Genomic DNA, 113,599 nt, shown 5'->3' on the forward strand with positions numbered 1-113,599 from the left:
TATTTGAGGTTAAAATTAAGTGAAAGAATACTAATATAACCATTTTGAAAGATTGCAAGTCTTTATCTTGGAGTAAAGGCCAAATTGGTTTCAAATCGTAGCCAATCGTACCACTGCTATGACGTCATTACGACTAGATATTAAATTTGCTTTTATTTAAAGAAGGATGATAGCATAGTCACAGATTTAAAAAATTGAGTCGCAAACCAAACGTATGGCGTGCAGTTGCCTTAACAAAAAATTACAAGTATGTTGTTTGTCCAGAAACAAGGACTACACTGCTGTTTTGATTCAATTTTCGAAAAAGACTTCTTTGTTCTTTATTATGACGGCCATTTGACAATACATTTTCTCCGTTATTTAATCCTCCATACACCACTAAGTGAAAACTCCCAGATAAGCCAGTTAATGGATACAATCTAAAGCCCCCGTCACACTTGATTCGGAATCAGCAGGAATCAAGCAGAACCAGCCAAATGAAAATGCTTCTCAGTGCTGACCGACGTTGCAGCAACAGCTAGCCGTGCTTTTATGCGATTCGATTCTCCCATGATTGCGATCGGAATGTTTTGAATGTTGTTGAAATGTTAGAATATTTGGAATGCAGTCTGAGTGGTTAGACTGCACTTTGAATGCCGTTCGATATTTATCCAGCTCGAATGTACCTTGAAAGTTTTGAGCATGAGCAAAACATTCAGGCCAGACACGAGAATGGACCCGAATATTTGGAATGCACTCAGAATGCAGTCAGAATTCTTAGAATGCACTTTGAATATCCAGGAATGTACCAACAATTTTCATTCCGATAGCAGTGTGACTAGGGTATGACGTGGAGAGAAATGTCGAAATAACAATTGAAAAACCAGCCACGTGAAAATCTTTGGATTACCAGGCATAGCAAGACACCATTTCTATTAACTGGTTTCCAAACGAGCCCCTTCCATTATTAAAACAGGTGACTGGAAAAGTCCATCTCAGAATACTATATGTTCTGACTGAAGTATGCCAAAATTGAAATGCCACACCAACTAAGACCCCAGTTTGCATCTATATAGGCGGGGGAGACGTGTCCCCCCCTAAATTTGAGGAGGGGGATGGTCCCCCCTAAATTTGTTGTTGATGACCTTTTTTTTTTTTTTGCTTGTCAAAATTTTTTTTGGTTGTCCCCTCCTAAAATTTTTGGCTTCCGCCGCCAACGTGTATCTATAATTCTTGGTACCAGTATAACTTTGCCTAGAACATTCTGAGATGAAAACTCATTGGCCAATACCATTTTTATGGTACCATTCTCAATTTTTGACCCTCTGAAGGAGAGAACTAATTGGATGTTCCTTCAATGCGATTAGTTAGTCAGATCCTCAAGCTTCATGGTATATATTTATAATATCTCTTGTATTCAATTTGTGTTCTTAAACAAAATTAAACTGAATTACAACAATCCACAAAATTGCATTTTAGTACAAGAAAACCATCTGGTAATATTTTATTTAGCCTTTGCAAATATGTCTAACAATGAATATAGAAAAATACAGGTAAACAAATATTTTCATAGACACAGTTACAAATTTGTGATTGCATGATAAACATATTCAAAATATAAAATATCTATTAGATATCACACTTTGGCTATCTGGAAATGTTATATAAAGGTGACTAATCAAATAAATTCTATTATACTGCACTTCAGTAATTATACCACATTATTAAAGCTTTAACAACACAACATACAACTTCTTCACTTACAGTTAGAGAAGCACAGAAATAAGAGGCACAATAATAGATCATCAAATCAATGATATAATTAAGAATATAATTACCCTTAACAAATACAGTGAACAGTTGACAATAAGATCACTTCTTCATCATCACAGAAAGAAGCTGCTAGAATGAATAAATTGTTTTTCTTGGATCGCATAATTGTTATAGCCATCGAATTCCAACTTTGGTAAAAACAAGTGACATAGAAATGCCAAGTTTTGCTAGGTGCATGTATCCCTAAAATTGTGTGCATTTCTGTCTGAATCTATATATTTTACTTGATGTAAACACACTAATATCCACCTCTTCAAGGTTGATTTATCAGGATTTTTTTTTCTGGTCAAAAACATCTATCCTCTAAATTGAAAGACTTATGATGGAACTAAAAATGGAAACATACATGAATCTTCAGATAACCAAAACAAACATACACTTTAGCTCTATGACTGTTTATGTTTTTATTTACAATACAGCCATTCAAATTCATCTCTACATTCAAATTCATTAATGAATAACCATGACAAGTGTAAGAACTATTTCAGACACTTACTAGCAAAAACAGAATTATCCTCCGGCTCTAATAAAACCTCTCCTTCATGAAAAGTGAAGAACTAAAAATAGAATTACAAATTCTCAAAAATATCAAAAATCAGCAACCACCCATAAAGACAACTTCTTTCCATTCAAAATATCCAATGATTATTTTTCTCTCTCTTTACCGAATGGTTGATTACAGCACACAGACACATGTCTCCTAAACTCATTTAAAGAAAGAAGAGCATTCTACAGTGGCTCCCAATAACAATTTCAAACATCCTAGTGAAACATTCACTATTTGAATACTACACCTGGAATTGCAGTACAAGAGCTTCTACACCAAGATCACATAATGCACAACTTGAGGCGATTTTGCATAACCATCAAATTTCTGAGGATTGTCCTAGAAATTAGACAAAATGATTTTATAGAAAGACCCCTGCTTCTATCTCCCGACTCCTTAATTCTTCTTCTTTTTTTTCATAGAACCAAATACCATTAGTTCTTCCTTGACCCATAATTACATGAAAAGGGACAGTGGTTTTAGTATGCTCATAAACAGAATGACAAATTGTGATTCCCCCAGAAGTAGATTTTTTTCTTTTTTTACCTGACCCATCAATCACAAAATAGTCAATACTACACCATATAGACATAGAAACTATATTGTCTATACTGACAACGATGGATGTGACCTTTGTAATACCACATGCAATCCCTTTCCTGCTTTGTAAGGACTGGTCATGACATGGGGATGACCTATTCATCCTGATCGACCTGATCGATGCCTCTCTTTGTAGCAAACCCACCAAGGAGACCCTGGGCAGTGTTGAAGAGGTTGATGGGGGTGGATCCATCGGTGATCAAGGTGGACTTCAATCCCAGTGAAGAGAGCAGTTTCACCTGTAAGGTAAAGGAAAAGAAAGATATTGATTATAATGAGCTGGTTTCAAAAACAAGTTTAATATTACTGCAGTATTGCAGAATGATGATCATGATGAAGTTCTGGGGTGCATTTCATTAAAGGACTTGACGGATGTTTTATTCAACAAAGTATGTTTTATCCAACATTGAAAATGTGCTTCTCAACCAATCAAACTCAAGGAGAGATGTTGGATCAGACAATCTGTTGGACATACGTGTTAATGAAACACTCGCCTGATTTTAGACAGGGAAATGCCTTTCATAAATCTAGTTGTATAGTTTTATCATCAGGATTACATGTAGCACTTACAGTTTTACAACCAAAAAGTTTTATTCTTGGGTGTTTGCCAACAGGATAGGCCCTGAGTCAAATTGTCACTCTCTGTCTCTGCCCTCCTCATTTATAATGTAATAGGACAATTCATTCTTCACTCCAGACACCATCCCCAGTAAAGGTCTTTATCCTCCCTTTTTCCATTCATTTCCCCCTCAAACCACACACTGTTCCCTATTGACTGCATTTACATCAAGCAACCGTATAAAAAAATAATCAAAATTTTTCTTCAGCAAGACATTTGCAGACACCATAGTGTTTTAACTGCATATTGGAAGTGTCCCAAAGAAAATACTACCATCTCCTGTAATACTACTGCAGGGAAAGGGTTGAAAGACTTGACATACCTGCATCTCTGGTCCAGCCATAGCCATGGCCTTGATGGTCTCGGCTCCAATGGACTGAACCATGTTCCTGAACCTCTCTGTCTCAATGTCAGACATCTGCTTGGCCTTGTTGACCTCCAAGGCATTCTGTTCCTTGACGTACTTGGTCTCGGCCTCACGAGCATTGGTAAGGCGTTGCAGCTCAGATTCCTACAGGAGAGGGGTTGAGATCCAGAGGTTTTCAGTTTTATAAATTATCTTTTACCTTAGGACATCTCTTCCAAAATTAAAATGGTAAATTACAAGACAAAATATTATAATGGCATTTCCAAACAAAGTGTGTGTATTTTAAAAAAGTTTCATACTTTTAAATCGACAGAAATTCTGACAGAACAGAACTCTGAATTCATTGTTTTAGCTGTAAAAATGTTCTTATATTCACACTTCCATGTCAGATCACACACTAGAAAGATGTACACACTAGAAAGATGTACTTAGTATACTACCAAATACAGAGGGTACATTTTCCTTTAGACAACAATTTGGTTGGTATCAAGAAATTGTTAACATTGTTCTTACTTTTTGACAAAAGTATTGTCATAAGTTCTGACAGCAATTATGCTAAAAGTACACTTGCTAATTCAATATTTCTTAATGCCAAATGTACAACAGCTGAAAATTAAATGCATTCCTTTTCTGAAAAAGTGAAAAGCGAACTGAAACCCCTCTGTAAATAAACTGTATAAAGTCTATTTCCCATACAGTCATTCCGTCTATGGTAATGAGGTTGATGCAACTGCCATGTAGAACCCACTGCAGTGAAAGATACACAAATGCAATACTCACTGATTCAATCTTGGCTGCTTCAGCCTTGAGCCTGGCCTGGTCAACAGCAGCCTCTCCTTCAATCCTGGCAGCCTCAGCTCGAGACTGTGCCTCTGCCTTGGCCTGACCGGTGCTCTCCACAGCTGCACTGTTGGCCTGGAGCTCCAGGAGTTCCTTGCGAGACTTCTCAGCCTCTGCTTCATCCAGGATCTTCTGACGCTCAAGGCGACCACGAGCCTCTTGCTCTAGACGCTCAGCCTCATGCCTGAAATTTAAGTGAAGTTTGGGTGGCTTACTAAAAATACTTATTTCATTTTTACTTTACGGCAATAGTACTGGGTGCAAAAAAGAAACATAATTGACAAAATTTGACTTCCAAGAACGAATCAAGAGGGTGAGGATTCATGTATACATACTTCTCAAAGTGAGTGAAGGCCGTACCAACTCTACAAAAACTGTGGCAAATAGCACTGAATGACGGTATTTGCACTTTACATCAACATACATTGCAAAGAATTAATTATCAAAGACTAATTTTCTCTTCATGTTAGTGGTCAAAGTGAATTCCCACTTCACCAAGTCCAGGTATATGAATGGCTACACGTTTTCTCCTGTTACTCTTTATTCATGTTTTGGTGAAAGCATTAGACTTTTGCCATTAGGCAATTGATGAAGATTGAAAATGTCTTCCATACCTGGCAGCAGCCTCCTGTGAGTTTGTGGTAATCTCAATAGCCAGCTGAACAGACTTCTGTAGAGCATCCCTGGTCCTCTGGTCTACAGGCTCTACAGACTGGATATCAATGGAGGTGATCACTAGGCTATTCTGAGGGAACAGGAAGGACTCCCTCACCTTGTTCTTCTCGTCGAAGCCAAAAACAGAGGCACGGATGATCTTGGCAGAATTCTGCGTTGGAGAAAGGGAGAAAGGGAGAAATGAATACATTTTATTTGAAGCTCACTTCATCTTTCCATTAATAACTGAAATATGAATACCCCATTAATCAAAATGAAGGAACTAACATGAATGGGATGATTTTAGCCAAGTTCTTATATGTCTGACAAAAGGAAAACAAGTATTTCTCATTTGAATCTCCATTAATACTCTTTTAATAAAAAAAAAATCTCATTCTTAGTACATCCCATCCCCTTTGATTTAAATCACAATTTTAGTACATTCCATTCCAATTTATACAGGAATAAATTTTTAAATAAAAGGAGAATTGTCAAAGCTAAATTGATATTTCCATGATCTGATCCAAAAGGTAGGCAATCTATAATATACCCCTTTATCATTGCACTTTTCAATCATACATACATTGCTCTCTCTCTCCTGATTCATAGAAAAAAAAATTCTAGGTGACCTTATCTTCTTTTTGAGTAGGTAGAGGGTCCAAACTTATGAGCATAACCTTCATTCAGATCCATTTCATATCAAAGTTCTCATTGCTAAACTGTACCTTGTGGAAATCATCAAACTGTACTCCAGCAACTGCACCCCTGATCCTGGATGCAATAGCCTTGCAGGCATCACCAATGAAGTCGGGCACACTGAAGAGCTTAGCAGACGCTACCTCATCAGTCTTATTTGGAACCTCAAAGTGCCTATCATCGGGAAGAACGGTGCAAAAAAACATGAAACTTAATATATAATGATGGATGCTCTGGGAATGAGACAATATAAATTGGCTTAAAGTAATTATCAAAATGTAATGCCAAGGATGAATGAAAATTTGTAATTCTGCTACCGTTTCCCTACGCTCGTCTGTGTGGATTAAAATTCTTTGATTGAATATGAAATGATGGGTATCACCTTCAGAACTAAACAAGGCACATTACAAAGCAAAACGGCATAGCTGTACCCTCCAACGGCTGCATGAGCAAAAGGATAATATTTCCATCTTTTCAATAACAGCCACTAATTTGTGATAATACACCTACATCCGTCTTGTTTAATATATGAAGTGCAATAGAGTTATGTATTCACGTACACTACCTACAACAATATTTTTGAAAGACTACATCCATTGACATACACTCTCCACGCTTACCAGTTGTATGAGAGCTGAAGCTGCAGGCGGGCATGGTCAGCGGTCTCAATGGTAATGATATCTGTGCAGAAGTCTGGACCCAGGAGAAGGCAAAGGGCCTTGATGACGTTGGGGCGCTTAGGTTTGCCTCCTGAGAGGCTGAGCTGAGTGAACTGTTCATCGGGACCAAGCATGACCAGCTCAGGACCAAAGACAACCCTAGAGAGATAAAAGAAACAGAATATTTAAATGATTTGTATGTTTGATTAAAAAAATATAACAATTATCTTGAATGTTTTAACATTCATGAATTCATTATCTTTCATGAGATCTTATTTCTTTGCTGGGCAATAATGCCTTAGTCTGCAAGAACCGACCCCGATTGAAACGCTGATCAACAGATGGGTCTTCACATAAAGACTAGCACATGGAAAATTGCAATGGGGCTTTTGTTACACACATCATTATAGGCTTTGCATTCAGATCTCTTGAAGGCTTTGAACAGCTGCAGACTAATAATGCCTTGCCAATCATTAACTTAATCATTGTTCACTTTACAAAATAAATCTTTATCAAACATGGGCCCTGTAACATTAAGAGATATATTCTGTATTTACAATTGATAGCAACTTAGTGTACATAATTTGCCATAGACTTACATCCAAGCTTATCTGTACAGATGGTTGTATCGTTTATGTTAAAGGGACCAGATCCTCCGATATTAAATTCTACCTGTAAATCTGCAGTATATTTAAAACATCAGGGTCTCATTTCATGTAGAGTTGATATAAAAAAATGCAGTTTCTATAACACACATGTATTTACTATCAGCCAAACGGATTGAATGATTTCAATAGCTTTTAACTCTCATTGTAGACTTGTTATTACAAATTTTATGGAACTCGATACCTCATTATTTGATAGATAATATAGTGATGAATAAATGGCTAGTGATGATGCCACTGACAATCATCCTCACCTGGCCTTCTTCTCCTTGTAGTCATAGATCTGCACAGCAGCATTGTGAGGCACACGGAAGGATACCACCCTCGTCTTCTCCCTGGCCCTGGAGGCCCCACCTCCCCTCCTGTCACTACGGTCTGCCAAAGGGTCCCTGGCACTCTGAAGGAGCTCCTCTACTGCTGGAGGCAGCTCCTTGGCCCAGAGCTCCTCATCCTGGCTCAGCATGTAGGTCTCTCCTGTAACTGCTCGTACCTGGAGAGGAAGAGTGATTAGAGCAGAGTTAAAAGATCCATCTTTTGGTCAATGGTGGTTAGACATAAGATCCCACAAGAATAGATCAATGCTTGGTGATTAAATCCATTATATATAAACTCAAATTTATGTTTGTAAACAGATGTTATTATGACCTTTTCCCTTTCAAAATTGACAGGTTACTATGTTTACAAGGGTGGTCTAGTGTAGCAATAATCAAATACTAAAGCCATTAAATCTGCAACACAATCTTATTCTTACCACACTATTTTTGTGTGTTTGAACTGAGGTAATAGACCAAAGATTCTAAGTCATGAAATAATTTTCATTGCCATAAAGGCCTTGTAAATTGTGTTTGATTACAGGCTTTGAAAGAAGAAATAACATGTACCTTTCCAGTCTTGGTATCCCGGATGTATACTCCTTCATTCTCATCGAGAGGGATAGCCTTACGCCTGGTGACGACCTCTACCTCCACAGGAGGTACATACTCACAAGGTCCCCTGATCATCCACCTGTCTCCTGGCTGACGAACTGCTCCACTCTAAAACAAAAATTAAATCATGAAGCACAACTTAGTCTAAAATGATAGTTATATAACCTAAATAACAATATATCTCACCTTCAAGTAACAAATTTTAAATATTCTCAAGAATAAGCATATTACAAGGACGGATTAAGCACTAAAGGCCAGATATTGCAACCCGCCTGAAGATACATTTTTTTTTCATCATAATCTACATATACTCATACAGACATTAACCTTAAGTCTTACTTTGATGCTATTAATAATGATAATTAAGCATCCAAGCTATTTTGTAGTCATTAAGCATTGAAAACCAGGGAAATTACAAAATATCTCTACTCTGTCTAAGCTTGACAAAATTTAATGATACAAATGGAAACGACGTCAATGACCAAGGAATATGCACCAGGTTTTGCACTTGGAATAAACTGTGAAAAACAGTAAGAACAGCAAAACTGACGTTTCACAATTTTGATTTTGTAAATAAAATAACCCTTTCAGCCCATGTAAACATAATTCTTTATTGTAACACCAACTGTTGCTAGAATAATGCATGTGATATCTGCATCTTTTCGGTGCAAAGTTTTATTCATATTCATTTATAGCAATTTTTTTTTCATTTATGAGGATAATTTCAAAGTGACTTACAGCATTGGCATCCTTGAATGATTCCTGAGCTCTGAGAATAAGACCTTCATCTTCACCAAGGATGAATACAGACTGGATACCTTGCTCAAGCGTCTCACCGGGTTGAAGGAAGAAAGACACCTCACCCTACAAGAATCATTGAATAAAATGAGAGAAACTGTGATATGGTCGACAATGCAAGAATAAATGCAGTGACAGAACAGAAATGAAGAGTTCATACCTCCTTTTCATTGTTAAAAAAAAGATTTACTATTGATGTGTTGTAACAAGCTACATATAGGTAGTTAATGTTAGGCATCATTATCATTAATGTATGTTTTATTGTCATAAGGAGCTTTTAGATTCCTTTTTCATGATGCAGAATCTTCTCATTTGGGGAAATCAGCCTTCACAAGCATGAATTATGAGGGGAACATGGCATTAAAGGAGGGAAGATTCTGCAACATGAGCTAGGTTGTAAAATCGCATGCTCCCAGTAAGAAATCTGCATCATCAAAAGTAGTACTCTGTACTATCAGAATGAAAAATAGTTATTTCAAAAGAGTACCAGATCTACTCATATTATGATTCCACTGCATAATTTAGTAAGGAATTAGAGAATTACTAAAGCCTGTAATGGAATTATATGTGTAATTAAATGTGAACTATATTCTTTACTGCTGATATGAATTAAGAATTTTCCAGCATATATGAAGAAACCCTAACTTTTTATCAGTTTTTGGAACTGAAGTGGCTACCCTGGGTAAATATACAGTTATTATTATTATCATTATTATCATAAACTATTTCAATGTAGTGTCAAAAGCAAAGTGTATAAATGAGAAAACAGACTGATTAACTTGGACTTGTAAACAACAAATGAATGAATCAAGAATAGACCTTGCTGGGAATTTCTTTCAATCTCTTTACCTTGATTAATCTCTTCTGTCCAAGCTGTGGTTTTCCATCGGCCCCGACAGGGTCCACGATGACACAGTACTGGCGATTGGTCAATGTGTTGATGTCTACAACTCTTACAACCTATCAGAAACAAGAACATGAAATAATCATTATTCAGGGTATTCTATGAAGTGATTCTTAAAAATACAAGTAAACAAATTAGATTTGAATACAAACCAAACTTTCACTCTGTTGTAAAAATATATGAATGCTTTACAAAAGCTGAACAAGTGCACCATCTTATTATTTCAAATAGCTCATTTATATCAATTCAAATATTATGGCTACAATCAACAAAGGTTTGAACTATGGTCAACCTCAAAAGGTCTCAATTTTTTAGCGTATATTGGTACAAAATCTAATCCAACTGAATAATATTCTATTTCATGTAGGTGTGTGTGTCTATGACTTTAAAGTCCTGTTGAGAATTCTGGTCTTCTTGTCTATATTTAGCCAAACTTTAACACAATTATTTTTCTTTTCCTTATGGAATTATGTGCTCTATGAATACACTGCAAGTCCTTGTAGAATATCTTACTAGGTAAAGGAGAGTGATGTAGTTTCTTACCTCCTCATACACATCTGGAATGTGTGCATCTGTATCAGCCATAGTGATCAGCCACTCCTCACCATTCTTCCTTGTCTGATTCTTCATATCTACAAATGTGCGTGTGGCTCTTAGGTGAAGAGCATTCTGTAAAAATATAATGTTTGTATTATCATTAATATTTCAATGATAAAATACATGTAATTATGCAACAACAATCAAGAAAACAAGATCCCACTTTATTTAAAAGCTAACTTTATTCTTCAATTCAAATAAACCAACTAATTCTTAATATTTGATTCTGTAGCACCAATCACAATCTGATATATAAGAGTAAATAAAACAATAAAAAAACTCTGAAAAAGATGAAATTTCATCACAAAATCAATATGAAGTTGTAAATTCATTTTAAAGTAAAAAACTGATACTTCTCGTTTTTACTGTTTAACTTATTTTCCATATAAAAATAGCTTTAATTGGTCATTGCACATAAAAGATAATCAATTTTGAAGGAAAACAATCATGTAGCATACCTTTTCTGTGAGCACGTAGGCATTGACGGTATCGACCACCTCCTCATATGCCCCAGGGAGGTAGGCACCAACCTTCTTAACCTGCCACTCCTCACCAGTAACCCTAGTATTGCCTTCTCTATCTTTGGTTTCCTTACGAGCCCTTAGCTTGATAGCCTGGTTAGGTCTGATGATGGTTGCCCTGATGGTCTCATCCACCACCACTTCCTTGCGGGGGATGTAGGTACCGGGTCCCTCAAAGAGCCACTCGTCGCCAGCGACGCGCTTCTGGGTACCGTCCTCGAAGTCAAGGATGGCTCGGAGCCTAAGGGCAGCGTTGGCCTGGACAACCTTCAAGGCAGTCACAGCCTGTTGAAGAAATGGACATGTACGCCATTTAATATAAAATGGACAGGCAGTATTTTCATTTGAGTTTTGGGCAATGAAGCCTTTTTTCTCAAGAAGTTTGGGATGTTGAAAAAAACTTGGCCGAAATAACACTATATAACCAACGAGAAAGCATTCCCTTTGACATTGCACAGTACAGTTATTTTGAATGTAAAAAGCTGGGATATGGACAAAGTATAACTTTAAAAGAATTTCTAGGCATTGAAAAAAAATCCCCCAAATACGAGATGAGAGATTGACCTCGAAATACGCAATTTAAAATGTTGGATGCAACTTCTGTGACCTGCTTACTTAGCAATAATGTATGAGGGAAGAAAAGATCAACACTAAAAAGTGCATAACTTTATCAACTAAACGTCAAGCCCAAGATCTAATGTAGATTGAACTGAGGCAATAGAAAAGATATATGAACAATTCTTTTTTAATATCTAATCAAATATTAAAGACTACATCAAGACAACAGTAAAGATAAGCCCAATCTCACCTGCTTCAATACTTCTCCTGGGTAGAGAGGGAACGGTTCCCGGGCTAACCTGATCTCCTGGTCAGCATGGGATAGTTTGACCTGTCCAAGACCATCAAAGACAACCTGACCAGCATCATTCCTGACCACAGGGTTCTCTACAATACAGTAATGCCTAGGAGGGATGGTGATCATCTTCTCGGGACCGAAGATGACCCTACACGGATAGAGAGGGAGAGAAGTTCAGAAATCATAACCTAATTTTCCTCTGATATTTTTAAAGGATCCAATTATAGTTTTGCTTTGTCAAGAGACGTCCAACCAATATCTATTTCTAATCAAGAATTAAACATTTGAAATTTTAGTAAAACGTTCCTATAAGAATGATACAAAAGGGATAATATTCACATTGTATGTTTGTTGCTAATATCTTGCTGAAATGCAAATTATTTTCAATAAAATGATAAGCTAGATGACACATAAGTATCATGTTAGGTACATGTGATACAGGGTTTGCCACAGATTTAAAAATTGTTACACATTAATTTAAGATTCTATCATCTATTATACAGGACAAAGGAGAGTCAATCCTACCTTTCATGGTCCTGGCGGATGTAGGTCTTAGGACCCACAACGACCTTGGTGACATTGTCATTGTGGTCCAAGACATGGATGTAGTAATATGGGGGGATGCGGAAGATAGACTCCTCCTGGCTGCTCCCCCTCTTTGATGCACGATCCATGGCTTGTCAAAGGTTGCTTCCTCTCAAAAAAAAAAAGATAATGAAACTTTGCAGTACTGGATGGATACTGTGTGAATCTGGAAAGCAAAAGAGAAAAGATGCTATGAGGTTATTTCTTTGGCGTGTACATAAATGAAGTAGAAATAGTAGAAAATGCAATTATTACCATATGCCAACTGAAATGAAAAGTAATGTATCATTTTCAGAGTATCAGTTATAGTCATATTCTTTTCAACTCCCTCTAAATGTGGCAAGTTTTTTGTCTACTGCAGTTGACACAATCTATACATTTGATTTAAAGCTAACTTGAATTACAATGAAACTGAAAGATTAACTGCTGAAAAGAATCAAAACTACCTTAATTTATCCATCAAGATTTGGTATTGTAAGACTCTATAAAAACCAATATGCCTTTTTTCTTAATTTTCTTTCTGGCATGTGGCATCATATTGTAAAGTGGGTACTTTTTGTTACAATGTAATGTTTTTTTGTTTGTTGTTGTTTTACAGAATTATTGTACCAGTCCTCAATTTCCATGGATATGTACCATATGCACAAAAAGCTTCCCATACACTGTATGCATGGTTTCTGAAGATTGTAATGGTATTTGAGTGTGCTACAATGTACATGTATGTCAGCCGGTTGTACATGTACATTTAATAAAAAAATCTAAAATTGATAACTTGGCACTCCTCTAATGGGTAATTCAAATAGAGTTAATAAATCAGAACAATGTCTTCATGTAGTCATGTACATACTGTATACATGTACATAAACTGAGGCATATAAAATTGTTAAGATTTTATATTAACCAATGAATAATTTGAGCAAACAAAAAACCAGGTTAGAGCTATAATACAAATATTTATCTTTTGTAATGTTTATGGCCTTTGACCAATCTTGATTTCAACTGACACATCAGTGCACATTTGGGTGTAAACAATTTGGGTAAAAGGAAGTGCTTTTTGCATGCTGATGTTGCTATCTTGCACATTTGTACAATTAAATTCAACAATCTTAATTAATTCGTTCCCCCCTACCTTCAAATTAGCTAATAAAAGGCAATAGTTCTTGAATAACATGATATAATAATAAGCATCAATGGTGCAATATGGAAATCTTGAATTAAAGAAAAAAAACATGGAAACCATTGTCATTATTATCCCCCAAAATTAATCCAGCATGCAAAGAGTTATACAGAGTTCTTTACAGAGTGCTTTGAAGAGTATTTAAAAAGAAAGTATTTGATTCCCAAATAACTGCAAATTATCATTATAATGATGCAATATTGTGAATAGAGTCAAATGACCAGCTAGGGCAATCTAAATTAAAATACAAAATTAAAATGATGATCACAAGGACACTGCTCACAGGGTCTTCACTTCTCAAGCTCTAAAGCAACGGACTCAAAATGTATGAGCTTCTGCATATCAACTTGAATCACTTTAAACTCTGATGGAAAGCCTGGTGCATGTACTTGTGAAAACATAGCCCAGTGGTTTACTGCTTAACAACGCCCATTGAAATAACTACCCTCTTTTCTAAAATGGGGAAACTTGGACTAACAAAAAGTATCCTGTTTTGTTGATAAGAACAAAGGCTATTTCCTTCCTTCCTTAAACTAAATTTTTGAGGCTGGTTTCCTGTGCAATATCTGGATTGACTCTTAGTAATTTACACTGCAATAATTGCAAAAAGATGCAAGTCACAAAAAAGACATCTTGAATACAAAAGTTGTTCTAATGTTAATGGAAACATCCTTGGAAAACAGAAATATAGGATGTGTTTCAACTGATCAATATCATTAGGCTAAAAAAAAGTTCATGAATGCTACATGTAGATGGAACAGGATAATTATCAATATCTCAAATTTGGATAAAAACTAATATTTACTTGCCTCCTATTACCAAAATAAAACACTATGGTATGGATACTCATGTGAGCTCTATCCTGTAAAATCAATTATGTATGTGTATTGTACATATGTGTAGAATGGTAAATCCATTATCAATTCTGAATGAACTACAGCTAGAAATTATGTAAAAGGAATCAGTGTCCCAGATCAGTGTACATGATATTAAAAAGCATGAAAGTAGTGTTCATAAGTTGAACTCTCTATTTGACTATTTTTTTTCTTTATAAACTGCTGTGAAATTTTTGGTGAAACAATTTGGTCTGCCAGCATCTCTTCTTTTAGCATTACAGGATTACTACCCAAATGTGTATGGATATAATATTTGCACTCTAACATGCGGGAGAATGAGCTCCATCATTATCATCTACTATAAAAGATAGGGTGGAGGGGAAGGATTGCACCATCTTGCATCATGCTAAGAAACAGCAGCAATTGGCACTGCATACAGCAAAGTCTTTGATTGCAACACCCTTCATCAGAAAATTTTCATCTGACCTACCAAACATAGCATGTCAGCCATGGATGAAAGCCACAAAAATCCAATTTAACTTTGTGAACATGTGTGTGGCTATTTGCAGGCAACAAAACAAACCTCTCTGATAATTGAGATTGTTTTTACTACATTCTGAAATGTTATTCAATGTTTAAAAATCAAACTGAGAAGCTGCAGGGGGGGGTCATGGTTAGGGAGATGAACACAGAACGCATCTCTGCTTCAAGAAAAACACAAAGCTTCCATCTCTGCATTGCACAATTATGCATCAGAACTTCTTATTGCACCATCCCACATGATGCATTGTGGTGCAATACATGTTTTGATCTACCTGTACTACATGGAGATTAGCAGAGGATTGGTGACACATCCATGCCCTGCAGGGAAGATGCCAGGAGACTATGACTGGCAACACACACCTGTCAATGCCAATTTCAAAACAAGGATGAGTCTAGATCTCTCTAGTAAGCACTGCAAGATATCACAGGTAATTGGCTCATTACAGAAACATGCAGGCCTACATACAGTACCATCTGCTGTAAGCCTTGTCTAAACTGCTCTGTTAATGTGAAGTAATGTTATTGTTGGATGGTTATTTTTTTAATTTTCTATTTTGTTTAACTTACAAGTGTTTTCTTCAGCTGTTTTACATTTCTGTTCCGTCTAGACTCAAGTTCATTTGTTATTTCAGCAGTGCCTAGCCTACCATTGTTATGCGCATTGTTTGAAACTGAATAGTTTACCTAAGCTTAAGTTAGACCGGAATTCATAACCGCCTTTTCTTCTGGCATTCTCCTAAGACCTAACATCCCCGGACCCCGATGTCATGGATGTATAGTTTAGTGAAACAACCAACAATGTACATAGACTGAAGCTTTTTTCCAACCTTAAAGGGCCCAGCCACTGACAAATCATGGGGAAATTGAATCAATACGAAATTTGCAAAATACCAATTGACTTGCATAATATAATCTGTCTGTAATGAGCACCCGTCGGACTAATGCGATAAAAGTTTGGACAGCAAGAATTTGACCGAACTTGTGGTTATTTACTTCGGATCATCGCAGTTCCAGTTTCCAACAATTCCAATTCCTAGACTCATAGGTCTCTTGATTGTAAACCAAAATAAATAACCTCTATGAAGTTACATGTTTCAAAGTGAAAACATGCAGTTTACTTCTGGTTGGTTAGTCTACTAACTATTGCTCTCATATAGACCTCCCAGACATGCCAGCGTCTATTTCTGTACATAACAACCCCGGCTTGCAGCTGAGTGAAATACTTGCCTTGAATCCCTTTTTTTTCTGAGATTAGCTTTGATTTCCCAATGATTTGTCAATGAAAGGTCCTGGTCCAGAATGGGGATATTTATATCTCAATAAATAGAGTAAAATTCACGAAGAAAAAATGCTGAAAATTTGATCAAAATCGGAAAAAATAAAAATATTGAATTTCAAAGACTTGTAGTATTCCATTGAAACAGCTCTAGGCATGTCTTTATGAATATTCATTAGGTGGGATGATGATGTCATATCCCCACTTGTTCTTTTGTGTTTTATTATATGAAATTAGGTTTATTCAAAATTTGTCTACCATAGTACCAAGAACTAAAACAATTGGAATGACAACTCATTAACAGCATTAGTTATTTATTGCCACAACTAATTTCATCATTATTGAGACATAACATTTACACATGTATGAAATAATGAAACATTTATGATTTCATGTAATAACATAAGAAAAAGGAAAGTGGGGGTGTGACATCATCAGTCCATCTATGAATATTCATGACGATAACTATTTTCACAAAATATTGATAAACTTTGAAATTCAATAACTTTGTGGCACTAATGCAGTTTCGCACCGGCCGATTACCAGCATACCTCATCACCAATAGGCCTTCTGATCTTGTTAACAAATGTCATAAGTTTCTCAGACTCAGTCAATTTTGTTATCTGAATTCTGATTTTGATGAAATTTTTAGCATTTTACTATGTCTATTTAGTCATCTATTTGGATATATTTTCAGTCCGAACCATCCCTTTAATAATCAATAACAGATCATAAAACTAGATTGTATTGGGTCGGCAAAGAATTTTTTTTTTTCAGTCCGAACCATCCCTTTAATAATCAATAACAGATCATAAAACTAGATTGTATTGGGTCGGCAAAGAATTTTAGCTGAAACATGCCTCCCCCACCCCCTCCCCTCCAAATGAAAATCGGACCTCTGGGGAGCGTTTCATGAAAGGACTTGTCAGACGTTTTATCCGACAGTTACCATAGGAACATTGCTTATTAACCAATCAAAATCAAGGAAAGATGTCAGATCTGACAACATGTCGGACGAAAATGTTTGTGGTAAAATGTACCACAGTCTGGGGCACGCGCGAATGCTCCCTACATATAGTACTGTGGGATGGGTTGGAGAATAGAGGATACATGCACATGTACTATGGGTGTGTGCACACAACAATAGACCCAAACCCCCAAGCCCTGTGCATTCATCCATGCTTGGGTGCACAACTCAGCAAGGCTGCATTGTCAGGCCAGCTAAGGGATAAAATCATCACTTGAAGAGTCGACTGGCTGAAGACGAGGACGTCTGTTTACTACAACAACTTTGCTTCGCCTTTCGCCCTTCGAGGTTATCTACAACAAGCTACTATATATCATATCAGCACCAGGAATACATCACATCTCAGCAGCAACATCACCACATAGTCTGCAAGTTTCTTTGGCCTGCTTTTTGGTTCTTGTTATTATTTTCACCGTGCCTGGCACCATCACTTTCTTGGTAAGTATCACTGATACTTCCCTTCTGTTAACCCCCTTTCCTTCCTTCCCAACAGGTTAATCCATAACCAATATTCTTATTATTTTACCACATGCTGATGAAACACTCCCCGGAGCTCTGCTCAACTCAAGTCTCAAAACACCACCCACCACCACCAAGGCACCAGCAGTGCAGTCCACGCACAATCAACTCACCTCTCAGTCTCAGCTCAGTCTGACAAAAATGGGCATCATCACTCCATTTCACCACTACTAAGTACTAAAATAGTCTGTGAATATTTCTAAAGATGAGCCATTCTCAATCTTTGGGTCTAGTAAGATTGAAAACTAATTTACTTGTTCTTATATACTCACCTTGCTCGGCTCTCAGTCTCGGCCCTCTGACTTCACAATATTGCAAGTGCTGTATGCAATATGCATGCAGTCTTATTCATTCGCAAGCATAGCAGCAATGTACAGTGAATGCTTCCGGATTCACACGCGTCTCAATGGCAACCCAAAATAGCTCATGACATAATTGGCTTTCCAAGTGATGGTGCAACCGTCGACCAATCACTGGGCTTGCATTGGTTCCCAACCCCTGGGACGCCCTGTGTGAATTAAAGGGAAATTTGCATATTAACAAAATGAGTATGACGTAGTTCATTGACATAGTCATAGGCAGATCGCTGTAAACGAGGAGGGGGGGGGGGGGGGGGGGGGAGTACTCTCGCTCTGAAAAGTCAGGCGCGAAGCCGGGGAAGGGCGGGGGTGATGATGATCGCTCAAAAACCAAAACACCCACAGAAAGGGGGAAAAGGAGGATCGAGCTCAATCTTATTTTTTTCTCCTTCAAATAAATGAATGAATGAAATATAAACGAGAGACCCCTGCTCCCCCTTCTCTCTAATTCTAAATTAGTATAACATCAATTTTGATTCCGCACTTAAATTTATCATGATCCTTTAATTCTCAATCGAGCCTAGGTTATAGTTATATCATGCCAGCAAGTAACAAAATATACTTTCGGGTGTGGAACTTGCAGTAGAGTATGAAAAGTCATAATTTTTCCCATTTCCTATTAGTGACTTGGTGACACAAATTCCCGCACTACTAGGACCCCGATGAAGACTTACAATTTATACCCTTGCTTTTGTTTGGCTGTTGATCCATGTTAAATGGTAATAATATTTGTAACTCTTAATGAAACGGGTCAGGCATCCGGCAACAGGGGCCTGATTTTTTTTACAAACCGGTGTGTTGGCTCAGTAGGTATATAGAGCATCCGTCTCACAACCGGGAGGTCGGGAGTTCAAACCCCGGCCACATCACCAGACCAAAAGACGTTAAAAAAGTTGGGAGTTCAACCGTAAAGGCATAGAGCCTCGTCAATCTGGCGCTGCACAGCGGCTATACTGGGCTCATGATCAATTAGGCAAAGCAAATTTTCGGAATATTTCATGTCATGTCTATTTCGATCAATAAAATGAAATATTGATATGAAATATGGAATATGGCCGCTCAAAATTGTTTGTTTCCTTGAAGGGGTATTACAGTCACTTAATTTTAGCGTTATTCTTATAAAACAACATAAATGTGTTATAATCTCAAAAACCCTGTTTAAATAGTGCGAGCGCAAAGCGTGAGCTAAAGTGTTTTTTTTTTGGGGGGGGGGGATGTCATGTGTTTTGTCTGAAAATTTAACATTATAAATGTTTGTGATCCTGAACATAATGCGTATATGTAACGAGATAACTAACTGCTAACGGTTCAGGCCTGATCGAAAAGGGACCTGTTATGCGAAGCGCGATCAAAAAAAAAATCTGACCTAAAAATGGACATTCTAAGCACTTTTTGTAATCATGAATGGGATAGGATGCAAGCGCAAAGCGCGACCGGAAAAAAACAAGATTATATGGTAACCCGACACATGCTCCGGCGACGATTGCTCAAATGTTCAAATCTGTGACTATGCTATCATCCTTTGAATAAAAGCAAATTTAATATCTAGTCGTAATGACGTCAAAGCAGTGGTACGATTCGGCTACAATTTGAAACTAATTTGGCCTTTACTCCAAGATAAAGACTTGCAATCTTTCAAAATGGTTATTCTTTCAAATAATGTTAACCTCAAATAAAATGATATATGTTCCATTCACATTTTCAGAAAATGAGCAAAATGCGATTTGTTCCAAAATCAGATCGCGAACAGTCGTAAGGTGTGCAGTGGTCTTAAGATATGAAACTTAGGATGAAACTGCTGTTTTCCCAAGACTATGAAGCTTTTTCAACACATTTAATTTTTTTAATCCTTTGTACGTCACTGAGTGAAATCTCGCTTATTATGACCAAACAACCTCCATCGTAATCATGTACAAACACAATTCACATGTAAAAGACACAAACACATGAATAATTAAACTTGTGAGCAGATCATTATCCTGCTTCATTTATTGTATGAGCCCATGTCATATGCCCAATGTACACATCAGTATCTCGAATTAGATCACCATAAAATAAAAACAAAGATTGTAGAATAAGCTTGAAAAGAACAAGAAATATGAGTTCAGAAGAATTAAGCCTTCAAAATAGAAAAATCACTTTTCTTTACTCTGATTCATATATCACTTTTTATGAAATGTGTAAGAATAAGATATAGAATGAAAACTAAATTCTAGAACACAGTTCTTATAAATTAGCTCTGATAAAGTTGCAAGCAGGTCTAAAAATACAATATATTTACTGTCAAAATGCTACATATAAAGAGTTCTATTACTGGTAGCAAGAGCCAGAAGCAAAATTTATGCCAAAGCTTTGATGCAGTATATGTTGGGTTAATACACTTTAAGCTGCATTCGACCAGAGTCGATCAAGACCTGCAGAATTTTCACACACAAATGATATATATTTCATTGAAAATGAAAATTGATGGGTCAGGGATTTCAGTAACAGTCTTGGGCCAGTTCCTCAAAACTTTCACAAGTTTGAAGTATTTGATACAACTGACGAAACTTCTTTTATAACCCATAACATGTGTTGTGATCCAATGGGATGAGAATAACAGGCCCCAAAGTCCCAAGACGTGTCTAGTCTTGGCATGGAAACAAATTATAAACATAATCTTGATACAAGATGATGTACAATTGGAGTTAATCAGTATACTATGAGCATCCATGTTATTACGTATATGGTTTTGTAATCTTTTTTGCAATTATTGCAGTGTAAATTACTAAGAGTCAATCCAGATATTGCACAGGAAACCAGCCTCAAAAATTTAGTTTAAGGAAGGAAGGAAATAGCCTTTGTTCTTATCAACAAAACAGGATATTTTTTGTTAGTCCAAGTTTCCCCCATTTTAGAAAAGAGGGTAGTTATTTCAATGGGCGTTGTTAAGCAGTAAACCACTGGGGCTATGTTTTCACAAGTACATGTACGAGGCTTTTCATCAGAGTTTTCAGTGATTTAAGTTGATAGGCAGAAGCTCATAAAGAGCGAGAAGAAATAGATAGGAGAAGTCCGAGAAGAAGGGAGAGATTGTAAAAGAAATAGAAACAGAAGTTTCTATGAATGCAGAGAGAGAGAGAGAAAAAAATAATAAAACAGGAGAGAGGGACGGGGGAGAATGCTTTTCAAGGAAAGAAAGGGAGAAATAATCGAGATAAAAGCGCTGATGGGAAATTTAATTTGAGCCAAACTATTTCCGTTGAGCAATTCAATTAGGAATGTTAAAAATATATAGAATAATGATAATGACCATACAGCTTTAGTGAAGAAGCGTTGTTGGTTTTCCAAAAAAAAACAATAATAATTTTTCGGTGGATGGCATTTTCGGCGGAGCTATTATCAGCGAAGCATTTGTCCCTACATGCGGAGCAAATATTGGCGGAGCAATTGTCGCCGGAGTATGTGTCGTTCGGGTAGCATTTGTCGCCGGAGCATTTGTCGCTAAATGTGGAGCAATTGTCGGTGGAGCAACTGTCGGCGGAGCAAATGTCGGCGGAGCAACAGTCGGCGGAGCAAATTTCGCATTTTGGGGAGCATTTGTCACCGGAGCAATCGTCGCCGGAGCATGTGTCATGGATTCGATTATATATATATATTTATCACAAAAAAATCACAATCAGATCGTAATTTTTACGTTTTTGTATACATGCACGATTTTGGAAAAAAATGGGGGTGGGTGGGGGGGTGGGGACTGAAGCCCCTAACCCCCCCCCCCAGCCCCGAGGCCCCTGTAGGCTACTTTGGCTTTTCACCCCATATGTGGGCATGAAATTCGTTCCGTACTATACGGTATAAAAACATTTAAAAAAGTAAAAGATTTCTATCAAACTTCATTCAGTATCCCTAAACGTCCATCTCCTCTCTTGCAAATTGAATTTGAATTGAATTTAATTGCTTTGCGCCCTTTATTCGGAATCTTCAATGCCCAAGAAGTTACACATCTGCCTTTCTTTTCTTTCAAAGTTTGATAAATCACGCGTGTTTCAGTGCTTTTCGCGTGACGTTTTTGTGTTCTAATTTCCTCGTAATCAAGTTCTTTATAGAACATCAAGAGCGGGAAACCTTGTAAATTATGATATCTGAATTTTGTTAACAATGGGATTAAACATCTGAAAATTCCGAGCGACATCGTTATGCGCACATATATATATATATATATATATATATTTTTTTTTTTTGAGGGGGGGGAGGCAGAGTCAAGTTATGATGAATTTTTTTGGGAGTATAAAATTTCTTTGTTTTGCGCATATTGTTTATGTTGTTGTTTACTTCTTTTGCCCGTATTCTGATAGTAGGCTTAACTTAAACTCAGGTTTAAAGTTGTGGTTTAAGTATGGCAAGCCAAAAGTATCAACTTTTTTTTATTCTTATGTTTACTGTGCTCTCTCCTGATTCATCGATGGTGAAGACAATCTTTTATCGATACTTCCTAGATAATTAGGAATGATTTGAGAGCCAAATGAGTTGAAGCATGATATCTCTATTGATTTATGTAATAATTGGCTATCCATACTTAAACCACAACTTTAAACCTGAGTTTAAGTTAAACCTGCTAACAGAATACGGGCCTATGTGTTTTATATTAAAAAATAATTCCAAAATATGGACTTTGAATGGATCTTTTGATTAAATCTAAATTGGAATCATCTGACATTCAAACAATCAAAATTTGTACTTCGCCTAATAATTTCAATTTTAAAAGTATTATCGGGTGGTCGAAAAAGAAAATAACACAATTTGGTAACTATTTAGGGCTATACAAAATATCAAAATTAACGACAGTGCAAAAAGAGTGAAACCATAAAAACAAAGATAACAACAAATATCGTTGATATTCTCAAAATCACGTATGAATACAAAAATAAAAATTACAATTTTTTTTAAAAGATTTGATATGGTTGCAGTACATAGGCCTACGGACAGATAAAACCCCCAAAATATCCAAAAATTTATACACAGAAATACAGAAAGTGATGTAAATATGTAAATCCAACCGTGTCATGAACCACTAGCGGATCCAGGGGGGGGGGGCACAGCTTGTCAAATTTTCCTCGGGAAAATGTGCCCCCCTTCGAAAAATCCTGGATCCGCCAAAATAACATGGAAAAAGTGTTGGAACTTAAATGTAATCATGAACAAGGCCGCAGTGAAGCTGGGCCTACGGATGGGGGATGAGGACTAGGAGGCGCCCCCCCAAAAAAAAAAATCACGACCAAGAAAAAGAAAAGGAAAGGGAGAATGGTAAAATATGGTGTATTTCCTGCACTGGCGTAAATCCCGGGGGGATGGTCTGTACAAACATCCCGACCACTTTATACGGAAGAAATAAAAAAAAAAATCACAAGAGATAATTGTTTTATTGGTGAAAATTCTTCCTAAAATACCGCTTAACAAATAAAACAATATTATTGAATCATAAAATGCAAATAAAGAGCCAGTTCACCATTTCCAAATGAAATACTTATGTCCTTATTATAACATTGAAGAGAAACCCCCGTTTCTCCAAATTCATCAATGTTGGGGTTTTGGGGGAAGGGATTAAGATGGAATGTCAAAAAATTTTGAATGTAATCTCTAATAAAACCATTAAACCATCATGGGGTAAAAAAGATAATAATATCGGAGGGGTATTTGCCATATGGACATACAGTGGCGTAACTACAGGGGGGGCATGGGGGCACATGCCCCCCATCGACTGACCCCCCCCCCCAAAAAAAAAAAGGGGAAAAGGAGAAATGAGGGAGAAAGGAAGAGAAACGTAGTGGGAAAGAAGAAAATATTCATTATAATGTTATATTATAATTATGTTATGTTACATTACATAAGAAACATTTTTATCATAACTTTATGAAACATAATTTGCCCAGGGCCTGCGTCTTCATTGTTCCTGGTGCTCGCATTGTCTGTTTAACGAGATATATAATCCTGTTGTACTAAAACATCCCGTTTTCAAGTCAATATAAACCAAATATATTTCCTAGCACTTGAGTTATCATTTTTTTATGTAGTGACATATGCTTCTTTTATGACTCAAAAAGTGATTGCCCCATGTTAAGGTCTTCGTATATAAACATTTCCTGTCCATGATTACGTTCGCATTAGTGGATTGGTGAGATATGTCTTCTCTTCATGAATTCCTAAAATCAGTCCTTAAAATGTCCCTTCTTCTGATCTGAACATCAACATTTTTCAGCTCGCGCTTCGCGCTCGCATCATTTGGTTAATGAAATACGTATATGGTCCTAGTTAATTCCTACAAAGAAACCTTAGAATGCCCCACTTCAGGTCTGAATTATCTAAATTTTCAGCTCGCGCTTCGCGCTCGCAATATTTGATTAGTGAGATGCTTTTGATAATCATGATTGCAATGACTACAAAAAGTGTTTCATGTGTTTAGATGTAATTCTAATAAAAATCAGCAAGCGCTTGGCACTCGCATTAGATGGCTGTGGTGAGATATGCATACTCTTAATGGATTCCTAAAATATATTCCTTAAAATCTCGCTGTTTGGGGTCAAAATATACGAAAATTCAGCTTCGCGCTCGCATTGTCTAGCAAGACAGGTACCTATCATGGTTGCACAAATTTGATTGTAATGTCCCTTTTTAGGTGTGAATATAAAAAAAATTCAGCTCGCGCTCACTCAGTGATCAAAAATTTTGCTGGTGCCCCCACAATGCCGTGACCCACGGTACGCCACTGTGGACGACAATTCCTTGCATATCTAAAAACATGATTGCAAAAAAATGCCAAAATATTTCAGTAATCCCCCCACCCATCAACACGGATTTACGCCAGTGATTTCCTGTATGCCATGTCAGAATCTATCACAAAATTGGATGTTTGGAATAAAAATGTCGAAATTAAACAGTGTTGGATAAAGAACAAGCCGCTTCGTCCCCAGCTGGATCCGCCTACACCCCTCCGATCCCCCTTTAGAAATATTGGGCTTGAAAAAATTCGACCTTTGATACTGAACTGTTGAACGAACCAGTATGTCGCCCTCACTTGTTTACATTTGAGACGCGAGATTTGAAAATATATTCTGAAGCAGCAGCTGCGGCATTACTTCACACCATGGCAGGTATTTTGCGTGAACGATTTTCAAATATTCCTCATAGTCATACTCAAGAAAAGACGAGCTTGAATGACTCTTCTACTTATGACAAAGTAAGTTTTAAATTTTTGTGTATTTGGGATGAAATTACTGGGAAATTCAAATCGAAGAGCCCTGCACGGTCCCACACATCTGATTTACGGTAGGCCTACCGGTCACAGACACAGACACACGAGTCACTTGTTCACTGCTACCACCACCCTGCCTGTGATGAATCTACAGGTAGGACTATGGTATGCCAATGTTGTACAGAGCACACACTTCAAAAAATCATTTTATTTCGTAATTCTGGAGAAATTACAGGAGATCCCGCCCGCGCATGCGCAGTCATTACGTTCGCAGCATTGATTTTGGCAGTCATTTTCCGCCATTTGGGGTAAGATAAAAATTGCTTTTTCTTCCCCTTCTTCGAGTTGGTTGCTGGAAATTATGCGCTAGAGCTCTTTTCTATTACAACCTCCTTCTGATATCGACATTGGGTTCGAATTGGAGTACTTCATGACAAAAATACGATTATGATTCGTGATTTCTTGAATGTGGGTACCAGCCCGCCGGCGACTCAGTCGCAGCGGAGTGCGGTTTCTCCACCGGGCCAGACGCCGGCGAAGCCGGGCGCAGGGACCCGTTCCACGAGCCAGCAACCAGCGTCGCATCAACAGTCTTCGTATTCGACTTCGTCGAATACAGTTAACTTCATGACAAAGGAGATATGATTGAACTCTGTCGGGCTTTTCGGGCATAGGTACCGATATGGCACTATTGAAAGCCAAGCCCAATAAAATTGTCAAAAACATAAAGATAAAGGAGATATTAAATCTCCGTCGGGCTCTTCGGGCATAGGAACCGATATGACACCAACAAAGCCAAGCCCAAAAAGAATAAACCTTCCCCCTCAACTTCAAACTCTGAGTTTGAGGAGAGACTAAATTAGAATCGCTTTGACTGAAGCACTGGAGAACCAGGCTTTTCAGAACCAGTCAGGGAGCCAGTTACTCCCCAGGCATAGGTCAGCCATTATCAAGATAGTATTCTGAGGCTGTCTTTTTACGATGATAATAATGGTTATGATGATCAGAATTCTTAAATACAGCTCCACGCAGGTCAGGTCCATGTGACCAATGTCAATGATGACAATTCGCAAGCTCCAGATTTCGAGAGTGGGGAAGTTGAATGTGATGTGGGCCAATTAAGGCCCAGGCATAGCATTAGCCGCTAAGTTTGCCCAGCCCCAAGAGATGGGGCACGGCAATTGATAACCTTGGTCGATATGCCAAGAGTTAATGCTCCCATTTGGGATCTAACTAAAACAAGTAGGCAAAACTAGACAAAGAAACCTGCAACTACAAAAAAAATTCAACGTTCACTAACCAGAGGTTTGACAGCATTCATGCAATCTTTAGACCCAGAGAATATTTCTGAAGCTCAACAAGATTGCCTCGCTTTGCTCAGCAATACCAATTTTGAGCTAAATTGCACAAGGAAACGTCTTATCAGACCTGATATGAATATGAAATTTACACCATTGTGCAAATCTTCCCAAGTGGGCAAGTTCTTATTTGGAGATTACCTTGCTAAGCAAGTGAAAGACCTGAGTGGGCAGCTGCAGGGATGATGAGAGGCCAATTGAAGGACAAGCATGTCTCACACATATCACCCATATGCCAGGAATAAAACCAGTACTCGTGAATCTGGATGGGCTCAATCAGCCCAACATGATTTGTGGTCAGGCAACCATAGGGTCCTTTTTTAGGGCATCCCCAGTGGAAACGACACAAGAACAAGGGTCATGACCAGTGGAAGAACCCAGGCTCGCAGAGCAGAATGCCTCTCAACAGCCCCTTTCCCCCAAAGCAGGGTGCATCTTGGAAGAAAACAAAGTAACTACTTCTACTGAAGAGGCGAGTTAACTCAATGATTATTCAAAGTTTCCTATTGGTGGCCGAATGAGGCATTTTGTAAACAATTGGAAAATATTACTTCTGATCACGTCATCTTATCAGCTGTTGAAGGGTATAAATTAGAGTTTGAAAATTTATCTATTAAACCATACCGTTCACTACCCCCACACTGTTTTCATATCAGAACAGTTGAAGTAATTAAAATCAAGAAATTATACACTTACTTGAGGAAAAGGTGATTGAACAATGCTCCCATGAGAATGGAGAGTTCGTGTCCAACATTTTTATTCGGCCCAAGAAAAATACTGGGCTAATTGAGAGTTATTCTGGATCTTTCTGACCTGAAAAAGTATGGCTGTCAGCATTTTAAGATGGATAGCATACATACAGCAACACAATGTCAGAAAATTTGTTTTCTTGCCTCAGTGGACCTCCGGGATGCTTACTTTTCGGTCCCAGTTCACCCTTCAGATAGAAAGTACTTAAGATTTATTTGGCAAGACACGCTTTTCAATTTACATGTTTACCAAATGGTTTGAGTACTGCACCACGGCTCTTTACCACAATTTTGAAACCAGTGTTTGCCACACTGCACCAAGCAAACCACATCTTAGTGGGTTATCATGACAACACCATCATTATTGGTAACAATAAGGCCCAAGTACATAAGGCAATTGATGCCACGGTTGGCCTTTTATCAGAGCTTAGGTTTATTATTCACCCTGATAAGCCGGTACTCAAACCATTACAGGAAATTACTTTCCTTGGATTGGTCCTTAATTCAGTGAATATGTCCATTACATTCCCTTCTGACAAGGTAAATGAAGTTAAAAAGTGTTGCTTATAGGCCTCCTCCAAACTAACTTGCCTAGTATTAAAGCAGTCTCCAGAAAAATTGGGAAAATTGTACCATCATTCCCTGCTGTCCAATATGGCCCTCTTTTCTATCGGGCTTTGGCATTGGACAAAATTGTAGCACTGAAAATTAACAAAGGTCATTTTGATAGACCCATGCAACTCTCGCAGGCAGCTCGGTACGATCTTGAATGGTGGATAGCAAACCTGCACATTGTATACTCGTCTTTGAGAGTAAAGAACCGGACCTGGAGTTGTACTCCGATGCAAGCGGTTCGGGATGGGAAACTTCATGTATAGAGCTAAATTCTAGTAAAGATGGGCGATGTCATGCCGAGGAGCTTGCCAAAGCTCAGAATAACGAGATTGATTATTTTGAATTACTGGCAGCCTTTTTCGGACTAAAGTCCTTTTGGACATCTATGAAAAATACCATATCCTACTACGCATAGATCATGTAGTTGTAATGAAATTGCAAATGCAATCTGTAAATGGTGTTTAGAGAGAAATATTTGGCTGTCTATTTCTTATATTCCAGGCAAGCTAAATGTAGTAGCTGACAAGCTGTCTCGTAAATTCAATGATAGGACAGAGTGGACACTGGATAAACAAGCTTTTAACCAATATACTCCTTACTTTGGCTCACCAGATATTGACTTATCTGCATCTCGACTAAATAATCAATTGCCTAGGTATGTCTCTTGGCAACCCGATCCTAGTGCATTCTTGGTTGATGCATTCTTTTTTTCTAAACTGGGCCAAGTTGAATTTTTATGTCTTCCCACGTATTTTGTCTCATGCCAAGTTGCTTGCAGAAAATTCTGAATGACAAAGATATACGGGCTTGCTAGGTGTCCCATATTGGCCCTCACAATCGCGGCTTCCCTTGCTCCAAATTATAGGGAAACCTGTAGAATTCAAGAGGAGGAAAGGGTTACTAACTTTACCCTTCTCAAATTTCACCCCTTTTGGGATCACATTGATGTATATGTTGCACGATCTCCGGAAACTTTTCAAGAGACTGAATAAAAAGACCACGGAGATCATAAGGTCTTCACGGAGAGACTCTACTAAAAATCAATAATAATAATAATAATGCTCAATTCTTGTAAAGCGCATGTAGCATAGCATGTCCCTATGCGCTGTATCTACATAAGAAAATGGAAAAATTTTATTTAGACAAAGGTTGGAGTTATGTTCAATCATCAAGACATTTATTGGAATTCCTTACAAGTTATGTGAACACAGAGCTGGTTATAGTACCTTGAACACTACAGAAGTACCTTGTCTAAATTTTTAGTTTTAGATGGTCCTTTTACAGTGGGAACTCATTCATTAGTGCACCACTTTATGAAAGGAACCTTTCAACTTCGACCACCCAAACCCAGGTACACTAACATATCTGGGACGTTAAATTAGTGTTGAACCATTTAAGGAATTAAGCTAGCACCTGAGAGAACCCTTAGCCTCAAGCTCTTGAGCCTAAAAATTGTCACCCTCTTGGCACTAACCTCAGCGCAGCGGGTGCAGTCGCTTCATCAGTTAAACATTGAGCATATGACTCTTAAAGATACTAGTAGTGGAGCTACGTTTTGCTTTGGTCAACTACTGAACAAGACAGACCAGGGCATATGAAGATATGACATTGGAAGCTTACCCTCTAGATAAGCGACTGTGTGTTCTTGATTATCTAAAACATATTCGAAGAACAGAACGTCTGAGTGGATCATAAAAAGTTCCTTTTTATCAGCTATCAGAAGCCTCATGTGAGGATAAGTTAATTTATAACAAACCATTTCCCTTTGGATACGAGTAAATCTAGCTGCAGCTGGGGTATAGACACTGATTTCTATAAGGCGCAATCCACGAGGGCTGCGTCGGTGTCAGAAGCTGAGAGGTCAGAAGTTCCCATCGCTGCTATTATCTCAGACAGGCTGGATGGACTAATGAGAAAACTTTTAGCAACTCTATCATACGCTTTGGATCAGAAAAGTGACTTCTCAGCCTCCTTGTTAGGCAGTGCCTCATACTCGGTTGTAGAGGTTATGTTGTGTTCACACCAGGGTTGTGACTTGGTGTAATTTTGGTATCAAATATGCCTCCTGAGCTTTGAAATCTCCTGTAATTTCTCCAGGAGAATTACGAAATAAAATAGAAAGATTAAATGAGAACAAAGTTTGAAATTTAATATTTATTTTATGAGTAATTTGGAGGGAGAGATTACAGGCCCCCCACTCCCTCCCATTACTCAAGGGCAAAATTAGCTCTAACTTGTTCTCATCTTAGTTTAATCTTTCTTGCTGTTTTATCAGGAGTCATATTTGATGCTTTGAATGATGACTGCGCGTGCGCGGGCGGGATCTCCTGTAATCTCTCCCTCCAAATTACTCATAAAATAAATATTAAATTTCAAACTTTGTTCTCATTTAATCTTTCTATTAAAATGTCACTTTTGTGACCAAAATTACTAATTTTCATACAGTTGCAATTCATTTTTCATTAGATTAGTAACTTGGGAATAATTTTTGTAATTGTATTCACCAGAGCGCTCAAAAACTTGAATTTTGGGCATATGTTTGTGTACGCCCTCTATTGGTGGAAAGTAATATGGCAAGAAAATTTTCATTTTTTTATCTCTATTTTTAATTAAGAAAAAAATAATTTAATGAATCGAATTGAAATAAGAGCCAAGTAGTATGAATAATAGGTGTAATAAAAACTGTCAGTGTAAAAAAATCAAGCATTTGCCCCAAAGAAAAAGAGAAAATAAGCCAAACATTGCCACACTTATTTTGCCACACATGGAGATATAACTGAGAACAAGGTTATATTATAACCTTGTTCATTGAATGAGTGAGCATGGTCACTCTTCTTCTTCCAGTCTGGTACAGTCCGCCACTTGCGTATTATCGTACCTTGTGCTTGTCAAGTGTTGAGTGTACAGTGCAAGTAAAAATTTCTACAATGGACTCTATGTGCAGCTAAAAAACCAGACTGAAGCTTAACGAAGCTTGACACACTGCACCTCCAGCTTGAAAGGCTCCAATGAAGTGCAGTTGACAGCTACAGCCACAGGTGGTAATGAATTCCACAGCCTGATAGCGTCTGGATAAAAAGATGTTTGGAGAAATCATTCAATGATATAGGAATAACGCATTCCGCGGAGTTGTTTAGCGAGTATGCAGTGCACGAGAGGTTTCTTCTGAGCATGCAAAGAAGAAACCTCGAGTGCACTGCATATCGCTGAAAAACGACGGGTAAATGCGTTATTCCTTTTATAAGATGGCTAAGTAATTTCGAACGCAATTTTAAGCACCTTATATGAGAAAGAAATAATGAAATAGATCTAAATCAAATATCAAAAATTTTGAAATTGCACTTACCATGGGTTAGACAATTTGGGTGCGCGAAATTTGCACGGGCGTGCAGGGATAGACACTTTTCGCGAATGATCACGTGGTACGCTTTGACCAATCAGCAAGCTGAAAATTATTTAGCCATCTTATAAACAAGGTTATAATATAACCTTGTTCTCAGTTATATCTCCATGTGTGGCAAAATAAGGGTGGCAATGTTTGGCTAAATTTCTCTTTTTGTTTGGGGCAAATGCTTGATTTTTTTTACACTGACAGTTTCCATTACACCTATTATTTATACAACTTGGCTCTTATTTAAATTTGATACTTTAAATCATTTTTTTCTTAATTAAAAATAGAGATCAAAAAATGAAAATTTTCTTGCCATATTACTTTCCACCAATAGAGGGCGTACACAAAAATATGCCCAAAATTCAAGTTTTTGAGCGCTCTGGTGAATACAAAAATTATTCCCAAGTTACTAATGAAAAATAAATTGCAACTGTACAGAAATTAGTAATTTTGGTCACAAAAGTGATATTTTAATGACTTTTTAAAGTGTGTGCTCTGGACAACATTGGCATACCATAGTCCTACCTGTAGATTCCCCACAGGCAGGGTAGTAGCAGTGAACAAGTGAGCATGGTGAGGGTTCGTAATCGTGTGGAAAAATAATGTTGGCACTTGGCAATGTCGTAATCGATTATGAGAGCGAATGAAACACTCAAGTTAGGTGGATTGTAACCGAGGGAGCTCTGGCCCCCTTCGCTTCTTGTTTTTGTCTCGCCCACCAGGCGAGACTAGTCTTATTTTTTAAGTTAGGAAGTTAGGGATCCAAATGTCGTCCATCCCACTCATTCAATGAACAAGGTTATAATATAACCTTGTTCTCAGTTATATGTCCATGTGTGGCAAAATAAGGGTGGCAATGTTTGGCTTATTTTCTCTTTTTCTTTAGGACAAATGCTTGATTTTTTTACACTGACAGTTTCCATTACACCTATTCATCATACAACTTGGCTCTTAAGTAAATTTGATTCTTTATTTCATTTTTTTCTTAATTAAAAATAGAGATCAAAAAATGAAAATTTTCTTGCCATATTACTTTCCACCAATAGAGGGCGTACACAAAAATATGCCCAAAATTCAAGTTTTTGAGCGCTCTGTGAATACAATAATTTTTCCCAAGTTACTAATGAAAAATAAATTGCAACTGTATGGAAATTAGTAATTTTGGTCACAAAAGTGATATTTTAATGATTTTTTAAAGTGTGTGCTCAATACAGCATTGGCATGCCATAGTCCTACCTGTAGATTCTCCACAGGCAGGATGGTAGCAGTGAACAAGTGGTCCATCCGTCCGTCGTCCGTCACAAACCTAATGACACATAACTCCACAACCATAAGTCGCTTTTCAACCAAACTTGGATGGTAGATGGACTTGGGGGACCTGCATGTTATGCTGCAGTCGGAGGTCACATGGTAAGGTCAAAGGTCATTTTCAGGTCAACGTTAAAGTTTACATGCAAGACTCTTATGACACCTAACTCGACAACCGTAACTCTCTTTTCAACCAAACTTGGATGGTAGATGGACTTGGGGGACCTGCATGTTATGCTGCAGTCATAGGTCACATGGTAAGGTCAAAGGTCATTTTCAGGTCAACGTTAAAGTTTACATGCAAGACTCTCTTTAGACAGTAGAGGCGCACGGCCAATATTGGAGACTGTCTCCAATGTGGGAGATTATCTCCAATATCAGAGACTTTTGTAAAGAATTTGGGTATCCAATTTCAGAGACAGTCTCCAGTTTTGGAGACTAATTTTCTTTGTTTACATTTGCGGCAAAAGGATTACCTTGGTGGCAAATAAAAATGTGATAAGCAGATTCCTCATGAAAATTTACACCTTTTCACCGTCTACTTTAAAAATTCACCGTCTACTTTTGTTTTGATAAGGATTTTTGTTGTCATCCACACACAAAACAAATGGGCTTCTGGCCTCAGCGAGACAAAATTTTGGGTGGAAAAAATTGTGTTTTTGTTGGTGTTGTTTCTTTTGTCCTTTTGCAAAGCAAGTCTCCAATGTGGGAGATTGTCTCCCCTATTGGAGAGAGTCTCCCATATTGGCCGTGTGCCTCTACTGTTAGACAGCTGGCAGCTGTCTGTTTCACAGGCAGTTACATAAACATTTTTTTTTCAATTTCTCCTCGTACACAGACGGCTCGCTATCGTGCAGCCACCATTAGGGGACTTGCAATGCAAAATCTCTTAATTCATTAAAGGGGAATCCAGCCTTGGCTATAAAATGATGTGTTGGGAAGGAGAAAAATAAATTAAACAGAATGGTGAAATTTTGAAAGAAATCGGACAAGTAATAAGAAAGTTAGCTCTGCTTTAAAATTGAAATCACTAATACCATGTAGATTTCAAATTGGCAACTGGGTAGGTAAATTATGACAAGGGGCAAGGACAACTTCCCCATAGGCCATGTACTTTATTATCAGGGATTTGTGGTTTTCTCCTAAGTACCAATTCCCCTGGGGCAGTAATCTAAATATAGCCCAGGTAGTATATTGTTTTATGTCCTCATGAAAGAAAAATATAATTTGAAATAAAACTTTTGGGAAAAATTACATTTTAGCCATAATATGTACTAGAGTACATGGAAGAGTAGTCCTTGGCTTACATCACTATGACATCACACATACGGCCAATTTGAAGTCTCCATGGGTATAGTGATTACCAATATTTACAACTTTTAAAAATTCATAACTTTCTTTTTGTTTGTCCAATATTGTTCAAACTTTCACCTATCACCTTGTCTGATATTTCTTTTCCTGACAAAAACAAGTTTTTATTTGGGTTGGATTCCCCTTTAAATGAGTGCCTGGTTCCTTTGTCAGTGGATTGTTACCAAAGTCCAAACACTTTTCATAAATTCAGTAATATCAAACACAATAATATATTTTCTTAAAATTCATCAAACTTGCACCATGAATAGTACAAAATACATGATTGATGATATACTGTACATATTATGACTAGAGTTGGCCCAATTAAAAAAAAAATCATTAAAAAAATATTGGTATATTAAGGACGGAAGCTAACTTCAGCAAAACTTTCGATAGAGAATTTAACATCAAATTAGACAGGAATAACCGTCGTTTCTGGGGATTTATTCAACAATGGTGAGTGATGAATGAGCCAACGCAGTTCAGCGGAACAACCAAATACAGTCGACTGAAGCTTTTGGTCTGACATCAAATGTACATAAACATTCTGCCCATGCAGCCCTGAAATAAAGAAGGAAAAAACTAATAAAATTAAATTGTATTTTTTCAGTGTTTTTTGTGTTGGTTTCTTGCAGATTTTTAATGTTTTTTTTTTATTTTGTTTAAATTTACTGCTTCATTCCTTCTTGTTGATAAATATAGAAGCCATCAAAGAAAAATGCTAAAGCTCCTGCACCACCTGTAAAACAACCAAAAAGATGTTTCCAAGAGGTAAGCTAGATTGTTTATTTTTTATATGATGAAATCAGTCACCTTTTTTATTATTGATAATAATCATGATGTTTGGTAATAATAATGATACCAACAATAATATCTCTTCATCTACGATTGTACAAATTCAGAAGACAGCTATCATAGGTACAATGAGTCGAATGAGACTTACATCTAAGATGTTCGAGAGTCTAAAGTTGTTTGTTGCACTTGAAACACTTTAGCAACAACACTGCCAACCAAAAATTGATATTATTATTATCATTAATTATAAGTGAGGGAAGTCCACCCAAATGTTAATTCAAATAAAAAGAGAAAATCAAATGAGCATGATGCTGAAAATATTTTAATTTGATGTGGAAGATGAAAGTTATGACGATTTAGAATTTTGCTTATTTATCCACATTGCAGTTACATGTAAGCACATCACTGCAATATCAAATAAGCAAGTCAGTGTCACTTACTTACTCATTTCTTTTGATTTTAACTTTTGAATTTAAAAATATTTCATTATTTAAATTCTGATTTGACATAGTGTGCAGGCACACTCCTTGATAGTAACTTTGGTTATTAAATTGATTGCTTTTTCAAGAGGGCCTTCAGTACACAAGTCATTTTAGGCTGCATATTCAAACCACTTAACTCGAGATTCAGACTACTTACATGTAACTCAGGTGATGTGTTTGCACAGAAGACTAACTTCATTTGACAATGATGAGACTCTTCATCAAATCAAATTGCCTGTAGGTTACAACAATGGCAAGTGAACTGGGAGGAATCAAAGATTGTTTTACATTACATTGAGGAGAATATTTGTTTATTTTATATTTCATGTACTAATGAAATACAAAAGAAATAGTAGGTACTATCATTCGCTCCCTCATTCGCATAATGACCAGGATTTACAAATGACTGTTTTGAAAAATTAAGCAAAAATTTAAAAATGTCATACATGTAGCTTAATGAAATTTTCAGTGTTAAGCTTGCTAAATCTCTTTTTTATCAAACCAACTTTTTGTTGGTACTTCCCCTTTAAACTACAATGATAGTAATGACAACTGCATAAATGATAACAAAAGCATCAAGAACAACCACATCTGCAACTGATAAAATACAAAAATGTTAATGATGATGATGTTGATGATGAGGATAATGATGATGAAGGTGATTATGTTGACTATGATAAGTGATGATTGTGATGATGACGGTTAATTATTATGAAAACAGTGATGATGATGAGTATATTTATAATTCGGTTTGCCCTTCTGAAATGTCAGTTTTGAAAAATATAAGCATACCGGTACTTGATTGATACAAGCGGTTGATTTCAACTTAACTCATAGGTCCTTATATTCTGTATCTGTTTCAATAAAGATGCCTGTATTGTGTATGCATTAATTTTAAATCAGTTTTGATGAAAGAATATACTCTGGCAATGCTGGAACTATTATATTTGAATTATTATATTTGAACTTGTTTGCAGGGTATGAGAGTATGGGTTGCTAACAGCAATACAGAAGACAACTGCCCCTGGCTAAGAGGTACTGTCACAGCAGCAAGAAAGAATGGGAAAGTGAGTGTGAGATTGGAAAGCAGTGAGGTAAGAAAAGAAACATTAATGATTAGAAATATCCACTATTGACGATCACAACAGACTTTAGGGATTGTTAAGGATTCAAGACATTTGTGATATATACTGTAGTCAGTATTTTTATATTTTAATCAGATTCACTCATATAAATCGAGCCAACTGAAATATTTCAAATTGTAATTGTATTGTAAAAGAAATAATGTGTTGTACATGTAGTCTGTGCATCTGAAAGCAACATTCAATATTGTGGCATGGTGGATGGAATATAAATTTATTACCTTGTTCATAATTAATTTTATGATGTTAAACTTTCTCCAGTTATTCAGGAACTGCCACAATATTGACTAATGTTTTCATGAAAAATATTGTCATTGAATTTTTGGACAGCAGGGGTTTTAAATGCCTAGATGCCAATTTTCAAAAATCACTTGAGGAAACAGAACAAATTACATATGAAATGCAATAAAACATTTACCATATTATATCATATTTTAGTCTATCGATATTCCTCTTATTTTAATATGTATGAGACTATAATATGGCTGAACAATAAATTTAGAACACAGAATAGTGTCATCATAAAAAAACCTACATGTATCCTTGCATATATAGAGTATAGGGACTTCTAATATATTTTTTAATAATTCTTATTCAGGTCATTGATGTTTCACGAAGAGAAGATTCACTGCTTCTAGCTGGAAACAACAACTATGCAGAAGTGGATGACCTAACAGATCTCTCATCCCTCAATGAGGCTGAAGGTATAATGTACACTGTGTTCTTTGTAGTTATGTACAATATGATGAAAGAGGCCTTAAGGGATTTCATGGGAAAGTATGTAAGACCACGGTTAATTGCAACCATATCATGGTAGGTCTAGATCTGGTTTAAACCTAACTCTGTCTAATCACTAACTCTAAGCTGAGAAGATGATGGTACTGTTCAGTGCCAAAACAGATTAACCCTAAAAAGACTGGGCTATTTTGGAGGCTAGAAAAACTGGGGGGGGGGCCTTTTGGGCCCCCCCTAAGATCTCGGCCGTTGGTCGTCCGATCGCAACCAAATTTGGCACACACATCCTTTGTCATGTCCTCTAAAAGAAAACATAGTCAAAATACTGATATTCATTGTATTTTTTAATATATGCATAATTAATTATGCGAATATGCAAATTTTTATCAAAAAATAGAATTTTTCATATTTTGGTACTTATTGCGGTCCATAAATTCCTGTTTCAAGGTTTTCAGCTGTAAGAAGAGGTTGTTTATCATGGAATTGTGTTGTTTCATGCTTGAATTATTAGATATGCTTATGCAAATGAGTAATTACTAAATATGCAAATAAGTACTCCGCATGCATTATGTAGAGAAATACAATAATTGGCATGTTTTATTGCATTACACTCTCTTGCAATGAGACAAAGCAATCTTGGAAGATACACAAGTGATGTGTTACATGTACACTAGCTGGTGAAAACAAAGCATAGGAGATATCACATAATTTATGCAAATTATATTCATAATTAATTATGCGAATATGCAAATTTTTATCAAAAATTTTTTTTCATATTTTGGTACCTATTGCGGTCCATAAATTCCTGTTTGCAAATTCTTGAGTATTCTAGATATATTTTGGGTTTGTGTAATATATAACTTATTCAATATCAATTATAGCATAATCAACTAAAGTGTGACATTACTTGTCTATTCAGTGTTTCCTGCACCCAAGAATATAGTTGTGCAAGCGATTCTGGTATTTTGCACTACTTTTCTTATGTTTTTCTTTGATTTTAATTTCTTATGTATTTCTTTATTTTGCATTTCTTATGTATTTCTTTATTTTTTTATGCAATGTTTTTCATTATTTTCATATCCTAGAACTGCTACTTGAATTCACAAGTGACATAATATAGAAAGAAACAAATAAAAATGTAGTTAGAAAACAATGTGTATAACATTCATTCAAATACCATACACTTTACACACAAACGAATACAAATTTCAATTTCTTACGTGACATGTGATACGAAAATGTTACGTAACTCCGCAACCGCGGCATGGGGGTATACAAATTTGGTATCAAAAGTTGCGCAAAACTCAAGAGAAAAAAGTCATGAAATGGCGGCGCGAACGCTTCATGCGCAAAAAAGTTATCGCGATTTATGTACAGGGGGGGCCTTTTAGGCCCCCCCCCCCAGTCTTTTTAGGGTTTAGCACATATGGGACAGTGCATTATATTTGTTTGAAAAAAAAACCCATTATCTAGCCCAAATACCATGCTTGTTTTGTCAGTTAATCAGCAGACATATTTTTAACCAGAATCATTTGGCATAACTGGGGATAATTTTATTAGATTCTTTTCAAACTCTTTTCTAAATCAGCGCTGGAAAAACATCTGAGAGTCAAAGTGGTCGTCGATTAAAAAAAGGTTGAAAAGCGCTGTTCTAAATCATTACAAACTGGCATTTAAGTTTGAATTTCTACATTCTTCAAAGACAGCACAATGAGAAAAGCAGGAGATCTGCTGTGAAAGACGCTGAGCACCCTTACAGATTTGTAAGACACAGCATAGAAATTTGGTAAAGTGCCTATTAACATTCTGGTTTCTTCCAATAGTATTAGAGAGTCTGGAGTGCAGATTCCACAACGGTCAGATCTGCAGTAAAGCAGGTATAACTCTAGTCAGTCTGAATCCATTCAAGGAAATCTCTGGTTTATATGATGATACTGCCATCAAACACTACCATCAAGATCAAACTAGTGACCAGACATTGAAGGTGAGAAATCTATACATTTCAAACTATTTTACATATTTATTATATAAGGAATATTATTATATATTCCATGATTTTTCTAGAAGGTTATAGGAGGTACTTGAATTCGGAGCATACGTTTGTTTACTGCATTCACCTTTGAATTTTATGGTAGCATAACATAAAAAATCTAATTGGTGGAAGATTTTATAAGAATGGAAGAGAAAAACTTAGAAAATTAGTGAGTTTATATTTGATAGGTATATGAAGTTTAGACATAGGACAGGTAGTACAAGTTAACTTACGATAAAAACAGATGAGTTGTCACTAATTATTTTCATTTAATGTTCACACATTTCTGACTTGTACCCACTTCATAACATTGTATATTTGATAACATTCCATACTGAAATGTGATTACCTATTACCAGTCCACTAACATGAAATTATTCAATAATTCCAATATGATTTTGCTTGATTAAATAGGTGGAAGCCCCACATGTGTTTGCTGTTGCTGAGAAAGCCTTTTCTAGTCTTCGCTATGCCATAAGTAGCCCCAACCAGTCCATTATCGTTAGTGGAGAGAGTGGAGCTGGGAAGGTAAAGAGATCTAGTCTTTCCTTCTTTAAAAAATTGGATCCAAGTAATTTCGGAGGCATACAAACATATATTACAAATCAACACACAAACACAAATCAAGCTTTATTTCAGTAGAGCTTTCAATCATACTGTTTCAAGCCCACCAAAATCAGGTTGTAGATTAGTGAGTTTGACTTTAATAAGAAAGTAAAGGACAATCTTAGAGTGTATATATTCCATGTCAATCTGAAGAAAGGCTCATCATGGTTGTATAAAAAAAAAATCATAATTTAGATCTCTGTTGTATTCTGTAAATAGAATTTGACTTTTGATTAGATAGAATGTTGTGGCTTTGCTTTAAAAAAAAATGCTCATTCTTTAATGACACACATAAAATTAGTTGAATGCACACATGATTTAAACTAAAATTCTTTGAAAGTTGTGTTTTTAGGGTAAGAAGTGTTGGTTGAAATTCTTTTTTTTTTCACATTTTACCTTTTTGCTTAATTTTGTGGCCTAATTTCAAGCATGACCACTTTCCTAATGAGAGGTATAAGGTAAGACATGGTTTAGACAGACACCAATTTTTTGCTCGTACACAAAATGCCACATTTTGTAGTGTACTCAATTTACTTAAACATGTAAACATTAAACGATTTACATTTTTAATTAAGTCATGTAGTATTTTAGATTTATGTATTCTTAGGCTATAAATTTGAAACTTTTGGCCAAAGTTCAGTGTTTTGTTTTGATCCATAGACTTGGAACACCAGATGTTTGATGAAATATCTCACTTCAGTGGCACTATATAAAAATCCAGGGTAAGGGATATCATTTGTTTGTTCTTTCTTCCATCTTTTGTTACATTATACTGTATATCTTTTCTTGAGAATTTATTGATTGAAGATTCATTATTACAGATATATATCTACAAAATGTGACAATGGATAGAGCATTATGGTTCGACAAATTTGGAATCACACTCTCAAAATGTTTATTTTGCGCAATGATATTCCATGCATGATGTATATTGAAGGATGCTCTTATTTTTCTTAACATGAAGTTGAAGGCAGATTACATTACATGTACAATTTTGAAAATTTAGGCAGATCGTGGCTTCTCTCCAATATTCATTATCACTCTGCTTACATTTCATCATACATTTATTTATTTTAAGGGGCTTTTCACCTCCACCTGTGAAGTGCATTGAGAGAAGAATATTGGATTCTAATCCCATCCTTGAAGCATTTGGTAAGTAACTTCCTGATGTCTCATACCTAAATAGATGATATTAATTTGATCCTCATTGGTTAGATTTCTTTGACTTTTTCTAGAACTCTATTTTTATTCTCATCCAGTAGGATCCTCTTTGCTTATGTCATGTTATCATCCCTTTTTCAGTCTTACAAGAACCCTACTGAACTACAAGAACACTCTCTATCATTGCCTTATAACCCCCCTTGTATTCTCTACAGGTGGGTGTTTCATAAAGCTGTTTGTAAGTTGGAGTGACTTTAAGAATGACTGATGAACCTTTTTTACACGCTAAATCGCCAATTAACATTTAATGGTGAATATCATTTACCACAAGAGAGGATCACCAGTTTATCTTAGTTATTCTTAATTTGTGAACAGCTTTATGATATGCCCCCTGAACATCAAAAGACCTCAGCTTCGGTAGAAAGAAGATTCTGTTATTAGCTTTTGAGAGTGAACTTATTTTAGGTTATCCGTTCAAATATTTTTAAAATCATTTTTGTTTTTTACCAGGCAATGCTGGTACAGCCCGGAATCACAACAGCAGTAGGTTTGGAAAGTATATACAGCTACAGTTTGACAGGTAAGGGAGAGGAGAAGAAGAACAAGAGAATGAGAAAGAAATCAATTTGAATGTTAACCTATTTTGTATGAAGATTTGTAGTTGCTAAGAGATGCTCTCTCCTCATACCTATATATCAGTAACTGGTCTACGAGGAGTGAAAGTTAATTTGGTTTGTGAGTGTTTACTCTATGACTTGGATTCCAAACTTACTGCTTTCCGTCAATGTTAGATTTATGTGTATTTATGGCCAACAAGAGAATTTAGGGTTGGTTCAAAATTATACGCAGCATACCTGCAGCTAAAAAAAGTTTCCAGATTTAAACCAGCAGGAATATCCAGGTCTCCGGAGGCAGCATGTATAGGCTATCTTTGTCTCTACACGTTTGCAGTCATAGTAAGTTACTGTATGACCAAGACGATTAGGCACAGTTATTGTCTTTGATCCAGGCATTGGTGACAAACCTAAGGAGGTGTACTTCCATGGCCTCACATCTCTTCTGCATGTATAAATCGCATATAGCTTGAACAGCCACTACATATAGGACAGAAAATTAAGACTAAAATATTCAACAGGCATACCTTCCTTCCCATGTCTGGCTTCTGTCATTGGCTACTCTTCATAGGAATGTAAAATCAAGGAAATAGACAGTGTCTTTCTTCACAGGGGAAAGGGGACAAACCACTTATCAGTGTTTGATAGAATACCTTGGTCATATGAGGTGTACCAGGTGCACTGTCTTTCAAAGATTTTATTGATGTAGGTGTGTGTGTTTTTGTTGATTCCATTTGGAAAATCTCAGACATGAGAACCAGACCTGCACAATGAACAGTGTTTGATAGAATACCTTGGTCATATGAGGTGTACCAGGTGCACTGTCTTTCAAAGATTTTATTGATGTAGGTGTGTGTGTTTTTGTTGATTCCATTTGGAAAATCTCAGACATGAGAACCAGACCTGCACAATGAATTGCATCTTCCTGATCACGTTTTTTGAAATGCAACTATCCTTTATCAACACTGATACTTATGAATACAGGAAATTTTGATCCTTGTTTGACTCTCTTTTTTCACCATTAGTTTGTGATCGTATCAGTTGGGCACCATTACTGTTCGGTTGATATATGCCATGAATTCTTTATATGTTTTGTCATGTTTCTTTTTACTGGAGATATTCTTGTGAGTACCATATTTCCTGTGTGTGCTGTTGTTTCTTGGAGAATTTTTAACCCGTTTGTATTGTGATAATAGGCCTATTTTTCTACCAAGTCTTCAGAAACAAGAGAAAGTATTTGCTGGCTGCTTCTTATATCTGACTTATTCTTGGCAGAATTTATGAGCAAATTGCTGTGCTCAATTGTTTTATCTTTATGAAGTTCTTTCAAAGCTACTGTCCTGAGAACATGATCTTTTCTGCTCAGTCAAACAAAAATACCCCAGCGTTCCAGAACCCCTTGTGCATCTGACTGTGGCAAGTCAGATTTAGAATGTTTAGATGTAACAGTCGTTGGTATGTTTTGAATAACCACCATTGTCTGATGCTTTTCTTTTTACTATGTTACAATATTTTATTCATTTAGTTATTTACCACTCGTGGGATGGAACATCCTATCAGCAAATGCTGTTTGTTGTAGGGGTCCATACACAAAAATATAAAGTACAATGTATGCAATCAAACATGTTAATGACAAAAGCACAATGTCATATGACATAAATCATGAAATATATACAATATTGGTGAAAGAAACAAAGTACTGAATGTGTGATGTAGTATGATAATCCAAATCACAAGAGGGATCCCAGGAAAGGGTATTCCGTGTATGAATGTAGCTGTGGCATATTTATCTGTAGCTAATGATCGTATCCGTTAGGCACCACTCCTAAAAACAGCCTGTGATTTGTATTTCGTTACACCAGGTGTCTCACGATGGCCTTTCTTACAGATATTGTAAGACAGAAATTGAAAAAAAAATGGATAACAAAGCTGGGTATATTTGTATACTATTCTTGTTTTATATTATTCAAGATTGTTTTGATCTAAATGTATTTGGATGGAATGCATGGTTTTTGTGTGATTTATTTTCCCAATACATAATTGTTCAAAATGGGATTGTATTTTTGTTAACTTGTATCCAGGGGTTCCCATATCATTGGTGCCTCTATCCAGACATATCTCTTGGAGAAGACTAGGCTTGTTCACCAGGCTGATGGAGAAAGCAACTTTCACATATTCTACCAGGTAGGGAGTGTGCAGCAATCTCTATTGACTGTTTTGGACGGCTATGCTTCTGTAGGCTATGTTTCTGTGTGATGGATTCATATTTTCATATTCATGTTTTGTGCTCCTCACACACACATTGCAAAATAGCAACTCTTGTCTATCAATTGTTATAATGCAATAACCAATACAGGAAAGAAATCATATTTGTGTGGGTTTCAATATCAATATACTGTATCAGAAACTTTAAACTTAATAAACTTAAAATAATTTTCAAACTTTTTAAAATTCATGGTCCAACAGGAGAAATATCTTGTGTGTAAGACAGGTTGATTATATGACACTTCTGAGAATAGTCTGGGCTTTGAAATCTATTATTTTGTGGTTGTACTTTTTTTTTTTTGGGGGGGGGTAGAGTTGTTTGGTTGGGTTACATGTAATGGAATTCTGTATGTTTTCCTTTGCATTAATCTTTCAAAATGCTTTGCAAAGTCTTTATTTCATTCTTTTTTTTAATATGGAGCAAAATTGATAGATTTGATTGTCTCATCAAGGGGCTTCATTAAGAAATAAATTCACTTTTCATTTTGTCCTTCCCTTCAAGATCGTGAATGAGGCAACAGAAGAACAGAGGGCAGAATGGGGTCTGACCACACCCACTGGTGATGATGTCATGTTTGCTTACCTCCCATTGGATGATGGTATCCAGTCAAGAGCCAATGAGAATCAAGTATTTAGCAGAACCCAGCACGCTATGAAGAATGTAGGCATTACTCATATGCACCAAGAAAATATATTTCAGGTGAGAAAACTGAGAGATAGACAGGGAGAAAAAGGGGAAACATCCAAAATATTGAACTTTTTTTATATTCTTTTAAATTGGAGGAATGGAGTTACTGTGAAAAAGTAAACATGTATAAAGATCAAGAAAAATATTGATTTCAGGTAAAATGAATAAATAAATGAAAGAAAGAAAGAAAGAAAGGAAGAAAGGAAGGAAGGAAGGAAGGAAGGAAGGAAGGAAGGAAGGAAGGAAGAAAGAAAGAAAGAAAGAGAAAGAAAGAAAGACAACACATATTGAAACAAAATATCAGATATTTACCTTATGTTTTCATTATCTTTTGATTGTTGTATCAGTTGTACTTTTCATGAACTGCAGAGTTAATATGTTTTACTTTGACAGGTGTTGAGTGGTATCCTTCATCTTGGCAATCTAGAGTTTACATGTGATGAGGAATTTGATCCTTGTGAATTAGATGAGGAAGGTAAATGATATTCATATCCTAGTTTTATCTCCTAAAGCTCATCTACAGATTATACTTAATTTTCAATAAAATGAATTGTATTTGAATAACATCTAATATTGAAATCGTACAAATTTAAGCATTGGGACTCCTTAACCTTTCATCATCTACTTATTCTGTATGAAAATTTGAATTTTACATTTGTGGATATTTAGTTCCCTCTCGGTAATGTTTTAATTTGTCTATTTTTCAAAACTTTTAAGAGGCTTTTATGAATGAAATTAAGGGATTGTTGTTATTTTTAAACTTTAGTGACATGATTCAATGGCTGTGTGTGTATTTGTTTCTATACAAGGACATTATGAGACAGTGTAAGGTTCTAAAGCTATCATTAAAGGAAACCAAAACCCAAGAAGAGAGGCAATCTTATTGGAAAGAAGAAAATGAGAGGAACAATTTAAAAAAAGTTTCATCAAAATCGGTTATGAAATAAGCAAGTTATGGACGATTAAAAAGTCTTGTTGTACTTACTATGTGGATCCTCAAATTGGCAAACGTGCTTCAAAATGGCTGATTTTGTGGACAACTCTCCATTTGTTTTGTACATATATTTTCAGATTTTCCCCTTTATTTTACATATTTCATATTATCTCCTCCTGACCTTGGCATATATGGTGTGGATTATATTTTCCCATGACATATGCTGTGCTCAGAAGGAGGCAAGATGCAATTTGAAAGATAATGAGGAAAATCTGAAAATTTGTGTACAAAACAAATGGAGAGTTGTCCACAAAATCAGCCATTTTGTAGCACGTTTGCCAATTTGAGGATGCCCATAGAAAGTACAACAAGAGTTTTCAAACTCCCATAACTTGCCTTTTTCATAACCGATTTTGATGAAACTTTTTTTTAAATTGTTCCTCTCATTTTACTCTTTTAAATAAGATTACTTCTCTTCTTGGGTTTTGGTTTCCTTTAATTGAGCAAAGTATAACAATAAAGAATTGGTATGTAGTGTACATATATATATTGGAAAAGCACGATGGCTAGTCAGGTATACTGTTACATTGTAAACAATAAGCTTTGTTTAAACAGTATGCAGTTTAAAACAAACGATGTTAAGAGTCCAGGACATTTGATGAATTCATATATACAGACATTATTGTTTCATTTGAGATAAGGGGGGGGGGGGGGGATGAAATATGGTTTGTCATAAATATTTATTTTGAAGTCATGATTAGGAGCTTATGACTGCTTAAAAAGGTTGTAAATTGTTGATCATATTGCTTGCCAGTTACCTTCATTTGTGGTACCTATATGTAGAATTAGGAAAGATTAATTTTTAAAAACAAGGCTTTTTATCTTTTCAGTGTGCCAGGAATCCCTAGAGCATGCATGTAGACTGCTAGGTCTGGACCCTACCAGTCTGACCACATCTCTCATCTACCGACGCATCACTGCATCACACAGCAAGCGCCAAAGTGTGTTCATGAAACCATGCTCAGTGGAGGAAGCTGGTGTGAGGAGGGACTGCATGTCAAAGGTTATCTATGCAAGGTGAGTTGATTTGGTAGGAACGAAGGAGCAGGGAAATATAGAGTTATGACATACAGAGGGCAAAAGACTTGGGTACCCTTTGCATAGAAATTTGAACTTTGGTTGGGTAGCAAGAAATATTCAATACTTCCCTTTGATTCATGATAAAGTTGATGGTGTTGATGACAATTCTGCTGCTGCATTAGTGACATGTGAAAGTGATGAAGTGATGATGATGATGATGGTGATGATGATGATGATGATGGTGATGGTGATGATGATGATGATGATGATGGTGATGATGATGATGATGATGAAGTTGATGAAGTTTTTTATAATAACAATGAAATTTGAGTGCCCCGAAAAACATATTTGATTATCTAATATTTCCCTTGCAACTTACATTTACAGACTGTTTGATTGGTTGGTTGCCTTCTTGAACAAGCATACATCAGCCAATCAGTGGCATGCTTTCATAGGTCTCCTGGACATCTATGGGTTCGAGAGCTTTGCTAGCAACAGTCTTGAGCAGCTCTGTATCAACTATGCCAATGAGAAACTGCAGCAGCACTTTGTGATGCACTTCTTGAGAGCTCAACAGGTACAGTGGAGGGGGTCCTACAAATTTGCAACTGGGTTGAATGAAAGATTCTCATTAAAAATAGCACCTGGATCACATATATTTGTGCCTTGTACATATTGGAAAACCTAGCTCTCAAGAAATTTTATGAAATAAGATTTTTTTGAATTGCTATGTGATCTGTTCAGACATAAAGACCCATATTCTTGAAAGTGGTTTCGATCGCCTTTTATAAGTTTCATTTGTGTCAAATTATTATTTATATTAACATTGATATCTTTGACACAACCGTAATCGTCTATAATTTTTTTTCTTATTGTAGGAAGAATATGAGAAAGAAGGAATTTCTTGGAATTTCTGTACTTTCAGTGATAACCAACCTTGTCTTCAGACCATTGAGGGCAAGCTCAGTGTGTTCTCTCTCATGAATGAAGTGAGTGTATCTAATACATATTTATAAAGGTGGATGCAGCGATATGATCAAGAAACATAATGTTTTGTCTGATTTTCGCCGATGCATGTATATTTGCTCTTGGGTAGTCTAATGCAAAGATTTGAATAGCTTCTGACATTTTTTGGGGTGTAAATCTAAAATCTGTCATCAACTTGTTGTCACTGTTTCTGTAAGATATAATCGCATCATCCAATGTTGAACATATATTGAGAAAAGTACCCATAATTAGAGACATAAGTACAAATATGTTCAGCGCAATATACACATGACAAACAACAATGAAGAATACAATAAAAAGTTTCATAAACTTGGCTTGATATATTATATCAGGGTAGTACTGCAATACAGTGTTTCAATATTCCTATTCTTATAGTAAAGGATACATGAACATCCATTTTCTTCCGCTTTTCATCTGTCCAACTCCTGTTTAAAGAAACGTTCATGTTACATGCATTGTCTGATAAACATGATTTAATGTTTGATAAGTCATAATTTGATGTTTTGTTTCCCGAATAGGAATGCAGACTGAACCGCCAATCTGACACGACATCATTTGAGGAGAAACTGTTAGCAGCTGTAGATAGTCCCTTCTTGACCAAAGCTCCTATGAATCATCCACAATCAGCGTTTACTATCAAACATTATGCTGGATTGGTCACCTATGATATACATGGCTTGATAGAAAAGACTAAGGTAAGGTACATTTGTTTCCTTAGGATCCATTCATCCAGAATTTATCCTCTGTTAATGATTGTCCCTCTTGTGAACAGGCATTCATTGATAAAACATCCATAACTGTAATCTTCTTTAAAGCTTGAATTAACAAACGTGGATATCCTTGGGTCCATTGACTAATTTCAATACCAGGGTTGCAAAATTTATATTTCACAAAGATGGGTTTAGTCAGCCCATGGTTTACATAAGTGATATGACCTTGGATTGTAATAATTATGTCAAATGATACACTTTAACGAATGGGTTAACTTAACCCAGCTTTGTGAATACAAAACTTGAATACCATTTTGTTAGAGTAAAACCATCGTGATTTTTTGCTATTAAATGGGAGTCAACTATCTAATGAATTAGGCTCTTGAACTGCAATGTGTAGCACATGGATGAGTTTAATCGTCAGCTGTGGAAATAAGTTTCAAATAAGAATTTTTGTTTTCTTTTCATTCTAGGATCCGATTCCAATGGAATTGATTGAAGTTTTGATGGAAAGCACAAATCAGTTTGTGACCAAGATCATTCAGCCTGAACAAGAGAGGTTGCAGGTAAAAAATAATACAATGATAAGATTGATTTAAAAGAACTGAATTTGCTCTCTTTCGCTATATATTCCCATGGTTTTCAGTGATCTCAAACTCATGACTGAGACTTCCTTTCTTGCCTATGTAAAATTTACCCAAAAGTCCCTTCTGCAAACAAAGATTGATTTAACCAATTATATAGCAACTATTTACTCTGTCTTTATGACATGTTATTTCAAAAGATAATATGCAATATGCCAGTTATTTTCTTTCCCCAGAAATGAGATTTCAACATTCAGTAAAATTGGCAGGATTCATTTTTTTTCCTCTTTAAAATTAGTTTCACGATTTTGTTGCTCTTTTTTTTATTGAACAGGAGCTCCAGAGTAAGGGATCCAAATCAAAACTCAGCAAGACTGTTGTTTCAAGATTCAAGGTAATATTGAGTGTAAATATTCTGTTTTACTACAACGACATGGCTTTTGATTTCAATCAGGTTTACAAGGAGTAGCATCTAGTTACATTTCAATGATATTCTGTTTGCTTTATTAATTTAATAAAATACAGAGATATACATGTGTAATAAATAGTGATAGATGCACGTTGACTGTAGATCACATGAAAAGCCAATTTTTACAAGAATGTAGCAACTTTTCTAGACATATATTGAAGAAACTTTGTTGTTGGCATATACATTTAACTCACTCCCGAAATAGATAGTATTTGATGATAAAGAAAGAAGGAAAAGCAAATCAGTGATCCTTATAAACATCATGGACTGACCATAAGAATTATTGCCTGCTCATTGTTTTGATTTATAATTATTTAATTGTGTGCACTTTTCTTAAATTCAGGAGTCTTTGGGGAGTCTAATGACCACATTGACCTCTACCACTCCTCACTACATCAGATGCATAAAACCCAATTTTCAGTGCCAGCCAGACTTGTTTGACAGTCGTTTTGTTGCCTCTCAGCTGAGAGCTTGTGGTGTCTTGGAAACTGTGGCCATCAGTGCTGCAGGGTTTCCTTCAAAGTAAGTTGGATCTACATCAAAGCCCCGTTTCACAAAAGTTGTTATCCCTGGAAAGTTACGAGATACTGTTGTAATACACCGAATTCCTTCCATTTGATAGAATGAAAGCAAAGTTCTAAGAATGTTTCCAAAAGCAAGATTTATGTGAATTAGATCCAGAGGCTCTTTTCATAAATATTCTATTTAACACACAACTCGTAGCAGAATTTATCCCAAGTCCAAAATGCTTAACTCGATTAATAGAAAGCAAGGATATGTTTGAAATTTCAATGTTGCGATTAACTTTAACTAGCTCAAGGGCCCCATACCTCAAAGCTTAGCGAATAATTGTAAGGATGATTTTCACAATCAATTGCATTGATCAAGGAACTTGGAAGCAGTCGGGTGTTTTGTGTAATGGGGGTCAGATGTGTCTGTTATATAGCCTACAAGGGACAGTCTATCTTGAATTTAATGCGAATAGTATAAGAATAATAATGGACCCAAATTCTGCCTTGTAAAATTTTCATGCAAATCAGTCTTGAAATATACAGTCTTGCAATGCAGCTGTTGCAATGTCTAGGTTTGGGTTCTGATAAGCTGAATTTTGAGCATATTCCAAACCTACCCTATGACTTCCATGCAGTATACTTATTCTGCGGGAGGAGAGGGGGACCTCGGGTCATAGGTATGTCTACAGGAGTTTGAATAAAGCTGAATGTAAAAATAAGGAAACTAAGTTATTTTGAAAGTAGTAATTAACTAAAATGAATTGTCAATTTTTCAGGTTATCACATGCAGATTTCTGTGAGAGATACAGTATCCTCCTTCCCAAGGAGGAGAGGGATGACCTAGGGTCAATACGAGATAGTTGTAGACTCATCTACAAGAGTTTGTTTGGTGATGATGATAAGGAGAATCAATCAGATAGTTCATCCACTCAGCAGCTTGGCAAGACAAAGATCTTTCTTAGAGAAGGCCAGGTATGTTAACATGTTCATAGCAACATGTGATTCCTCAAATATTTTTTATTATTAGACTGTCAAAATGATACAGGGTCTATGATGTATGTTTTTATACTGATCTATACTATCTAGCAGAATTGTCTATAATGACAAACACGGTTTTAAAAGGTAGTAGACATTTTAAAAGGTATATTGACATTAATTTAAGATGAATATTAAGTTCTTGATCACGCTATTATTCAGCTAGGTTTTCATATATGAACCAGCCTAAAATTGCAAATGGTAACAAGTGACAAATGTGGTATTTCCTGATGAAGAGCAAAATGTCATCCATACTGAGCTCAATGCATTACTATGATGTGTTGACTAAAGCATTCCTTAGTGTGTCCATGCATGAAAATCAACCCACAAGGAGAGCATACTAACTGAGATATGATTGATAAGTTGCTGACTCCCTTATGTCATTGTGTTAGATATTGCCTCTACGTGTCCATATTCATTGGGGGTGTCACTTTCTACTGGATGCCTAGTCCATATTACACTTAAAAAATCATATACATGTTATGTGATGCAAATCTGACAAACCACAGCAGACGTTTTAAACATGCAATATACTTCATCAATTAACAAGTTTACTATATCTATTATAGGCACTGTTCATTATGAAAAATGTAATGATAACAATCCATATGATCTGATGTTAATGGGTCTAACTCCTCTCAAGTATGTAAATTCACGTTGTGATATTATCAAGTAATAATTTACCGATTAAAATGGTGAGTACATAGTTGTCTTAATATCTTTTCCATTTCTTTTTTTTCATCAGTTGGAATACCTTGAGAGTCAACGTATGAAGAAGCTTTCCCAGTGTGCTGCCATAATCCAGAGAGCCTGGAGAGTTTACAGAGCTCTTGTCATAGGGGAGAGGGAATGGGCTGCCTCAGTTATACAAGCTGGTAGATTTGAATTTTTAAAGGGTTATATGAACCATACATTCTTATCACAATGGTTATTTTACTGAATAGCAAAACAATACTTTTCCTCATGAAAACATTTTAGAGTTTCCACACAGATATAATTATAGGCTATCTCACAACATATATTTTAAGACCAATTATTTATAATCCGCTGTAAATGATACACCACACAGGTTTTTTGTCAATTTGCTCCCCCTTTACATAAAGTGGCTCATATTACGGAGATCATTTGGTGTACCATGATTTCATCCTTATTATGAAAGTGGGTTGGTTAGTCTGACGAGGGTTGAGGTTAGTCTGTTAGTTGAGAGGGTTTGTATCCACTTTGTCTAGCAGCAGTTGGTCCAATTGCATTATTTCCTAAAAATGCATGGCTTAAACCAATGGGTCTACTTACAAATTGGTCTAACATATAATCGGTCTATTGTTATTCTCACTTGGTCTATTTTCCAATTTGTATAAAAACCAAGTTCTCTCAATTGTCTCTTTGTCTAATTCTCAAATGAAAATTTGATATATTATCAGTTTGTCACAAGCGATAGAGGCAGTGGTGTTTCGCCAAGTAGACATTAGATGAAGTGAGAATTACCAAATGGTTTAATAGTAGACAAACTGGTTGTAGACGAACTAGAATAGCCTATATGGGATGAGATCAAACGGGGTAATAGATAAGTACGATTAGACCGTCAGAGCTCATTCCAGTACATTCTTCTTGTAATCCTTGATTCCTACTTTCAGGGTATCGAGGTTGGAGGGTACGTAATGCCATCAAGATCATGGATCATGCAGCGAGAGTGATACAACATGCCATGTTGGACTACCTGTTCAGAAAGAGGCAGGAGAGACTTGATGCCTCTATCTATGAAGATGATTATGAAGAAGAGCAGGATGTGGAGGACATGGGAGAAGTCGAGGATGATGAGAAGGTATGATATGTATCAATGACAAGTGACAGATGAGCTACTGAAATGATGCAATTATTGGATTGACCTAGCGTATTGTAGCATATTTTCATTCTAAACAGTTTAATGAAACGGGACTGAGGATCATATCTGTGGCCACTTTGCAGACACAGATGCAATCAAATTCCCCCCCCAAAAAAAAAAACAATCAAATTTTGATAATCAGAGACAAACATTCAAGGCTTTCATATTATTTTTTAGTTGCATTTCTGCGATGTGCCCACAAAAAAAATTGGAGAAAGAAAGAAAGCAAGTGATTGAAATAATCTGAAAAAGTTTTAATTTAGCAAAATATTTATGGACATGAAAGTGATACTAATCCCCCTCAGAATTACACTCCATTTCAATAGTGGCATAATCAACTTTTTTTGATGTACACCTTCAACACTTTTCTGAAAACTGTACGTTATGGTAAACAAAAATAAATGTTAGCATATTTTTGTTGTAATATTTACCTCTACCCTTTCTCCTGAAAGAAAGCAAATTATCATATGAATGGTTTGCAAGTCCTGCTGCTTTTGTCTTTTACTCATTGTGTACTCATTGTGTCCTTCCTTCACAAATCTATGTCCTTCCTGCAAATTGATTAAAAGTGGAATGTGTATTTGTTAAATAAAGAAATTGATACTGTTTTATACTTTTGTTCATTAATGTTGATTTAAAGTGTTATATTGAGAGTATTTTTGTAACACAAAAGCCTCCAGCCAATGAGAAGTATTCAACACCGTGAAAAATTTGTGAACTCATTCAGGCAAATTTTAGTACGTTTTGGTCTCTCTAATAAATGTTCAATTTTTGACATTTGGTATTCCAGGTGGAAAGCCCTTCCATACCCACAGCCAAGCTTCCAAGGAAGTCCGTCCACTTTGCATCAGAACTCACCAGCATCCGAGAGATCTGCTCCCCTAGTCCTCTCCCTACCCCAACCCTCACACCATCATCCCTGGGCTGCACTGCAAGGAAGATTGTCTTCACTGAGAACTCACCAGACTTCCAACGCCTCTCACCTGTCTCACGTCATCATGGCAATGAGGGAGTGGCCAAGACAGACAAGGAAGAAGAGGAGAGAGAGATGGATAAGAAAGAGGAGGAAGGAGTTGTTGCTACGATGACCAACATCTTAAAGAAACCTGCAGTTGATATTGCCTTGGTGGGACTTGTCACAACCCTGTTGATAACTGGGCCTCTTAGATGGACTTGATTCTCAAATATTTTGTTTCCCAAAGAAATACTCCTAAAAATTTTATTCTGTTGATCAACTTTGATACCTGAAAGAAAAGTTTATAATTTGTATGTTTTTAATATTGAGCTCAGAGTTACTAATTTTATTAAAAGATCAGTACTACATTTCCAGATAGAAGTGCCTTCACAAGTTCATGATGATATCCAATTTGGTTGATTTTCATAACTACTGTTTTCTGAGTTTAGGCCATAAGAAGCTATTCAAATTCTTAACCATATACAATAAATGTCCATACCTGTTTGTATATTCAGATGATTTGGAAGTTGTTTTGGAATTCGTTAGTGATTTCTGTAAGAGAACAAATCCACCCAAACAGTAGATTTATATGAATAAATAGAGAAAAATGATATGGGCATATGATGAATATGTCTTCAAAGTGTAGGTTGCCTTATTTATGGAATAAGTGAAATTTACAATTCAAACTGTCATTTAACATCTGATTTCATTGACTTAGCATTATTGTTCTTTCTTTTTTTTCAAACCAACTTTTTCTTGTGGTTGGCCTTTACTCGAATCAGTTTGATGTTGGATGGCTTTACTGTTCTACAGGGGGTGGGGGTCAGGTGCCTTTTAAATAACTATGTTATTCTTTAATATTTATTATTGAAATGAACTAAATGTATTTTTCCAGTTGGTTGATTTTCATCACTACTGTTTTCTGACTTTAGGCCATTCATAGCTATTCAAATTCTTTGTTTGGACTAGCAGTGATTTCTAGGGGGAATGTGAGAAAGAAAAGATGCAATGTGCTTAGTGTCAAAGTGGCCATTCTTAATTAAATGACACCCTGATTTTCTTAATTTATTCAATGTTTGTGTACTGTTTTGATAAGGCAACTTAACAATAGTTTGTACAACGTCATATAGCTTGAATCCTGGCCAGCGTCTAACACAATTGCTATCCCACATTGAGCTGATCCTGAATGAGGGTTAGCTAGCAATAGACAGCACGCGGCACAGACTTTGTAAAGTATTTGCGTAAAAGGGCTACCGGGTAATTAAAATGATCAATTTACACCAAATAACAGCCAATTCCCCATTGACTTATGTACAAGTACAACTTGCCATCGGATCTGTCGGAACCAAGGTCAGAACTATCTTGACAGATTGCATGGTCTAAAATATAGATCAGTAGATAATAATCATATTCATTTTATTTCATTGTATTTTACCTTCTTGAATTTGAGGAAAGAAGATGATTCAAGATTATCAAATGATATTCCAAAGTCTTGCAATTTAAGAGAATAGAAATGGTGAATTTTATTCTTGGGGGAAAAAATGGAATTTCTTATATTTTTTATTAAGAATTTTAGATATAATTCAAGAAAAATTATGATACATAGTTTTCACTGGCATTAACCATTGATATTTAATTACTTTTAAACTGTGTTTTTAACCTCAATGACTCAATGACAATATCCCCAGTTACAAGGAAAGATCATGCCTCTTAATTTTCCAAGATTTTTAGCATCTTATAAATACATTGAAGTTTTTATGCGCCCTTTAGTTTTCAATCCTTAGTGGTGTTTGAACAAAAGCTTGTAATATATGCATAGCAGTGATCATTTGCAATTGTGCAAAAGGCATAAGTAATGGTGCTTTAAAAATTCAATGTATGAAATGTAAATACAATTGAAATATATATTAAAAAATGTCTTTAAAACTAATTCAGATTATATATTGTAGTCAGAATATTTCTGATTTCCACCAGCATGCTGGAATGAACTGAATTATGTGAATAAAGTAAATTGTTTGAACAAATTTCTTTTGTTGTGCTATGTGGGTATTTTTTGCACCAGTTATGTTGTTCCATTTTAAAGAATTAAAGCATTCAAGCATCAAGATTTTACAGGTATATTACATGAACTTTTAATTCATTTTTTCATTTCCAAACAACACGACATATACAGACAACACATAACATTTTCTTAAAATCACAATTATTGCATATATCAGTGTCATATTGAGTAACTCTTCTGTTCTAATGAAAATTCCTACAGTTGTACATAAAATATAATGATTATTATGAATCAAATCTATAAATATACGATCTAATAATTTCAATCAATATCAGATTTTACTATTTGAGGACAAACTACAAAATAAAAATGGGGACCATGAGTTCATGCCAGAAAATAAACTTGATACAACATCTATCTAAATGAATACTACTGTTTTCATGTTAAACATGATGTCTTTTTCTTCTTTAAGATTACACACTTAAAAATGGAACAACATTCATATATATTAAGAATTCCTTTTTTTCATTATTAGTGAGGTTGGTGGAAAAACAGTGATCATATGTTTCTTTAGCCATTAAAGTGGATGTCTTAATAGTCAGCGAATGGGGAATGCGATTTATCTTAAATGAAAAACGGTACAGATGAAAAGCAGAATTATCCGGAAATGCAACTTTTAACAAGTACATGGATATATATTGAAAATGCTTCCAAGAGAATTGATTTTGACTAAAGCCTGGCCCAAATCCATTATATTAAAAAGAGTCAAAACACCCCAACTCATTCATACAATATCTCATGTTCTACAATGTACCCATATGTTTACAATACATCCAGTTTAACTTCTTTAATAATAGTTTCGCTTTGCCTATAGTATCATCCTGGCCATAGTGTACAGTCCTGAAATGCATCATGAATTAGTCCTACCGAAGGCACAGACTATGGTACTTGAATACTGATCATAAAGTGTTATAGTCTTGTATTTTCTTGGAATTCTCGTCTAATACCACATATTTAAGTAATGAAAGAAAGGCGAGTAAACCCCACATAAATGTATTTTGCTACACAATATAGGACAACATGAACATAATTTTTTAACCCGTTTCCTTACATCAACCTTACATGAGGCAAATAATCATACATTTAAAAAAATAGTTTACCCTTGTAGATGAATGCAATAGAATGTTTATATTCTTTGTTTTAATAGGTAAATTTGATTGTATTTCAGAATGTCTTCTTTTAGAAGAGCAATTCAATGCAAACATCATTCACCCACCTATTCATATAGGTGGCACTGTTCTGAATATTAAAAAAATGAAATGAACACAAATATAACAATCATTTTAAGCTTTATTTTTCTTTAGAACAAATAAACATAAAATTAACCATAAAAAAAGATGAAATGAGGTAACAAAATGTACACAACACAGAAGACATCTTTCAAACAAAGAGACTTACAAAACACTGAAACTCTTAGATAAAGTACCCTAAGATAAGTATCAAGCATTCTTTTAAATCAAGCCAATTTTTTTGTCTTTGTTGAAATCCTTGATTAAGCCCTCCCAATATATCAGCAAATAATTTTATGATAAAGACTCATACAAAACACACACGCATCCCCTGTCTTTTTTCAAATTACAATCCCAACTGCCAAACCTGTAAAACTTTCATTTCAAACTGTATTGTAATAGTGAGAAAAAAAAAACATAACAGATCAATGATTTACTTTCAGTAAATTTTGTTGATTGTAATCAGCCTTTATAACACTTCGAAGAAGAAAACGTGATTGCATGATCACAAATGCATGTACTGTCCTTTGACACTTGCTAAAGCTAAATGTATGGTTTTTTTCATGCAAATATTTGAAGGGGGGTGGTGGTTGTGTTTAAAATACTAAATATTGAAATAGTGCATCACAGCCTGATGCAAAGAGAGATGGGAATATTTTATTTGTGAGGATGTCTTAGATTGAAATAACATTGTATGACCTGCAACATGAAAGATGATTGATCTTAGAATTGATTATCAACCACTGGTCTATAGAAAACCAAATATGAAAGATTTATGAATGAGGAGATCCATCTCTACACGTCACATGGTACTGTTCTAACTGTATCAAATGCACAGTCAGGTTTAGATTGACAGACTTAGACAGCTACAGCAAATCCCAGACGGTCGTTTGCACGGTCAAACTTGGTGTAGTATTTGCGAAGGAAGGGATCACCCAGGATCCAGAGGGGTCCAGCTGGGGGAGGAACATCCAGGCCGATGAACCCAGATACACACAGCTCAACAGTGCCTTGATTCACCTGGGGTAGAATAGAAAAGGTGATTGATTCATCAACTTTAGGGGTCTTGTCACACAGATCCAGGGTCCCGTACCACAAAGGTTAGCAATTAATCGTACACTTGATTTTCATATATTAATTGTACAGTATAGTCAATGCAATCGATCATAAAAAAATGTTCCACAATGACTGCTAAGCTTTGTGATATAAGCCCTAGGTCACTGTCTGAAACCGTTTCAAATAACTTACTAGTACATGGCAATTGCATTGGAACTGTTTTTGGTTGCCATTTTGATTACCAAGACAGTGCAATGTTGGTGTGGACATTCCATTTGGAACGGTAAACACGGCAATCAATTTCAATTTCAGAGATCAATTTCAACAGTTTTTAGTGCAGTGCTGTACCAAAATGGATCCTGATTTGTGCTTGGTGTGCAAGAGTCTTAAAACTTAAAGGCCCAAATTCACAAAATAACTTTAATGCCAAGGGGGGAAAAAGAAGAACATAGAAAACACAATTTTCATACCAAATAATTTGAATGAAGAAAAATGCAGGGAATTTCATGTTAGCACAATATCAAAGCTAATTCCTATGAACAAAACCAAGCATCAGAAATAAATCTTCTGAAAATCTGCTTATCTACATTCTGCAGTACAGAGTTTACATTTTCAAAGATTTCAACTATTATATGTGGTTTATCATATATTTTATACAAGCCAACAATGAAGAATATTAAAGTGAGGGCTGAGGACGTTAGAATCTATAGACACATACCTTGAGGACATAGTCTTCTCCGTTCAGAGTGTATGTCTTGCCAGCAAGGACAATATTCACAACAGGAAGAGTAGGTATCAAGTTACAGTTTATCATATACTGTGAAAAATACAAAACAAATATACAAAACAATTATTAATGCTTAATGTTCTTCAACCACACTTCACTTTTTTCAAACCACTTTTACGCTAATCATAGTTTCGGTCAGACCTGATAATTAGCTAGTCTCAGTTTCAAGCTCATAGCCGGTGACTAGGATACAATGATTTTTTTTCTAAATCCAGTTGAATACCAAAGCAATCGAGACCTATGCTATTGAAAGTGATCATGCAAATATGACTCAGCATGGATAGGATAATGTATCAAGTACAAAATAAATGAGGTATTGTTGATCACGAGTACTGACTGAATATTCATGGGCGAACCACATAGTTGGCAAACATCACTTTCAACTAATGTAGGGTATACTTGTGGAGTTTACAGCACAGACCTTATGGTTAAAAATTCTGGACAGTTTGATACATACATGTAAGGCACATCCACATTATAAATGGGTATAATGTAAGAGGAAATATGAGAGAATAAACATTAAAACTCGAAAGTTTAGCTGGAATTCTTTTCTTTAAAGAAACAATGAGTCACAGGGAGCTACTGTGAATCAGTGTAACTCTCTAGAATTTTAATCAGGATGTCAGGGATCAGAACCCAGATATCCTTAGGCAAGACATTAATCTAACATTTGCCACTATCAATCCAGAAGAAGTAAATCAGTTCTTGGTGGGAGGCAAGCCTCGGAAACTTGTGCACCTAATCAGAGTAGCCGTGCTAGAGCTTGGGTAATAACATGCAGCGCTTGCAAACATTGTATTAGAGGGATGGTCCGGGCTGAAAGTATGTATAGCTTAATAAATAGAGTAGAATTCACTGAGCAAAATGCCGAAAATTTCATTAAAATTGGATAACAAATAACAAAGTTATTGAATTTTACAGTTTAGCAATATTTTGTGAAAACAGTCGTCATGAATATTTATTAGGTGGGCTGATGATATCACATCTCCACTTGTTCTTTTGTATTTTATTCTATGAAATTAGGTTTATTCAAATTTTGTCCCCAAAGAATGACAAAAATTGGATTGACAACTGACTTAGTGCATTAGATATTTATTGCTGCAACTTATTTCATTATAAGGGAGACATACTATTCACACAAGTATGAAATAATGACAAAAAGTACGATTTTATGTAATAACATAAGAAAATGGAAAGTGGAGTTGTGACATCATCAGCCCACCTAATGAATATTAATGACAACTGTTTTCACAAAATATTGCTAAACTTTAAACTTCAATACCTTTATTATTTGTTATCTGATTTTGATGAAATTTTCAGAATTTTGCTCAGTGAATTCTACTCTATGTATTAAGATATAAATATTTTCAGCCCGGACCATCCCTTTAAATGCTTGATTGATGTTACATAGTATCATCATCATCATCGTTATAATCTTAGGTGTTACTGTGCATGAAAACCCTTCTCCAATTACATGCAACCTATCCATTTTTCTATTATTGGATTCATGTCAGGGATACCTCACCTCGCCAGATGTAAATGGGGCAGCACCAATCTGTTCCTGAAGTTTGGCAATCTCTGCAGAGGGACCAGCAATGAGGGACGTACCAGTGTCAGCAATGGCTGCGCAATTGGTGCAATAGGTTCCATTTCCGCCAACATTAAGACTGTTTAATAAACAAAGATCAGATAGGTTGCAAAATATTTTAAAGACCTTTTTTATGAAAAAATGCTCTTAATAAATATATTCTATTGTCTATATATAAAAAATACATGAGACTCAATTCAAATTAATTTCAATTCAATCGAATTCATATTATCAAACCATTGTAAAATCAATAGTATGTACACACATGTATAACAATCATTGCAAATATAGTTTAAATGATTAGGGTGCCCCTAAAAGCAGAAGCTTGACCACAAACAGATCTCTTAGTACATCAAATAACAATTTGTTGATTGGGTGCTTTCTAAAGTTATCACCACTAGAGATGAAGAGCATTGTAAGTAATATCAGTCACCAGCAGAGACATAAAATACTCACATTATCATCACACACATGTTATCATCATACACATGTTTATCAGACATATATTATATTGTGTGACGAATTAAACAAGGCAATCAATAACATGCCACGGTATTAACATTGCATGAATTTCCTGTAAACCCAATAAACATTCAATAAATCATACATTTTGCAATAAGATGCTTGTTGACAGGAAAAGAAATCTACACAGAGGATCTGATTTTGCAAGGGAAAGTTGTCCCAAAATTTGTGATAATTTGATTACCAAATTGCCAATCAGAAATTTACATATATCATGTCGTCTTAGTGATCACTTTTCAAACAGCCATAACTCTCTCATTGCTTGCCACATTTATTTCAAACCTTTACCATTCTGGGTTTTTTATGGTAAACATTTTTCTCCTCTAATGCCATTTAGTGACCAAGGTTCGATTTCCCTTGAAGAGTGAATATTATTTTTTGATCATCGTACCTGTCCATCTTGATCTGCCAGTAACCTTTGCGTGTGACATTTACATAACTGAAGTCTCCAGTATAGTGATCAGGATCTGCTCCTCCAAAGACTATCTCACCGCCAACCTTAGCTGACGCATCTCTGACGACAGAGGAATAGAAGAGAGTTAGAGAGAGAAAGACACAAACAGGGGAGACGAAGACAATCCTTTGTTTTGAGCTGACTTTCGATAACCACACATGCTTGAAAGTTGATGAATCAGTCCTTGCTATCATTCTTATGATGCGATCAGAACCAGATTTCAACTGAACATTAATCTTATACAGGATGCAAATCACAACCCAAATGATTGGATCGCAAATTAATGGTCAAGCAAGATCATTATTCCGATGAAAAGCAGCAATATCTTCGCTTTGGTTTGTAAAATAAAATGCAATTTCAAATTAAGCTTATACATACTTTGCAAGATAGACTGCAAATACAGCATCCTGAACCAGGCCCTGCTTTACAATGTTGTCAAACACAGGAAGTTTACTGATCCTGGTAATGGTTGGGTAACCCAGTCCTAGAATTCCATCAAACTTGGCCGCTATAAAGGTTAAACCTGGTTCAGCAGTTGCCTCTCCAAAACTCTGGCTCTTTGCCTTCAGACCACCCAGCTGTAAGATGTAACACAAAGCATCAACATACATGATGCAGTTGTAAGTATATTATAAACATTAGGTACAGTTTTGCTCAATGTTGGTAAACCCTACCTCAAAATACACTATAGACAACAACACTACAATGTTCTGTGAGCCCAGAGAAACAAACTGTGTTGAATGTAATATTTTATCACCCGACTTCACAATGGAATATCTAAAACACAGCAGAATGTGAACATTTTAAATAAATTTTCTGGTGGAATTCACTGACTTTTGAGCAACACTGCATATCGTATTTTTTGGAAAAGTCATCTCCATTCATTTTAATGCTAAATACATTAAAGTTTGGATGATTAGAAAAAAAAGAAGCATAAGTTCAATATATAAGCATTCTAAAGTTACCCTGGCCAGGTTTTACAAGTAGGATCATGCAGAGACCATTGTTCTTAAAGAAAAACAAAACCAAATACCACATTATATCATTTATAACATGATACAGGATAATTAAAGTAAATCCATCCACTTATACCCCAATGCAATTTCCTGATATAGAGAACCACCTCTTCAAATTGGGTTTCTTCAGGTTCAAAGTCTTAGGATGGAGGTCACCATGTTCGCGGGGTTAATTCAAAATTGTGACATCAGCGACAAACTAAATCTCTAAGCAGATATATAAATGTTTGCCTATTATAGATACTAATTTACAAATAATAAATCAAATACACACATAAAGCTCATAAATATATTATTCAGAATTCGTTTGATGAAAAAATATTTTTAAAATTCAATTTTACACCCATACCTACAATTTCCAAATTGGCAAGTTATAGCTAATTAGCAAGTTTGAAAAAAGTAGACAATGGTGAAAAATTACTGATCATATCGTGTTTTGAAACTATAGTACAAAAAATATTTGGAACAATATTTTTATGTGTTTTATTTGTATATATGATTAATTATTGGTAAATAGAATCAATAACAGTAAATGTATAAGGGATGTAGCTCGTTGCTGACATCATAATTCCTGGAAATAAACTTGGTCTGTAGTTTTCTGATACTCAATTATGCTCAAAGACCCTATCAAAGAAAAATTCAAACATTGCATGTCCTTTTTCAATTTCCTCAACTGTCATCCTCCCCTTTAACTTGTCCGCCTTCATTTCGCAATCTAGGCCTACTCATCTTCTTCTTCCTTTGTTAGCTCCACTTTCTTTTCCTCCCCTTCTTTTGCTTGACATCCTCTTCCACCCCCTTCTATCCCTCATCATCAAGTTCATTACCATCAAATATAACTCACCTGTATTGTATCCTCACTGACAAATCCAGAGCAAGCACCCGATCCATACTGTAGAGACCATTTTGTTCCATTAGCAACATAAGTTGATGATTTGGAGCTGTCATACTTGTGATGAAAGCCTGTAAGTTAGGAAAGAGTAAATCATATTGTTTTTTCTTTTAAAACCTGTATGTGTGCATGAATGCGCACATCAGTGGCAATACGCAAGGGGGGGGGGTTACAGGTGTTCACCCCCCTTGTTATTTTTTTTACTACCCAACCCTCCCCCTAAAATAATATTGATATATTTTTCTGCTTGCTTGTCAATTTTTTTGGGGTACAAAATGACTTGAAAATATGGGTGAGGACCCTTTTTTTTTTTTTGGGGGGGGGGGGGTGTCAACATTTCATTCAGTTTAAAAAATCCTGTGTATGCACATATCTATACAACATGTGTGTATACAGTACAAGTCATAGAACTACGTGTCTAAGTACTGGATAATTGAGTGCTAAATGACTGCATACCAGTACTGATTTTTTTTAAAGAAACTTTTCATCTTAAAAACTCAGAAAAAAAAATGAATGAGAAAAATCTGACATCTTGCTAGAAAAAAAATTATTAATCAGAATCTGGATTGAAATTGAAGGAATATCATCACTGACAATGCTTCAACCCTACCTTGGAATTAAAAGACTAAAATATCCCAGGACTAACAGGGTTAAAATATAAAAAGCAGGCTTACGACAGGCAACGTCAAGGAAACCACACTTGACAGATGGTACCCAGAGATCAGCACTGCCTGTGTCAAAGACTACAGTAAAATTCTGGCGAGGTGTGCCAAGAGAGATTTCTCCATAGTACTGGGCCTACAAAATGAAAAAATAAAATCAAAATAAATAGAAGATAGTTAGCCATCGCACCATCTCATGCAGATTGGTGGAAAGAAAAGTTAAAAAACATCTATAAACAGACAGAATGCAGATGTGCCTAAACATCCATACAATGTCACCACTCCTTGGGGGACAAGAGCCCTCCTAATCTCTACGTCAGAGATGCTGGAACAGACAGGTTTTGAGAACTATTACCAAAAACTTATGAAATCGAACACAAAAATATGTTAAAGCTAAATTACAGTAGATGCAGTAAAACATTGATTTTGTGAGAAAGTCTGTAAAACCAAGGTTAAGTATTACTATATCATCGTCGATCTAGATCTGGTACAGTTACATAAACTGCACTTTGTGAAATCATAAAATCTAAGCTGAAAAACAATCACACTGAAGATCGCCAACACAGATAGGCACACGTGGGACAGTGTATATTATATTGCTGGAATAAAGACCTGACGGAAGTGCCCGAATCCGCGCTTATTTTGCTAATTTATCAGCAATTCCACCATTTCTTCCAGAATCCTTCAGCACATATTTTTTTATTCATATAAACAGACACTTGGGTGGTCATTAGTTGGATTCTGTAAAAAGTCATTTTGAGATCGTTACCACAACTGGAAGTTATCTTTAAATGCAAGTTGACATTTACACATGTATATACTTACAAAATAAGACAAGACCATACTCATCAGGAGCATAGTAAAAATCTGAATCTTCCATCAAATTTCAATGCACAAAACTGTCATACAGTATTATTGGAATGTACATGTGACAAGTAATTTTACTGTTTTGATAGAAAATAAAAAGTTTGCTGTTTCTTGCCTCTTCTTTAGTAAAAAAAATATAAAAGAAAAAACTTTGAATGTCTCTTTCTAGAAAAATATGAGGTATTGTTCCTGCGCTTACATCAAGATAGTCACTCATGTTTACTGGCCATGGTGTGCCAAGTTTGTTGGTGTTCATCATGTCGTACTTGTTGGAAAGTTGAGCCAAATCTTTAAAGGGTAGTCCTGTGTTGGCCATTTGATGACGTACAGTTTCCATCTTCTTCAGTGGAACCCTGAGAAATAAATAAAGATTACAATTTGTATTGATGTTTACCAGTCATAAAAATCATGATAAATATAGGCCAATGCAAACATTAAAACAAACATTACGCAACGCACGTGTCTGTAACGTTGGCGAAGAACAATAGGAAACAAGATGGCAGCGTAAACATCGGGCAAGTCTCTTCAGTCTTTTCATAATATTTTTCTAATTTTTTGATGAAGTCTTGTTTAAAAATAAAATTGATGGAGCAGAAATGTCGGAAATGAAGTTGTATCCCATGTACATGATTTAGGGCTAGATCTTTTAGAAGGAAAGTAGAAATCTTGTGTGGTATTCTGAGATCCATTTTATCTCAGATAAAACAAAATATTTTATCTCTGTTAAAATCAGTGAGATAAAATACGCTTAAATTCTCTCCGAATTGGTATTCGGAGAACAATTTTATCTTCATTTTATCTCTGTAAGACACCTATTTTTAAATCAATATCCAATTAGAAACGCGCTTTTATAGCTCTCTCATATCACTCAACCAATTGAAATCCATTCCGCTAGGAGTGTGGCAAAGAAGTGAGATTGCATCAATTTATTGACTCCAAATATGCTTGCGCGTCTTTTAGAGATAGGATTTTAACAAAATTGACAATACTCTTTTTTTTCCGAAGTCTATTTCGCATCTTTTCAAGCATCATTTCACAGACAATATTAGTCAAGAAAAGTCTTATGAAATATTTCCTGATTGTACAGGAATAACTTTAAGGTGTTGTTCTCAGTGGATATATAATTTTTCTTCATTTTCATGTCAACATTTGGAGTTCATTCACCTAGAAATATTGACGAAATCAACGCCGCGGAGATAAAATAGCCCCAACCCTCTTTTACGTTTATTATTTCTTCAAAGTAACTTAGGCGCAAGCACATTATCTGCATAGCAATGTCCAGATACGAGTTGGGTATGTCTAAGCAGCCACTGCTCTGTTGCGTATCATCATAGATACGCAAGATAAAATTTTGATTTTATCTGAGAGATAAAATGTCATCTCAGAATACCAATTTCATTTTAAGAGATAAAATAAAATATTTTAAAGATAAAATGACCTGTCCTAAGAATACTGCCCCTGCTTTTTTGGCAGTACACGCACATAAATAGGAAGGTACACCTGGCTTCATTGAAATTAAGCCTACGTCAGTAAATGATTTTTACTCTCAAGAAGCCGCCTGGCTAGTCTGGCTTCTTAATTTAGTTACTTCCATCTAATGTTAAAAGTTTAAGGATGAGACTTAAGTAGCTTGTTAGGGTTAAAGGCATTATCGTGATATTGGGAAACACCGTTCACTTTATACAGCAGCGCTTTATTCAGTCACACGCACGGTTCCCCACTTCCACCTCCATTCACTTTGTATACAAGTGCGCGTACACAAATCTACGAGTGGTTCCCAAAACCACTTGTTCACTTCACTGCTACCACCCTGCCTGTGGGGAATCTACAGGTAGGACTATGGTATGCCAATGTTGTACAGAGCACACACTTTAAAAAATCATTAAAATATCACTTTAGTGACCAAAATTACTAATTTCCATACAGTTGCAATTTATTTTTCATTAGTAATTTGGGAATAATTTTTGTATTCACTAGAGCGCTCAAAAACTTGAATTTGGGGCATATTTTGGCAATATCGTGATATTGGGAACCACCGTTCACTTCATACAGCAGCGCTTTATTCAGTCACACACACGGTTCCCTATTTCCACCTCCATTCACTTTGTACACAAGTGCGTGTACACAAATCTACGAGAGGTTCCCAAAACCACGATTTGGCCCATATTTTTTGGTACGCCCTCTATTGGTGGAAAGTAATATAGCAAGAAAATTTTCATTTTTTTATCTCTATTTTTAATTAAGAAAAATATAATTTAAAGAATCAAATTTAAATAAGAGTCAAGTTGTATGAATAACAGGTGTAATGGAGACTGTCAGTGTAAAAAGAATCAAGCATTTGCCCCAAAGAAAAAGAGAAAATAAGCCAAACATTGCCACCCTTATTTTGCCACACATGAAAATATAAGTGAAAACAAGGTTATATCATAACCTTGTTCATTGAATGAGTGCCCAAAACCACGATTTGGCCTGGTTAAACTTACTCAAACTGGTTCCAGTGCCATGTCAATGGAAAATAAAAAGAATTAGGCCTAACTTGTTTTGAAAGAAAAATGTTTGAAACTCTTTAGTTTAGACGTTAGTCTTAATGAAAGAAATATATTTCTTTTCCTGTCTAACTTCTTGCCTAACCCTAACTTCTAAGATAATTTCGGCTCAATACATTTTTTTTGACAGGACTGCTTGGATTTATTTGGATGACTGTACTAATTTAGACATTTTGCCTTTGGCTTACGATTATCTGTGGTGACTGTGGATCGACATTACGTCATTAGCAGTACAAAGGTATATAGATTATAGGCCTATGCCATTATTTTAAAGTCACTCACCTAATAAGCTGCGCGTTTGCTGCAACTGCCAGCAGCAGCAGTGTTGTTGCGAAAAACGTCTTCATTCTCCCTGATCCCTCGTCCTTGCTGTAAGTGTAACTTGTTTTGGATGTGAAATTTCAGATCAAAACCCCTCTAGAATACAGAACTGCCTTCACATTCCTTTTTCAGGGGGAAGAGTCCGGTTGGCGACTTGACTTTTCTCGGATTTAAATGCAAATAAGAAGCAGTTACATGGGAGATCGGAGAGAAGGTACAGGTCGGGTCGAGTCACGGGACATCATGTGATTCATCAGTGCTTTGTATGCATTGTACGCGATCTCTATTGATTATTTCTCTCAACAGAAATCGCGGAAGACATTTAAATCACATGACCGCGTGAACTGTCACGTGATTCTTTTGTTGCAGATTGAGATTGGTTTGGTATAAATCAGAGGTGGGTTGAATTGAATTGAATAAGTTTATTGTCCATAAAAGAAATTCTTCTTTCACTGGTTTATACACATGTAGAAACAACGTTTATACACCGAACAAACAAAAAATGATGAAAACATGAATTCCAACTCAGCCATGCAGGTAACTATGATACACTAAAAAAATTGCAATACACAAGTATTTAAAATTTAAAGTCAAGGTTAAAGTCGGGTTTAGGAATAAATTCGTATTCTAGAATAATCATGTTTAGTTATACAAGTACTGCAGTTGTCGACAAGAAGTAATGGATCAAGCTGATGCAAGTGCAATTGCAATAGAGAGTAAATGAAGCTCAAGAGAGGTGAGTCCCGATTATAGGAAAATCTCTAAGTGATATTAGTGAAAAGTCAAGGTTAGGCCTATGGGCCTATCTACCATGATTAATGACGATCAATCAAAATAGCAGGGCATTAATTATTATGTACGGGCGAGACACAGACCTTCGGACTTGAGCTTTAAAGTGATGAATAGCATTGGGGACAAATGATTGTATCAAACGAGCATGGAGAATTTTCACCAACAAGCGGAATAACTTTGTTTTAAAAGGTGAAATAATTAGTGGTTTAGTTCAGTGGGTAGGAAGTGTCTCGATTTGCTAAACCCGATGCCAGCCTGCTTGTGTCGAGCAACGATTTTATTAATATCGACATGATCAATGTATGGTTCCAAGATAGTTTTTCCTTATGATAAGTACCCCTCACCAGAAGAAATCTTGTTAGGCCAAGGAGATATTAGGCCCTCTGAATGCCCTGAGGTAAAGCCCCATGGAACTTTGCAGCTAATACAACTATAATTTGTGTTAGCTTATATCCAATTCGCACTGAGTATTCAAAATTTGTGTCAAGTTTTGGATCGTGAAAAAAACTTGGACATAAAAAAATCAGAAATAACATTTACATTTAGCTAAAAATGTATTTTAAAAAGTATAAAAAAACAGAGTAAAAACAAGAAAACTCTTTATTAAATTGTATTTTCGGCTTTCGAACAAATGATCAAGAAGTTGTGTGTGTGTGATTTCGTTCAACTCTCCTTTTTCCTCTATTTAATTAGTTTTCAAAACAGAAAAGAATGAATGATTACACTGTATTTTGATTAAACGTCATTATGGTTATATTCATACAAATGTCCAAATGTAATGTCCTTTCTTGTTTGGGGGAAGAACTGCACATATACATCCATCATGTATATGACATCTCCCCTGCCGTAATATGAATTTACATAAACAATAACCAATATGTGTTGGTGAATAGGCATTCGACCAAAATATATTGGAACGATAAAATAATGATAGAGCAAAATTTTAGACGGGAAAATTGTCGGAATGGGGAAAATGCATGCAGCTATCCAATGTCATATGGTCAATTCAACCTGTTCGCATTGACATCTTAATTGTTTAGCCATGAACGGCAACTCACACATTCGCTTCTTGATAATTGAATTCAGGACTACACGTAAAATTTTCGTCCAATAGGAAATGACCGGACGTTATTTCATTTTCTGTGCAGTTTAAAAGGGCGTCACGATGAATCTTTCTCTGTCATGGCCGTATATATTTGACATAAAAGCGTTTATCATTCAGGTTTTCCAGTTTGGTGATAAGCCGAGTACTTGAACCAAGGCTGGCCTTCACGTCGACTAATTATCAAAATGCTGGTACGAAGTGATCGATTTAACATCGCTCTCATCTGACGTTTGATTGATTATCAGTCATTTCATTCGATTGTTTTCATGTTTAACATGTTTTTCAGTGTCGTATCCATCGTGTGTTTGGTGTTTTTCGCGGGAAACGTTCATTTCACTGAAACATTGTCTATAAATGAAGAACCAAGAGGTGAGAAGACGTCTATGTATCTTTACTTTTTATTTATCTAATCATAGTTGTTCTTGATTAAGGTAATTTGGAATCGTGCATCAGAAGAATAAAATCAAAACACATTCAACAGCAGCTTATCTCATATCAGATGCAAGTCCAAACTTTAAATCCAATATGGCCATCATCCAATTACTAAGATAAAAAACTGACATATCGTGTATTATGTCATATTACTTCATACTATGTTTTAAACATATGTATCATATTATATTACATGGAAATCAACTTTATGAAACATAATTTTCTTAGGGGCTATATGTTCATCACTCCTTGGCTCGTTTTTGTCTGTTTAATGAAATAAATAATCCTGTTAAAAGGGATTAAACGGTACTAAAAACGTTTTAAATCAATATAAACAAAAACTATTTCCTCGCACTTCGAGTTTTTATAATTTTATGTAGTGACATATGCTTCGATCTTTTTCATGACTACTTAAAATGATTGCCCTTGAATATAGAACATTTCCAGTCCGTGCTGTCATTCGCATTAGTGGATTGGTGACTGTGTCTGCTTTTCATCAATTCCTTGAAACAGTCCTTAAAATGTCCCCTATTATGGCCTGAATATAAAATATTTTCAGCTCGCGCTTCACGCTCGCATCATTTGGTAAGTGAAATACGTATGGTAATAATGAATTCCAATAAACAAGTTTTATAATGCCTCTCTTCAGGTCTGAATTTCGAAAATTTTCAGCTCGCACTTCGCGCTCGCAATATTTGATTAGTGAGATACGTTTCATGTTCATCATTAATAAAACTACATAAATTGCTTTATGTGCTTAAGCGGAATTTAAAAAATCAGCATGCGCTTGCTCTTCATGAATTCTTTTAAAAATATTCCTTAAAATGACCATTAATGACCCAAGGTATATACTAATGATGGTAATCATCAAAATATATTGCATATAACGTGTAAGAATGTAAATGCATGTGAATATGTAACGTATTTGTTTTTGTTTTTTGTATGTGTATTTGATAATATGGCTCACATGAAGAATTTGTACGTTATAGCCATTTTTCTTTCATACATATGCGGATACCTGAAGAAGACTCAAATGCCGAAAGCTTATAAAAATTTGAAGAAACCCAGGCCAGTCTGTCATGCCTCCAGATTTCTTGCTTTATTAGCATCCTTTCATTATGCGTCACAAAAGCACCCACGCAATGTTCAGGTCTTTCCTCTTCACTTTTGTGTAACATAATATATTATGAAAATAGGGTAAGAGAATAATGGAAGGGGTAGCTTAAATAAAAGTTCATCAGAGCTATTATCCCGTCGAAAGCATTTGTGAGGTAGAAAAATGTCTCATCTAGAAGGATAGCTCAGGGGAACTTTGATTAAAGCCCACGACTACCCGTATTCTATAATAATTACTGCATTTGTTTCATAACATATTTGAATAAAAAGAGTTTACAAAGATGTTGTACATGTACAAATTCCAACATTTTTTTAACGCAAAGAGGGGGGGGGGGGTCATAAATTATCACTGCAGGCATTTTCAGATGATGAAGAAAACATCTGGTTTTAAGGACGTTTCACTGTCAAAGTAAAATCCATGTCATTTTCACCAAATTTTACACACAGTTACTTTAGCACCTAAATATTCCAAATATACAGTGCGTATCAAAAAAGTTTACACTTAGAAAATATCCTGTAAAATTATATATTTGTAATATCCTGACGATTTTTCGACATTTTAGCATTGGTACAGATCCATTTAAGCAAATGACGATATAACTGTCGAAAAATATTTCCGCTTGAGCGAGCACCACTTACTTTTGAAAAGTTGGTGAAAAATGATTTGCGCAGAAATTTGAAATAGTTATGCGAATAAAAGTAGACCTTAATCATGAAGAACACGTGGAAATTAGTTAGTAAAATTGATTTGAAGATATCTTTACCTTTTTAAACTTATTTCCTTGCCCAAACACTTCGAAGAGTGCATTGCGCCCCACCCCACTCCCCCACACACCGAGTCCATCGTGACGATATTTGCTTTACACTGAGCTGTGATTTACATGAAATGGCTTAGGCTTGATTTTCATTTTGTTAATCATTGCCAAGCTTGGGAAAAGTGTGGAGAAACAAGTATTAAATGAAAAATCAAATGTAAACCAACTTTAAATGATAAAAACTTAGTGAAAAATGCTGGAGATGTCTGATATAAACTTTTGTTCAGATTCAGTTATGTCCTCAGATCCAGCTGGCACAAAAAGGGTAAAGGTTGTGCTTACTAAGTGTTGAAATTTCAAATTTGGGCGGCAAAATTGTTACAAAATGCTTGAATGTATCCGTTTTATGTCAATTGGCTAAAAGTGCTAGGGAAATTTATGAGAAATGCTTCGCAGGGTAAGTTTGATTTCGCCCTTTCCCCTTGACACAGCGTGAAAACAAGCATTTCTGCGCAAACAGATTTCTGCCAGCTTTACAAAAATGGACAGTGCTCACTCAAGTGTAACATTCTGTCAAAATTTTTACTGTCATTGGATAGATGAGACCCAAACCCATAATTATATGTGAAAAAATTACCCACATGTTGTATATTTGTTAATTCCCATGGCTTTTTCAAAGTGTAAACTTTTTTTTGATACGCACTGTAGAATAAAAAACTACATGGGTTCATGTGTTTGATTTTTTGCTGTTGAGCTTTGAACTTTACCCATTTGAAAGGTCTCGAGGAATAGCAATGAAAATAATTTTGCAGTTTTAGACCCCACGAGGTCGCAACGTAGAGGTTAAAACTGTATTACTCAGTCCAAATCTATCTAAATTTCACAAAATTTTACACTAGAGTTCAGGATTATATACTAAGATAAAGAATCCACTCGTATTGCCATTTGTTTGCTCTTTCAAGAGTAGCAGTACCTTCAAATTGGAAAATGAGGTGTGCCAGACCATAAACACGTCTGAAAAATTTGAAAACAAATTTAAGAAGTGCAATAAACACTGCGCCTTGTCCAAACCCATGTCATTTTCACCAAAGTTTGCTTGGTTATATAGAAAGGTATACCAATGATGTTTGAATATTAAAAATTAGGGGTTTGTGTACTCGTTTTCAAACTATCAGCAAATTTCATGGAGCAAATGTACTTTGAAAACACACACACACACGCAAAACGCGTCAAAAGGCTTATCTACACAAAGAAAATTTCTATAGGCCTACCAATATCCCAGCGAATAAAAATCGAGGTCATAGCATCTCATATCCCAACACTGCAGAGTGAAGTATTCTGAAGAGGTAGATGCGTTTAAAAAGTTGGTACATAGATTATTTACCGCTTATGGCTTCGTAAAATAACGCATCAAGACAATTTGCTAACCTGCCGCGCATACATTCGTAATTCCGAAGCTTCGTAATTCCGAAGCTTCGGTTATTCCGAAGGTTCGTATTTCCGAAGGTTCGTAAATCCGAAGGTTCGTAATTCCGAAGGTTCGTCAATCCGAAAACGAAATAAGGTTCGTAATTCCGAAGGTTCGTTAATCCGAAAACGAAATAAGGTTCGTTAATCCGAAAACGAAATAAGGTTCGTAATTCCGAAGGTTCGTTAATCCGAAAACGAAATAAGGTTCGTTAATCCGAAAATTAAATAAGGTTCGTATTTCCGAAAATGAAAATTATTCATTTTGGTAACAAAAATGATGTTGTCATTACAAGATTACACGATATTATGCAATGATAGTAATAACGATCGATGATACATGTGTGTGTTGTGGCCAAAAGCATGTATTTCATTAAGAATATAGATCAAGCATAGGCTAATTTCGATTTTATCTGAGCAATTGCTGCCTAAGCAAAATGGTTTAAAGATGCAGGGGGTCAAGTGTGTTGGTCGCGTGCGAGTAACCTCTAGATAATAGGATTTGTATTGGAGGGGATGTCATTTTTAATAACAGCTTCTGCTGGTAATAAAATAAAAAATAATACTAATAATGATCCTTGTGAGATGTTGAAAGCGCGAATTGCAAGCTCAAACTATAGACATTTCATGTAACAAGACGTGAAGTGAGCATTCGGAGCATTTTTTGTAATCGTGAGAAAGATGTGTATCTTTCTAAAGATGCGAGGGCAAGCTGTAATATATTTATATACTGACCTGGGGCCCGTTGCATAAAACTTTTTACCTGAGAAAACTCAGGTTGTTTTTACAGGAGTTTTTGCCCTGTGCTAAAGTCATGCAGTGGCGGAAATCAGACTAACCTTAGTTTTCAGTTTTTACCAGAGTTTTCTCAGGTAAAAAGTTTTATGCAACAGGCTTCAGAAAGTAATCTTTTAAGGACTGCATTTAGTGACTCATGAATAGAATATATATCTCACGAACTAAATAATGAGAGCGCGAACCGGAAGCTTAAAATTTGTGATATTCCAACCTGAAAACTGGACATTCTAAGCATTCTTGTAAAAATGATAATAATAATGGCTGGGAGAACAGTTTTCAGAACTGAAGTGGCTTCCCTGGGTAAATGGTATCTATATCAATATTATCATTATTATCAGTCTAGGAATACATGAAATTTCCAAAAGTTTGAGCACGTGATTCGCTCGCAACATCTCACAAGGATGCCCTTTTAACAGTAATTGCTCAAAAAGGCGAATTTTACATCTTCAGATTTGATTTTTTTCCCCCAAACCGCTTGCTCGCTATGCTCGCAGAAATGAAACGTAAATATATAACTTTAGTGATCACTTAAAAAAATTTGCTCAATTTAATTACTACAAAACACACAACCTGTTTACACAGGTGATAATCTCATGGTGAAAATATCCGTTTGCACCAAATTGCCCCTATTGGCCCCTTTTTTGCTTTGCCCCCCCCCAAAAAAAAAATAGGAAAATACGTTCCGCCGCCATTGGTTGAAACACGCATCGTCTTCATAGCTAACTGCAAAAAGTTCTTAAAATGTCCCCTTTAGATTAGGTCTGAGGTTATATATTTTAAATTTCTGTTCGCGCTTCTTGCTCGCAGTTATTATCTAAATTTAGTTACATAGGCATCTCGTTTTAAAGATCACAAACATATTGCCCATCATATTAAAAAAATATATAGCTCGCATTATTTAAAAAGGGCTTATCATGTTATTACATATTTACTTTACTTTATAAGTATAAAGCTAATTATTGACTGTTAGGACTACCCTTTGAAAGAAACAAACAAAAATCAACTTTAAGCTGCCGATCGAGGAAAATATGGTTGAAAAAAAATTGCCCCCCCCCTTATTTGACGAAAGCTGGATCCGCCGGGAGGGAGGCAGGGGGCACTTGCACCCCAAAAATGAAATAAAAAACAGGGAAATTAATATTTTCCAAAATGGGAAAGTTCCTTTTTCAAAAATAAATATGCCGTTTTTCATGTTTTTTTCGAAATGAAATACTCTTTTTAAAGTATACAAGTTAAGTTAAGTTTTCAGGCTGGAATATTGCAAATTTTCAGCTTGCGCTTCGCATTTTCATTCGATTGGTGAAATTGCACCCTAAAGAGGTCACTAAATGCTTTCTTTAACAGGTTCCTTTTCTGGTCAGTATGTTTAAGCTCGCGTTTTGCGCTCGTGTTAATTCTTTAGTTAGATGCACATCTTTTTAATGACAGCAGAAATCTGCTCGGATTTTTAAAAACTTATTTTAATTTTTTATTGAAATACCCTAAAGTTTAAGCTTGTGATTCACGCTCGCAACACCTCGCAATATTGCCATTTTAAGAATAATTGACCCCCAAAACGTTTTACAACTTCACCTTTGAATTTGTTTTACCAAGCCGCTCGCTCATTATACTCTCTCCCGAAAAATAAAGCCTAAATATACATTTTGCCATAATAAGAAGTCACTTCAACATAGTTTTTCTCTACTTAATCGATATCAAACACACAATGACTTCAAGCAGATGATAATCTTAAGGTAAAAATATCACCAAAGTGCCCATTTTGACGTATGAGTTTCATTTTTTGGCTTTACCTCCCAACGAAAATTCGTTCGGCCGCCCTTGCCTTCCCATCCTCATAATAATTGAACGGCAACAGTGTCCCCCGCCCCACTCCCCTTGCCTCTGCTTTCCCGCTTTTCATTTTTCGTATTAACGAACCTTATTTTGTTTTCGGATTAACGAACCTTATTTCGTTTTCGGATTAACGAACCTTCGGAAAAACGAGCCTTATTTCGTTTTCGGATCAACGAACCTTTTTTCGCTTTCGGATTAACGAACCTTCGGAAAAACGAACCTTATTTCGTTTTCGGATCAACGAACCTTATTTCGCTTTCGGATTAACGAACCTTCGGAAAAACGAACCTTATTTCGTTTTCGGATCAACGAACCTTCGGAACAACGAACCTTATTTCGTTTTCGGATAAACGAACCTTCGGAACAACGAACCTTATTTCGTTTTCGGATTATCGAACCTTCGGAATAACGAACCGTCGGAATTACGCCACAAATGTTCGGATTAACGAACCCTTTTTCGTTTTCGGATTAACGAACATCGAGGTATAGGCAATTTACGTGTTTCGGAATTACGAACCTTCGGAATAAAGAACCTTCGGAATTACGAAGCTTCGGAATTACGAAGTGTAGAACAACTAAAGACCTTCTTGAGAAAGGAAATGATTTACGGTTATAAAGTGACCCCTGAGTTCTTACTTATTCGTTAAAGACGCTTCCGTCAGACTATACGACCATCTTACGATTTCTGTTGTCGCAAGATTGTCGTATTTGCCAGGAGTGGGGCAGCCGGACTAGACCCAATAATTCTGATTGTACAAAAGCAATACAGCCCTAAAAATGTATTGTGTGTAATCCGGCTGGATCTGCAACTCATGACACTCTGAATTCATTCGTAAGAAGATTTTAGGATTTTTTGGGGTACATTTTGTCGAGTTGTAAAAAAAGACGCTGCCATATCCTGTCAAATATCCTCTTACTGTTGAATTGTTGATTTTTTCAAAATGGATGTAGTGCCAAGGAGACTGCGAGTCCCTTGTGAATGCCTTACAACGTTAAGAGTCGCTCGTAAAAGCGCCGTAAGAATTTCCGTTCTAAAGGCGATCGTTAAAACGTCGTCAGAGCGTTTCACGAACAGCTTAACGTGTTCTTACAATCATCGTATGAAATCGAAGCGTTTAGAATTGTCTCTCGACCTAATCTAACGTGGTTTTCACGATTTTCTTTCAATGTTCGTGCGACCGCCTTACGAAGAGACGATGTGGCACGACATTAAAAAAAGTCTTGGACAAAGCCATCGACTCGACCAAGCTGCGAACTTACGAATCGTCTACGAACGCTTATTTCGTACGACCATCTTGTGAAGATGAAATGGCCAAAAAAAAAAAATATCGTTCTTATTGCAGCTTTAAACAACTTCGTGCCAATGACCATGACAGCATTAAGTAATATCCTTGAACTTCGTTTTGACATTAAACACCCCAAAACTATCCACCGTATGTACATCTTCTACAAATCACACTTATTATCTTTTAAGTTACCAGTTATAATTCTGTTCCAAATACAAATGTTAAATCCATTAGTACTTATTTTACAGTAAACTTAATTTTTGTAATCAAGTTTCATTATATATATATAATTGTATATGAATCACACTTTAATATTTACTGTCTGTGTCATAAGTCCATGAACGAAAAAAATTATTAATATAGCCTTGGTAAGGAGAAAGTGAAAGTTACGTGAAACAAAATTGTAATTTTATCCTGCTCGCAAGAAGACGAATGAATTTCTATATAGCATGGGTTAAGATTTAGTAACGTAAACAATTCAAATTTAAATTGTCAGACAGAATGAAAGAGCATATCATAAAAGGAATGTTTTTTGTGGATAAAATTCAACACTTATTGGATAAATATACACCCCCCCCCCACACACACACATATATATATTCCAAAAGGAGCTAAATCCACTTTTGGTATTTTTCTGTAAATGGAGGTTTTTTAATTCACAACTTTCCCTTAACCACTGCTGTTTTATTCTTAGATTGATTAAATCATAATTTCAAAAATCTAGCAAAGATGAATTTTTAAAGAATTTGTGAAATTTCATTTTTCATGAATTCAACTCCTTTTGGAACAAAACCCTAGTAAAATGTTATTTTTTGCCAATTTAGACATGTTTGATATTGGAAATTGAACGCAAAACACATAAATATGGCTGGCAGAGGACATTTCACATCTTTTCTGATGTTTATACATTGATCATAACAAAAAGAAAAAAAATATTTTGTCATCTTTTCTATAGACGGTGACTTTTCGATATCTAATTCCAAAAAGAGCTAAATCCAAAAATATCCATAAAAACTGTGATATTCTGTTATTTTCAGCAAGATTTGCACTAATGGTGTGAACTTGTATCCACAACATGTACCTAAAAATTGAATGCATACCTTTATTTAAAATAGGAACAATAACCAATTTCAAATAATCGCAAAGTGGATTAAGCTACTTTTGGAACAATACTGAAATTTGCAATCAATTTTTACCAACCTTACCATCTTTTTTTCAAACGCGATATGTTGCATTTGATTCCCACGTCTAAGATACAATTATTCTTATTAGAATATCCCGGGGGGGGGCACTTACATTGACGAGTGGAGGATGTCTTTTTCAAGAAAGGACACGTTACGTAACGTAATAAAGGTGTCAAAAACACCGAAATAATGGAAAAAGGGTGTCTACTTTTGCTAGGAAAGCTACGTGTTTAGGGTCGAATTTGAGATGGTGTAAAAAAATAAGACGAAAATATTTTATAAAGGATGTACTTTTTGCCCCAAGAATCAACCGTAAGTGTTTAGGGTACGATTTGCGCGAGATGTTGGAGGTGAGGCTGTACTAAACCCAATGGTGTAAATAATTATTCAACCTTCATGAAAACTTAAGATATTGTTTAATGATTGAAATATAATGGTTTGATCTTCTTTAAAAGAAGAAGATAAAGAAGAAGAATGATAGAAGAAGAAGAAAAAGAAAAAAAGAAGAAGAAGAAGAAAAGGAAGAAGAAGAAGGAGAAGAGGGATGAGGAGGAGGAGCAGAGGGAGCAGGAGAAAAGGAACAAGAAGGACAAAAAGAAGAAGAATTTTTGTATACAGTTCAGTATAAAAGATTCGTCATGATTTTATACATTTCTCTCTCATGTCTCTTTCGAAATATTTGCTTTTTTAAAAGATTCTTTTAAGGTCAGGCTCATCCTTCGAATATCGTCGAGAATCTAGAATTTTTTATTAGTTCTTGTAACCCTCTTTTTTTCATCTCATATTGAATTCATATTGATGGTGCATTGCAGTTTGCTGTAAAAATTCTCCCCTTTTGTCCTATATTCTATTTACTTAGATTTCATTTAGACATATTTCAAGTTATATAATAATGTTTTTTCCCAAGGAACTTGTATTGCTACGATACAAGTATGATTGCAAGGTAACATACTTTTATATTAACATTTTACATGTGCACTGTCAATTTATGTAAATCTCGCAGAAATGCTTGTTTTCACACTGTGTCAAGGGGAAAAATTTGAAATAAAATGGATACATGCAAGCATTTTGTAATAATTTGCTACCAAAATTAAAATTTTGATACTTAGTAGGCACAACCTTTACCCTTTTTGTGCCAGCTGGATCTGAGGACATACCTAAATATAAACAAAAGCTTATATCAGACATCTCCAATATTTTTTTACTGTTTTTATTACTTAAAGTGGGTTTACATTTCATTTTTCATTTAATACTTGTTTCTCCACACTTTTCCCAAGCTTGAAAATGATTAACAAAAAGAAAATCAAGCCTAAGCCATTTCATAAAATTCACAGCTCAGTGTAAAGCAAATATCGTCACGATGGCCTCGGTGTGTGGGGGAGTGGGGTGGGGCGCAATGACACTCTTCGAAGTGATTTGGGCAAGGAAATCAGTTGAAAAAGGAAAAAGATATATTCAAATCAATTTTACTAGCTAAATTTCATGTGTACTTCATGATTAAGGTCTAATTTTATTCGCATAACTATTTCATAGTTCTGCGCAAATAATTTTTCACTAACTTTTCCAAAGTAAGTGGTGCTCACTCAAGCGGAAATATTTTTCGACAGTTATATCGTCATTTGCTTGTCACGTGCATTTTATGTTGTTTTGTTATTTTTCATGGTCCAGTAGCAGCTGAATAGGGCTTTTACTTTCAATAAAACAATTGAACGTTTTGTTCTTGGAATCAAAAGTGAATATGGTAAATAATTAATATGGAAGTTATATATGCACTGAAATTGAGATCGATGAGGTATATTGATTCTAAGCGAAAATTTACATTAAGTGAACCAAATTTTTAATGAAAGGAAATATAAAACTTTCCTGGATGATATCGCCTGCAAGAAGGCGTATTTAATAGCAATTCTAGAATCATATAAAGGGAAATGAAATTTGACAGAGACACACAGAAAACAGAAGTAAGGAGAAGAGCGTAAGTACCCATTAGTAGATGGCTATTTTAATGGAATGCATTAACAGTGAACAATGGCGGGAGCACTGATTTCATAAAGCAGTGTTTAAAAAAGGACGAGTTGCATATTTTATGAAAGGCACCGATTCTTTGTGGTCAAATCAAGCAAATTTTAAAATCTTTGCATTAAAAGATTGTTAAATTAAAGAAAGAGTAAACGAATTGGTATCAAATTAAAGAAAGAGGTATACATGTATCCTGCCGTTGAGCATATCACATAACCATTCAATCATGATATCACAATGAAAAAAAATATAGACATCGTCCATAACAAACAATTAAAATGAAGAAGTAACAGTAGAAAACATTGTGGAAAAGGGAGGAGTTGAAAAGGAAGCTGCCTAAAACACGACCCAAAGCAATAAGATATAATGATAGATTCAGATAAAATCAATCTGCCTCTGTTCAGTAGGCTGAGCATGCGCAGATTGATTTGTTTTCTGCATCTACCGACCTCTTTTCCTGCTGCTGATATGTTATTGAAATAGTTACAAGAAATTAATAAAATGCAAACTTCCAATACGTAAGGTAAGAGTGAATTGTGTCACCTTTCTCCCTACCATGCCTACGCCGCGTCGTTGCTTCTGAATAATGCCAGAATAATACAAAAGATGGAGAGAAGTATGCAGCATGCATGGAAGAGGAATCGATTGGTTGATCAGTTTTGTTCCACATGTTCCATTGCATATCTATTGTAGTACAGTCCCCAATATTTTCCTGATTATAGGGAATGGATGTGGTCACGGTTGATAGGAATATCTTATTGCATAGAAAAAGTTTCAGCAATACGCGATGTTCCTTCGAGAATATATGATGAGCTATAGGCCTACATTAGGAATATAATTGACTACATGTGAACTGATACTACTGCGATACTACTACCACTGCTACTAATTCCACTGCCACTAATGGTTATGATGATGATGATGATGATGATGATAATAATAATACTGATAATAATAACGACAATGATATTTCTCATAACAATAACAATTTAATTATTTTTTATCAATGACATCAAAGATGAAGGTTATCGATGCAGGGGGGCAGTGCGCTCGTCTTTACAATCATGAGAATACTGATAATAACTTCAGCATCTCTCATTGTTTAAGATAAAGATTTACCGTTATTTCGAATTCGTTTGATAGTGAAAAGTAAAAAAAATATTTATACTCCTGGAAAGTCTAAGAATTCTGATCAAGTCTGAACGATCACATGTCTGCCACATGGTCATCACAGCTGTTTCAATTATGTGACTAAACCCTGATGACAAACAAAGTAGATGGTCAGCAAATAGAATATAGAGATGTCCAATTTCCAACCAGTGGAACAGATTTGTATCAAGATCAATATATGCCACCGTATCCAAGGAAACAAAAACGTAGAATATTGATTATAAATCTAGAAAATCATTAAAACTCAAAGCTAAGCTAGGAGATTTGATTTCGTTATCAGTGAATATGGGCCATATTTCTTTTAAACATATATAAGATTATTATCCGTAATATTTGTAATAAGGGGGGCAATGGATAGCAAAGTTAGAGTTAACTATTCAATATTGTTTAGAACAACAAGTTTCAAGTTTAACTCCAAAATCAGAGAACGTTTTCTTTCCCCTTTTTTGGAGGGGGGGGGGGGTGAAGTGCCCTCCAAAGGGGTCAATTCTGGTGGGTTTCTTTTAATAGACTCATATACATAATGTATTATTCTTCTTGGCATTTAAAGAAGAGAAGAATCACGATTAGTAATAGAAGAATGCTATACAAATTCGATAAGAGTGAAAACACAGAGCTATCACCTTTCATGTATCTTGGGGCGTTTAATATAATGACTGGTCAATCCCGAGGTAAAATTAAGGACCGGGATCTTGTTTGTAACCTGTTTGAAGAATCACGACTAATGGAAAAGCACTTCAGTGCTAGGTATACCCTTAGCTTTTTAATGAATCACGTTACCGTGATTTGGCATATGCGAAAACTAGGTTGAACTAACGAGGTATTCCTAAATTTAGGGGCTTGCCTTTCATACAAGTTTTAAAAATCATCATAATTTTCTTAATTGTGTTTATCTGATGCATAATTGCGTTATATGTATATGATATTATTTACGTTATGTTATGTTCATTATATTATGTACAACATTGTGAAACGGAAACCAATAAAATGAAATGAGAGTGATGGGACATTATACTGTCATTTTCGAGGCGTTTTGACTCTAGCTCTCTCTCAGAGGCGAAGCTAAGGAAGGATAGTGTCCTCTTTCATTTATTCATATCGACAATGGGGTGCACTGTTAAAAAACCGTGATTTTACAGAACAGAAAAAATAAGAAGATTTGCAGAAAGCAATAACACAATCATTCTGTAAATTCATAAAACAGGATTTTTTCTGCAATTTAACAGAACAGGTCTGTTTAAAAAGGGGAAAAGGGTGTTTTATTTAAGGAAATTTGTAAGATTCCATACCCCCAAAACTGATTTCCTGTAAGATTACGCAATCTTGTAAGATTACAGGTGTTCTCGAGACTGCTGGGGAGTGTTTCATCCCGGTGTTTCATCAACATCTTTGTCCGACAAGTTTACAGATCTGACAACTTTCCTTGATGTTGGCTGAGAAGCACTGTTACTGTGGCAACTGTCGGACTTGTCGGATAAAATGTCCTTTCATGAAACGGGCTCCAGGTCTGGGAAGCTGTACGTCTGAATGATTACTGTATAAATAGTTTTCAATATATATTATCACGTTATTCTTTTATTGAAAAGGTATTATACAATTAAATGGACTGCAATTTATGTAGGATTATTACTACTTGGACAAAATGCATTCAATTATTAAATTATTTTAGACATACCATGCATTGGCACGAATCTGATTTTACAACACAGCAAAGAATATTATCCAAGCGTAAGAAATGCCATGTAAAAATGATATTGACTTATTTGGGAGAAAATACTCTTTCAAGATACATATATATATTATGTAACAGTCAAGCGTTCATGATAAGGAATTTCATTAAATTTTCAGTGATGAGGTATAAATTCTTTACCTACTCACTCGGTAGTTGCTGACTTGAGAGAGGTGAACGAAAACTCAAAACCTAATTGTTTTGATAAATACCTCATAATTTATATTTGACCGATCGGATAGCAACTTTCTATGTACCCTTTGTATTGACTTCATGGCTCTTGATTTGAGATCTTTCATCAGGAACAATGCATTAATATATGAAGATTTTTTTTTCATGCCAGAATTACAGCCACATTTGAATGATTCACGCTGTAAAAAAAACATTGTTTGAAATATAAAGCAATGATGTTTAAGCCCAACAATCTTATATAAACCTTAAAACAATTGTTTACATAAAAAACCCAACTTATCTAAAGTTGATAGAATGGCTGACTAAAACAGCGTTGCTTAATATTTTTAACAGCGTTTTACAGCACAGAATAAGTCGCTGCAACAAGAAGTTAATTTCGTTTACCAAAAATAAAGATCCGTGTATATGGGAAAATACATGTATATCGGGTGTGTGTTTCATAAAGCTGTTCGTAAAGTTACACACAACTTTACGCACAACTAGAACACTTTCTTGGGTCATAAATCAATTACATAGGGATATCACATAGCATTAGAAAGGGTCACCAGTCGTGCGTAAAGTCATTCGAATCTCAGCTGTATGAAACACCCACCAGGAAAGTGAGGATATATATGGAACATGATATTCCCCGAAGTACATTTAAGCACATGTGGTATAGTACATTAGGTTAATTCTCATCAACCACCCTTTCTAGAAATCACATACACCCGCAAACCAAAACCCACACGAATATACACACTTGCACACACACACACACACACACACACACCCCACCAACGTGCGAGTATCCACACCCACACAATACCATGACTGCTCTAGATAGTTTTTCTTTATTCTTTATAATTATAGACCTTTACAAGCCTACTTCAAATCCCATTTTCGTAATTCAAGTCATAATTATGCCTTTTATTATCTTTTCACAAAAAAAAATGACAGTGAAGTCTATACGGCTGGTTGGTGGATTGACGCCCTGGGAGGGCCGAGTAGAAATACTTCATGGTGGTGAATGGGGAACAGTATGTGATGATTTATGGGATCTTGCCGATGCACATATTGTCTGTTTGAGCATGGGTTACGCATATTCTGTGGCCGCTTTAAGTGGAGCTCCGTTTGGTGAAGGCACAGGTAAGATGAAAGGATTCTAGGACATCTACCCCCTGGACATCTACCCCCCGGACATCCACCCCCTTAGGACAAGTACCCCCTAGGACAAGTACCCTCTAGGACATCTACCCCCCGGACATCTACCCCCGGACATCCACCCCATTAGGACAAGTACCCCCTAGGACAAGTACCCTCTAGGACATCTACCCCCCGGACATCCACCCCCCGGACATCTACCCCCTGACATTTTTTGTCAAATTGCTCGTTCGTTATGATCACTCACAGACGAGCAAAAATATATTTTATCAATTCAAAATCAATTTAAAGATGAGGGGGTAGATGTCCGGTGGGTGGATGTCCGGAGGGTGGGTGTCCGGGGGGTGGATGTCCGGGGGTAGATGTCCTGGGGGTGGATGTCCGGGGGGTAGATGTCCTGGGGGTGGATGTCCTGGGGTGGATGTCCGGGGGGTAGATTTCCGGGGGTGGATATCCGGGGGGGGGGGGGGTAGATGTCCGGGGGTGGATGTCCGGAGGGTGGATGTCCGGGGGGTGGGTGGATGTCCGGGGGGTAGATTTCCGGGGGGTGGATGTCCGGGGGTAGATGTCCTAGAGGGTACTTTTCCTAGGGGGTACTTGTCCTAAGGGGGTGGATGTCCGGGGGGTGGAAGTCCGGGGGGTGGATGTCCGGGGGGTAGATGTCCAGGGGGTACATGTCCGGATACTAATTAAAGGAATGCACGTAGAGGGTAGTTATACAGTGCGTATCAAAAAGAAGTTTACACTTTGAAAAAATCCTGTAAAATTATACATTTGTAATATCCTGAAGATTTTTCCACATTTTAACATTGGTACAGATCCATTTAAGCAAATGACGATATAACTATCGAAAAATATTTCCGCTTGAGTGAGCACCACTTACTTTTGAAAAGTTAGTGAAAACGGATTTGCGCAGAACTTTGAAATAGCTATGCGAATAAAAGTAAACCTTTATCATGAAGAACACGTAGAATTTAGCAAGTAAAATTGATTTGGAGATATCTTTGACATCTTTTAAGTTGTTTCCTTGCCCAATACACATCAAAGAGTGCATTGCGCCCTTCCCCCACTCCTCCACACACCAAAGCCATCAAGGCGATATTTGATTTACACTGAGCTGTGATTTACATAAAATGAATTAGGCTTGATTTTCATTTTGTTAATCATTGTCAAGATTGGGAAAAGTGTGGAGAAACAAGTATTAAATGAAAAATTAAATGTCAACCCCTTTTTAAATAATAAAAACTTAGTAAAAAAGTGCAGGAGATGTCTGATGTAAATTTTTGTTCAGATTCAGTTATGTCCTCTGATCCAGCTGGCACAAAAAGGGTAAAAGTTGTGCTTACTAAGTGTTGAAATTTCAATTCGGGTGGCAAATTTGTTTAAAAATGCTTGAATGTATCTGTTTTATCTTAATTGACTTAAAGTGCAAGGGTAATGTAGGAAAAATGTATCGCAGGGTAAGTTTGATTTTGCCCTTTGCCCTTGACACTGCGTGAAAACGAGCATTTCTGCGCAAACAGATTTCTGCGAGCTTTACAAAAATGGACAGTGCTCACTCAATTGTAACATTCTGTCAAAACTTTTACTTTCATTGGATAGATGAGACCCGTACCCAAGATTATATGTGAAAAAATTACCCGCATGTTGTATATTTTTTAATTCCCAGAGCTTTTTCAAAGTGTAAACTTTTTTTTGATACGCACTGTATATAGGGTGCCATTTCGGAATATTATCCTTTTACTAAATTGTTTATGAAAGGTTAATCTTTTTTTAAGATACTCATCGCCTTTTTATGCTGTATCAACATAATTCTAAAGATCTTCGTTTATGATATCTACATTCATTGTCGAACAAAATGATATTTAACATTTGTTTCTAGAAATAGTGATATGAACACTTCTTTGATAAATCGTGTGTAAAATAAGACTTATTTTAAAACCACGACAGGTCATAGTCCTCCAATTATGCTAATGGATTTTGACCTTGATGCATGGCTTCTCAATCTTAATTCCTTTTTAAGGTACAATTTAAGATCAAGATCCTGTAGTGATTCTCAGTGAATGAAAGCGCTGCATGAACATCCATCACTCGTGATTGCCCTTGTGTCTCTGACCTTGAATACATTTTGTATTTTGTATGTATTTTGTTTCTTGGTTTTATTTCTTTAATTTCAAAGGCGACATACTCCTAGACGCGGTAGAATGTTATGGGAACGAATCCTCCATCTTGGATTGCCTTCACGATGGAGTAGGAATTCATGACTGCAAACACGATGAAGACGCAGGAGTTCGCTGTTCTATAAGTGCAGGTATCAACTAAATTTCTGGATGAAAAAAAATCGCCATTACCCCATTTTGTGCGAAGTTTAATGTAAATGCTGATTTTTGCTCGTAACTATGAAGCGGTCTTGTATAGTCCAAGTCAGTTCAACACAGGATCCGTCCCGGTAAAGTACGTACTTGGGGTTTGCATGAAAGAGACACAAACGAAATCAGAAACAGTCCACAATCTTAGATTTTTAAAGAACCTTTTGGTACAGCATTTGAAACGTTTTGGTTCCAAACAGTATTCTATAACCGTTCGTTATACAAGGAATCATCTACGGTTCTTTATACAAGCTATGGTTTTTTGTTGCTGTGAATTCATAATCTAACAATGGATTGTTTCGTATTATAGGTTCATGTTTTGAAGAACCATAAACGAAATGTTCTAATCAGCACATTGCTTTCTAAGAATGCAGGACTGTTGTAAAGACGACAGTAACACCAGGACGTTCTGACCAGACAAGACTTAGGTCTAAGGTATTGTGTGTCACGGCTATCAGCTTTGTCCAATGAGAAGGCTCGGGCACCACTGGGAGATGAACCTTTCATGAAATAATTTATTTCGTATAAGTCTTATAAGTGTAAAAACTTTTATAAGTAACGGAAGAACGCAGGGGGGGGGGGGAATCTCTCCCAAAAGGTAGGGGGGACAAGAGGCTGGAAAATTCGACAAGCAAAAAAAAAAAAAAAAAAAAGGTATCACCCCAAATTTAAGGTCACTTCGACGAAAATAAATTTGACAGGCAGAAAAAAAGGGTCATCATCCCCAAAATAAGGTCACCTCGTCCTAAAATACATGTTATATATAAAATTTGAATGATGTATTTCTTATAGTAGGGGGACATTTGATATTGTGTCCCCCCTACTATATTGAGTGGGGGGGGGAGGGGGCACGTCCCTCCTGGGATTTCCGTCCATGGAAGAACGTGATTATCAAACGAGAATATGGGGAGGATTAGACGATGTAAGAAAGGAATTCAAGAAGAAACGGTTTTTGGTAAGATGTGCTCAATAAGCACTGACAGTTTTGACGAAATGTGCTAAGAGGTCTAATTAACAAGCCCTAAAAGTGTGAAAGAGTTTAAAGTACAGTTAATAATTATCAAAGAAATCACTTTACATAGATAGGCATTTTCAGGTTAAGCTTATGAAACATGGGAAGAAACATCATCGCACAACGCGAAGTTATGAAGCTCCAAAGTTAGAGTGACCCTTTCCCCTTTCTCTTGTGACATGTACGCACTGTAGTTCGTCTCGTCGATGGGAGATATCCTTGGGAGGGCAAGGTGGAAGTATTCAAAGATGGTTCCTGGGGAACCGTGTGCGACAATAACTGGGACATGGATGATGCCAATGTGGTCTGCAGAAGTCTAGGACTAGGTGAGGCTGTTGAGGTATCCACCTTCAAGGATTGCTGTTTCCAGGACTACCAGGATGTTGACGAGGGATTGAATGACATTTTCTTGGACGAAGTAGAGTGTCTTGGAAACGAATCTATCCTGCTTGATTGTCCTCATTCTGGTTTTGGAGTTTACAACTGCAACCACACACAGGATGCAACAGTAAAATGCGAAACTGGGAGTAAGCATATTTTTTTAAGTTAAGTTAATGACTAGTTATCAATGCAACATCGACCTTTCTTATTTGGAATATACATGTATACCCTTTATACTTCTTTGTCCTGTATGGCTCAACCCATGTTCTTAATGTCAAACTTAATTTAGTCGTTGCCAAAATGTGTTATTCATCGGTAATTACTCTTACCATAAGCCTGTCCTTTATATGGTGTTCCACACGGCAGTGTCTTGGCACACTCTTGCTAATCTTTTTAAAATATAAATGACTTTAACTGGTTGGTTATATAGGATCCTGCGTTTAATCCGTAATTATCAATGATGTTACAGTTCGCCTAGTTGGTGGAAGCAACAACCTTGAGGGTCGGGTTGAAGTGTTCTACGATGGTTCCTGGGGTACGGTTTGCAGTCACCACTTCGATATCATCGATGCTCACGTAGTCTGCAAGAGTCTCGGTCACACCTTCGCACTGAGTGCGTCATCGTACGCAGACTTCGGGCAGGGAAAAGGCGATATCGTCTTGGATGGTCTCCACTGCACCGGTGGCGAATCGAATATTTACGAATGCGAAAGTGATGATACGAATTTCTTCAAATGCTTTCATCAAATGGACGCGGGAGTCACTTGTTCACCAGAAGGTAAAAATACTGAATTGGTGTTTGAAAGCTAATTACTGAACCTGACATGTACTTTTTCAAAAATATTGTCCATCCTTAGATATGTGTTATTTGGCTCTATTGAACATGATGAATATTAATATCAAGATTCTCAATATCAATCGTTTTCACCATTATTAAAAGTCAATCGCATAGAATACATTACTCTGCTAGCTAATTATGTAAAGAGGTGGGTTTTTTTTTTGGGGGGGGAGATGGCACATACTCCCGCAACATTTGTTTAAACGGGGAATCCACACATTATAAGCCAGAACTAAATCTTGACCCGAATCCGTATCATTGCCATCATCCTAATCCTCACTCCATTATCAACCAAAATCCCATCACATCAATATTTCAAACTTACAAACCTTACCATAGTCGTCAGAGAAATTAGAATAAGAGCAATTGTTACAAGAGTAGGCCTATATGTCATGTTACAGAAGGGGCTACTCATAGATTTAGAGTTGTTTCCAGTAAAAAAAAATGCAAAAATTGGAAGAGTAAGTTTGAATGTTAAAGATAATAATAACAAACCGACATCCAACATAGAGAGTGGCCCTGGTCAAATTGGGAAGAGCAGAAGAGAATATAATTTTAGATTATTATAGCTTTATATTGCCAACACAGATTACGCCGTCTTCCTCGTCAACGGGAGCACGTATCTAGAGGGTCGGGTGACGGTTGCTTATCAAGGCTACCTAGGTACTGTCTGCGACACCTCTTGGGATCTAAAGAATGCTAATGTCATCTGTAAAAGTCTAGGTTTCGGACACGCCGTGAGCATCAATGACTTTGGTCCAGGGATCGGAGACATCATCCTCGACGACATTCATTGTGTTGGCAACGAGAGTAGCATTTTCAATTGTTCTCATGGCGGGCTTGGGGTTCATAACTGTAATCATTCCCAAGACGCTGGAGTAACATGTTTCGGAGGTAACATGTCGATTCGCTATTTATACCGAATAATTCACAGAATAAAACACTTGACAATAAGATTACATTTCACATTGCGATATCAGAATGAATAAAATATTTCATTTGCGATGGCAGAATCAAGATAGACAGAATTTTGTTCCTTCATTAAAAAGTGTAAATGTTTCATAACTAGAATGTCTCTTAAGCAGGGGCGTCGATCCATTTTTCAGATTGGGGGGGGGCAAAATCATGAATCAACGTTCCAAGGCACTCGATGACACAAAACAAACAAACTCGCCCACACATACACAGGCACGCACAAACACCCTCACACACACACATATGTATATATATTATATATATGTGTGTGTGTATATGTGTGTATAAATATATATGACTCATGAGATACAGACACGTATCTCACCAACAAATTAATGCGAGCGCGAAGCGCAAGCTGAAATTTTGTAGTATACTGATCTTAAAACTAGAAAAGGGTAGGCCTACTTATTTAAGACTGTTTGTAGTAACTCATGAGGAGACACCGATAATGCGAGTGCCGAGAGCAAACAGAAATTTCTTTTTATTCTGACCTAAAAGCTTGATATTATGAGCATTTTTGTCACCAATGGTTAAAATTGGTATATAAATTAGAACTGAAAAATCACCTATTTAATCATGAAAAGTATGGGTTTTTGCTACAGAAATGATGCCAGCGCGAAGCGCGAGCTAAAAACTTTGATATTCCAATCTGAAAAGCGGACATTTTGAGCACGATTTGAAATATAGAACGAGTTTTGTATCTCAATCTTGCTTGCTGAACATTACAATCTTATTTTATTTTTTGCACATCCGGAATTATTGGGGGGGGGGGCAAAACGATATGTTTGCCCCCCAATATTTCCAATGGTGGGGCGATCGCCCCCCCCCCCTGCCCCCCCCAGGATCGACGCCTCTGCTCTTAAGGGCAAGACATTTTCCGATCGAAAGTTGAACTATTCAGTGCTTTACTTTCCTTTCTTATTGAAAAAAACCCCAACCATAATTTGTTTGTTATTATCTGCTTTTACCATGTTTACAGAGGATGTCTGTATTACTGGACTGTGTGAGACTAACATATTTCCAAAAGGTAAGATGAGAAATTAGACGACGAAAGCAATTTTTATTTCTGAAATATATCGACCAACTAAATTAATTTCAGAAATGTGGAAATAATGGTTATATTGACACTTACACAGTGACGAGTATTTGATATGTCGCTTTAAATCGACCAAGAGATAATTTAGGAATTTGTTTATGAGTGATTTCGACGCACAAGTGATATAAGCTTCTGAAATCCTTTTTATCTGATTGGCTGCTGAGAGCTAAACTAATCATTTACAATTATTTTCAATGTACACAATCTGCATAGTAATAATATGCATACAAGTATTTGCAATCATCTGTTGAATCTTTCAAACACAGGCACCGGTAAATGTATTCCAGTAGTTCAAAACTGCTTCGTCGACGGTACTTGGGGTAAGATATTTTTAATCTTATTCTTGTCTTTCAATCCTTGGGTTGTGGGCTCAAATCCTATTCCACATGCGTGCTGATTCAATCCGAGGGCCTGTTGCATAAAACTTGTAGCCAGAGAAAACTCAGGTTAAATTGAAGAACTGAGGTAAGTCCGACTTCTACCATTGACTTTAACACAGGAGAAATTCTCAGGTTAGAACAACCCAAGTTCTCTTAGGTAAAACTTTTATGCAACATGCCCCAGGTGATGCATATGGGAATCCGGAATAAATAGGTTAATCTTCTATTTGTATGCCTGATGTAGTTATCAATACCTTAGCTGACTGTTAATTTCAAGATCAGAAATACATTCCTGAAATTTAACGTTTATTTTTGGCTCTAATGACAACGTTCGCCCCACTGGACTGATCAGTCCATTCATGGCGATACCAACATGGTCCAGTATGACATGGTATGACAAATGTGTATATACTTCTACGAGTTTTCACCTTACATGTTATTAGATTGAATGTCGTAGCTAGCCCTGCATAAGTTATTTATTGATTCTCGTTTAATCTATAGGACTATTTTGCATACCCCAAAGACCATCGGTGCATAAATCTGCTGCAATAGAATGCATGTGAGTAAATGATAAAAATAATACAACTGACAACGTACTTTGTAGATCGAATGTAGCTATTTAGTTTATAGCGTATAATACATGTATATTGATTTCCTGTCACTCTTCAGTCCCATCTTTGATGCAATAGATTTATTTAATCAATTCGATACTCTGACACTTTTGTGGGAATGCGCATTAATGGGAAAACAATACAGTGTTACAGTTTATGCAGATGATACCTTCTTAATTCAGCACAGGATTTGAAGTGCACCCTTACAACTTTGGATGAAATTACGAATATATCAAACCTTAGAATTATTATAGTAACAACTTTGATGATACGGATTGGCAGGAAATGAAGCTTCCATGTTACGTGATTAAACATGTTAAAGATTTACAGTAGAATCATCACACACAGTTTGATCACAATTATCAAAATAAAGTTAATTATTGACTTCCTAGGAAATTTAAACATTATGAAATCATCTTTAATACCAATGTTGAATTTCCTGAATTTATTTTTTTCCGAAACCAATATTTGAAATAATGTATGATGTTTGACGATGCTTGTAGGAATTTAAATGGCAGGAAAACCTGATAAAATAAGTAGGAAACAACTGTATAGTTATAGAGGGGTTAAATTTACTTATATTTGTATGCACTCCACGTCAATAAAAACTTCGTGGATTAGAAAATGGATATAAATAAACTTTCTTCAATATCATGGCCTGTACAATGCTATCCGAAATTGTTTAATAAAGAATGTCATACCAATTCCAGGGCCATGAGATATACATGTACTACTCCAGAAACATTGCGTTTAAAACTTGATCTGTTGATACTTGAATAAAAATGGTTTTGCTAATATTTTCCATTCTCCTTTGAATTATAATTTGAAAGAATGTTAACATCTCACATAATAATAGTTATAATAATAATAATAATAATGATAACAAAAATGTTTGACAATGCTACGTGTTTTTTTATTTTCAAGTTATTATTCCCAAATACTGTCACTAATCATATTACTGGAAGCTGTAATCATGACGTTTTTAAAGGAGAATGAAACCTTCGGAACAAGATAGCTTGTGTGAAAAAAAAAATCAAAGAAACATATCAATGAAAGTTTGAGAAAAATCAGACAAATAATGAGAAAGATATGAGCATTTGAATATTGCGATCACTAATGCTATGAAGATCCTCATATTGACAATGCGACAAAGATGTGTGATGTCACTTGTGAACAACAGTACTCTCCCCATTACTTTTAGTATATATTTCACTTAAAATGCCTCCCTTATTATATTTATCAGTAGATCATGTATTCTTTTTATAGGAGGGCATGTAATACATATTTTTAAAGAATACATCATGAATTTTAAAGAGTTTGTACCACCATAAGAAAAAGCAAGAGACATTTTGGGGGTATTTTATAGTCCATCAAGTGGAAAGTTGTTTACGTGTGACATCACACATCCTTGTCGCATTTCCAATGGGAGGATGTCCATAGCATTTGTGACTGCAGTATTCAAATGCTCATAACTTTCCCAATTATTGTCCCATTTTTCTCAAACTTTCTTTGTTCTTATTCTTTGATATTTCTGTTTTGACAGAAGCCTACTTGTTCCAGAGCTTTCATTCCCCTTTAAGTTCAAAGATACTAACTATATTTCGATGCAATTGCCTTTCTCGCAGGGGGCTCGAAGACTACAAGTCCGAAAACATGACGAGACAAATCATTTTAGATCGTCAAAGGAATGTCAAAAATTTGTAAGATCTGGATTATATTATTAAAAAAAATTATTATAGTATATTCATTTCGGTATAAATCCCAAGGTGTGTGCTACTTTTCCAAGTTTAATTAAGATATATTGTTTATATAAATGTTAATGCTCTAAAACAGTTTGTTCTATGATGAAAATGGAAAAAGTTGACTTTAAGTGGATAGATTTGGTGATTTGTAATGAAAATCTACATATGATTTGTCAAGTTTGATCGGGTGCCCGATCCAAAAGGTATCGTATCTTTTTTTTTACCAAACCAATCCCCAGCATGGAATGGAATCAAGTTTCAGAATATAATTATGTCTCTAGTTTTCTGATTATATGCTGGATAAGTGATCATATGGACATTTTAAAGGTAAAAAAAACTTACCTAGAAACTGTGATTGCTAGATATCTAATACAAACGAAATCCCATTTTCACAAGTGATAGACCGCCGACAAATTATAGCCACTACACTTTAGAAAGATTGGCAAGCTAGATAATATCCGAATGATGTAATTCACATTAATGATCCTTCACTAAAGCTTCAGGTGGGTTTTTAAAAACAATACAAGTTATATATTCCTGGGATTATCATTTTCTAAGAAAAATATCGTAAAGTCTACATGTTGTTCATTTGACGTGAACATAATAATTATGTTAATATTGCTTTAATGTGAAGTATAGTTTACTTGTGTATCGATAAGCCCATGATATGATTTATGCAATCAACTTAGTAATAATAATTACCTAACTTTTAAGCTATTATCTCGGTTTGAGGTAACCAGATGTTTACCATGTCTAACATTATATTCTCTACTTTGAAGGTATTTGAATAAAACGTTTATTGAAGTGCTACCCGCTGGTGCATTTTATGGAATGAAGAATCTCGAATGGCTGTGAGTATTGAGTATTTTTATTCCTATTTTGTTGTTTCATTCAAAGAGAACACTGCGCATATATTCTATTCAATATGTCAATGATAGTGCATAATAATTCATGGAAGATTATGGCACAGTGACACCTGTGAAACATACGTCAGATCGACCAAAGTGATGATAACGTTATTTCCCTTGACATATAATCGGTCGTTTTATAGCTTGTTCCGTTGGCGTGACTGTATTTGTGGGAATACAACCGTGTTGTTGTTCTGCTCTGTGGCGCCTTGAACATCTTATCAAGATGGAAATCTCATGTATTATTTTATTATTATTAAACCTAACTCCTCCCTAATACTGGTACTTTGTAAACACATTAAATATAGATTACTGAAATGTTTTGTGTAAACTTGTGATAATTACGTACACAAGCAATAATCTTCTTAAGAGGATATCGGATAAGTGATAGTAATACTTTTCTACAGCTGAAAAATTAAACATTGTATTTCTGTTTTCCACAGCTACCCATTATTTCTATTTGAAAAATATGTATTATAAATCATCTTTAATTTTTTTTATGTTTTGAATTTTTTTATAAGTTTGACATTTGAACTTTACTTAAGTTCAGTGACTCCTGTGCCATTCTGCAATTTCTTTAAAATCTTACTGCATTCAAGAAGTGATCTTTTCTGTACAGTAGCGTTTTATAAAATGAAGTTCGTTTTTACTTTCATTGATCTGATAGCCATATTACAATTCCTTAAAAAACCTATTGTATTCAAGAGTGTTTTTTTGTAATTTTTAGTGGATTTAAAGAAAAAAGGAACCCATGTTGCTTTCACTGAATTGTCTCTCATTTTTGCAATTTATTTTAAAACTAATTGGATAAAAGGCTTAACATTGTTTGATAAAATAAATCGTTTTGAACAAAATTGAAAAAAGCTTTTGCATTCCCTTTTTTCCCCTGAAGGAAACCATTTTACATGTTTTAAATTTTTACTCATAGAGACCTGAATGATAACAATATAACGACGATTTTTCCTGATACCTTTTCCGGACTGAGCAACCTTTTGTATCTGTAAGTATGAAATTTCAATTAAATTATTTCAAAGATTTGATTAAATATTTTATATTCCTGACTAGGCTGATGCTGATTGAATACAAAATAATTTAACGAATTGGTCTAGGTCTAGATGTATACATACTCCCAATATGGTAATTTTTTCCATTTAGGTAACTTTATTTTTGTTTCAATAACACAACAAAAAAAAAACAACCCCAAAAAATGATGGAAAAGAAACCTTAACAGTTTCATGCAACGAGAACATCTGGTAATTGTTAATCCAACAAAGTTATATTGGCGTAGATCGGAAAATAGAAATATTTGCCGAGTTAAGGTGTATACAAATTTACAAATTCATACTTTATAGAAGATGAACTTGTTTGTATATTGCATATTGTATTGTGAATTATGAGGATAATAATGGTCACTTAAGTGATAGATAACCCGATAAGCGTTTGATAGATGCGGATTGTCTTATACTTTGATTACAGATACATTACAAACAACAACATTTCTTCCATTCCCGATGGAACCTTTTCTGAGTTGGACAACTTGGTTTGGTTGTAAGTGAAACAGATATTTATTTTATTCCTCACGGCAACCACCTTTGTGTTTAAAGTAGGAAGTTGAGCATGGCATCTCTTGCTGAAAATTAAAATACAAATAAAAATGTATACAAACATTGATAGTTACAATTGATATTACCTAGGTAGCCTACCTTCACCCGACCCTCAAGATATGTGCTCCCGTTGACTAGGAAGACGGCGTAATCTGTATTGGCAAATCAACTTTTAGATCCTTACTTGTTCTTAATTTGATCAAATAGATATGGGAAATACCTCAACAATATCGATGAAAAGATTTTTCTAATCACATGATATCTTTGCTGTTACCGAGAACCAAATTGTTCTACACACAGTGTCCTTACAGTGCTATTCATAGATGTATTATAATGGTTTACTCATCGAGAAATCCTCAGGGCAATTTATTGTTTTTCAAATGGAAATTTTCCAGGAAAACTAATTTTACATTAATAAATCTTAAAGAAAAACACCTAGCGAGCGACTATTAAATATATATTGGCGCTCAATTTTTTTCGTGAATGTAATAGTCAATATGAAGATATTGAGATGACAGTATTTCAATTGTTGGATTTGTTATTCTTTTGCAAATATAAAAACAGGATAATTTCTTTCATTGTGTAATATAGCATAGCATTCCACTTTGTTTTATTTTTGCGTCGAATCTGATATATTTTACAGAGAACTAAACGGGGCAGGAATAACGAGTGTATCAACAAATTCTTTTGAGGGACTTCACAACCTGCAACATTTGTAAGTGAAAAAACATGATTCCATGAACACGATGAAGGTGAAAAATATTGGTTTACAGCATTAGCTTATTGGCGCTTTTTCTTGTTTAAAGATGCACTTTTGTGCATTCACAGATTTGTAAGACTTATAAAAATCATTGTTCTTAGACCCAAGATGGTAGGTCAAAACTCTGATGATTTTTAATACCGGACTTTCCCTCTTTATCCAGAGTTAGTATATACGTGTATATTGCTTTCTCTCTTAATTTTTCCCAAATGTGTGTTATTTGTAAACTTGCTGATCTGTAAATCAGTCCAAAAAGCTGGAGTGGACTACACATTGCACTTTGATTAATATGTATTTCTCCTATTTTTTTTCTTGGATAATCTTGACCCCGATATTTCGATCTACCCGCCCGTCACCCATCTTTAACCTAAACACGCATTGCGGGTATGGGTAACAATGCATTAAGCTAAGGGTTACCAAACTGTATACATTTCATATAGCATGGAAAAGGATGTGATCATTCCTAAATCGGATGCATAATGATAATCTGTGTTTTTAAAAATGTCTTTATATTTATTTTTAAATCTGTTTGTTTGATTTATAGGAACTTGGATGGAAACCTGATTGAAACCATACCAACAGACATCTTCATAAAAACATACAGTTTGAATTACTTGTGAGTATATTTGGGCATAAGGAATACATAAATTGACGCACGTGAAGATGGAATGTAGTTATTATTTCAATATCTAGTGTAACGGTACGTAAATGATTACTTTTTTTCTTACCAATTAGTTAATTTTTTTTATATCATTTTACCTTTTCGGTTATTCAATACGATATGTGTGTGCAACCAAATAAGAAATTATCATGTACAAATACCCAAAACATTGATTATTCATTTACTCCATGAATGAGAAAAAAATGTCTTCTTTGACAAAATACATAAAATGGGGAACAAAGTAAGACAAGTATCTAATTCATCGTTGTCTACATTGCTAGATATCTACAGGAAAATCGAATAAGATGGATTCCAGATGACACATTCAGTAACTTATTCCTTCTTTTCTATCTGTAAGTATGTCAAGAATATCATATATTAAATCACACTTTTCCTTCACTTTATAGGGCGTTGCAAAATAACTTAAACGCTCAATTGAGACGCCATTCATGTAATTCACTATTTGATGTTGTATTATTGAAATGCATGTAAATACCTACATGCATCTTTCTTTCCTTTTCTTTAACTTTACATTTTACTGGATTTATGCTCATATTCTCACCATGTGTCTTGTTTCTGTTTTACTGTTTATATTATGCGAATATTTTAGTAGGAGGATGCACTCTACAAGCTTTCTGAGCAGCCTCCTACATTTCAAACCTGTTTGAATAGTTGTCTTGATTATTGTAATATACATTTTCCTTGTTCTATCGATTATGCATGAAGTTCCTTTTCAATTCTGACAAAAAAAATCATTTTTAGATTTTAACGTTAGCCGATATTTTTGGAAAACGGTAATATAAATATTGATTTTCTGATGATGTCATTGTCCCCATTTTACTGATCCTTATTTTATTGTAAATCATCATTAGTACATATGTGTGTGTAAAACATAACTCCTTTGAAACAAAACAAGTTTCAAGAACAATTTTCCGAACTAAATCAGTTGTCAGCCACACTTTTACATTATTTTGTAGAGCACACATTGAATAAAAATGATACAATTGAAAACAAAGGAATATCTATGTGGATATGATATCATGAGCTCGTTCGCTGGATGCGGACATGCATTCAAGCGTTTCACGAAAATAATGCAAAACTTTGAAATGTCATATCTTTCTTATTCCTCGTCCGATTTTGATTTTATTTTATCCTATTCGTTAAATTTACATAATTTTCTTTATGCATGCAAGTCAAGAGTTATTATCAAACGTTCTAGTCAAAGTCGACTAGAACAAATTGATTTCTTACTAGAAAATATGGGAATAAATGGCTATACATATATTACACCCAGCGAACATGTATTCTGACTAGTTTGTTTTCAAATAACGACTGGCAGTCATAGGACTGCTGTTTCTCATCACAAGATATTTCTTAAGGTAAAGACATTACACCGAGGAAACCTATAGATTATCTCATTTTTAGCAAACAATATTTCATTCTCTTTCGATTCATTTAATGTAATTTATATAAATTTGATTACCGTTTTTTGTTACTTTCATCAACAGTGATCTCCATGACAATCTGCTTGAGGTTATTACTGATAGAACCTTGTATGGATTATCTTTCCTTTTTTACTTGTAAGTGTTCTTTAAATTGATAACAAAGATGAATTTTAGTACATTTCTTTACATGTTTTCGCATCTAACTTGTATACATGAATGCATATCAATATTCATATATATATATATCTTTCATTTTTGTCCTGATATAACAGCTCATAATTAATTTCTTATTTATAATGCGTTACAGAGATCTTTCTTATAACAACATCGAAGTCATATCACGGGCTGCATTCTCTGATCTGTTTGCATTGGATCTACTGTAAGTAGACAAATATTTAACATATATTTAACCGCAGGAAAAGTTAGTTTTTTCAGTTTCACGTTAGACAAACGGTAAGACTCACAAACATTAAAAGCAGGCTGACCACCTTGTTTAAAATACTTTCAGTGATTGAATGCAGTATGTGTATTGTTGTTCTTTGGAATGAATAAGTTTGAATTAACATAAAAAAATACAAAATTTATGTATATGTAGATATATTCTTGACAGAAATTTCAGGGTCTGTTGCACCACTAATTATCAACCCGCGACAATTTGTGAAAAAAACTGACACCACAATTGTCCCCCCTTCCCAAATTTTCGCCTCGCGACAATTTGTGCTGCACGTGCCGGTCTCAATTTTTGAGCATATTGTACCGATTTGTGTCGGCAAAAAGAAACCTAGAACCACACATTTTCGCCCATTACACAATTGTCTTCAACCACCAGTCTGGTGTGTGTGTAGTGTATGCGCGTCTTGTCTTGGTGTGTGTCGTTTTTTGTGATAAGTGTGTGTTTGTGTGTGTGTGTGAGGGTGTTCGTGTGCGTGGGTGTGTGTATTATCATAATTGTTATTATTTCATTAATAATTTTTCTTAATTTAATCTACTTATTTATCATTATTATTTCATTTATTTATTATTATTATTTTTTTTTTTTGGGGGGGGTTTCCACTTGGTCTAGCAGTAGCAGTTGTTCAAACTCTCTGATCGTCTAACACCATATGAGCTAAACCCATTTTCTCGAGTAACAAGTTTGGTCTAACTTCCACTCGGTCTAATGTATAGGACTTGGTCGAATTCTTGCTTGGTCTCATGACCACTCGGCATAATTGCCAAATCGTCGAATAGCCAAGTGGTCTAATCGTCTTTTCGTCTAAATCCCAAATAAGTATTTCCAGTCTGTTACAGGAATTGACTAATTGGTGTTAGACCAATTAGATACTAGACCAAAAAGAAATTAGACCAAACGGAAATGAGACGGAATGGAAATAGGCAAAATGACAATTAGACCATGAGGTAAACTAAGTTGTAGACGAAGTGGTATTAGACCATGTATAGGATGAGGCTAAACGGCCATTAGTCAAATTGGGTTTAGACCAACTGGCAATCTCCCTTTGGGGAGGCTAATATAGAGAACATCAGCAGATCCCGTGGAAAATTCGGTTTTTATCCACTCGGCCTAATAACATTTGGACTAGTCCTCGGTTTGTCTACTAACATATGGGCTTAACCCATTTGGTCTGCTAATAATTCAAAAATTTGGTGTAATATATACTTGGTCTCATTCTCTTTTGGTCTTATGACCAATTCGTCTAATAGCCAAATGGTCTAATTGCATTTTCGTGTAATGCCCAAATGAATATTTACCAGTTTTTTACTGAGAGCGACCAAGTGGTGATAGGTCAAATGGACAATAAACGGAGTGGTCATTGGATGAAATGTGAATAGGCGAAGTGCTACATAGATCAAAAGGTAATTAGACCGACTGGTTAGAGACAAAATGGAATCAGACTATGTGATATGAGATGGAAAAGACATTAGTCAAAGTGGGTTTAGGCCAAATGGCAATTTATGAAAAAAATATTGGAACCGTCTCTGCGGTGGAATCGAAAACTATCGTATTCGTGAAGGCAAAAACTATTGGAGACGTTTCTGAGACAGATTTTGAGACTATTTTGAGACGATTTTGAGATTCCCAAGACTAATGAAATGTCATGGGGCCTCAGAAGACGTCTTTGCGACAAGTTTTAAAATCGTCTCAAAACCGTTTAAAAGTGGTCCAAAATCCGTCTCAAACGTGAGATACCATCATCAGTTTCACTCACAGTGTTACTAATTAACACACATACATACACCCTCACAACATACACAGTTTCTTACGAACTCTGCATTACCCTTTGTGTGTGTGTTCATGGAGAAAAGTAAATTAAGTGTTAGGTGAAATGGGGCGACAATGTGTGGTGTCCCCTCCTCCATAAATTGTCTTAGGCGACACTTCGTGCAGGGGTGACAATTTGTGGTGTCAGTTTTTGCACAAATTGTCGCTCACTTGTCAGTGGTGACAATTTGGGGTGCAACAGGGTCGCTGCTTTTGAGTTGAAATGTCGTCAAACATGACTGTCGTTAAACCGGGCGTAGAGGCTCTTGATCATAGCGCTGTGTTTGACCGTAGACTCTTCTTGTTCTCGTAGATCAATGTTGTGACCTTGGAATTGCGTACCTCTCGAATAGAGATACTAAATTCCCCATAATTTATTTAATTAATGTCTCACAAATGTTCATACATGTTTTCATGCAGCCTACAGGACATGGTTTGAGCAGAATTCATTCGCCATTGCAATCACCATTACTCCCTTTAAATTAATTTAAAAAAGAACATTGTTCATCTTTTTTTCACAGCGATTTGAAGAACAACAGGATCAAGATATTACCAGAGATCATTTTTAAAGATTTACACAACCTATTTTATTTGTAAGTTAACATGTAATTTTCTAATGTGTTCAGATTAAATAAGATCTATCAGAATTCTCTCATACCTTATTATGATTTCAGATTTTGAATATCCTGACTTTATTATATAGTTTCCGAAGTTACAATTCCTCCACACTCCAGTACTTTTCAAATAGCAACATAGAAGCGATGATACTCGATTTCTTTACTTCCTTTTCATCTCATGATGATATTCCTTAGTCTTTAAAAAAGACAACTTAACATGAAATAAATTGAAAGCAGATAATTAAATAATTTAATTACACTCTAAATTTAGACCAGTAAATGTCAGTTTTAGAGATGAAATCAATTATAGGTCTACATGGAAATTATACTATCCTACCATTTCGTTGTTTTTTTTGCTTACAAGATGACCAGAATACTAAATGACCAGTAGCAAAAATATTGTACTGTATAAAATTATCTTCATATTGATATGATTTCCATTCTTCATATATACCTCTTGTCAGATACCTGCAAGATAATAATATTGACGTTATTCCGGAAGGAGCTTTTTCTGAAATGAAGACATTGAGAGTCCTGTAAGTTTTCTTAAAAAGTTAATATTTATGATAAAATTCTTTAAAAATTTGAAAGGCCATACAAAAATAATGATGGATTCGATCACAATAGAAATCACATCCTATTCTATATTTCACAAATTCTATCTCGTCTTTACTGATAAAAATGTATATGTTGCTTTAGTTTGGCCAAAGTCTATCATAATGATTGCAGTTGTTGTATTTTGATCTTTTCCTCATCGTAACAAGTATTTTAACACGAACACCTCTAGAGGAGGCGAGTCGATCTCTTTCTTAATTTTGTCAGCATCCTTGGATGTTCTTTTTCGGAAGATAGGGAGTTGCAAGAAAGATGAAAGGTGATAAATTAAGCATATTATACTATTATTCTTTGTATATTTAAAAGTTATAATTCTATTGGCCTTTAATGAAAAAAGTTGACCTTTTGTAACGACGTATTGTAAACATTAAAAATAATTAATGTTGTCTCGCCAATTCTTCTTGCTGATACCTTATTGTACACCACGATGATATACGTGTTTGTTGTTTATTTTGTTTCAGATTGTTGCAAAATAACAACATTACTGAAATACCAGATAAAGCATTCATCAACCTGTCTCGCCTTACAACTTTGTAAGTGTGCCCATCTAATTTGTATGAGAAGTGTGAGGATGAATGTTTGTGTAACGTAAGCACTGGGGAGTGTTGATTCGGTGTAGGTCCAATTGAAATAACTTTTTTAGGTGTATAGTTGTTTTCTTTGCTTTTTTAAACTTCTGTTTGTATGATAAAAAATGACTCCAACACACACATCAATAATAGTTCTAGATTGTAATATCGTTCTTTCAACGCCCTCTTTTACATCTCATATTCTGGAACAATATTTTGTTGCTTAATTTCGAAAACTTACCCTTTTTATCATATTTTTTATTCCAGGAATATATCATCCAATTCAATCACATATTTGCAAAATGGTGCGTTTCTGGGACAGGAAAACTTGGAATATTTGTAAGTGCCTTTCTATCTAAGCAGAATAACATTTCTTACTGTAAAAATGCACTAAATGCCATGAATCACTGTTCTTATTAAAGTAAAGATGCAACGTGTATTGACAAGTAGACTGTTTTCCAAATACTATACTCGATAGCGACCATCAATATCATAATGGTATAGTACACGAAATGAAACACTTCCTAAATATAATTTCTGTTTAAAATATGAAGTGATAATAATAACATTAATATGATAAAAAGCGTGATCACTAAGGAGATGACGATGCTAATGACAAGATTTGTGATGATGATGAAAGCAAAACAAACTACAACAATGAAACTGATGAAAATAACAATGTAAAGAGGAGACTGGATGAATGGTGCTGCCAAATGTAAACATCTCGGTTTTATTTCGACATGTTTATTTGCACAGAGACTTGGGATACAACAAGATCAAGAGTATCGAAGCTGAATCATTTGCAAATCTGAGTAACCTACTCTATCTGTGAGTATTGTTCTTGTTTTTATCTTTAATTATCAATTCAAACAAAATGTGTATCAACACCAAAAGCGAGTTGCATATTTTTTTGCCAGAGTTTCTCGATGTGTTAAGTGTCAATGGCATAACTGTATTGCCAGAGTTTTGTTTATTTGCCAGAGTTTTCTATGGCAAAAGTTTTTTATGCAATAGGACCCAGTGGGGAAAATCATACAAATGACATACGTAGTATATTTTTTACTCTTAGAAATCGAGAGCATACTTCTTAAAAGTACACTATGAACTTACATGATATTTTGATTTTACAACAAATTTTCCGATCTCATGATATTCTTAATCCCTTATTGCCATCATTAGTACCAATGTGTGAACATGTTTGAAAAAAGTAATCGGAAGGAATTTCATATAAACATAAAGTAAACTATATTTTGTTAAGCTAACAAGATTAACATGAAATGTGAATTATGAATTAATATATATATTTTTCAGCATGAAATGTTGTTTGATATAAAATATGAAAAGTAGATCAATACCACTCTATTGTATTCTGTTTTCTTCAGATTTCTACTGGATCTTGATTTAGACACAATTTCCTACGAAATCATGAACGATCTAACTGGACTCAAAGCTCTGTAAGTTTTCGTGTAGGAGACATGGAATATTCATTTGTATACAATTTGTTAAAGTGGTAATTGTTTGTTAAAAGTTGCGATATTTTGATATTTTTTTTAAATTATTGATATGTAATTAAAATTACACGATTGATAGGATTTTGACACTGTTCCTTGTGTGTATCGAGATTTCTTTGCCACACCGACACCGTGGGTCATTGAATTGAATACATTTTATTGTGCGTTTAAGAAATCGTTTTCACATTGAGTTAAAATGATTGTACATGAAAACATAGACGAAATGATACAGAAAATACACATTCCTGTGGGAGTACAAATATAATGTAGTAGGCAATTTGTTACCATTGAGAATCAGTCTAAATTAAGGCTGGAAATAAAATGGGCAAGTGAGGTAGGCAAATGAACAGTATGGGAAATCAGAAAAGGAAGCAACTACAAAAGCATTGGTCATGATGAGAATATATTCAAGTTCAAATATTTTGTTCCCATGGGTATCTGATTTTTGACTAAGATTTTTGTTGAAGCATCACATTTTGGGGTATGTTCTTTCGAGGTCTGAGTATTCTATTTTTTTATGATACCTGGGTTTGTTATTTATTCTTTAGCTTTGAGTAACTTGGAATCTAAGAAATATATATTAGATTGTATCCACTTACATTACAATAAAAATAATAATAGTAATAATTCAATTATCTATGTAGACTTGAAGTGCTTATTAGCAATGGGATAGAGCAATATTATACAGAAGAGTAGAAATTAAATGATAAACCCAAACAATAAATGTTTACCATGTTAGGCTAAAAAATATACAATACAAACGTATTCAAGATAGTTAACTTCCACGGTTCCATTCCCTGCCTATCTACAAGCAACGTCTATGAAAGGAATAATTATTTTTCCCCAAAAGCTGAGAAAGACCACTTGAGAAATACATATCTACAGATTCTTGTTTGACATTGGTACAGGCATAATATGAATCATCCACTTAAGCTGACATTTAATCGATTCTGGTTTCCTATTGTTTATCTACTTCTGACAGGTCTACATCTGACAACCGCCTCTGTTGTCTTCTCAGTCATTCTGAAAACGTCACCTGTGCCAGGACTTCTCCACCCAGTCCCCTGGACACCTGCGGAAGCTTGTACCCAAGTACCGTCCTGCGATTTGCCGGTTGGATCATCGGCCTCTCTTCTCTATGTGGCAATGTGTTCGTCTTATTTCTGCGCGCCACCCAGAAACAGCGCAAGACTGTCCAGAACATCCTCACAATGAACCTAGCCGTCGCAGACTCCCTGATGGGGGTTTATATGATCATTATAACATCTGCTGATGTTTATTTCAATAGACTATATTTCCTAAGTGCCCCGCTCTGGAGAGAATCCTTCCCTTGTAAATTATCCTCATTTCTTGCATTTTTCTCGAGCGAACTGTCCGTGTTCACACTGACCCTAATCACCCTGGATAGGTACATCAACATTGTTTATCCCTTTGGTAAATTCAAGATGACTACCAAAGCTGCCAGCTTCGCCGTCGTATTCATATGGTTCTTCACTCTCTTGTTTAGCTCGGTTCCATTCCTTGTCGGATATAACGTACCCGGGTTCTATGGACTATCCGATGTCTGCATCGGTTTACCGCTACATGTAGAACTCGGAGAGACTGGCAGACTGGACATTGTCTGGGACGAGGCGCTGACTTCCGAATACATTGTAAAGTACGTGGTTACCGATTACGACAGCAGGAATGTCTGGGTATTCTCAATCGTAACCTTCATCGGTTTGAACATGGCACTTTTCCTGATCATCCTCATTTGCTACGTCGTGATGTTTGTGACCGTCAAACGCTCGTCGGAGTCCATCCGGAACTCGACGAACAGAAATCGCGAAATCCAGATCGCCCGAAAGATGGCGTTTATTGTTGGGACTGACTTCGCTTGTTGGATGCCCATCATAGTTTTGGGTATCTTGACGCAAACCGGACTCGTCGTTCTCCCGACCTCCTTATATGCTTGGACTGTAATTTTCATCATCCCAATCAACTCCTCTATCAATCCAGTCCTGTATACCTTCATTAACTACCTTGAAGGTAATAAAACTAAACTGAAAACCCATGATTCTCTTCAGACCCGTTCTACTCGGTTAAGCAAGGATGGAAATGGGTTGCATTTGAGTCGCTTAGGATCAAACAGCTCAAATGTAAATTAATTGGCATTGTAGAATACAAGAGTAGCAATGTATGTGGAAGAAAGGGATGAACTCGGAGAGAAAATACAAGTAAGCTACTAAACCTTACATTTGAATTGTAAAAATATCGACTAATTACCAATGAAAATTTGTGTTAAAGCAAATACCTAATTATTAGGAAATATATAAAAAAAATGAAATATTTGCGAAATTTTTAATAAAATCAATCATGATTAGAAATTCTAAAAATAGCGTACATGAAAGTGTAATAGTTAACCGCTTGTTTGGGATCTATTTTTCATAATAGGTGTGCACAAATTACATGGTTTACAGATGGCCAAGTCAGTGCTGATAATTTACCTTAACCGGATTTTCTTTTTTTTAATTAATTCCATAAGATTTGTCATCTTTTTACTTACAATTGGCGTAAAATGTACAACAAGGTCAGTAGGTCACAACTAAGTCACTAACTAGTTGAATTCAAAAGGGATGGAGACATATCCCCACTTTTCGGATCGGAGGAGGGACTGTACCATCATCACCCCACACTTTTCAAGACATAAACGTTATTTGCTTAAATCATCTAAATGATAATTTCTACTGTTAGTAGAAATTCCTACGTTTGGAATAAATGAAAAGGATACACTCGCTGCATCATGAAAGAATGAATGAATTCATTAAGGAATTGTACGATGACATTTACTTTAAAGTATGGTCGTATATTTCATCATACAAAAACCATATCATTTGTTAAATACACTGGAGTGAATGAGGGGGGGATATTTGTGGAATTAGGGGATAATTAGTAAAGAATTATGCCTACCCCAAGAAAACATTTTAATTCTATTATTTAAAGGAATTGTTCCAATCGACAATTCGGCATCATAATGACACATTCGTATAGAATTCAAATGCATATGTATTGCAAGTATGATGTTAAAATTAATACTTATTTATTTTCGAGATAAAGATAAGATGTGACTTGGGTTTCATTTTCTTTGTCTTTGATGAATGTGATGCACAAAAACTTGACATGTAGAACTGTAAATGGATAAGGTAGTGGTATGGTTTACGTAAAATGATTTCTGCTATTTTCTGATTCTGAGACATGCAGGGAATATTGATTAATCGCCAGAAAAGATTAAGTATCCTAAACTGATAATATAATCTTCGTTTTACATCAGCTGATCTGGCTGTAATTTATATTACTGAAATGTCTTTGTGAATCTTCGTTTGTATATCAGCATATGAAATTATTTGTTTGTAATGATGTCGTAAATTACTTTGTATATATTTGCAACAGAATTAGTCTATATTTGCATGCCCATTGATTGCACGGCGTAATTATAAAGGCATTTATTGTTAGTATCTATCTTGACTAAGACGTTATTTTTATTGAGTGAGCGACATGATTTATACATGTAGCTAATAGTACCATGATTTATGTAATAAGATAATTGTTGCATGTATTTTCCATTTTAAAATGATCATGAAACATTTCTTTTATAGTAGTATTACTATTTTTTAATGTTATTCAATTCAATTTCAATTTCTTTCATTCAAAATTAAAAACAATTACAAGGTAAAAATATATATGCAATAAAATAGAATGTGGAGACAGCTAGGAAGAACATTGAAGTCTTATAAAATGCTGCCACCAATAATACAAACAATTAAAACCAAGTAATATACAAACAAATGTGAGAATTCGTGATTTAAATCAACTTAAAATGAACAGACATGACCGATGGATTTTTCGCAATTGCAACGGGGGCGGATTCTAGAACATAGTAAATGCATTGAAAATGCCCATCACAATGACAGCTGATAGGTCTTCGTCGAATACTGGTGAACCGGGAGAGGTGATCGCCCGAGATTCGGAAAATTTGAAAACATGTCGTTTTTCCAGAGTCACGGACGAAGCTGCTGTTTTATTCATCAATTTTCGACCAAGACCGTTTTGTCATGTAACATAGTCCGCATCTATGAAACGTGGGAGAGACGTTTACATACAACCGGGGTGGACTCGAACTTACGATTTTTTCAACCCCTTTTTAAAGTTTCTTTCACTTTTTACTTTTCTCTTCTTAGTTGCAATATTTTGGAGGTGCACAGCCCCCATCTGTACTTCGGTATCGTATGGTCTATGTGTGTGAATGACTAATGCATGTGAGTGTGTATTGGGGAGGTATCAAAAGTCCACATTTCCATAAAAACATGAAAACAGTTTCAACATAGGCATTTATCAAATCAGCAAATATAACGTATACACAAAGGATAAAAAAGGACAAAGAATATAAGAAATGTTGCGGGTCAAAAGAAGTTATAAAAAATAAACAGATTAACCTTATTATTAGTAAATTAAAGTGGGAGAAAATACAGTAACATATAAGATAATAAGTAAAATAGAGAGAGAGAAAAACAAACATAAAAATAAGAAACACACTAGAACAAGCCAGTATGTAATTGAATTGAATTTAAACAGATCTTAAAGAGGTGGGATTTAAGTTTGTATTTGAATGTATTAAGTGATTTGCTCTGTTTAATTTTATAGGGTAGATTTATATTCCAAAGTATGTGACCTTTGGATTTAACTATTGTACGTGAAAAATGTTATATATTGATAATGATGTCATACATGATGTTGTACCATGACTCACTGTTTCTTACTATTGTAGCTGCGCAGGCGCAATGTGGAATAAACTTGCTTTGGAACCATATACCAAGAGTATCAGACGTGTGCTTATTTGTGTGTCTTAATTACTAATTACTGAAGATTAATTAGAAGGACAAAAAAGAAGTACGACCATAATAGACCCGAGTATCATATTTATTTCTAACGTTATTTCTAATGTATAAGTATCATAAGTGAGTAAAAAGGTTTAAGGTAAACATATTTTTTAGTGATGTTGGTAAAAGATTTTTATAATAGCAAAACAGATATCCCTAAATTATATTCATCCAAACATAATATATAGGAAGGGTATTTGGACTTATTAAGAAAAGGGGTTTAGCATAATCAAAATGGGGAATTTTACTTATAATTCTTACCAGTCTTTTCTGTAGTTTAAGTGTTGTTTCTAAAAGATTTATTGCACGGTCCCAAAGTTATGCAACAATAGTCTGAATGTGGTAAAATAATAGTATCATAATGTGTTGATAAAATGTTTTTATGTACATATACATTAAGCCTATTTATAACTCCTACATTTTTTGATATGCTATTAAGAACGTGATTAACATGAGTTGCATATTTCATGTATTCATCTAAATATATTCCAAAGAATTTGTTTGAGATCGTAATATTATTTCATTACTTACGATTACATTTCGATTACGAAAAATCATGAAGGCTGTTTTTTGTACATTTAATATGAATTTATTACTGCCAAACCAGGCATTTAATTTATTTAGACCACTCGATGGGTGTAGATTTGTGGGTTTTTATCCACAAGTGGAGTACGTCTCGGATAAAAAAAAATCATCATATTTAGTGCTTATTTTATTCATGACACTGCAATTTAAATCTTTCTATTGATAAAGTTCGCTTCTTAAAAAAAAGATGGAAATTCGGAGGAAATTGATTGGTTAGCCCACATGATTGTTTGCAATGCGCTTAAAATCCCCACCTGGCATTTGCAATGTGTCTTTGACGGAGCTCTCTCCACTTCTAATATCTGTCGAAGTACTCCACGTTACCAGGTTGTGCAAGCTGTCATATATTTAGAATAAATATGCTTCATTGATTGACAATAAAAAATGAAAAACTACAACACGGGGTGCTGTAAAACCACAGTGGAAGAATGAATTAATTATGACAACAGATGTATCTACTTTTACCTGGCAGTTTTCAATTTGATTAAAGACAACCGAACCATTCAGATGGACTGATGGCAAGTGCGTTCGATTTATACTTTCCACAACCAGCCCGACAGTAAACTATTTGCTACCTCTGCGATATACATGCAGCTTTTTCGGCATTTTTGTGAAAGCCTACTGAAATTATCGCCATAATGAAACTGACATTATACTTGAGGATCTTTCTTGTGATAGTTTTAAAAATCAGCTCTTTTTGCCAGGGTGACGTCCCTGAAAGTAATTTACAGAGTGAGTTTTGTTCTGCCAACGATGGTAAGTACAACATGAAAAATGATACAACGAAAGTAAGTTCCAATGCTGAAATCTTGCTACCTTTATTAATGACCAACATCATTCAAAAGAGCAGTAGATTATACGTTTTGAATTGCAAATTCTATCAATACATGCGATTTCTATTATGGATTTGTTTTTCGGAGTTTACGGTATTACATACCTAACGTTCCTACATATATGACATTAGATTAACGTGTAAATTTTTCATAGGACCATATCTTCACATTATTTTGTATTGTACACATGTATATGCACCTTCAATGCAGAGAAGAATATTTCGGTTGATATTTTTGCACAGCTTCTTTGAAAACCAGCCATTGGCTGATCGAATACAATTTTACCGTGTTTAAATCAAATAAATCAACATTTAAAGCATGAAATTGAATGTACTTCCTACACTGTAAAAAACCCCTGATTTTACAGAAAAATAAAAGAAGATTTTGCAGAAAGCAATACCAGAATCATTCTTTAAATTCATGAAACAGGAATTTTTCTGCAATTTAACAGAACAGGTCTGTTAGAAAAAGGGGAAAAGAGTGTTTTATTTAAGGAAATTTGTAAGATTACACACACCAAATACCAATTTCCTGTAAGATTACGCAATCTGGTAAGATTACAGGTGTTCTCGAGACTCCTGCTGCAGGAACTTCTTTTAGTTTAAGGATAAATTTTCTAACTGTATATCTAACTAAGTTCAGCTAACATTTTATCAAAACAATTATGATAGCATGAAAATGTGCGAGATTTATATTTAAGGTTATAGTAATGATAATAATAAAAATAATAAAAGTAATAATGATAATAATAATATAAGTAAATACTTGAAAGTTAAATTTTACAAAATTAATTGGTTTCTTCTTCAAGGCAAAATATTAAAAGAAATAGTGATGCAGCTACCACGGTTCCATGACATTTGTTCCGGCGACAATTGTTCCGCTGTAAATTCCACACACTAAGTAAAATGACAAAATTTAACCTTGGTTTTTAACACTGTACCCTATTCTCAACCTAACATAAACCCTATTACAACCTTAACCCTATATCTTAGACGAAATAAAGCCCAGATCAATAGTCGCCGGAGCAGATGTCTTGTAACCGGATGGGCTAACCATTGTTGAAACGACATTTGCCCCGGTCTTGATATCTCAGAGGGCGTAGGGTTAGAGTTAGAATCAGAATATAGTTTTGTTTCAGAACGAGTTAGTTCAATGTTTTACTTAACGTCCAGATTTTCCATCTGAGGAATTGTCGCCGGAGCACATGTCACGGAAGGACTTAAATCCTTAACACATTTTGCTCTTCTACAGGTGGCTCACGTAATGATTGTCAAAGCACCAGTAAAACAACTACAACAAAAACAACAACCATGATAGTAACAACTATAACGACAATCAAACTTTTACAGCATGTTACATTTTGCTGTTTGTTTCCTTTCGTCAAACAAGGGCAGAATAGTACACTGTAAAAAATATTGGGTAAAATTTTACCACCACGAGGGTAACTATGTGTCCAACCAATTTGGGACAGTATTTTACCCAATGCGGGAAGCATACTGTCCAGAAAGGTTAAAAAAAATATGCAGCAATTACTTAAGAACTAGCAAAATTTTCATCACACTGGATAAATAAAAATGCCCAATGTTGGTTGGACACATAATTACCCTCATGGAGCACTTTTACCCAATTTTTTTAGAGTGTACCAAAACAATAAAATCAAAACTATAAAAAACACGAACAAAATTTAAGTTTAGGTTAACCTAATAATTGCTGTGCAGACATCAAATCGTGAGAGGCTTCGATAAGATAGTACTGATGTGTGTTTCAGAAAGGCTTTGTACATGTGGTCTATTATTCGGCGCCAAAGTAATTTTTCAATC

The 113,599-nt window shown here is 35.5% G+C and overlaps 6 protein-coding genes and 1 long non-coding RNA gene across 9 annotated transcripts; 5 read left to right on the plus strand and 2 right to left on the minus strand.

The window, feature by feature from the left end:
- Nucleotides 1-2,225: 2,225 nt before the first annotated feature.
- On the minus strand, nt 2,226-18,372 carry LOC121408911 (major vault protein). Of its 3 annotated transcripts, none has more exons than XM_041600628.1 (15): nt 18,297-18,372; nt 12,587-12,812; nt 12,014-12,209; nt 11,143-11,490; nt 10,631-10,756; nt 10,033-10,143; nt 9,124-9,249; nt 8,341-8,493; nt 7,714-7,949; nt 6,756-6,953; nt 6,165-6,309; nt 5,400-5,611; nt 4,726-4,969; nt 3,901-4,089; nt 2,226-3,198 (listed from the first exon to the last, which is right to left on the minus strand). In XM_041600628.1, the coding sequence occupies exons 2-15, from the start codon at nt 12,733-12,735 to the stop codon at nt 3,055-3,057; spliced, it is 2,577 nt and encodes an 858-aa protein (XP_041456562.1). In that variant the 5' UTR covers nt 12,736-12,812; nt 18,297-18,372; the 3' UTR covers nt 2,226-3,054. The 3 variants fall into 3 exon arrangements, with proteins under 3 accessions (XP_041456562.1, XP_041456561.1, XP_041456563.1); XM_041600627.1 differs by lacking the exon at nt 18,297-18,372 and adding an exon at nt 18,138-18,262; XM_041600629.1 differs by lacking the exon at nt 18,297-18,372 and adding an exon at nt 15,475-15,494.
- A 7,065-nt stretch (nt 18,373-25,437) lies between these two features.
- Nucleotides 25,438-57,836, plus strand: LOC121408912 (unconventional myosin-XIX-like). Its single transcript, XM_041600630.1, has 23 exons — nt 25,438-25,596; nt 35,088-35,156; nt 36,640-36,756; nt 37,403-37,508; nt 39,363-39,523; nt 39,986-40,099; nt 40,838-40,899; nt 41,256-41,329; nt 41,849-41,918; nt 44,034-44,136; nt 44,720-44,917; nt 45,299-45,380; nt 46,730-46,916; nt 47,307-47,496; nt 47,798-47,908; nt 48,446-48,622; nt 49,111-49,203; nt 49,556-49,615; nt 50,034-50,212; nt 50,979-51,174; nt 51,983-52,112; nt 52,872-53,059; nt 53,910-57,836. Exons 1-23 carry the CDS (start codon nt 25,504-25,506, stop codon nt 54,294-54,296), a joined length of 3,147 nt encoding a protein of 1,048 aa, XP_041456564.1. The 5' UTR covers nt 25,438-25,503; the 3' UTR covers nt 54,297-57,836.
- LOC121408913 (lysosomal aspartic protease-like) lies at nt 56,182-68,342 on the minus strand. The gene is made up of 9 exons (XM_041600631.1): nt 68,038-68,342; nt 65,409-65,562; nt 64,355-64,478; nt 63,633-63,751; nt 62,151-62,350; nt 61,710-61,832; nt 60,734-60,875; nt 59,140-59,238; nt 56,182-58,385 (listed from the first exon to the last, which is right to left on the minus strand). Exons 1-9 carry the CDS (start codon nt 68,100-68,102, stop codon nt 58,224-58,226), a joined length of 1,188 nt encoding a protein of 395 aa, XP_041456565.1. The 5' UTR covers nt 68,103-68,342; the 3' UTR covers nt 56,182-58,223.
- A 1,286-nt stretch (nt 68,343-69,628) lies between these two features.
- Nucleotides 69,629-87,990, plus strand: LOC121409627 (scavenger receptor cysteine-rich domain-containing group B protein-like). Its single transcript, XM_041601531.1, has 3 exons — nt 69,629-70,342; nt 84,888-85,076; nt 87,271-87,990. The coding sequence occupies exons 1-3, from the start codon at nt 70,240-70,242 to the stop codon at nt 87,411-87,413; spliced, it is 435 nt and encodes a 144-aa protein (XP_041457465.1). The 5' UTR covers nt 69,629-70,239; the 3' UTR covers nt 87,414-87,990.
- Nucleotides 87,991-88,363: 373 nt separating this feature from the next.
- LOC121406944 (deleted in malignant brain tumors 1 protein-like) lies at nt 88,364-91,710 on the plus strand. Its single transcript, XM_041597818.1, has 5 exons — nt 88,364-88,415; nt 88,667-88,999; nt 89,323-89,631; nt 90,280-90,585; nt 91,646-91,710. Exons 1-5 carry the CDS (start codon nt 88,364-88,366, stop codon nt 91,708-91,710), a joined length of 1,065 nt encoding a protein of 354 aa, XP_041453752.1.
- Nucleotides 91,711-95,274: 3,564 nt separating this feature from the next.
- Nucleotides 95,275-97,712, plus strand: LOC121409669. Its single transcript, XR_005969193.1, has 4 exons — nt 95,275-95,346; nt 96,332-96,403; nt 96,880-96,951; nt 97,651-97,712. It is a non-coding gene; the product is annotated as an uncharacterized LOC121409669 (long non-coding RNA).
- A 605-nt stretch (nt 97,713-98,317) lies between these two features.
- Nucleotides 98,318-109,103, plus strand: LOC121408914 (G-protein coupled receptor GRL101-like). The gene is made up of 11 exons (XM_041600632.1): nt 98,318-98,383; nt 98,710-98,781; nt 99,937-100,008; nt 100,181-100,252; nt 102,655-102,726; nt 103,215-103,286; nt 103,827-103,898; nt 104,202-104,273; nt 104,691-104,762; nt 105,317-105,388; nt 106,428-109,103. The coding sequence occupies exons 6-11, from the start codon at nt 103,267-103,269 to the stop codon at nt 107,590-107,592; spliced, it is 1,473 nt and encodes a 490-aa protein (XP_041456566.1). The 5' UTR covers nt 98,318-98,383; nt 98,710-98,781; nt 99,937-100,008; nt 100,181-100,252; nt 102,655-102,726; nt 103,215-103,266; the 3' UTR covers nt 107,593-109,103.
- Nucleotides 109,104-113,599: the final 4,496 nt, after the last annotated feature.

The sequence above is a fragment of the Lytechinus variegatus genome, chromosome 2 (assembly GCF_018143015.1).
Source record: "Lytechinus variegatus isolate NC3 chromosome 2, Lvar_3.0, whole genome shotgun sequence".
NCBI classification, from domain to species: Eukaryota; Metazoa; Echinodermata; class Echinoidea; order Temnopleuroida; family Toxopneustidae; genus Lytechinus; species Lytechinus variegatus.

Bases quoted from the DNA above. Each gene is read 5' to 3' on its own strand.
- LOC121408911 (XM_041600628.1), bottom strand. From the start codon at position 12,735: ATGGATCGTGCATCAAAGAGGGGGAGCAGCCAGGAGGAGTCTATCTTC. The intron at 11,491-12,013 runs GTGAGATTGGGC...TTTCTTCAACAG, and splicing joins CAGGAGAAGTATTGAAGCAG to GCTGTGACTGCCTTGAAGGT. The intron at 10,144-10,630 runs GTAAGAAACTAC...TGTTTCTGATAG, and splicing joins TTCCAGATGTGTATGAGGAG to GTTGTAAGAGTTGTAGACAT.
- LOC121408912 (XM_041600630.1), top strand. From the start codon at position 25,504: ATGGCAGGTATTTTGCGTGAACGATTTTCAAATATTCCTCATAGTCAT. The intron at 40,900-41,255 runs GTAAGGGATATC...ATTTATTTTAAG, and splicing joins GCACTATATAAAAATCCAGG to GGGCTTTTCACCTCCACCTG. The intron at 50,213-50,978 runs GTAAGTTGGATC...TCAATTTTTCAG, and splicing joins GCTGCAGGGTTTCCTTCAAA to GTTATCACATGCAGATTTCT.
- LOC121408913 (XM_041600631.1), bottom strand. From the start codon at position 68,102: ATGAAGACGTTTTTCGCAACAACACTGCTGCTGCTGGCAGTTGCAGCA. The intron at 61,833-62,150 runs GTATGTATAAGC...CTCTGTCGTCAG, and splicing joins TTTGCAGTCTATCTTGCAAA to AGATGCGTCAGCTAAGGTTG. The intron at 59,239-60,733 runs GTGAGGTATCCC...TATTTTTCACAG, and splicing joins CCCCATTTACATCTGGCGAG to TATATGATAAACTGTAACTT.
- LOC121409627 (XM_041601531.1), top strand. From the start codon at position 70,240: ATGTTTAACATGTTTTTCAGTGTCGTATCCATCGTGTGTTTGGTGTTT. The intron at 70,343-84,887 runs GTGAGAAGACGT...AAAAAATGACAG, and splicing joins TATAAATGAAGAACCAAGAG to TGAAGTCTATACGGCTGGTT. The intron at 85,077-87,270 runs GTAAGATGAAAG...TTAATTTCAAAG, and splicing joins TCCGTTTGGTGAAGGCACAG to GCGACATACTCCTAGACGCG.
- LOC121406944 (XM_041597818.1), top strand. From the start codon at position 88,364: ATGGGGAGGATTAGACGATGTAAGAAAGGAATTCAAGAAGAAACGGTT. The intron at 89,000-89,322 runs GTAAGCATATTT...ATGATGTTACAG, and splicing joins AGTAAAATGCGAAACTGGGA to TTCGCCTAGTTGGTGGAAGC. The intron at 90,586-91,645 runs GTAACATGTCGA...CCATGTTTACAG, and splicing joins TGGAGTAACATGTTTCGGAG to AGGATGTCTGTATTACTGGA.
- LOC121408914 (XM_041600632.1), top strand. From the start codon at position 103,267: ATGAAGACATTGAGAGTCCT. The intron at 103,287-103,826 runs GTAAGTTTTCTT...ATTTTGTTTCAG, and splicing joins ATGAAGACATTGAGAGTCCT to ATTGTTGCAAAATAACAACA. The intron at 104,274-104,690 runs GTAAGTGCCTTT...TTATTTGCACAG, and splicing joins CAGGAAAACTTGGAATATTT to AGACTTGGGATACAACAAGA.